This window comes from Oryctolagus cuniculus, chromosome 2, assembly GCF_964237555.1.
Source record: "Oryctolagus cuniculus chromosome 2, mOryCun1.1, whole genome shotgun sequence".
NCBI classification, from domain to species: Eukaryota; Metazoa; Chordata; class Mammalia; order Lagomorpha; family Leporidae; genus Oryctolagus; species Oryctolagus cuniculus.
Window position 1 is genome coordinate 147040357 of NC_091433.1, and position 144179 is coordinate 147184535.

Here is a 144179-nt window from a genome sequence, read left to right on the forward strand (position 1 = left end):
ACTATGCTAGGGTTACTTGTCATACAAAAGACTACACCAGTGGTATCATTTCCCTCAGCAGGCTCAGTCACTTGTCTTTGTTCCAATAATAGCTTTTCTGGAAAGATTGAGTAATGAATGTTTTTAACATCTCCCGTGTTCACTTTGCTTCAAATGTAAAATCCATCTTAAAACTGCCCAGGATAGTTGATTGCACTGCCTCATACCTAGTATACCCCCAGCTTTTTTTATTCTTTTAAGATTTTATTTGAAAGAGCAGCAGAGAGGGCCAGCGTGTGACTCACTTGGTTAATCCTCCGCCTGCGGCGCCAGCACTCCAAATGGGCGCTGGGTTCTAGTCCTGGTTGCTTCTCTTCCAGTCCAGCTCTCTGCTGTGGCCCGGGAGTGCAGTGGAGGATGGCCCAAGTGCTTGGGCCCCTGTACCCGCATGGGAGACCAGGAAGAAGCACCTGGCTCCTGGCTTCAGATCAGCACAGCACTGGCCGTAGCGGCTGTTTGGGGAATGAACCTGTCTGTATCTCTACCTGTCCAAAAAAAAAGCAACAGAGAGGGAAGAGACAGAGGTTCCATCTGTTGATTCACTCCCCAAATAGCCACAAAAGACAGCTGGGCCACGGTGCCAGCACAGCCCCTAACTATTTTAGTCCACCCATCCTAAAAATGAAAATTTAATAAAGTAATTTCCATGCTTTAAAACTTCAGTGGCTTCCCACTGCCCATTATTATTAAAGTTTAAATCCTCACATTTCCTACAAGGCCCTGTACTACCAGTACCCCACCTATCTCCAATTTCATATGCTAACCCCTGGACTCACTCGACACAGAATCCACTTACTCAGGATGTGCTTTGTTCTTGCTGCAGAGCCAGAATTAGTTATCTCCATGCAATCACCCTTCTAATCAGCTTAGACGCTTTCTCAAGGAGGCTCAGCCAGCCCTGCTCACAGCACTCTGTACTTCCTAACACTTTGCTCTTTGAGCTTTCTTCACCAGCCCTATGAAGGCAGAGACCTTGTCAATTTAATCAACTGCTATATTCTTACTGCATATATGTAGTATAGTGCCTAGCACAAATACTAAGTAGAATGAATAAACACACTACAAACTGGTTTCTATATCCTCTTCTCCAAGAGAAAACTGTATCCAGAAATTGAATTTAAACAGATCAGTGTAAGCTGTCTTCCCTACTGCCCTTTTGCCTCAAATATTTAATAATGAGCTTATATTAGCATTTACAAAAGCAAGGATTTTTTTATAATAGACTTGGTATAAGGATTAAATAATTTATTTTTAAGAAAATTTGAACTATTTTGCTATTTTTTTAATATTACTTATTAATAACTTCTTCTTTAAGTTTCTCTGCAAGCAATCGCCTCTTTAGTAATGTTTCCTTCTCTTCTGCTGTCATTTCTGGTTTCTCTGTCATTTCCTTAAAAAAAAAGAAAAAGAAAACAATTAACCAGTGGTATAACATGGACTCATTTTTCTAACACTCCCAACATACTGCCTCAAACAATTAAAGAAATATGCAGTCAGAGGGTCAGAGGTGTCTCTGTTAGACTGCAGATACTGTATTCATACATTAAATTATCCATGACACTGTATTTTGTGGCACTGAGTCCCACTGGTTATTTACAAACGATGTAAAGAGTCACATTAAAAAGAAAAAGACATATTCAGGAAAAAATTAAAATTCAGGGGCCAGCATGGTGGCACAGTGGGCAAAAGCCATGCCTGGAACACTGGCATCCCATATGAGCACCAGTTCGAGTCTGGCTGCTCTGCTTCAGTTCCAGATCCCTGCTGATGCAGCCCTAGCCATTCTGACCATTTGGGCAGTGAGCCAGCAGATGGAGCATTCTCGGATTCTCTCTCTCTCTCTCTCTCCCTCTCTCTCTCCCTCCCTCCCCCATAGATTAGGTTTCTGAAATATCTTCTTTGTAAAATTTCTTGCAGGAAGCTCTTGAAGATGGCTGGTATACTAATGCTGCTCTAAGGTAGGACAGTTGAGACATTTCAGAAGACTCAGGTGAAACAGATTGCTGACCCTTAATCACTCAGATCAGGGCAAGTGGAGAGCCAGAAAAAAAATGCATAATGAAGATGCTACTATTTGTCCCTCAGAAACTCTTCATCACAATTATCTCATTTCCTAGAAATGTTTCAAGCAGCTGTTGCACTAGCAGGATGATTAATATAAGTGGATCCACCAGCAAAATCCATTAGAGGCTTTCTTGCACATACTCTGAGTGTGTTAATTCCACTCCTACATTAGCAAATGTTGACATACTAAAGCTAGACATACCTCTACCTCCCCCACGGGTTTTCCTTTCTGCTCCGCATTTTCTATCTGCTTAGTCCTTATATCCTTCCTCATGGACATCAATTTATCTCTCTTCTGTTTCAGATAGTGTTCTCGTTGCCGGAGCTCTTCCATTCCAAGTGCTGACAAATTCTGGGTCAAATGAGAAAAGGAACTATCTAAATTCAAGTCCATATAATAAATGGCACAGATACCCACTGACTGATGCAATTAGATCTTTGATTTTAATGATAAAGAAAGCAAGTACACACTGTTCCCAGTACCTTATAATTTTGTTCATTGTTCTTAAAAAGTGATGTTTTTCTGTGTGGGTACAAACTGTTGAAATCTTAATATATACTAAATTGATCTTCTGTATATAAAGATAAATGAAAATGAATCTTGATGTGAATGGAATGGGAGAGGGAGTGGGAGATGGGAGGGTTGTGGTTGGGAGGGAAGTTATTGGGGGGGAAAATGCCACTGTAATCCAAAAGCTGTACTTTGGAAATTTATATTTATTAAATAAAAGTTAAAAAAAAGTGATGTTTTTCACTTACTGCTATTGGTCCTTCAATGCTTGCATGTTCTAAACCAGGATTCTTCAAGTCCTTCTGTGGAAGCGAGGGAGTTTCAGGCAACATATCCACCTTTCTTGCCAAGGGTTGTACTGACTGATTAGCAAAATGCATTTTTTCTGGCAGTAATTAGACAATGAGACCAATTAGACTACTTTAAGAAACATTAAGTATTGCAGTAAGTTCAGCTTACTGAGTTAATGATGGTAACACTTTTTTTTTCACATTCATTCAATCAACAAAAATTCAGTGCCCATAATGTGTCAGGCATTGGGTGAGAATAAACCCAGTTGCTATCCTTAAAGAACCTGAACTCTAACCCTATAATCGATGACATTTCAATAAACACCAGTTTCCCGTTATCTGTACAGTACTGTAGCTACAAAAAGATATAATCCCTGATTAAAGATTAGAACTCTAATATAATTACAGGGGTGGGGAAACTTTTCTGCCAAAGGCCATCTGGATATTAATAACATCATTCATGGGCCATAGAAAATTATCGACTTGAAAATTACCTTACTATATATATGTATTTAATTTGAGTCCCACGTGCAGTTGCCTAGGCAAGGCCAGACCAAATGATTTTGCAGGCCTTATATTGCCCATGGGCTGTATGGTCCCAACCCTGCACAGGTGCTCCATAAGCCAAGTAAGTAGTATACTTATCTCTCACTAATGTAATTGGTTTCTAAACTTTGCATGCAGATAAAAAAAACTCTAAGTGACTATACATTTTCAGAGCAATTAATATAAAACTACAACTTTGTTATGCAGAAGTGCCAGTAATATCTATAATTTTTGTTTTTAACTACATACTGAAGATAACTAAAGATTTCTAAAACAAGCAGAACTTGGAAGCACAAATAGCAGGATAACTCCATGAGCTATTCGATGGCTGTGGCAAGAACTAGGATTAACATGCTGATTGCTCCTAAAGGCATTTGATTATAAGATTGTGTTTTTTTAAAAGAATATATAAAAACATTTTTATATAAGTGCATGGACTATGAAAGAAAGCAGAATGATATCAGCAAAGATTTAATATAAAAATGATGCTGAGAACTAAAAGTGTGATGGGAGAACTTATATACATGTCTCTATTAAAAACGCTGGCTCCATACTAAAACCAGAAATAGAACTTGGCTGCACAAGAAACTTGACAAAGGACCACTGCTGCAGCACAGAGCAGCCTGACTGCTGTACTGGGGAGATTGGACAAGAAAAGCTCTACGGGCCTTGGACTGTCAGGGAAGTCTTCATGAAAGATGTGAACTGGAGCTAGCACTGCAAACCAACCCAGACCGGGAACTACAGAACTAACTTTGAAATAAAGATGAATTTAAAACAAGTTGGGCAAAAAGTACAGATAGAGTCTAAACATGGGCTCTCTTACTTCAGTAGAGGTCACTTTAGTAGAGGTAGACTTGTCTCCCACATATGGAACCACAGAACAGGAGAAGGAACTGCTCAAATGATTGCTGAGAAGGGGGGAACCTATACATACAGACATTTGTGTTCAACTCATGTACGTTTCTGGATACTTTTTGCCATGAGTCTATTATAAACACATTGTTTATTAGGGTACTTCAGAAAGTGTGGAAAAAGTAGAATTAAAAGTTAATTATGGAGGGACTGGTGTTGTGGCGTAGTAGGTTAAGCCTCTACCTGCAGTGCCAGCATCCCATATGGGTGCTGGTTCGTGTCCCGGCTGCTCCTCTTCCAATCCAGTTCTCTGCTATGGCCTGGGAAAGCAGTGGAAGATGGCCCAAGTCCTTGGGCGCCTGCACCCGCGGGGGAGACCCAGAAGCTACTGGCTCCAGGTTGGACCAGCTCTGGCTGTTGCAGCCATTTGGAGAGTGAACCACTGGATAGAAGACCTTTATCTCTGTTTCTCCCACTCTCTGTAACGCTACCTCTCAAAATAAATTTAAAAGATCTTAGAAAAAAACTTAATTTTGGTGCAAAATAATTTGAAATGCATGCATAATTTTTTCATAACATACATTCTCCAATGAATTTTTTAAAGATCTTGCATGAATTTCAAAATTTTCTGCACCAAAATTAAACTTACATCTTAATTCTACAGGTTCAAGGTTGTGGTACAGCAGGTTAAGCCTCTGCCTGCAATGCCAGCATCCCATATGGGTGCTGGTTTGAGTCCTGGCTGCTCCACTTCCAATCCAGCTCCTTACTAGTGCTCCTGGGAAAGCAGCAGAAGATGGTCCAAGTGCTTAGGCCCCTGCACCCATGTAGTAGACCCAGATGAAGTTCCTCAACCCCGGCTTCAGCCTGATGCAGCCCTGACCATTGCAGCCATTTGTAGAGTGAACCAGCAGATGGAAGACCTCTCTCTCTCCCCTCCCCCTTTCCCCCCACCCCCACCTCTCCTCTCTTTCAAATAAATACATCTTTTAAAAAATAAATAAAATAGGAATAGAAAGAAATTTCTTCTAAATTTTTCCCCCTAAGATCAGGAAGAAGATAAGAATATCCCCTTCTCAACATTCTAATTCAACACTGTACTGCAAATCCTCCATAATACAAAAAGATAACAAAAAGGAAATGAGGTACATTGATAAGGAAGAAAGATGTAAAACTATCTTTATTCACAGATAACATGCATTGACCAAAAAAAAAAAAAAAAAAAAAAAAAACCTGGAATAAGCAATTATAGCAAGAGTACAGGGTAATCAAAAATAACTTTCCTTTACACCAGTAGTAAGTAAATTAAATTTGAAATTAAAACACAATACCACGTATATTGGCACCCAAAAAGTGAAACACTTGAAGCATACAATCTAGTAAAATACACACAAGATTCACATAAAAAAAAATTTAAGATTCTGATTAAAGAACTCAAAGAACCACATAAATGGAGATATTCCATGTTCGTAAATGGGAAGACCCAACAGTGTGAATATGTAAGTATAGGTTCAATATAATGCCATGAAAATCTCAGCAAGTTATTTTGTGGATATTGAGAAACTTATCCTAAAAATGTATATGAGAAAGCAAAAGAACCAGAATAGCCCAATAAATACTGAAGAACAAAGTGGAGAATTGATACTACCTAATTTTATGATAATCAAGACAGTATGTTACTGGCAAAAGAATGGACAAACCAATCTGATAGGAGAGAAAAGAATCTGAAAATGGACACAAACTTAGTCAACTGATCTTTGACAAAGGAACAAAGGTAACTCAATGGAGAAAAGCTAGTCTTTTAAACAAACGGGGCGGGGCTGGCGCTGTGACGTAGTGGGTTAAAGCCCTGGCCTCAAGCATCTGCATCCCATATGGGCGCCGGTTCAAGTCCTGGCTGCTCCTCTTCCCAACCAGCTCTCTGCTATGGCCTGGGATAGCAGTGGAAGATGGCCCAAGTCCCTGGGCCCTGCGCCCACGTGGGAAACCAGGAGGAAGCGCCTGGCTCCTGGCTCCTGGCTTCAGATCGGCTCAGCTCCCACCGTTGCGGCCATCTGGAGAGTGAACCAGCAGTCGGAAGATCTCTCTCTCTGTCTCTGCCTCTCTCTATAACTCTTTCAAGTAAATAAAATAAATCTTTAAAAAAAATAAAATAAACAAATGAGGCTAGAACAACTGGACATACACATGATAAAAGAAAAAAAATCTAAACGCATATGTCACATCTTTCACAATAATTAATCCCAAATGGATTCTAGCACTAAATGTAAAGTGCAAAACTATAAAACTCCTAGAAAGAAACATAGAAATAACCCTAGAGGGCTGGCGCTGTGGCACAGCGGGTTAAAGCCCTGGCCTGAAGTGCCGGCATCCCATATGGGCGCTGGTTCTAATCCCAGCTGCTCCTCTTCCAATCCCACTCTCTGCTATGGCCTGGGAAAACAGCAGAAGATGGCCCAAGTGCTTGGGCCCCTGTACCCACGTGGGAGACCCAGAGGAAGCTGCTGGCTCCTGGCTTTGGATCAGCACAGCTCCGGCTATTGCAGCCATCTGGGGAGTGAACCAGTGGATAGAAGACCTCTCTCTCTGTCTCTACCTCTCTGTAACTCTATCTTTCAAATAAATAAAATAAATCTTAAAAAAAAAAAAAAAAAAGAAATGGGGCTGGCACTGTGGTACAGGGGGTTAAAGCCCTGGTCTGAAGCTCTGGCATCCCATATGGGTGCCCGTTCTAATCCCGGCTGCTCCTCTTCCAGTCCAGCTCTCTGCTGCGGCCAGGGAGTGCAGTGGAGGATGGCCCACGTACTTGGGCCCTGCACCCCATGGAAGACCAGGAGAAGCACCTGGCTCCTGCCTTTGGCCATTGGAGGGTGAACCAACGGCAAAAGAAGACCTTTCTCTCTGTCTCTCTCTCTCACTGTCCACTCTGTCAAAAAAAAAAAAAAAAGTTGGAATCTGCACTTTCTGCTCAGTTTTGCTGTGAACCTAAAACTGCCCTGAAACACTTAAATAAAGTTGCACTCCTACTTAAACTTACTCCAATTTCAAAGTTCTTCTCAAGTGCAGAAAATTTTAAGATTTAATCAAAAGACAAAGGTAAGTCACAGTTTCACCATTTAAAAGCTCAGTGATCTTGGACAAGGCACTCAAGTTCCCTGAATTTCTTATTTAAAAAAAGATAAAAGAAAAATAAGGATCCTAATATCTAACTCACACAGTTATGTCAGTTATGTTTTTTAAATTTAAAATTGAGAAAAGAACATGCATTTAAAACTATAGAAATCCATGATAAAAATGAACTGAATTTATGATCACAATCCAATTTCTGTTCCAGAATTACTTGTTTTCTCACACTACAGGAAAGCAGAGAATATTGCGAGCGGATTTGTAGCATATTCAACAAGTACATCACCAACATATCCTCTGAGGTGTGCCATAAATTTTGGATTCAAAGACACACTTTTGACTAAATATCTAGACAAACTGGGGCCGGCACTGCAGCTCACTAGGCTAATCCTCCACCTGTGGCACTGGCACACCGGGTTCTAGTCCCGGTCGGGGCGCCGGATTCTGTCCCGGTTGCCCCTCTTCCAGGCCAGTTCTCTGCTGTGGCCCGGGAGTGCAGTGGAGAATGGCCCAAGTGCTTGGGCCCTGTACCCCATGGGAGACCAGGAGAAGCACCTGGCTCCTGCCATCGGATCAGTGGCAGCCACTGGAGGGTGAACCAACGGTAAAGGAAAACCTTTCTCTCTGTCTCTCTCTCATTGTCCACTCTGTCAAAAAAAAAAAAAAAAAATAGACAAACTGGATACCTCTTATTTTCTAACTGTGCTTTAATTCATTAAAAAAGTAATTTAATATTGTCTTTACAAGTTCAGTCTTTGACAAACACCAAACAACCATAAGCAAGGAAGAGAATACCAGATTTTACATGAGCATATGTTGCAGGCTGCAGCGTGGCACAGGCCGGTGACTCCTCAAAGGCCTCTCACTGCTCTGGGTTCCAGGCTTCACTTGGAAATTTTGGGACAATACTCTTTTTCAGCTAAGTATTTCCTACTTGCAACCTCTTTAACTAAATTCACAAAGACCTTTTAAAATACCAATCCTCCATCCCAGAGTTAGAGAAAGTACAGTACCCCTCAACCTTACCTGAGGTTGAATGCCCAAAATGTTCACCACTTCCTTGGGAATGACTCATCTTCACAGCTTCACTAGTATGCTCTGGGGGCTCTTCTGTTTTATCCTCTGATAACTTCAGGAGTCCATAATACAATTTTTTAAAAAACACAATTTAGATTTATTTAGATAATTCACTACCTAAGGGATACAAAAATATTTCTTAAAAAAATTACTCTCTACTGACAAGTTAGTGAATAAGAGATCCTCTTTTCCCAAAGTTCTTAAAGATTCTGTTAGCACTGTATAGCTCCTACTTTATGAAGGAGGTAAACTTCCATTTCCAATCATGTGATAACTCATATGGTTAGGACTTCAGACAGTGAAAACTGGGTTCAAACCCAGGCTTCACCCTCAGTATTCACGTGACTCTGAGCAAGACCAAGAAATACTCTAACAGAAATAAAACCACTGAACTATGGTTTTCCATTTAAAATTATATATATATATGTATACTTACACACATATATATACTTATATGTATATATAAGCATACATACATATATATATATACTTATACATATATATAAATAAAACATACTTTAAATGCTTGAAGTAGGCACATATTTGTTTCCATTTCTACAATGGGATAGTATATATACGTCAAAGAAATCATTCAAATCTTGGAAAATAAGTTAGCTAACATTTCCTTAAAAATAAGGGACAATTGGGGGCCATGTTGCTGCATAGTGAGATAAGCCACTGCCTGCAGCACTGGCCACCGGTTCGAGTCTCAGCTGCTCTACTTGCAATTCAGCTCCCTGTGAGGGCACCTGGGAAAGAAGCAGTGGAGGATGGCCCAAGTGCTTGGCCCCTGCACCCATGTGGAAGGCCTGGAAGAAGCTCCTGGCTTCGGCCTGGCCTAGCATCAGCCATTGTGACCTTTGGGGAGTGAGCCAGCAGATGGAAGACCTCTCTCTGTTTCTCCCCCGCCCCCCACCTCTCTCTATGTAACTCTGCCCTTCAAGTAAATAAATAAAATCTTTTTAAAAAAAATTAAGGGAAAATGCAATCACATGTAGATGATTAGGCAATTCACAAACATCTAAATTTTAAGTCCCTATACGTTGGGTGATAGATACATGGGGACTCATTATCACCATGTTTCCATAATGAAAAAATCTCAAAAGAAAACCAAAAATATACCCCTAAAACATTAGTATTCAAGAAACCTAATATAGTTTGCATTTAAATCAGAGAGTCACTACTGTCATCTAATAATAGTTTAGATCTAGTTTCTGTTCTATATCCTTATATTTAAAAATCCTGGGGCCAGTGCTATGACACAGCAGGGTAAGCCACTGCCTGCAGTACCAGCATCCAAGATAGGCACTGGCTCAAATCCTAGCTGCTCCACTTCCAATCCAGCTCCCTGTTAATGGCCTGGAAAAGGCAGCAGAAGATGGTCTAAGTGCTTGGGCCCCTGCACCCATGTAGATGACCCAGATGAAGCTCTTGGTCATTGGCTTCAAAATGGCCCAGATCCAACTGTTGCCGCCATTTAGAGAGTGAACCAGAAGATGGAAGATCTGTCTTTCTCTCTCACTGCCTCTCCTTCTCTCTCTTTAACTCTGCCATTTAAATAAATCAATCTAAAAAAAAAAACTTTATTAATATCTAAGAACTGCATCTTCATTTACTAAAAAAAGATCTACTCAAAATTCATAAATCATCTCTTAATCCCAAAACATCTCTCTTCTGTTCTTCATTAAGTACCCTGGAGTAAAATAGGTTTTTCAAAGACAGTGAAATGATACAAGCACATATCATAGTGACTGAGAGGGAAAATTCTTTCAAATGATTGAGAGAGTTTATATTAGGTTTCCCCTTCCCTTCAGGGAGACTGAGAAAATGTGGAAAAGGAGGCAGCCAGAAAAGCGGAGAAGCTACATGTTTAATTTACATACAGGAAAGATTAGGCATTTTATGGAAACGATTCATAATGGAAAATCAGTATATATGGAATTGTGATAATGCATCATTCTGCTTCAAGCTGATAATATCATAAAGCCTGCAGGGAACTTCAATTGCTGTTTCAATACAGTAAAGGAATCATGAAAAGTAGAAAAGTAAAATCTTTTCCCTAATCTTCTTTTACTCATAATCTTCCTTTTATTAGGAACCCTCTAAAATAAATGGTTTTATAATTTTCAGAGTTAATAACCTCTTTATTTATTGAGGAATTTAAAAGGTAGCTGATTAATTATGAAGAGAGTAAACTTACAAAGAAAGTAATCCTTTATAAGTATATACTTTCTATATTAAAAAGTATAAAAATTTAAATAGGGTTCAAGTCCCAACTCCGCTTGCAATTTCAGCTTCCTGCTAATGCAGACCTTGGAAGGCAGTGGTAATGGCTCAGCTGGTTGGATACCTGCCACCCACATGGGAAACTTGGACTGAGTTCACAGTCTGGGGCTTCACCATGGCCAGGTACTGACTGGTACAGGCATTTGGGAAGTGAACCAGTGGATGGGAGCTCATTTTGTTTGTGTTTCTTTGTCTCTATGTCTCTCAAATGATAAAATAATAAATAAAAAGTTAAATATCAACCCTATGTTCAATACAATATGACTATTCTGAGAAACTGAGTAGTTCCACATAAGCTTAAACTTCAACAGCAAAACCCAGGTATAAACTAAATAAGAGAAAAGAGCAACAAACTATACTTCTGTTATATGTTCTACAGGCACCTGTTTTGTTCTCTTCCTTTCTTCCTCCCGGTCATATTCCTCTTTTGATTTTCTGAAATATTCAAAAATAAACAAAAAATAAGTTTTCTTTTTTGGTCAAAGAACAAATATTCAATCAACCAATATGCTAACCTAAGATTACAATACAAGCACAGCATTTTGGACACATGGATGGACAATAATCAGATTTTGCTCTAATGTGGCTTATGATCAACCGAGAAAGATGGATACAGGCATAGACATCATAACATAATTAGTAACATAAAATACAGGTTTACATTTTTATTCTAGAAATTTGACAACACTAGCTGAACAAAGACTAACAGAATTAAAATCTTAAACCCAAATGCGAATAGCAAATTCTACCAAAAGACTTTCATCTCCCTCTTGAGAAATCAACCACACCCCTCTTGATAAGAGCCACCCCCACCCCAATTCTAGCTTTTCCAACACCACTTGAACTATCGTAAAGTACTCCTCATGCCACTGTGCCAAAGCCTATTAACATTTATAAACTGCTTTAGGAAAAAAGGTCAAGGGCAACTGCTTTTTGCATATGTTCATAACTACTACTAACACAGTTACAGACCCCCCCTCAAAAGCTCTCAGAAAATAAAATCTAAAAATACAGTAGTGATCACTTTTCAGATCACTGGTCAACCAATAAGGCCAATCCAGTCAAAACTTCACCATCCTCTGACCCAAGTACCCTTACCTCTTGAACCTGTAAACTCAAAGCATTTTAGGTTATCCCAGGCTCTTATCTGTCCCTGCCATGGAAAGTAAGACCTGGCAGAAAAGGACTCAGTTTGTCTACATACCTGCCTCACTCCCTAAAACCACTCAAACTCCCTAAAGTTAAACACAAAGTCCCAGGCAGGGCTCCTGCCTTAGTCTCCCTCAAGGCCCATTCTCTTTTGTTTTGGGGCTGGAGATGAAGTGTGAAGGTGGGGCGACCACAGGATGCTTGAAGATGGTCATGTGTAGTGGGAGAGCTGGAGAAGCAGTACCCTCAACGGCCAGTGACTACAGGTATACTTTTGTCCTAAACCTGGCACAAAAATTAGGTGCTGCAATTGCCCCTCTCACCCAAAACTACAGCAGAGGTTAGGGGACAACCGGTCCTAAGAAAAAGAAAGGCCCACCAACCTTTCTTAGTTCTCAGTGGGCCCCTGTGGTGGGCTTCACACTTCTTGAAAGGTATCTGCCTCAGAATCATGTAATGGGAAGAGAAAGACCAACAAGACACACATCTGGGATAGATGCTTCCCAACATCCTCTCTCTCTTCCAGGTTATCCAATCTGTGGAATCTGGATGCCCAGCCTCCTACTGTGAGCTACCACTACAAACTGAGATCCAGAAACCATGGAGTATCCTGCTCAATTCAGGTTACTAACCCCTCTCCAGGGATCAGACTGGGTATACTGCAACTTCTTTTCATCATTGCCTAGTTTCCCATTCCCACGATGCAGGTAGGGAAAAAATCCTTTAATTTGGCTAATCTGGTATGAGTCATCTGAAAGTAATTTTTTCTGTCCACTAATAACAGTTATAAAATGATAAAAAGTTATAAAATGATAAGTCATTTTGATGGTCTTCACAGACAAATTTAGATATTTTGCTACTTCATAATATTTTCTGACTAAAAATATATACAAATAATATGCCATTACTAACGATTCATTCAAAAAATAAAGCAGAGTACCTAAGAACTTCCCTCAGGATTTTCATCTCTTGCTGTTCAAGGTCATTGGTCATATCAGAGCCATCTGTTAAGCAGTCAGGTAATACACCTGCTCAAAATCAAAGACCACACAGAAGAATATCAACTCAACTGAAAACATTTATTTCTCACTGTTCTAGTTTGTCAAGTACAAATCAGTTTAAGAAATGACATATAAAAAACATTCAAAGCTATTATCTTCTTAATTATTGCCTTTAAAACTTTTTCTCATTTTAGGGGCTTCCCCAGCACCACCAAGAAACCAACAATTTACCTGGAAATATATACTAGCAATTGTTTGTATTGGCTAGTAAAAATAACAAAGATGTATAACAATAAAATTAATGTTATACTGTCATCCATAATCATATAATATCTGAGCATATACTACTAGAATCATTGAACAAAGGTTAATAATGACACTATGCAATCAAAGGTGTCCCTTAAAAAGTAAAATACAATTTTGTTAACTGAAACAACATTTAATAGTCTATCCATACCACAACAGATGCTATTAAACAAAAGGGCCTTGCTTACTATGTGTAATGAAAGCATAGTGCTAAGCACTTGTGGGGATATAAAGAGAAATAAACAATCTGTACCCTCGCAGCTTCTGTTTGGATGTTGGTTTATTAACTATGAATCACAGCAGTACCAACGTTGGCCCAAAGCAAATAAACATTCATGGCAAATCATTTTAAACATTGGTTTAATTTACTTTATTGGTTATATCTTCCTGATAAGCAAGCAAATGCATTCAGCATTCCGTTCACATGTATAATTATATTCTACAATACGAGCAGAATCTCTCTTAATTTTTACCCTCTATCTCTTTATTCACACGTGACTGGGATTTGGGATGTGCTCTAAAGTAAAGTAGCTTTATCATTTTAATCCCCTTGATGTTTACAGGCATTTTTGAGGTAACTGCAGATTCACAAGCAGTTGTAAAGAAATAATACACAAAGATGCTAGTGCCCTTTACTCAGTTTCCCCCACATTAACATCTTGCAAAGCTACAGTACACTATCACAACCAGAAAACTCACATCTGTACAACTCATCAACCCTAAGTGCATTTGTGTTCAAAAGATATAGAAATTATTCTCCTAGTAACATCTCTAAGGAAAATTAAAAATATTAAGGGAAAGACAATGCAACAGTATAAAATATTCCAAAACCACCAAAAATAATGCTGATTTGCATTTCCCCCAAATTCTTTTATAAAATATAACCAAGAATCCAGAGAATCTTTGGCTTTTTCTCGTCACAATGACAATTTTCAAACAATTTGCAATTCTGAGTACAAACAACCTAGATCTAAGGTGCTGACACCCCTGGATCTAAGTTAAGCAACATTCTTAAATACAAGTATTAAAAATTCTGTAGCAGAAACTAAGTATCAGTTTAAGTGTAAGCAAACTGTCCCACACTGTGGACTGACAGTAGCCATTATTCCACATCACTCCCCTCCTTCCTTGCTAATATATCCCAGGTTTTGTGCAGTCATCATGTAGCCAGCTTCTTAGAGGCTGGGGCCTCTGCCTCCCCAGGAGAGTGACTCATGATTCAGCAATCATAATGATTGCATTCCCCACAGCTGATGGTTTTAAAAAGGCAAGTGACCCCAATCCCAATTTATAGGACCTAAGGGGAAAACTCGAGGGCTTCCATGAAAGTGCGTCTCACTAACAAAATGAGATGTACATGAGGACCTTCATGAGACGCTCTTGAGTCTGCATTTGAAACAGCCAGAGTACAATCATGAGGGAAGATCCTGAGAATGGCAGAGTTAGATACAAAGATAGAAAGTATCAGGGTCTTGATAAATAACATCATTAGTCACTAAATTTACTAACTCTGGATTTGTCTTCCTTTCCTCCATTCCTCTGAACTTGTTTTGTGAGATAACTTCTAATTGCATAGGCCATTTTCAGTGGGGTGTTCTGTAATGGGTGGCCTGAAGTGACTAGCTGATACAAGCTGAATATGTATTGGTTCCCTTTTGATTATAATCTAAATGAGTTTCCAGTTAAATTCTAAACTGAACACTACAGAGTCCAATGTCAAGTTCACTATTTGTTTTAGCAAATTCTACTAATATAAAATAATTATTAAAATTCTCTATTCCACAGGTCATAATAAAGCATAGTTTCAGGAAAATTCAGAGGAAAGTCTTTCATAAAATAAACCATGTTAGAAAGACAAAGAGAAGAGAGACTATTTTCCAAATTTATTTGCACCAAAATAACAGCACTGTGTCATGCATTCTTCCGGATTAGGGGAACATTATCTCCTACCCAGATTAACAGCTCTATTAACCTGCTGTGAAAAGCATGTTAGGATTTTAGGGGATGTTTATGTGTCAGACAGAAGAGAAGGAGAATCCCCAAAAAGGAATCAGCAACATCCTGTTTGCACTGCAATAATAAAAAAGCCCTTCTGATTTTCACACGTTCAAGGAACAAAGGAAAATTCTTGCTGCCAAACCATTAACGAGGTTATGAGCCATAAGCAAAGAATATCAGTGACAATATATCGAGTAAAGGCACACACAGGAATTAAGGTGAAATAACCAGAGCCAAATAATGAGAATCTGGGTTGAAAGTGAGATGGTATAATAACAAGAGGGATGGTTAGAAAGTCATCTGCTCTGAATGAGGAAGTCAAATGTAGTTCAGTTACACAAGAGGGACACACAAGCAAGCGGAGCTAAACAAGAAATCATAGTCAGGGAGGAAACACAGCCAGAGTACACCTGGGCTTTGATTATAAGGCTGGGGCAATCATATCTGCCCATTGCCCTTGGTTCTCAATGTGGTTCTCAATGTAGTCCTGTACCAGCAGCTTCAGCAACACCTGACAGCTTGTTGAAAATGCTAATTATCGGGCTCCCTTTCAGATCTACTGAACGAGAAACTGAGAGAAAGTCGTATGTGTTTCAACAAGTCTTGCAACTATTCTGCGTGCTCACAGAAACTTGACAACCACTGTCAGCTACAAAGGTCCTAACAACGATAAGACAGGAGTCACCTTCTCCCATCAGTAACCGTATTTCATAAACACAATGGCTGGGCACAAAATTGAGCTCTCTGAAATACAAAACATTATGAAATCAAATTCTGGTCTGCTTTCTTTGAGATGCAAAGAAAGTGATCAGGAAGTTTACACTCTCCAATCTCTAATGTCAGTCAAAGACTTTTAAAATTAAAATAAATGTATAAAAGGCAGCTATATTTATGACTCTATCAGAATAGCCCAAACTGCAACAACAAAAGGAGGCATGTTTCACTTAGATTCCTAACTTCAACAATTTACCATTTCTCTCTTGAATTATCCGAATAGCCTGCAGCTGCATTTCAATGTTCTTTTGGACCATCATTGCTTTAAAGATCGTAAAATCTTCTGCTGCCAACACGGGTTGCAAAATGGCCTGTGGAAAGAAATCTGGAAGTTAAGAGAAGATTTAAGTTTTTAAAGTATTTCCCACACATTCATTCAAATAATTTCTACCACAAAACTCTGCATTAACTCAAGAATGCTAAAAAAAAATTTAGATGACTCAAAAGGACAATTTTAAGACTTTATTTTGAAAGCTTTTGCAATAGGATTCTCATGAGGTTGACTCTCCAAATCCTCATGCCTCTTTCTGTAAGCTACAGTAGACAATGATAGATTTTCCAAATGAACCAGTGCTGAATGACTGAAAAATAACAGGAATCTCGCTTACTTTTTAGAAGTTACCACTTCAGTATCTGGATTTGTTTATCAGCCAAAATAATAATAACTATTTAGTTCATATTCTGTCACTTGATTTGTTTTATGAATGATGTTATTCAGTAACTACAAAATTATTTAATAAAAGTACCAAATTAAATTGGGGGGCACATTTGGTGCAGAGATTAAGACACAGTTTGAGATGCCCACATCCAATATTAAGTATCTAGACTGTGAGTAGCTGGGTGCATTTCTGATCCAGCTTCCTGTTAATGTGTGCCCTGGGAGGCAGCTGGTGATGGCTCAAGTACTTGGGTCTCTAACACCCACATATGAGACCTGGATTGAGTTCTGGACTCCTAGCTTCAGCCTGGGCCAATACCAGCTGTTGCAGGCATTTGAAGAGCAAACCAGTAGATGAAAGATCTCTGTCTGCCTTTCAAATTGAAAAAAAAAAATTAACAAACTACCAATATTACAAGAATGCAGTTCAGCTGTCTTCTATGAAGAACGTTTCATGAAAGAGGTGGAGTTAGAAAATACGATGTAAAAATTGTAACTGGGAAGTCTAATAAACAAAACAGACAAGGACTATCACTGAAGACTCAAATTAATACTTCCTAACTGCTGAGACTATTATTTGGTCTAGAGCAAACCAATTCCCACACTAATCAATGAGATTTGAAATACATGAAATCCCAAAACACTCAGAATTGATCCACCTTACAAAATCTTATTTCCAACTTCACACGATACTAATGAACAAGCTGGCCACACAAAATCATGTGGGCCGTTTACTAGGAGGCAGCAGTAATGACGTCACAGAAAACACCTCAATAAAAGCGACCTCAAAGAATTCTATCCCAAAGACAAAGGAGCTCTGCCCTCAACAAACAGCTCACGACCTAGACAACTGCATTCTAACACTGCAAAGGCAGTGCTCTGTGATACCTACAGAGTCAACTGTAGGGAAAAGATGGAAGTTTCTCTTAAATTCACAAATATGGTCATAAGGCCCAAGGGCAAGATAAGGCAAATAGGCTTCATCTGTGTTTGACTGAAAGTTGCAGTATTGGAAACAACTGTGGGTAGCATTTGCGAATTATTAGTGATGTCTTCCAGAGTCCTTACAGGGGGCTACCAGCACGTACTTCATCCCTATCACTAACAGTCACTGAAGGACATTGCTGCTGATGGCAACGTGTCAACCAGAGCTTCAGTCAGTAAGCCAGAGGCTGCACTGATATTTAAAGTTATACTGCAGTGCTTCTCAAAGCGTCACCCTTCACCCTTCTTAACAAATGCAGGAACGAGGGACTGTCAAAATGAATACGCCTGAGCCCTGCCTCAGACTAACGAATGTAGCTGTCTGGAAGATGTCTGTCAACTTATTTCCCCAGGCAATTAGTGTAACATTAAAGTTTGAGAACTTTAATGCTGAGAATTAGTATAGTGGGCAATAAAATCAGCCTTTGATAGCACAAGCTTTCTTCCAGCTTGACCACGCACCAGCTTTGGGACTCTGGACACATCATTTAGTCTTCAAAGTTTCAATTTCTTCATCTGGAAAACCAGTACAACAACAATAGTATTTATACTGTGTTTTACTGAATCCAAGACTGCATGTATTAGTAAAATAAACCGTTATTTTATGTGCCACTAAAGGGAAAAACCCTAGCAATTAAACTATAACACCAACAATTATAAAATGCATTCTTATTGCAGATATGAAATTTGCATCTTTGAATAAAAGAAACCCAGTAACAACTTCCTGACTTGGTATTGATATTAAATGAGAAAGCCCAGTTGCCATGAAGTTGTTAAGTTGTTGAATAGTATACCATTTTTTTTTTTAAAGATTTATTTACTGGGGCCAGCACTGTGGCACAGCAGGTTAATGCCCTAGCCTGAAGTGCTGCCATTCCACATGGGCACGGGTTCGAGACCCAGCTGCTCCACTTCCAATCCAGCTCTCTGCTGTGGCCTGGGAAAGCAGTGGAAGATGGCCCAAGTCCTTGGACCCCTGTACCCTGCATCTTAGAGTTATACAGAGAGAGGAGAGGCAGAGAAAGAGAGAAGTCTTCCATCTGATGGTTCACTCCCAAGATAGCTGCGACAGCTGGAGTAGCGCCAGTCTGAAGCCAGGAGCCAGGAGCTTCTTCCAGGTCTCCCACGTGGGTGCAGGGGTCCAAGGACTTGGATCATCCTCTACTGCTTTCCCAGGCCATAGCAGAGAGCTGGACAGGAAGTGGAGCAGCCGGGACTCAAACCAGCGCCCATATGGAATCCTGGCACTGCAGGCGGCTTTATCCGCTACACCACAGCACTGGCCCCTAGCATATTGTTTTGACATTTAATCAGCATTGAAAAGGCTAGAATAATTTCATAGGTACTTTTCAGTTTACAAAGTAAGTACTTTCTCCTAAAACCATCCAGTAAGGGCAGTTAAAGGATCTGAATACAAGAGTTAAACTAAATAATAATAATAATAATAATGTAGCAGTAAATTTCAAAAGCCAAAACAGTCTTTAAGTATCCTTTTAACTAACTGAAATGTCAAACTACAATGTAGGAAGATTATGAGGTAAAGCAAAGATGATATCTACCTTTGAGAAAAGCACATTAAGAAAAAATGTACATTCAGGCTTCGAGAATCTGACTTCGAGGTTAAAAAGATATTCAAACATGTTCGTTCACACTTAGCCTAAGGCTTCTCTGATAATATCACAGTTTTGAAAAGTATAAGTGGTTCCATGCATTTGTGATGCTCCATGGAGAAAGCATGCATAAATGGCTCGCTCTTTCTCTTTCTCTCCCTCTCTCTCTCTCTCTCTTTCTTTCTTTCTTTCTTTCTTTGGACAGGTAGTGTTAGAGAGAGAGACACACAGAGAAAGGTCTTCCTTCTGTTGGTTCACTCCCCAAGTGGCCGTAAAAGCCGGCGCTGCGCCAATCCGAAGCCAGAAGCCAGGTGCTTCTTCCTGGTCTCCCATGCGGGTGCAGGGACCCAAGCACTTGGGCCATCCCCCACTGCCCTCCCAGGCCACAGCAGAGAGCTGGACTGGAAGAAGAGCAACTGGGACAGAATCCGGCACCCATATGGGATGCCGGCACCACAGGCGGAGGATTAACCAAGTGAGCCACAGCACCAGCCCCATAATGGCTATTTCTAAGAATTCAGGTCTTGGCAAGTAAGTATATTTGCTAGACCACAGCCCTGAATGGTGCACTAAACTTAGTAAATATGCAACAAATATTTGTTGCTATTACAAAAAGACTCTATTTTGCTAGCCAGCTTTCTATTACTCTAGGCTAATCAATGTAATTCTTGAGCATCCTTTATGATCATATGTAACAGCAGATTAACAGCTGTCCATACTGCACAGTGACTCAATACTTAATCAAGCAGCACAGATGAGCCATCTAAATGGGAGCTGACTATCTTCATTGCCTTCCTAGAACGGCAATGATCAAAAATACTAAGAAAGATATATATACCTTGGATTGCATTAAAACTAAAAACTTTTGTGCATCGAGACATTATCAACATCATGGAAGAAAATATTTTAAATCATATATTGAACCTTGATTGATATCCAAAATATAAAGAACTCTCAAATCCAAATAAAAAAGTTAAAAAACTCAATTTAGAAGAGGGTAATGGGTTTGAACAGGCCTTTATCCAAAGAAAATATACAAATGGACAATTAGCACCTGAAAAGATGCTCTAATTATTTGGGAAATGAATATCAAAATGACACTATCATCTCATACTCACTAGGATGGCTAGTGCAAAAAACAAACAAAAAACTAAGGACAGAAAATAACAAGTGTTAATAAAGATGTAAAGAAAGTGGAACCCTTGATGGTGGGAATGTAAAGTTATGCCATTATAAGGGCCCGGCACTGTGGGAAAGCTGGGAAAGCCGCTGCCTGCAGGGCTGGCATCCTGGCTGCTCCACTTCCTTTCCACCCCCCTGCTATAGCCTGGGAAAGTCCTTGGGCCCCTGCATTGTGTAGGAGACTCCGAAGAAGCTCGTGGCTCCTGGCTTTGGATCGACCCAGCTCTAACAGTTGCGGCCACTTGGGGAGTGACCCAATGGATAGAAGACCTCTCTCTCTTTCTCTCTGCCTCTGCTCTCTGTAACTCTGCCTTTCAAAAAAAAAAAAATTTCTTAAAAAAAGTGATGCCATAATAGACAATAATATCATCATTAATCAAAAAGTTCAAAATAGAATTACCATATGATTCAGCAATTCTTCTTGGGTGTATATACCCAAAGAAATGAATAAAGGTATCAAAACTAATTTTTTAATTTATTTTATTTGAAAGGTAGAGTTATAGAGATATACATACACAGAGAGAGAGAGAGAGAAAGAGAGAGAGAGGGTGTATCTTCCATCCACTGGTTCACTCCCCAAATGGCCGCAACAGCCAGGGCTGTACCAGGCCAAAGCCACGAGACAGGAGCTTCATCTGAGTCTCCCACATGGGTGCAGAGGCCTCTGCTGCTTTCCCAAGTGCATTAGCAGGGAACTAAGTTGGAAATGGAACAGCAGGAACTCTGATTGGTGCCCATATGGGATGCTGGAATTGCAGGTGGTGGTTTAACCCATTGTGCCAAAACGCCGGCCCAAGAAGCGATTTTTTTAAAGTGATATTTTTAACATTCATGTTCATAGAAGCATTATTCACAATAAGCAGAAAGTGGAAGCAACCCAAGTGTCAGTTAATGGATGAATAAACAAAATGAAGTATACACATACAATGGAATACTATCTACAGTTAAAAAGGAAAAAAATTCTGACAAATACTACAACATTGATGGGCCTTGGAGACATTATGGTAAGTAAAAATTACCAGTCAGAATAAGACAAATATTGTATGATTCTACTTACAGTAGATACCTAGAATAGTCAAATTAATAGAGATAGCCAGGAACTGTGGGGGAAAGGAGAATGAGAAGTTGTATAATGGGTTTAGATAAGAAGTTTTGCAAGACAGTTCTCTGGGTGGTCTTGAACTAACCTGGTTGCCCCTTCTTTCTTGTAATTCCCAAGAATAACTGTACAATGTACTGGGAATGCAGCTTCTAACAAAAGGGGGGGAAATGGCTGGAACTGCTCAGCTTTGCTCTGGTCTCCTTGCTATCAGAACAGGACCCTTTAATGGCTTAGTACAGTGAGGACTGTGACCCCTGAGTCCCTCATTGGCAGTGCAAGTGGGGCACATACAGTTGAGACTCCTTACAGCCCACACAGATTCCTGAGCCTTGAAGAACTGATTTACAAAGAAGCATAGGCTTCCATAGTCTCTTGCTGCCTATGTGTAAATAGTTAACTGTTTCATGTAACTCGGTGCATAGGAATGTGTCCTGTCTCACCAGACTCAGATAAATTTTAAGGAGTGCAGAGTGAACTTGCCTCACAGGCCTGAAAAATGAAAAGAGCTCCAGAGATTAGTTGCATAGCAATGTAAATAACAATGTAAATATTAAAATTGTAAACTATATACTTGAACATGATTAAAATGGTAAACATTATATATGTTCTACCACAATTAAAAATGTTTAAAATATGAACTTTCTAGTATGAAAATTATCTCAATGAAGTTGCTTTAAAAAAAAAAATTAGGAGCTGGTGATGTGGCGCAGCGGGTTAATGCCCTGGCCTGAAGCACCAGCATCCCATATGGGCGATGGTTCTAGTCCCGGCTGTTCCACTTCTGATCCAGCTCTCTGCTATGGCCTGGGGTAGCAGTAGAGGATGGCCCAAGTCCTTGGGCCCCTGAACCCGCGTGGGAGACCCAGAAGAAGCTCCTGGCTTCTGGCTTCAGATCGGCACAGCTCTGGCCGTTGTGGCCAATTGGGGAGTGAACCAGCGGATGGAAGACCTCTCTCTCGCTCTCTCTCTCTCTCTCTCTGCCTCTCCTCTCTATGTGTAACTCTGACTCTCAAGTAAAAAATAAATAAATATGGGCCAGCACCGCGGCTCAACAGGCTAACCCTCTGCCTGCGGCGCTGGCACCCCAGGTTCTAGCCCCAGTTGGGGCGCCAGATTCTGTCCCGGTTGCTCTCTTCCAGTCCAGTTCTCTGCTGTGGCCAGGGAGGGCATTGGAGGATGGCCCAAGTGCTTGGGCCCTGCACCTGCATGGGAGGCCAGAAAGAAGCACCTGGCTCTTGGCTTTGGATTGGTGCAGCACGCCGGCCGCAGTACGCCAGCCGTAGTGGCCATTTGGGGAGTGAGCCAACGAGAGGAAGACCTTTCTCTGTGTGTGTGTGTCTCTCTCTCACTGTCTAACTCTGCCTGTCAAAAAAAATAATTAAAAAAATTTTAAAATAAATAAATAAATATTAAAAAAAGAAAGTTAGAGTAGCTACATTAATTTCAGACAAATCAGTCCCCAGAACAAGAAATCTGATCAGAGATAAAGGGTATAACATAATGATAAAAGAGTCAATTTATAAGACACCTAACAGAGCCTCAAAACGTGTGAGGCAAAAATAGAACTGCAAGAAGAAATACATGAGTCCATGTATTTCAATACCCTCTTATCAGCAGTGGACAGTTCCAATGGAAGAAAATCAGTAAGAAAACTGTGGAACCATAGTTAAGTAGCACTTTTAGTCAACTGAATCTGACATTCATGCATCTCTTCATTCAACAAGAGAAAAATACACACTCTTCTCACACTAATACAGAACATCCACCAGGACAGACAATAGTCTATGCCATGAAACATGACTTAACAAATATAAAGGACAGAAATCATACACTGTCTGATCTCAGGCTACAATGGAATTAAACCAGAACTAAGTAACAGAAAGACAACAGGAGAAAAACATAATAGCTGGAGATCAAACAACACATTCTTAAAAACACACTGGTTAAATTATAAGTATTAAAAGAAATTTCAGAAGTATTTCTAACTAAATAAAATTACAGCTTACCAAAATCTGCAGGATACAGCAAAAGCAGTGCTTAAAGGGAAATTTACATTAAAAAAGAATGATTCAAAATCAGTAATATAACTTCCACTTTAGGAAATGAGAAAAAGATGAGAAAATTAAACCCGTTAGGCAGAAGAAAAGAAATGTAAAAATCAGAGGAGAAATCAATGAAATTAAAAACAGAAAATTAAAAACAAAACAAAAGCTAGTTCATTAAAAAGAAAACAAATTGTTAAACTTCTAGCCAGGTTAACTAAGAAAATAAGAGGAAAGGTATGAATTACTATTATCAGAAATGAAAGAAAGACTACCACTACTGATCCTATGAACATTAAAAGGATAATAAATACTATGAACTAACTCTATGCCCACAAAATTTGATAAGCTAGATGAAACAGATTAATTTCTTTAAAAAAATGTATTATGTATTTGAAAGAGTTACAGAGAGACAGGGAGAGGCAGAGACAGAAATCTTCTGCCCGCTAATTTCACTTCCCAAAAGGCCACAATGGTCAGGGTAAGACCAGGTTGAAGCCAGGAGCTAGGAGCTTCTTCCAGGTCTCTCACTTGGGGCAGGGGCCCAAGCACTTGGGCCATCTTCTGCTGCTTTTCCCAGGACATTAGCAGGGAGCTGGATTAGAAATGGAGCAACCGGGACATGAACCAGCACCTATATGGGGTGCCAGCATTGCAGGTAGTGGCTTTACCGATACACAACGTTAGTCCCATGGGTCAATTTCCTAAAACACAGCCAGACTCACGTAAGGAGAAAAAATCTGAATAGGCTAATAGTTGTTAAATCAACTGAATCAACAATAACTTTCTGAAAGAGAAAACACCATGCCTATATCACAAATGAATTCAATGGTGAGCAAACATTTAAGGAAGAAACTATACCAATTCTTTAGGATCTCTTCCAGAAAATAGAAGAGCTGGCATCCCATATAGGTATGGGTTTGAGACCCAGCTGCTCCACTTCCGATCCAGCTCTCTGATATGGCCTGGGAAAGCAGTAGAAGATGGCCCAAGTCATCTTCTGGGCCCCTGCACCTGGGTGGGAGACCCAGAAGAAGCTCCTGGCTCCTGGCTTAAGATCAGCACAGCTCTGGCCATTGCGGCCAACTGGGGAGTGAACCAATGGATGGAAGACCTCTCTCTCTGCCTTTCCTCTCTCTCTGTGTAACTCTGACTTTCAAGTAAATAAATAAATCTTAAAAAAAAAAAAAAAAAAAAAAAGAAAGGAAGGAAGGAAGGAAGGAAGGAAGGAAGGAGACACTTTTCTCTGAAGGGAGGAGAGAATTTCCACTTTGCTTATGGCCCTGTCTAAATACTAACGAAGTTTGTGGATTCAAAAGGTTTCCATAGCCTAGACAGATCATGTCAAGATGACCACTGATGTCATACATAAGACGCTGTTAAATTAACAACAGGAGTCACTGTGCATTAACTTCTCATGCAGGACCTCTGTCCTCAAAGAGCTGTATTATGATTGCTACAAAGCAGTAAATAACACACTTTGTGCTGTTTTGCCAACAATGCTGACAGCTTTGTGCTATTCCATGTTGTATTATGCGAGTTAACAGTAAAACTTGTTCTCAAAGATTTATTTCATTTTAGTGTATTAAGTGGGGGATATTCTTATGTCACATAAGTTTTAGTTTATGCCTAAGTGTCCAACTCCATTGCTTGTTTTCTTAAGTGCTTCTTTAGTTAAAGAAAAAACTCATTCTCCAAGACTTACTCTTTCTTTTAATGTAGTAAGTGGGGAATATTCTTATGTCCCATAAGATATAGTGATGTCTGAGTGCTCCCAAAAGATGTATTGTTTTTGGGTGCTTCTTTAAAGTTAATTAAGTTTCTAAAAAAAAAAAGAAGTGATTAACTTCAAGATGCAACAACTTCGAACAGCCCTTGTGACTGCTGAGGAACAGTTTATTTTTTTATTTCATACAAATTGTTGAACTCTTAGCATAGAATTGGTCTTCTGTGTGTAATGCTAATTGAAAATGGATCTTCGTGGAGAATGGAACTGGGGAGAGGGAGGAGGGAAGAGGGCTAGGAGTGTGGGTGAGAAGGTGAGTATGGAGGGAAGAATCTCCATATTCCTAAAGTTGTACCTATGAAATGCATTAAGTTTGTATTCCTTAAATAAAAGGTTTCTTTGGGGAAAATTTTAAATTAAAAGTTAAAAAGAGCCTAGGCAAACTGAAGATATCACATCTATTAGAATGTCAAAAAAAAAAAAACACACAATAATATCAAGTATTGACAAAGATGTAGAGAAAAAGGAATTCCCAGTCATTGCTGGTAGGAATTCAAAATGGTACACTTTAGAAGACAGTGTGGCAGTTTCTTACAAAGCTAAATTTAGTCTTACTACATGATCCAAGATTTCACTCGTAGGTGTTTACCCAAATGAGCTGAAAACTATGTCCACACAAAAGCCTACACATGAATATTATAGAAGCATTATTCATAACTGCCACTAGAAACAATCAAAAGGTAAATAGATAAACAGTGGCACATCCACACAGCATTCAGCACATCCATAAAAAGAAAGGAGCTTTTAAGCCTTAACAAGCTATAGTGCAATCTTACATGCATATTGATTAGTGAAAAAAAAATCTGAAAAGGCCATATGCTATATGTTATATGATGTTCTGAATAAGGAAAAACTATTATTAATTGGGGCCGGCACTGTGGCGCAGCAGGCTAACATCCTGGCCTGAAGCACCAGCATCCCATATGGGTGCTGGTTCTAGTCCTGGCTGCTCCTCTTCTGATCCGGCTCTCTGCTATGGCCTAGGAAAGCAGTACAAGATGGCCCAAGTGCTTGGGCCCCTGCACCCACATGGGAGTCCCAGAGGAAGCTCCTGGCTCCTGGGTTCGGATCGGCGCAGTTCCAGCCATTGCAGCCAATTGGGGAGTGAACCATCAGATGGAAGACCTCTCACTCTCTGCTTCTCCTATCTCTGTGTAACTCTGGCTTTCAAATAAATAAATAAATCCTTTAAAAAAATATCATTCGTTGACAAGACTTTGGGTCAAGGCCCAGCAAGATGTATATGAGAAGCACAATGGATTTTTAGGACAATAAAATTGTTTTTTAATGATACTGTAATGGCAGATACATAACATTATGTAGTCAGCAAAATCCATAAAACAACATAAAGTGTTAACCCTAATGTAAACTATGAAATTTAGTTAAAAATAACATATCAATACTGGTTCATCAGTTGTAACAAATATACCACACTAATGCAAGGTTTTAATAATAAGTAAAATTATAATCTGCTCAATTCTCTATAAACCTAAAACTGCTCTAAAAATAAAATTTGTTAATTTTAAAACCTCACTAGTTGCACAAAATATTTATCTTATATATATTTTTTAGAAAATGAATGGTAACATCACATATGTAATCTCTTCAACAGTGCAAGTTACTGGAAAAAAGCACAATTTTCCCAAGTCACAATTATTTTAAAAAGTTTTTGAAAGCATTCATTTTCATCTTGTAAGAAGTAAAACCAAAAAATAACCTTTGTCTCTTGTCATAGAGAAGTATCTGGCTTTTAAATACCTACACTGAAACTAGTAATCAGCTCTATCCTCAGCAAAAAATCACAAGCAATAAAGGCAGTCACTTCTGTCTATTTCAACCTGAAAATACCACAAAAATTCAAAGTTCAACTGAAAGCAACTGATATAATAAACACTGAGATGATTACTATATCATCATATTTTCTATCATATTCTTCTGAACTGTTTAGAAAGATAGTCTGACTCATGGCTTTTGATTTATTTATTTGAAAGGCAGAAATACAGAGAGAGCAAGAGCAAGAGATCTTCCATCTACTGTTTCACTCCCCAAATGGTCACAATGGCCATGGCTAGGCCAGGCTGAAGCCAGGACCCAAGAGCTTCTTCCAGGTCTCCAACGGGGGTGCAGGGGCCCAAGCACCTGGGCCATCTTCCACTGCTTTCCCAGGTGCATTAGCAGGGACCTGGATCAGAAGTGGAACAGCCAGGTGAATAAGCACCCATATGGGATGCTGATACTATAGGCAAAGGCTTAACCTTCTAAGCCACAATGCCAGCCCCACCCCCCATCATTTTAGAAACTACATATATATAACAGAAAAAGTTGATTCCTTACTAGAACTCTTCATCTATATTGCTGACTGTAACACATAAAGAGTATGCCAGAGATCTATGTCTAATAATCACCTAATCAGGTAAAAAGAATTTTACAAGTCTGCTCTGGTAGTACAATTCAACGGAAGCTGGAAGCTGGTTTAGCAAACCAAAATCAAACGAAGCAAACCAAAACAAAACAAAACTTGCCTCCTAAATTATCCAAGGCAAGCAACTGGTTCTTGAGCTCATTCTTATGCATCCATATTGGCATGCTGAAATCAATATTCTTATATTTAGAGATGAAGATTAGATTGCTACAAAGCAGTAAACAACACGCTTTGTGCTGTTTTTCCAGCAATGCTGATAGTTTTGTGCTACTCCATGTTGTTATTTGGTATCTGGTGACTAAGAGTTGGCTCTAGTAAAGAATAAAGCTGGCCAGGGCCGCGCTAATCCTAGGCTAATCCTCCGCCTTGCGGCGCTGGCACACCGGGTTCTAGTCCCGGTCGGGGCGCCGGATTCTGTCCCGGTTGCCCCTCTTCCAGGCCAGCTCTCTGCTGTGGCCAGGGAGTGCAGTGGAGGATGGCCCAAGTGCTTGGGCCCTGCACCCCATGGGAGACCAGGAGAAGTACCTGGCTCCTGCCATCGGATCAGCACGGTGCGCCGGCCGCAGCAGCCATTGGAGGGTGAACCAACGGCAAAGGAAGACCTTTCTCTCTGTCTCTCTCTCACTGTCCACTCTGCCTGTCAAAAAAAAAAAAAAAAAGAAAGAAAGAAAGAAAGAAAAAAGAAAAGGAATAAAGCTAACTAGTCCCCATGGGAATTGAACCCATCTACCCTGATTAACACACAGTTAATCAACCACAAAAATAGCTACCATTAAGGAAGAGGCACTTCCATTTATTTACAGACTACCTGATGTATGCCAGGCATTGTGCTATGCACGCTTTAGGTAGATTACTTCTCAAACTTCACAATAGCCTTTCAAAGTAGATTCTCTCCCTATTTTACAAATGTGGAAACTAAGAACCAGAATGGTTAAAAAAATAAAACTGTAAGACAGCTTTTGTTCAAGGTCTTACAACTAGTAAGTGAAACATCTAGGACCTAAATGCTGCTCCTTCTGTGTCAAAAGGCTCCTACCTTGCATATAAAAATACTGAATTAACAATCAGCTCTAAACAAACCAAAAGGTAGCACGGCAGAAGGGAAAAATAAAGAGGTGATAATCTCAATTTGGAAACAATATTTGGAACATCTATATTCACAAATAATTTAAAGTTATCTGGGTAATACAAACAAAAGATGGTTGTGTCTACTATTACTGTGAATATCTTCACTCACAAAATAATTCAGACTTATTCACTATGGCTTAATTAAGAGGTGAAAAATTTTAACCAAAGCAGCAAAATATTCCTGAAAAAGAAGGAAAAGAAAAAAACAAGTATCAAGGGCCAGCACTGTGGCACAGCGGGTAAAGCTGCTGCCTGCGACACTAGCATCCCATACGGATGCCGTTTCAAGTTCCAATTACTCCACTTCTGATCCAGCTCCCTGCGAATGGCCTGGGAAAGCAGCAGAAGATGGTACAAGTATCTGGGCTACCGACACCCACACTGGAGACCTGAAAGAAGCTCCTGGCCTCAGCCTGGCCCAATGCTGGCTATATCTGGAAAGTGAACCAGCAAATGAAAGATCTCTCTCTCTCTCTCTCTCCATCCGTCTCTGCAACTCTGACTTCCAAAAATAAATAAATAAAACAATGTCTTAAAAGAAAATAAATTCTCATTGATAATTTTTAATCATGTTCTTCCTGTACAAAAAGGAAAAATAATACATAACTGTGGTACATACAGAATAAATATTGGTAAGCTGTAAAATAACTTTTGCTTTATAGAATTAGTAACTAATAAAATCAGGTATTAGTTGACATTAATGTGGCCACATGAACAGTATTGAAATATTATTTATTTTTTGTTTTAAAATATTTATTTATTTATTTGAAAGGCAGAGTTACAGAGAGACATAAGGAGAGACAGAGAGATCTTGCATCTGCTAGTTCACACCCCAAATGGCCACATCAGCCAGGGCTGAACCAGGCTGAAGCAAGGAGCCTCCTCCAGGTCTCCCACATGGGTATAGGGGCCCAAGGATGTCAGCCTTCCTCTGCTTCTTTCCCAGGCACATTAGCAAGGAGCTGGATCAGAAGTGAAGCAGCCAGGACTCAAACTGGTGCCCACAGGGAATGCCAGCACCACAGGCCATGGCTTTAACCTGCTGTGCCACAGTACTGGGCCCAAAATATTATTTTTTTATAGATTTACTTATTTATTGAGAGGCAGAGTTACAGAGAGGGAGAGGGAGAAAGAGGGGAAGAGAGAGAGACACACACACACACACACACACACACAGACCTTCCATCCACTGGTTCATTCCCCAGATGGCCACAACAGCAGGAGCTAGGTTGATTCAAAGCCAGGAGCCAGGGCCAGGATTCCAGAGCTTCTTCCGGGTGTCTCATGGGCTACAGGGCCCCAAGCACTTGGGATATCTTCCACTGCTTTCCCAGACCATTAGCAGGGAGCTGGATTGGAAATGGAGCAGCCAGGACTCAAACTGGTGCCATATCAGATGCTGGAGCCACAGGCGGAGGCTTAACCTACTGTGCCACAGCGCCGGCCCCAAAATATAATTTCTTTAAATGTCATGTTACATTAAATATTTTTTATCTCTAGAATTAGAATTGCTCATTGATGAGAAGTTATGCAACAAAGAACTGTACAAAGAAGTGCTGAATTAAACAGTAGTCAAAGCAACCTCATCTAGGCCACAATAACAAGATCATTTAAGCTAACATTTTTTTTTAACTTTTATTTAATGAATATAAATTTCCAAAGTATGATTTATGGATTACAATGGCTTCCCCCACATACCGTCCCTCCCACCCACTACCCTCCCCTTTCCCACTCCCTCTCCCCTTCCATTCACATCAAGATTCATTTTCGATTATCTTAATATACAGAAGATCAGCTTAGTATACATTAAGTAAGGATTTCAACAGTTTGCTCCCACACAGAAACATAAAGTGAAAAATAATAGATGATTTTTTTTAAATGATGATGAAATCAGATCAGACCTATTGTCATGTTTAAAACCAGTGAGAGTCAAGTTGGGAGTTGAGAATTTCTTTTCTTTTTTTTTTTTTTTTTTTTTACAGAGGATCAGTTTAGTATACCTTAAGTAAAGATTTCAACAGTTTGCACCCCCATAGAAACACAAAGTGAAATATATTGTTTGAGTACTCGTTATAGCATTAAATCTCAATACACAGCACATTAAGGACAGAGATCCTACATGAGGAGTAAGTGCACAGTGACTCCTGTTGTTGACTTTACCAATTGACACTCCTGTCTATGGCATCAGTAGTCTCCCTATGCTCCAGTCATGAGTTTCCAAGGCTATGGAAGCCCTCTGAGTTCTCCAATTCTTATCTTGTTTAGACAAGGTCATAGTCAAAGTGGAGGTTCTCTCCTCCCTTCAGAGAAAGGTACCTCCTTCTTTGAAGACCTGTTCTTTCCACTGGGATCTCACTCGCAGAGATCTTTTGCCAGAGTGTCTTGGCTTTCCATGCCTGAAATACTCTCATGGGCTTTTCAGCCAGATCCGAATGCCTTTAGGGCTGATTCTGAGGCCAGAGTGCTATTTAGGACATCTGCCATTCTATGAGTCTGCTGAGTATCTCACTTCCCATGTTGGATCACTCTCCCCTTTATTTATTCCATCGGTAAGCTAACATTTTTTGAGACCTACCTACCAGGCATGAAATTCTCATCTTTGTGCTACTTTCTGGAAATGCAAAGAAATCAAAACCATCTAAAAGGTGTTACAAACTAGCAGGACAAGCAGAATTGCAAAAAACTGAAGGCACAGCACCAAAAATATCAGTGTAAAAGTCTTTAGTGAGATTGAACGAGTTATGATCTGACTAGGGAAAGCAACAAGCTGTTAAGATCAGCATTTCAGCCAGGTCATGATGATAAGGATTCTTCTGGGTTAAAGAAGGGAAAATGAAATGAGTTGGGGAGGGGCCCATACATTCCAGGGATAGCCTAAGCAAAGCCAGCTCCTCACATGCTTTTAAAAGTAAGTGGCCTGGGGGCCAGCACCGTGGCTCACTTGGTTAATTCTCTGCCTGCAGCACCAGCATCCCATATGGGCGCTGGTTCTAGTCCCGGTTGCTCCTCTTCCAGTCCAGCTCTCTGCTATGGCCCGGGAAGGCAGTGGAGGATGGCACAAGTGCTTGGGCCCTGCACCTGCATGGGAGACCAGGAGAAGCACCTGGCTCCTGGCTTCAGATCGGCGCAGCACCAGCCACAGCGGCCATTTGAGGGGTGAACCAACAGAAGGAAGACCTTTCTCTCTCTCTCTCTCTGTCTATAACTCTACCGGTCAAATAAAAAATAAAAAAAAAAAAAGTAAATGGCCTGGAATAACAATACACAATGTGTTAGAGAATTACAGGAGATCAAGGTTGAAAATATAATTTGGGGTCACATTATAGATAGGCCTCACTATACCCTTTCTAAGAAATTACAGGTTATTTGGTAGAAGGTGGGAAGTCCTAATTTTTTGAGAAGAAGGATACTTGAGTTATAGCATTATATTCAGGAATCCATATTAGACAATTTGTTTCCAAAACAAGGAAACTTCAAGAACTACAGACAATGGATCTGCTAAGTTTATAAAATGTGAAACTTGTAGGAATTTGTTTAGCAGTTAAAAAAGTAGTGAGGATGCCTGCATCCCATTTCAGGGTGTGTGGGTTTGAGTCCCAGCTCCACTTGCAATTCTAGCTTCTTACTAATGTGCCCCATGAAAGAAATCAAGTGTTTGGGTCCCTGCCACCAACATGGGAGACATGGATTGAGTTCCCAGCTCTCAGCCTCGGTCTGGTCCAGCCTCAGCCACTGTGGGCATTTGGGGATGGAGCCAGTGAATGGCAGCTCTACCTGTCTATCCCTCTCTCTCTCATCTGTCTCTTGAAGAAAAAGGAAGAAGGAAAGTGTGGCCGGAGGGGGGGGGGGGTTATTTTAAAGAGCGGTAGCAACTACAGAATTATCAGAGATCTCCATAAATAAAACAGTAGTTTGGATAAACTCTATAACCTTATTATAGCTCTGAGTTCATAAAGTTGATTTTTAGCTGCATCAGTTCATTAATGCCTTAAGTTATCATTTCTCAAATTTGTTCTAAAGAAGAACCCACATTTTACCTTTCACAATGTCCAAAATATTAGACTTCATCAATCAAATATACCAAATTTAAGAGGAACCCTGGGGATTTGTGTTAAAACTACATGTTAGCAGAATTACAAAAAAGCAAAAACCTGTGATGTATGGGTCTTTGCAAGTGGAGAAGTGCATGCTTCTTGAAATTGATCTTCATTAATTCCGATGTCTTTAAGGTAACTTTCCAACAGTTTTTCAACCTAAAGAGAGAAAGATTAGCTTTTATAATTTACAAAGGAAAATTCTAAATGACAATTTTCATATTCAGTATTATCTTTATAAAAGTATAACCAATGCAAATATCAATCTCCATATTATATTATGTGGTAGTAACATTGTCTTTCACCAAAAAACAAACAACAAAAAGTTAACTTTGGGGGAAGAATCTCATGAAATTTAATTCCTTCTATGAGAAATAAATGAAGTCAGGATTATGAAGTTCCATGTGACACAACTCTCTTTCTACCTCCAGGTAGTTTAAAAAAATCACAAGACACCGGTTACTGAATAAATTACTAACACCTCCCTGGAGGCATCAAAAGAATAAGAATAAAATTTAAAAATCAGATTATTTGGAAAAACAGTCCTTAAGTTCCACAGTAGATGAGGCAAGAAATCATAAGGAGATGCTCAGAGAACGTCTGAGCCTGATAGAACTGGCAGTACTGTTACGGTAAACTGGATCTTTGTGAATAATGCTAATGAAAAAGAATCCATTTTCAAATTTAGGAAAGTATAAATATTATCCTCATTACCTTTAAAAATCAGTGAAAAAAATACTCACTAGTTCTTTGTATTCCTGATGAATCTCTGTATAGGTTAACTTGCTTTCTTCTTCATCATCAAAAACTAAATTTAAAAGGAAAAAATATTGCATACTGTAGAGAAACAATCATTTCATTAATACAGATATAAAAATCTACTTCTGGAGCAGGTGGTTAGCCAATTAAGATGCTCATATCTTATATTGGAATACAAGGGTTTGATGCCCAGCTACAGCTCCTGACTAACTTGCCTCAAGTGGTAGAGTTTCCGTAACACACATGGGAAATCTAAACTCTGAGTTTCTGGCTCTGAGCTTCACCTCAGCCCAGAGGATGGGAGCTCTCTGTATGTTTCTCTAAAAAAATTAAAAAAAAAAAAAACTTAACCTCCTTACAAATGGAACTGCAGTATTATTCTTATAGCCTAGCTTTTTAGCTTCAAATTCTTGGGTTTTTTTGTTTGTTTTGTTTGTTTGTTTTAAATATTTATTTGAAAGGCAGAGTTATAGAGAGGCAGAGGCAGAGAAAGAGAAAGAGAGAAATGTCTTCCATCCGCTGGCTCACTCCTCAAATGGCAGCATCCAGAGCTGAGCCGATCCAAAGCCAGGAGCCAGGAGCTTCTTCTGGGTCTCCCACGTGGGTGCAGGGGCCCAAGGACTTGGGCCATCCTCTATTGCCTTCCCAGGCCATAACAGAGAACTGGATTGGAAGTGGAGCAGCCAGGACTCAAACTGGCACCCATATGGGATGCCAGCACTGCAGGCGGCAGCTTTACCTGCTACGCCAGTGGGCCAGCCCGAAATTCTTGTTTGTTTATTTTTTTAAAAAAAGAAATATATGTAAATAATATAGTATTAATTTTAAACAAGTTGTTTTCTCCAACTTAGGAAAATATTTAAAAGAAACACTACCTCATATTTAAGAACACTAATTTGCAACTTTTTAATCAATAATGCAATGTTACTTCAAAGGTTCATCGAAAATGGAATTAAAAGATAAATTTAGGGGCTAACGCTGTGGTGTAGTGGGAAAAAGCTGCCGGCTGCAGTGCTGGCATCCCATATGGGTGCCAGTTCAAGTCGCAGCTGCTCCACTTCCAAACCAGCTCCCTGTTAATGCACCTGGGAAAGCAGCAGAATATGGCCCAAGTGCTTGGGCCCCTGCACCCATGTAAGAGACCTGGAAGAAGCTCCTGGCTCCTGGTTACAGATTAGCCCAGCTCCCACTGTTGTGGTCATTTGGGGAATGAACCAGTAGATGGAAGATCTCATTCTAACTCTCAGGAACTCTGCCTTTCAAATAAATCAATAAATCTTGAAAAAAAAGAAATAAATTTATTTAATAAAAAAAAATTGAAATTCATGCACACAAGGGTCTTCAGAAAGTTCACAGAAAACGATATTATTAAAAAAAAAAAAAAAAAAAAAAACTAGGGCCAGTGCTGTGGCGTAGCAGGTAAAGTTGCTGCCTGCAGTGCTGGCATCCCATATGAGTGCCAGCTCTAGTTCCAGCTGCTCCTCTTCAGATCCAGCTCTCTGCTATGGCCTGAGAAAGCAGTAGAAGATGGCCCAAATCCTTGGGCCCCTGCCCCTACATAGGAGACCCAGAGGAAGCTCCTGGCTCCGGGCTTCAGATCAGCGCAGCCCTAGCGATTGTGTCTACCTGGGGAGTAAACCAGCAGGTAGACGGCCTCTCTCTCTCTCTCTCTCTCTCTCTCTCTGCTTCTGCCTCTCTGTAACTCTGAGTTTCAAATAAGTGAATCTTGAAAAAAAACAAAAGCTATGTAAGAATTTCAATTTTAAGATTTATTTTTTATTTATTTGTAAGGCAGAGTTACAGAAAGAGAGAGAGAGACGGAGTGAAAGAGATTTTCCATTCTCTGTTTTACTCCCTAAATGGCTACAACAGCCAGAGTTGTGCCAGGCTGAAGCCAGGAGCCTGGAACTCCATCTGGATCTCCCATGTGGGTGCAGGGACACAAGCACTTAGGCCATCTTCTGCTACTTTCCCAGGTACGTTAGCAGGCAGCCAGATTCTACGGAGCATCTAGGACTGCAACTGACACCCATATGGAATGCTGGCATCAGAGGCAACATCTGACCCCACTATGCCACAATGCCGGCCCCAAGGATTTCAATTTTTTTGCACCAAAATAAACTTAAGTCTTTGATTTTCCATTAACTTTGTTTTAAAAGGTTAGTTATTTACTTGAAAGAGAGTTCACTTGGTTCACTCCCCATGTGGCCTTGATGGCCGTGACTGGGCCAGCTCAAAGCCATGAGCCTGGAACTCCATCAGGGTCTCCCACATGGGTGGCAGGGACAAGCACTTGGGCCATCTTCTGCTGCTTTCCCAGGCACATCAGCAGGGATGTGGATCAGAAGTGGAGCAGCCAAGGGGCTGGCACTGTGGCTTAGCGGGTTAATCCTCCACCTGCAGCACCAGCATCCCATGTGGGCGCGATTCTGGTCCCAGCTGCTCTTCTTCCGATCCAGCTCTCTGCTATGGCCTGGTAAAGCAGTGGAAGATGGCCCAAGCACTTGGGCTCCTGAACTCATGTGGGAGACCTGGAAAAAGCTTCTGGCTTCTGATCAGCCCAGCTTTGGACATTTGGAGAACAAACTAGCAGATGGGAGACCTTTCTCTCTGTCTCTCCCTCTCATTGTCTGTAACTCTATCCCTCAAATAAATAAATAATATCTTTAAAAAAAAAAAAAAGTGGAGCAGCCAGGATCTGAACAGGCATCCATGCAGAATACAAATATTGTAGGCAGTGGCTTAACTCACTTGCTGCGCTATAACCCTGGCCCCTCCATTAACTTTTAAGTGTGTTCAGATAAGGCAACAATATTTTTGTAAGCTTTTAATGAAATCTTATGTTTAAAACTTTTAAACGTTAATCCTTCTAAAACAGTCTCCAGCTTATTGTACTGGAATTTTTCTTATGAAAATTTTACTGAAAGTGATTAGCCCCTTTCTGTCACCATAGGTCGGTAATGATGTTAAACTTAAAAAACCAAAACGTGGGCGGGTCCCAGCAGCTCGGGCGGCGGGAGTGGCGGCAGCGAAGGCTCTCGGCGCGCCGCGGCCCGCAGGCACCCGGCACGCGCCCTCCGCGCCGCCAGGATGCCCAAGAGGAAGGTCAGCTCTGCCGAGGGGGCGGCCAAGGAGGAGCCCAAGAGGCGGTCGGCGCGCTTGTCGGCGAAGCCGGCCCCCGCCAAGGTGGAAGCGAAGCCCAAGAAGGCCGCCGGGAAGGATAAGTCATCAGACAAGAAAGTGCAAGCAAAGGGGAAGAGAGGAGCAAAGGGAAAACAGGCCGAGGTGGCTAACCAAGAAGCTAAAGAAGACCTGCCTGCAGAAAACGGAGAAACGAAAAACGAGGAGAGTCCAGCCTCTGATGAAGCAGAAGAGAAAGAAGCCAAGTCCGATTAATACCATACACCATGTGTTATCAGTGCTCCCTGTCTCCCTTCTTGTACAATCCAGAGGAATATTTTTATCAACTATTTTGTAAATGCAAGTTTTTTAGTAGCTCTAGAAACATTTTTAAGAAGGAGGGAAGCCCACCTCATCCCATTTTTTAAGTGTAAATGATTTTTTTTAAGAGGTGAAATCATTTGCTGGTTGTTTATTTTTTGGTACAACCAGAAAATAGTGGCATATTGAATTCTGGGAGGCTTTGACTGTCTTGGGTGTCAGCTTAACATTCCATAGGTGGGGGTGGTTTTTATATCCTACAGTATAGCGCATACTAAATGGCAATTTGGAGTCTCAATTGTGCATTTAATCTGTCTTGAATATTTTCAGTTACTTCTCCCGTGTTTTGTAGAATTGTTTTCTACAGAAAACCACTCCTTGTTCTGTCAGAACCATGTGCACTCTGTAACATCTTCGGCTGTGGTAGTCCAGTTTTCCTAATGATTTTGTTAATGTGCCGTGAAAGATTGAAAATTTGAGTGTCGTGTATATGCTATTATATTGTGAATGGGTGGGATTTATGTAACAGCATCTGAAGATACTTGTACTTGATAGCCTCTTAAGGAAGAGTTGCCTCCAAATTTGAAGCTGGAAAGTCACTGGAATAACTTTTAAAAAAAAGAATGACAATTCATGGCTTTTTAGATTTTTGGTACGTATGTTAAGAATTGTGTACAAATTAAAATGTGTGTGCTGATTCTCAACACCAATAAAATCTCAATTATGGACAAAAAAAAAAAAAAAAAAAAAAAAAAAAAACCAAAACGTGGAGCCAGTGGTGTGGCGTAGCAGGTTTGGGCCTCTGTATTCACATGGGAGACCTGATAATGCTCCTGGCTTTGGCCTGGCCAGCCCTGGCTTTGGGAACTTTTGGGGGGTGAACCAGCAGATGGAAGATCTCTCTCTCTAACACTGCCTTTCAAAGATATAAATAAATTTTTTAAAAAACATGTGATTATATGTGTGAAATAATGTAGATTTCAAATATACATATTCCCTCAGGAAGCTACAATCTAATTAAGAAAACAGGACAGGGGCCAGCGCTGTGGCTTAGTGGGTAAAGTCGCCACCTCCAGTGCTGGCATCTCATATGGGTGCCAGTTTGAGTCCCAGCTGCTCCACTTCCCATCCAGCTCTCTGCTAGGGCCTGGGAAATCAGTAGAAGATGGCCCAAGTCCTTGGGACCCTGCACCTGCGTGGGAGACCCAGTGCGGCTCCAGCTATTGTGGCCAATTGGGGAGTGAACCATCGGATGGAAGACCTCTCTCTCTGCCTCTCTTCTCTCTGTGTAACTCTGACTTTCAAATACATAAATAAAATCTAAAAAAAAAAAAAAAAATCCCAAGACAAACTCATGAATTGCAAACAATTTTTCATTCTCCCAGACTGATCTTTCTAACTTCTGCAATTTTCAGTTTAACTCTTCAACAACTGCTCATTACCAATAAGTGCAAAATCTTAAGCAGGTCTGAGAAGATTCCAGATCTCATTTCCTACTCCACAATCCAAGCCTCAGCCTCCTAACAATGCACAACTACTTGGAAGACCTCCAAGCATCATATATACCACTTCAAATCCCCATGACTTTGCATAAGTCCTGTCCTCTTTTTGCCTTTACTCCACCCTTTTTGCCCCCTTTCTCTCCCAACCACATTTCAAGATATTGCCAAGTAGCACCTTCTGCATGATCTGCTACCCACATCCAACTCCTAACCTGGTTAGATCCCTTCCTCTGATCTCTTACAATGTACACCACCATATGTCTTCCTTTATTATATCAACTGCTACACTGTATTTCATTCTGTTTACCAGCCTGTCTTCTCCACTAAAATTTTCAAGCACCGAATTTTGTTTTGTCTTTCTATCCCCAGCTTTTGGCCCAAGGATGACATTCAATAAATATTTGTTGAAATAAATGCTGGATTTATAAAGTTGTAGAAAACTGATATTGAAATTATCTGAGGTTGAGATTAGCACATAGGCAACGCCAAGTCAGTGAAATATAAACAGGTATTTGAAGTGTCCTTGGCATGTGATTTCTATTTACCCTGGCATCTGCTCTGTGTAGCACTGTACATATATTCAATACAACAACTACTTAGGCTGTTTTCAGTTCATTCTGAAACCAAATTACTACAGTACAAGTTTCTAAGGCTAAGATTTCTGCCTCTCAATAAAATTATACTATCCGGTATGTTATTACTGGGATACAGCCACTTTTGACACTTGTAGTTAAAAAGATAAACGATGCTTTAATTTTTTTTCCCTTTTTAGTATTTAGCCTCAGTGGGACAAACAGCAATAACAAGTGATATAATTTTTTTTTGTTATTTTAAAGGATACTGGAATTCTAGGTGCATTATCAGTGTCTATTTTTTAATTGTTTTTAAAGATTTATTTATTTATTTGAAAGAATTACACAGAGATAGGAGAGGCAGAGAGAGAGAGAGAGAGGTCTTCCATCTGCTGGTTCATTCCCCAGATGGCAGCAACAGCCAGAGCTGCGCCGATCCAAAGCCAGGAGCCAGGAACTTCTTCCAGGTCTCCCATGCGGGTACAGGGGCCCAAGGACTTGGGCCATCTTCTACTGCTTTCCCAGGCCATAGCAGAGAGCTGGATCACAAGTGGAGCAGCCAGGACTCGAACCGGCACCCATATGGGATGCCAGCACTGCAAGCAGCGGCTTTACCCACTAGGCCACAGCGCCGGCCCCTTTCAGTGTCTTATAATTTCAAATTTTTAAAAGGAGTACAAATAAAATTATTTTGTTTTCAAAACCTCTTAAAACTACCTGTGAAAATCAACAGTTAGGGAGCAGGTGATCAGCCTAGCAATTAAGATGCCTGCATCCCACCTCTAAGTGCCTGGATTCAATGCTCCACTGCAGCCTCCTGCTGATGTAGACCACGGGAAGCAGCAGTGATGACTCCAGTAAGTTGGGTTTCTACCACCCAGGTGGGAGACATGGGTTGAATCTCCAGTTCCTGGCTCAGGCCTGGTCCAATCCAGTACTGGTCATTGCAGGCCTTTAGGGAGCAGATAGGAGCAGGTTCTCATGTTCTCTCTCTCTCTCCTTCCCTCGTTCTCAAATAAATAAATTTTTTTTTTTTTTACAGGCAGAGTGGACAGTGAAAGAGAGAGACAGAGAGAAAGGTCTTCCTTTTCTGTTGGTTCACACCCCAATGGCCGCTCGGCCAGCGCACTGCACTGGATCCGAAGCCAGGAGCCAGGTGCTTCTCCTGGTCTCCCATGTGGGTGTGCAGGGCCCAAGGACTTGGGCCATCCTCCACTGCCGTCTGGGCCACAGCAGAGAGCTGGACTGGAAGAGGAGCAACCGGGACAGGATCCGGCACCATGACAGGGACTAGAATCTGGTGTGCCAGCGCCGCAGGCAGAGGATTAGCCTAGTGAGCCACTGCGCCGGTCCAAATAAATAAAAATTTAAAAACACAACACTTAAAAACTGCTATTTTTATTTTTATTATGGCAAATAAGAATGTGATTAAAAAATCAGTGGCCAAACAAAATTTCATCTTTACCAGATTCATAGAATCTTGGGTTTGAAAGAAATCTGAAAAGGACATCCAAGATAACTAATCATTTGATAGTTGCAACCCCTCTAACAACTTAAGTCAATGTCAGATCCATTCAAAACCTGCTGGTGCCCGAGAAACCCATTACCTTCTGAGTAAGAAGAATACATTCTGTTAGGAAGCAAACCTTCCTTCACAGAAATCGGTTCCCCTATGTCTTGTACTCGGCGACTCTAACTCTAGTCCACCGAACCTTACAAAACAAGTCTAATCTCTCTAACGTAATACAAATGTTCAAATGACTGACAGATATCACAGCTCTCAAAGTCTTGCGCAGCTGAACAACCACAATAATGGCTGTGTGTGTACTCACCCCTAAGACACGGTTTCTGGTTCCTTTTCTATGAATGGGCACCAACCAGTCTCCAAGAACTGATTATAGAACTCTAAGCATGAGCTGATTAGAAACTTAGCCCGCACACCACCGCGAATATTATGCCACGTCTGTAAGCCTCACTGGGCAGAAGCGCACCCCTCTCCATTTGGGAGACAACCGAGATTTGGAGAATTCAACAAGGGAAACAGACGTTTTGCTGAATGGTCACATGCTCTCCGTTGCTCATCGATCTCGGGTGAATCATTTCTCATCTCCTAGGCTGGCTGCACACGGACCAAATGCTAACTAGCAATATGAAGGAACCTAGAGGTAAAATGACGCGTCCCCTCCCGAGCCACCAGAACAGCTGTTGAAAAAGCCCACCCCAAAAGTACACGTGCCCGGGGCAGGGACGAGCAGGGTAGGGTGAAAGACAGAACACAGGATTAAAGTCTTAACGTTTTTCGGCGTGCGCCTGGGCTCAGGGAGAGGGGAATCTCAGACTGCATTTTCAGGTCTGCGAGGGAAAACACCGGCGGGGTGAAAGCAACTGCTCCCGCACAACCAGCGCTAAACACGGCCGACAGGAGTGGAGACCACCTCCCGGCCAAGGGCCGGTGTGAGGGAGGCGAGGAAGGACGTCGGCGCGAGCTCTGGTAATTACCTTCACATTTCTGCTCCACGAAGTCCAAGATGGGGATGGACCAGTCCGGGCCTCGGAGGAACCCCGCGATGCTCTCCACCACCCATTCCACCTCGTCGTCTTTTTCCGCAGACATACCGCCCTTCTGGGCGACGCGGATCCCTAGGCCAGGCCGCTGGAGCCTGCTGGGGCCTCCTGGCTACAGGGAGCAGCGAGGAGCGGAAGAGCTGGCCCCGCGGTCGCCCAGATACCTGGATCTAAGCTACAAACCAGTTAACGTAAAACGGTCGCTATGGCAACGTGCGTAGCCGCCCCAGGCTGCGGCCCGGAAGTGAAGCTGGCTTCCCTGGAGTCTGCGCTTCTCAAAGGAGGCGGGGGGGGGGGGGGAACGGGGGCGGGGAGAGCGTTAGAAGAACGTTTCCGATTGGTTGGAAAACAACAGCAGCGTATCAGAAGATACCTCTCCACCCATTGGTTCGGAGTTGCTAAGGCCGAGAGTAGAAGTATAGGCAGCTTTTGGCTGGAGACCCTGGTAGGAATCTGTGTGTTCCCTCCTGGGAAGTCCCTGGGAGCCAAGCCTTAGAAATGGCGGAGTGAGGGACCACAGAGTCGACAGAAGGCCTCAAAGACTTCATTTCGTCGTTGTATCCCAGCCCCTCAGTCCCAAACACTGAGAATCGCTGACCCAGAAGCCTTTGTAATTGAAGGGTTGTCTGAAAATACAAAGCTGACCAAAGCTCTGTAAGACTTGCTGTTAGGCTCTGCGGCCAATTTGCTTCCTGTAGCTCCAGACAGGTCTTTAAAAGTTCAAGCACAAATGGACATAACTACAATTAGCTTTTCAAGGGTAAAATCGAAGTTAATATTCATCTTACATCAAATAATTCCAACTCAGTTTCCAGGTTGTGATCTATTGTGGAATGAGTCTTCAAAGGTCATCATCAAGGTTCTCGGAGTCCTGGGATATCTTCATACAACATGGTTCCGTGAATGGAGTCCTTATAGGCTTATGTACAAGTATGAAACCTTTTTCACTTAGTATGTTTTCATCTTTTCAAATAAGAAAAAGTGCTTCCCTTATAGATGCGAAGTATTCTATAAACCACTCTTTAGTCTATTTTTATTTCAAAATGTTTGTATGCACATATATCTTACTTGGATGCATAAATATGATCATTAGTGTGCAATTTTTTTCTTGTTTTGCCTGTATGGTTTGGGAGTGCTATTAAGTATTCAACCATTGTTTGCTTCTGCAGACTGCTGAAATAAACATGCATGTGTTCTAGTCCCAGTCAGGGTGCCAGATCCTGTCCCGGTTGCTCCTCTTCCAGTCCAGCTCTCTGCTGGGCTTTTTAAAGTATTTTTTTTTTTTTTTTTTTTTGAAAGGCAGAGTTAGAGAGAGAGAGATCTTCCATCTACTGATTTAATCCCCAAATGGTTCCAATGGCTGGGGCTGAGCCAAGTTGAAGTCAGGAGCCTGAAATTCCATCTGGGTCTCCCATCTGAAGGCAGGGGCCCAAGTACTTGGACCGTCATCTGCTGCTTTCCCAGGCACATTAGCAGGGAGCTGGATTGGAAGTGGAGCAGCCAGGACTCCCCTAATCAGTGCTCATATGGGAAGAAGGCATTGCAAGAAATGTCTTAATCCACTGAGCCACATTGCCAGCCCCACGAACTGCTGGGTTTATTTGTTATTCCACCGGAAAGATTTTAATACAATTGCTAAATGAAAGAATGTATACCTTGATTTATTTGACCATCGTTAACTACTAGATTTGATTATTCCTACATAGCTTTCAAATGATTCTGTCAGCAAAATCCACTAGAAAAGAATTTAGGATAAAGAGACTTCAGAAAACAGTCTAGGGCTAGCACTGCCAAAGTCTTAAATGCCAGCATCCCATATAAGTGCCACTTGGAGTCCCAGCTGCTCCACTTCCAATGCAGCCCCCTGCTAATATATTTGGGAAAGCAGCAGAGGATGGCTAAAGTCCTTGGGCCCCTGCACCCATGTGGGAGACCTGGAAGAAGCTTCTGGCTCCTGGTTTCCATTCCCAGCCATTGTGGCCATTTGGGAAATGAAGCAGCAGATGGACTCTCTCTCTCTCTCTCCCTCCCTCCCTCCCTTTGTCTCTCTCTGTAATTCTGACTTACAAAAAAGTCTGCAACCAAGGGAAGAGAAGGAGCCTTTAGGCTCAGAATGATCAAAAGGTTATATATAAGGTTCCTGCTCAGGTTCCTATCCAGGCCTACTATACAGATGAGGGATGCTAGCTTCAGAGATAGCACTGTAACCTGATGGCTTCATACTCAAAAGTGACCTCAGTTCATGGTCAGGCCTGGATGGCAAAAATGGGACTTTTGGGGGCTGTCCATCTCAGCAGTTGAATCAGGAACGTGCCTAGGCACAGACCACAAACACAGAGCATAACAGAGTAAATGTGTAACGGCAAGCCAGCAAATAGCAGCTGAACTCTGTTTTGAGCTTTAGGCCCATTTCCCACTTAAGGTCCGTCTTGAAAGTTCAACTTTCCCTGTCTTCCAATTCCAAACAGTTTACTGCATGATATTTTTGTTTTGGAGTTTATGTCTTTTTTCTGATTTAACTTTTTAATTAAGAATGCACATCATCTCTGATCCCATACATGAGAACTTGGAGTGAATTCCTCCTGTACTCAGAAATGTTATAACTTTATTGGTAGCTGCCATGTGTGACTTGCCCTAACTCCTGGACTGCAAAATTGTCAGATAACTGGGTCCAGGTTCTGTCCAATGTAAGAATTTGAGGATAAGACATAGGTAAAGATCAAGAGAAACAAGATGATTTGCATGCAAAGCAAAGGTACACACTCAAGAGGGAGAGTGGGCACACTGGAATAAGCTGCACTCAGTGAGGTTTGGGTCCACCCCGGAAGTGATCTGGAGGCATAGAGGGTGGTGTCTGGGGCATGGTTAAATTGAATATTTAAAGGGGGCAGATTTGGGGGCAGACCTTGAGGTTTTACCCATTTACTTGCTCTTTTTGGAAAGCTCAGAAGTGTGATGATATCAGGTCCATAATAGGAGTAGAAGTGTCAGCCATGGTAATTTTATTATAAAGACATTACAAGCAGCTAAAGGTTGTTGCTGGAATGAAGTCTCCAGCTGCAACCATGTTGGTTATTTTGGGCCGCAGCTGGTTCAAACCAGCAGTTTCAAGGACCCCTCAATTTTCTGCTGCTTAGAAATGGGAAGTGGTTGGCTGGTGCCAGTGGGGCTACAGCACAAGCTGGACTGCAGCTAGGGGCTGGTGATGTCAGCTCTGCTTGCTAGCTGCCTCCTTGCCTTCATTAAAAATACATGTAAACTCGGGGCCAGTGCTGTGGCTCACTTGGTTAATCATCTGCCTGCGGTGCTGGCATCCCATATGGGCACCGGTTCTAGTCCCGGTTACTCGTCTTCCAGTCCAGCTCTCTGCTGTGGCCTGGGAGGGCAGTGGAGGATGGCCCAAGTGCTTGGGCCCCTGCACCCCCACAGAAGACCGGGAAGAAGCACCTGCAAACATATGCTATAACACCCTGCATTCTGTCAGCTCCTTTTCCACACACTAAGTACCCAGGCTGCAGAGAGGCCAGGCCTGGAAGCTTGCAAGCCTGGCATCTCCACACTGGTGCCGCTCATTAGCATGGAGGAAGTTCACCAACGCTCACTGGGTGTCTGCTGTGGATGTCAAGCCAGATTCTACCAAAAATCACTGATGCAAAGGTACAGCTGAAACTTTAATTAGACTATCTTCTACAGAGGCCTACTTCCACCCTAATTGAGCTAGTGGACTTTAATAATTTTGAACCTTGGTGCCAGCGCTGTGCCTCAGGTTAAGCCTCTGCCTGTGGTACTGGTGTCCCATGTGGATACCAGTTCAAGTCCTGGCTGTTCTACTTCTGATCCAACTCCCTGCTATTGCTTTTGGGAAGGCAGCAGAAGATGGCCCAAGTGCTTGGGCAGGTGCACCCACTTGGGAGACCCAGATGAATTTCCTGGCTCCTCACTTCAGCCTGGCCCAGCTCCTGCTGTTGTGGCCACTTGGGGAGTAAACCCAAGTTTGGAAGGTTTCTCTCTCTCTCTCTCTCTCTCTCTCTCTCTCTCTCCCCTCCAAATAAATAAGCACATCTTTAAAAAAATAATTTTGGAACTCACTCACTATGTGGTGAATATCCCTCATGTGTTGAGTGTGTTTTCTGTGAAATTTGTTCACATTACTTACCCCCTCTTTAAGTACTGTGAATCTAAGGGAAATTGTATGGCAATCATACTTTGATCATGTCCTTTTTTGCCAGACATAACGTTACTTCATTGTATTAAGCCCATAGACAACTATGTAATGAATGCACTTGTACATATGTTCCTGAAACACGTTCTCATTGTTTCCTCTGAATAAATTCTTCATGGGAAAATTACTGAACAGATTTTTAAAAATATCTTTGACAGGGGATGGCATTTGTGGTACAGTGAGTAAAGCCACTGCCTCCAGTGTTGGCTGACTGTTCTATTTCTGATCCAACTCCCTGCTAGTGACCTGGGGAAAGCAGCAGAAGATGGCCCAAGTGCTTGGGCCCCTGTTACCCATGTCAGAAACCCAGATGAAGCTCCTGGCTCCTGGCTTCAGCCTGGCCCAACCCTGGCCACTGTGGCCATTTAGGGAGTGAACCAGCGAATGGAAGAGCTGTGTGTGTGTGTGTGTGTGTGTGTCTGTGTCTCTGTGTAACTCTGACTTTCAAATACATCTTTAAAAAAAAGCAAAAGGAAGTATCTTGGACATCTGCTAAGTTAAAAATGATACATTATGGTAATGGCATTGTGATATAGTGGGTCAAACTGTTGCCTGCAATGCCAGCATCCCATATAAGCACTGGTTGGAGTCCTAGCTACTCCACTTCTGATCCAGCTCACTGCTAATGCACCTGGGAAAGCAGCAGGTGATATTTCAAGTATTTTAACCACTGACATCCAAGTGAGAGACCAGAAGGAGGAGGCTGTAAAAATACTATCTAACTGCATTCCACAGTACTGGGCACTAGAGTCTTTCCAGAGCTTTTCAATTTCCCTGGAGGCTTTCCCTTCTTTTGTTTTCTTTTAAAGTTCTTTTTAAAGGATTTATTTATTTATTTGAATGAGTTACAGAGACAGAGGGGAGACAGAAGGACAGAGAGAGAGAGAGAGAGAGAGGGATCTTTCATCCACTGGTTCATTCCCCAGATGGCCACAATGGCCAGACCTGGGCCAGGCAGAAGCCAGAAGCCAGGAGCTTCATCCGGGTCTCCCATGTGGGTACAGGGACCCAAGAACTTGAGCCATCCTCCGCTGCTTTCCCAGGCCATTAGCAGGGAGCTGGATCAGAAGTGAAGCAGCTGGAACATGAACTAGCACCTATATGGGATGCCGGCATCTAAGGCGGTGGCTTTACTGGCTCCATCCCACCTTTTTTTTTTTTTTTTTTTTTTTCAGGCAAAGTTAGAAAGAGAGAAAGGTCTTCCTTCTGTTGGTTCACCCCCGAAATGGCCACTACCAGGTGCTTCCTCCCGGTCTCCCATGCGGGTGCAGGGCCCAAGCACTTGGGCCATCCTCCACTGCACTCCCGGGTCACAGCAGAGAGCTGGACTGGAAGAGGAGCAGCTGGGTAGACTGGGTAGCTTTGAAAACACAAATTTATTTTCTTAAGGTTCTAGAGTCTGTTGGCTTAAAGTTATTAGCAATAGCCTTAAAAATACCAATATAAGAGAAGTGTCATTTTAAAATAGACTATACAGAAGATTACTAATGAGCCACCTAATTGCTACACTGCTTTCAATCCTGTAAATTTCCTTTATTCCTGCTAGAGAAAGACTTTTTGAAGTTCTAAATAATAGGTTATTTGAAAATATTCTCACTTGATTATTTGGCTTACATAACAGCAAAGAGCTGGGGTGGTTTCCGTGGGTTTGCAAATAATTACCTGCCATAGCTTCAGATTTTCCCAATGGATTCTCAGATTTTTTTTGCATTTGCAAATATAATAACAGAGTTACCAGTCCCTTTTCAATTTCTCTTTTTTGTACTTCTTGTAATCTATAAAATATTCAGGAGCTCAACTTAAAACAAAGGAAAAGAAATAACAAAAATACATTGACTTTTCAAATTGGGACTAATCCTTTTCATTTGATGTAAAATGCTGTTGTGCTAAAAAACCTTTCTTGACTCATCCAGTGCATATTATGAAATGACGACACTAACCTCTGAAAATGTATTCTAGTTTGCTTGTTTTCTGGAGATGAGGCAATTCATTTAATCTCTAAATGTTTGGGGTCTTTTGTGGATTTTTTTCTGTTATGCCTCCCTCTCTTTATTCATGAGGATTTTTTCATCATTTTATTGATTGATTTGTATGTGTGTAAATGATTTTCCTGTATTGCTTCTATTCCTTCCTACCTTTTGTACTGACTGAGTGGATTCTTCCATTTTTTTTCCATTGTGTTTCTGCATCCATTTTCCTGGCTTAACTACTGTATTAGTGATTTTGTGGGGCACAATTAATTTATATAACATATTTATATATATACTTCAAGACTGATTTTAGTTCTCCTTTTTTTTTTAAGAATTATTTATTTTATTTGAAGGTCAGAGTTACATAGAGGGGGGGGGGAGGCAGAAAGAAAGAGAGGTCTTCCATCCGCTGGTTCATTCCCCAGTTGGCTGCAACAGCTGGAGCTGCACCGATCTGAGGCCAGGAGCCAGGAGCCAGGAGCTTCTTCCGGGCCTCCCACATGGGTGCAGGGGCCCAAGGACTTGGGCCATCTTCTACTGTTTTCCCAAGACCACAGCAGAGAGCCGGATTGGAAGTGGAGCAGCTGGGACTCAAACCGGCACCCATATGGGATGCTGGCACTGCAGGCGGTGGCTTTATCTGCTATGCCACAGCGCTGGCCCCAAGATTGATTTTAGTTCTCTTTTGCACCCTGAGAGGCAGCAGATAATGATTCACCCATGTGAGAGATCTGGATTGACTTCCAGTCTCCTGGCTTCACCTTGGTCCAGCACAGCAACTGCTGTTACAGGAATTTGGGAGAGTGAACAATCAGATTAAAGATCTAAACCAAAAATATTGTTCTTTATAAAGGAAGCATGGTATTCCGGAATATGATGTGTGTCCATGTATTCAGTGACTAAGTTATTCACACTGACTTGCAGTGTTTTGCCCAATGCTACAATAAACATCCATGTACATGTCTTTTTGCATTATTGCCTGAGGGTTTCATAAGAATGAAGGGGAATTCCAGCTATGTGGTATTTTTCCATTGGCACTGCCAAATTGCCCTCTAGAAGATGGTACCAACTGGGAGTCTTACCAAAGATCGAGTGCTTATTTTCCCACACCGTGTTCATTATGAAAACTGTTAGTATTTTAACACTCTTTCTGGTCTGAGAGGTAAGAAATAGCTGTTTTAATTCTCTCTTGTTTAATTGTTAATGATATTGAGGATTCTTCCCACAAATTAATTGACCATTTATATTTGATAAATAATGTTTTTATTTTTGACTTTTTATTATGAAAATTTGCAAGTACATGTAAAAGAACTATGCTTCAGTAACTATCAATATTTCTGCCACGGGCCAGCGCTGTGGCCTAGCAGGTAAAGTGCCACTTGCAGCGCAAGCATCCCATATGGATGCCAGTTCAAGTCCTGGCTTCTCCACTTCCAATCTAGCTCTCTGCTATGGCCTGGGAAGGCAGTGGGAGATGGTCCTGGGCTGCTGCACCCTCATGGGAGACCTGAAAGAAGCTCCTGGCTCCTGGCTTCAGATTGGCCCAATTCCGGTCATTGTGGCTACTTGGGAAGTGAACCAGCAGATGGAAGACCTTTCTCTCGCTCTCCCTCTCTCTCTCCCTCTGCCTCTCTCAAACTCTGCCTTTCAAATAAATGATGCATCTTTTTTAAAAAAATATTTGTTTTAAAAAGAATGTTTTTGCCAAACCTAGACATCATGTTGTTATAAATAGGCAGTAAATCAGATTGGAAAATGTCATTTAATGACTTGGACCCAAGCACCCACTTGTAATTTAATTTTTTGCATATTGAGAAAGAGTTGGAAAACAATGGTAGTATACACGTCGTTGCTAATTCAGCCACTAGATGGCAGCCCCTAGAGGTGGAGAGTGAGGAGAAGAAGAGATCGGTATCTACCAAGATTCTGCTTCAGCATGGCCCAGAAGTCTTAGGGAACTTGCTTCCCCATCCATTGGAGGGGAGAGAGATTAGTCAGGGGCATTGTTTTAAACCTTAGCATTATAATTATCTGAGAGCAATGTATTTTATATTCAGATAAATGTCTTTTGTGGATTTTTACTTTTCTTCATTGTATCATTCTTAAGATCTCCAAAAACAAATTTTAATTAGAATTGAACCAAATCTATAAGATAATTTGATAAAATAAAGATCCCTATAATATTTATTTTTCTGATTGAGAAACAACATTGGCCATATTTAAGTCCTGGCCTCTCAGTATCAGAGTTTTCCTTTTAAGGCTGGTGCACATCACACATTAAGAATCTTCCTTGGGGGACTGGAAGCTGCCACCTGCAGTGCCGGCATCCCATATGGGCACTAGTTTGAGTCCCGGCTGCTCTACTTCCATCTCAGCCCTCTGCTAATGGCCTGGGAAAAGCAGCAGAAAATGGCCCAAGTACTTGGGCCCCTGCTACACACGTGGAAGATCCAAATGAAGCTCCCGGTTCCTAGCATTGGCTTGGCTCAACTCTGGCAGTTGCAGCCATTTGGGGAGTGAACCAGCAGATGGAAGACCTCTCTTGCTGTCTCTCCCTCTCTCTAACTCTGACTTTCAAATAAATAAGTAAGTCTTTTTAAAAAAATAAATCTTAGTTGGGAATGTTTTTATGTTACATGTAGTCTAATTGCATTTTGGTGATTTTATAGAAATATATTTTTTCAAAATTAAAATTTTATGAATTCTTTTATTAATCTAGTTGCTATGAATTTTTTTCATTTTCTTGCTATACAATCATAATCTAAAAATAGCATAAAATTTTTATTTTTACCTTTACATTGCTTATTTCTCTTCTGTTCATGTTTCATTACACTGGCTAAAAATGAGAAAGCAATACAAAATATTTAATATGAGATAAATAATAATCATAATTACTAAGTATTAATTATTTGACATAGTAGACTACATTAGCTGTCATATGTAATTGACTTTTTATTTGGAATCATTATTCATAATGTTTAATTTTATATAGTAATATACTTTTGATAAGAATATAAATGGATGTTGATTTTATCAGGTAGCATAGTAGCATTTACTTAAAGAATTTTTATTTTCTTAATTTTTTCAAATATTTATTTTTTTTATTTGAAAGGCAGAGTTTCAGACAGAGAGAAAGGTCTTCCATCTGTTGGGTCACTCCCCAAATGGCACCAACAGCCAGACCTGGACCAATCTGAAGCCAGGAGCCAGGAGCTACTCCCTGGTCTCCCACATGGATTCATGGTCCCAAGCACTTGGGCCATCTTTCACTACTTTCCCAGGCCATTAGCAGGGAGTTGGATCAGAAGTGGAGCATCTGGGACTTGAACAGGTACCCATATGGGATGCTGGCACTACAGGCAGTAGCTTTATCCACTACACCACAAAACCGGCCTCTTAGAGAACTTTTTAATTGTTCTTGTTTAATCAAATTGATGTGGTTGTTTCATTAATTTGTTCTTTTTATTGTCAGTTTTCCTTTATGAAATTAGTTTTCCTTGATTTTAATGAGTTAAGGTTTTAATGTGTTTTTCAACTGGGTTTGCTAGCATTTTGTTTTTTTCTAAAATTACAGTAAGTTTTGTCTTTTTAATTTTTGGGGGATATCACATTTTTTTTTTTACAAGCAGAGTTAGAGAGAGAGAGAGAGAGAGAAAGGTCTTCCTTTTCCGTTGGTTCACCCCCCAAATGGCGGCCCGCCACGGCCAGCGCACTGCATTGATCTGAAGCCAGGAGCCAGGTGCTTCTTCCTGGTCTCCCATGTGGTTGCAGGGCCCAAGCACTAGGGCCATCCTCCACTGCCTTCCCGGGCCACAGCAGAGAGCTGGACAGGAAGAGGAGCAACCAGGACTAGAACCCGGGGTGCTGGCACCGCAGGCAGAGGATTAGCCAAGTGAGCCAGGGCACCAGCGGAGTATCACATCTTTATTGGATTACATTATCAGAGCTATGTTTAGCTCATAAAAAAACTGGACAACATCCAGTAATTTTCTATATTTTACATTCCAGAATAAATACATAATAATTTTTACCTATTTCAATACTATCATTATTATATTCCTACAGCAGTTCCAATAACATTACTTTTTTAAAATTTAAGAGGGAAAATAAAATTTTAAGTGCTTATATTATAGTGGAGATATGTTATTATTCAAAACTTAAAGACCTATTAATAAAGGTGATTTTCTCCATTCCAATATGTATAAGAAATGCCTGCCAAACTCATTATAAAATATTTCTGTCTGGGTGTGTTGTGGGTTATATTGTTACATAAAGCAGACAAAATCCTTTCTATTTCTCAGCTGTTCTGCTCAATCATGAAAAGAATAAAATGATACTTAGTGATTTAGCATCTGGAATATTATACCAAGTCAAAAGTTGCTGCATATTTATTTTTCACAATAAGGTATAGGATTTCTTAGGTGCTAGTTGATAGTATACAAAATAAGCCATTACCTCTCTTATTAGCCAGTGAATAATAATATTTCAAGGAAATCTTTATTGGAAAAGAAAAATAAAAAAAGGGTAAGGAATTTGACCCCAATTTTTTTTCCAGTTGTACATCTTGCCTCTAGAACTAACTCATGACTTGGATAATAAAACAATTACTGGTATCAGAGTGCCTGGGTGCCTGGGTTCGTGATTCTGAGTCCTGGCTCTGCTTCTGATTTCAGTTTCCTGCTGATGCATATTCTTGGAGGCAGCAGGTAATGGCTCAAGTAGTTGGAATCCCCATCCCCATCCCCCACCCAGATGAGAGACTCAGATTGAGTTTCAAGCTCTGGCTTTGGCTTGGCACAGCCCAGGGTTGTTGTAGGTATTAAAGGAGTGAGTGAGCAGATGGAAGATCTCTCTGTGTCTCTCTCCACCATTCAAGTAAATCACTAATTTTGAAAATTTTTTGCAGTCTTGGGGAAGGGACAGGCATTTGATGGAGTGGTAAGATGCACCTTGTGACGCCTGTCTCTCACGTCAAGCTGTTTATGTTCCAGTCCCTGCCCTCCTCCCATCCTGTTAATGCACACCCTGGGAGGCAGCAAGTGATGGCTCAAGTAATTGAGTCCTTGTCACTCACGTAGGAGACCCAGATCGAATTCTGGGCCTCTGGATTCAAGTTGGCCTAACCCCAGCTGTTGAGGGCGTTTGGAGGGTGAACCAGCAGAAGGGAGATTTCTTCTGTCTGTCTGTCTCTCCCTTTCAAATAAACCAAATAAATAAAACCTTTTAAAAATAGTGTGGTAAACTTCAGATGAATAGTACCGGGGAAACTTAATTACAATCGCTCTACTCACAACTGGTCATTCACCAAGTGGTGGTGTTCAACAGAACTTCCTGCCATGGTGAAAGTGCTCCATCTCTGATGTCCACTGCGTCTCTCTGTCCACGGTGGCTCCAGGGGACTTGAAAAGTGACTGGTACAACTGAGGATCTGTATTTTACTTTAATTTTCACTATTTCAAATATAAATCTAAATTGCCACATGTGGTTAATAGTTGCTATGTTGGACAATTCAGTTTCAGAGTATGGAATGTAGTCCAAATGAGCACATTAAAAAATCAGAGTGGTTTACCACTGAATGTTTCTTCATTATGCATAAGTGAATTTTGCTTGATGGTGTTTTGACAACTGAAAATCAACCTCTTATCACTTATCCAAAATTATTTATAGTTGCATTTTGAAAACTTGGCTTAATACTTACCTCCTGTCTGAGTCACCTTCTTTTCACATTTCAAGAAATATCTGTTTTTCCTATCATTGACACACTGTTGCTGCTGTTCTTTATATGATTTTAGTCCTATCTTTGTAATTTTGCATCCAACCCTATTGAATTTTTGCAAGTTCATTTAAGAAAAGAAACATAGGTGATCTGGTTTACGTATTAGACACAAACATTTTTCCATGTCTAAATTGTAGATAATTATGTCAATAAAATGGTCATGGGTAAAAATGACTAAGAATAGTCTGGGAAAAGAATTTGATGATAATCATAAGAACAGAATTTGTACTTTATATCACTGAAAATGCTTCTGAAAGAGGAATCCATTATAATTACACTTGAAACTTACTAAAAATGTGCACTTCAACACACACCAGTTTTACATTTAGTCTCCATATTCAGCTTCATTATTATTAAAACTTTAAGAGTTGGTGTTTTTACTCTTGCAACAAACCCATGTATTTTGCTTCCTTTATTTCTGTAGGAATAGTTTGATATTTATTTTAAAAGCACTGTGGTTGGGGCTGGTGCTGTGGCACAGCGGGTTAAAGCCCTGACCTGAAGTGCAGTCATCCCATATGGGCGCCAGTTCCTGGGATAGCAGTAGAAGATGGCCCAAGTTCTTGGGCCCCTGCACCCATGTGGGAGACCCAGAAGAATCTCCCGGCTCCAGGATTTGGATCAACGCAGTTCCAGCCTTTGCAGCCATCTGGGGAGTGAACCAGCGGATGGAAGGCCTCTCTCTCTGTCTCTACCTCTCTCTGTAACTCTGTCTTTCAAATAAATAAAATAAATCTTAAAAAAAAAAAAAAGCACCATGGTTTCAAATGACCTAGTAAGATCAAGGAATTATTTCAATAGATCATTTTTTTGATGAACAGATCTCAAAGTCCCATTTTTAGAGAGACTGGAGTAACCATTTACTTGAATCTAAGCTTTCATCATTTATTAAGTTAATTTATCATTTAAATTGTAACATTCAGTGTTTCAGAATGGTGGTTGCCTAAATATAAAAAGACAAAAACTAATTTTAGATGAAATTGTCTGAGACTGGAAACCAGACATTGGAAACATTGAAATATTAGACAGGCTGACTACTCAGAAATTCAAACCCTGGGCTGGCGCCATGGCTTACTTGGCTAATCCTCCGCCTGTGGTGCCGGCATCCCATATGGGCACTGGGTTCTAGTCCCGGTTGCTCCTCTTCCAGTCCAGCTCTCTGCTGTGGCCCGGGAGTGCAGTGGAGGATGGCCCAAGTGCTTGGGCGCTTGCACCCGCATGGGAGACCAGGAAGAAGCACCTGGCTCCTGGCTTCAAATCGGCACAGCGCCAGCCATAGTGGCCATTTGGTGGCTGAACCAATGGAAGGAAGACCTTTCTGCCTCTCTCTCTCACTGTCTAACTCTATCTGTCAAATAAATAAATAAATAAAAATTAAAAAAAAAAGAAATTCAAACTCAAGTTGTGAATATCTATTTTTTTCTATCGTGGAAAAAAGTGTGTGTGAACACGCCGAGTCTGATGGTAGAGGCCATTCTAAGTGGCGTGAGAGGTGACTCATGAACTCTCCAGGAGGAGTAGATAAGAGTCGCTACCTCACTCAGATCAGTATCTGAGGTTAGTCTAGCATCTTGATAAAACATAATCTTACTAGCTTGATCTTTACCAATTTATGATATAAAATTTAAGTTGGTATTTTTCCTTAAGAAAATATTTTGCTAGCAAATGATAATGTAACACAGAAAATAGCATAAAATGTTTAATGGTACTCTATTTTTATATAATTATCTCATTTTACAGATTAATGTATTGTTAGCTCATTTTTTATGATGGCTAAGGATGTTAACTATTACCTTTTTATTCATTCCTATAAACTTCAGAAGTTTTTTTCAAGTTATCCTGATTATTTTTATTGAGATTTTATCCAATTGATTTAAGTATATTAATTAACTTAGTGGTAGAAAAATTACATTATTAAAATATTAGTCTTCCCAAAATATGCTATCACTTATCTTGTACTTAATATCTTTCAATGAAACCTCTAGTTTTATTCATGTTGGTGATATATGAGAGTACTTCTAAAAGTTTATGGAAAATGAAATTTAAAGAAAAGTCTATTTTATGGACTAAAATTTTGTTTGCATAGATTTTCATAATTCCCATTTTCCATGAACTTTTTGAAGATCCCTTATATTTTCCACTAAAGGTCCTTAGTCATGTCTGCTCCTGTTGTAAATTAGGATTCCTTTTAATTACATGTTATAAATTGAGTATTGTTGGGACCTATGTTATTTTATTTTACCTTATTTCAAAGCATTTTACTAAACTATTCTCTTTTAAAATGGAAGGTTATTTTGTTTTCTATTTTTCTTTTTCAAATTTTTAATAAGTATGTTTGAGAGACAGAGTTCTAGAGAGAGCTCCCATCCAATGATTCATTCCCCTAGATGACTGCAACAGCTAGGGCTGGGCAAGGCTGGGCTGAAATTAGGGGCTGGGAACTCAATCCAGATCTCTCACATAGATGGCAAGAACCCAGTCTTGCACATCACCACTGCTTCCCGGTATTTGCATTAACAGGAAGCAACCAGAGATAGGGATTGAACCCAGGCACTAAACCACTAGGCCAAATGCCTGCACCTCAATTTTCTTAATCAGAAGTAAAGTCTACTCATTTCATACATATTATGTTCATCAAGGTTTGAAACTCACTGAAATTGTGAGCACTGGCCTATTATATATATAGACAAAGGACTCTTGCCAACAGAGCTGGAAGAACATTAGCAAATCACACTCCAGAATATCTGCAGATTAATTTAGAAATAGAAACCACTGCTTAGATTCAAGGATGCAAGATTTTGTTACAGCAAAAGTCACTTGAGGAATGTTCAAAATGTGCTCCCATAAACTGCTGCAACTTTTTCAAATATTATTGTCACATTGATGCTTTGAAAATAAAATAGGCCTTTAATTATTCATTGTATGAATGAAGACTCACTAAATGAATATATAGAGCAGCGTGCTGTGTACTGAGGGTACAATGATGAGCTAAGACCTCAAGGGGGAGATAGACATTATGGAAAGATCCACCTACACAAATGCATCATCTGGTCCTGAGGTAGAGAATTTGAGAAGTCCAGAAGTCATGGCAGTCACAGGCACCCTCTCCAATGTGGGCTTAATCAGGAAATCTAACCCTCATTAACTCCATGTCCAGGGTTTCACATCCAAGTTCCCAGTCCATGAAACAAAAGCTGGAAATAGTCCTTGGGGCGCATTCCTCAAAACACTGAAGATCTAGGTAAGACAGTGGCTGAACCCTCATTCCAACTTCAGGTGGACACCTAAGACTTCTGCTGCCAGACTAACCGCCTTCCACACTTGCAAATTACTAAATAGTACTTCATCAGCAAGTGTTCAAGTAACTATGGTAACCCATAACTTCAGTTTATCCCCAAACAGCAGGTACATAGCTATTGTATTACCCAAAGGCCAAGGACTTTCACTATTGCCCATAGACACTCTCCAGTGTGCCCAAGCCACACAGTGCATATGTCATGTGTACCCCTGAAACAAAAGCCAAACTACATGACCCAATGCATTTGAGTAGCGTTTCACGTGTTTAGGACTAATAGGACTAAGAACTGCATAAAACTTGCCTGACAACAGTTTGGGAGAAGCAGTGGTTTCCGGAGAAGTGTTAACACTGTGTTCACACAAACATCTTGATTTCCCACATCTCTAGTAGTTTTGAAAATACTTTTGTCCATAATCAGTACAATCTATCGAGTCAAAACACCTGAAACCACTGTACACAGTTCAAACAGAAAGAGATTTAATTCTAGGAAATGGTTACTCTACTGCCCAGAGATGAGAAAGCTGCTACCCTTCTTAGGTGGCACCTTCTGACCTGCCTTGCTGCTGGAGGTTACTGTGTTGCCAGCACAGGTACCGCACTTGCACAGAATTACCGTGTGGCTTGTGCCGAATCTGCCATTAAAGACACCACTACCACCGTACCAGATCAGAACGCTTCTTCTCTCCTATAGGTAATTCTCATCGGCTGAATTTGACTGGAAGCCAGTTGGAAAAGGAATATGGGAAATGGAGTATACAGGCTTCCAGCCCTGCAGTTACAAAATCAAGGACAGAAGGAAGCAGGACACTAAGCCAGTAGAAAAGTGATTGGCACAATGATATTAACAGTCATGGATGTGGATGTTAAATAATTTTTTTTTGTCAATTACTATTGGTAGAATGGATTGAACACATATAGGGCACTAATCACTTTTTCCCAATCATTTTTTGGAAAATCTTACTGTAGTAGCACAGAATGAGGAAGACAGGGAGTCAAGGATGGCTGAGAAAGGGGAGAATGGGCAGTGCACAGGGAGTCCAGGGGCAGAAGCACAGATAATTAACTTGATGGAAGGCCAACATGATTTTGAAAATCACTCTGAATTTTCCAATTAGAAAACGTTTAGTCTTCATCATTGGAGCTGGGGTAGGGCTACAACAATAAAAATCTTTGCTTTTGTCTAAGTAGCAAAAGCCAATACAATTCATAAGGAAAAGAATCTCACTAATTATATGTAAAGTCTTTGTTATAAGAAAGAAGAACGAGTCACCAAATATGCAAAAGCTACTTAAATTAGCATCCTTCAAGGTCTTCAGACAACTGAGTGAAACGGCATAATAGGATTATGTTCCCAAATTAATATCCTTTCATTTATCACCCAGGCATATTCACCACAAGCATTTGTAAAAGTCTCATATTACCACCATTTGATACCTGATGTGGAATCTTTTAAACCTCCCTCTGTTTCCTCCACCCTCATCCTGATTCATAAAGTGCTTTGTTAGCATTCACAGGGGGGTTGTGGCTGGAATTCTATGACTCAAAGATGAGTTCATTCCTTTTGTGATGGTTGGCACGAAACACATTGAATGAGCAGTGCTGAACAGGAAGATTGCTCTAATGGTAAACACGTAGCTATCATTTCAAAGATTGTTCCAAAAATTCTGTCTAGTAAAGCTGATTTAATTTTAAAAATCTCACAAAACTAAAACATTTGTTGCTAAAAGAAACCCTGCCCCTTGCCAGGATGTATGCATACGTGTAGAGACACTGACTTTATGACCATGTTTGGTGGGCACCACTCTGAAATGCTATCCCAGAGACTTTTTTCCAGAATTATAGCAGTTTAGAAGATAAAGTTTGGGGTGACTTTCGGGGACTTCATTTTTTAAAAGCTGCCATTTGTTGTTATCTTAAAGTGCATATTACATAACCACTGAAAATGAACAATTATAAAGGCAGTAAAATAAGCTATAATATATGCATTAAAATGTTTGCTTTTGATAAAAGGAAGAGTATTTCTGTTGGATACTTTCTTTATGTTGGTGCAGAATTCTCTCCCAGTTCTCCTGGGTCTCCTGAAATGAGATAATCCACTTATTTCCTAAGAAAATACCAGATAGATGAAACAATGGATTGGGCTTTATTAGTTTGTTTATTAGCTTGCACTTTCCCTTCTCCTTTTTTTTTATTTATTTTTTAAAGATTGATTTATTCATTTGAAAGGCAGAGTTACAGAAAGAGGAGAGACAAAGAGAGAAGAGAGATCTTCTATCTGCTGGTTTGCTCCCCAAATGGCTAAACAGCCAGGGCTGGGCCAGGCTGAAGCCAGGAGCCTGGAGCTTCTTCTGGGTCTCTCACATGGGTGTAGGGGCCCAAGCATGTAAGCCATCTGCTGCTTTCCGAGGCCATTAGCAAGGAGCTGGATCAGAAGTGGAACAGCCAAGACAAGAACCTTAATAGTAGGATGACCTTTCCCAGCTGCAATCAGAGAGAACTGTGACTATGGAAAAAGGGCCAGAGGGAGGTGGAGTATTGCTTGCTTTGAAGATAAAGGGTCCCTTGTATTTGAGGACACAAGAGGTCTTTTTGCTTGGGGTGTCACCAAATAAACAGCCTTACATAGGAACTGCTCACAGAAAGGCCTCATTTACTTGTGGCAAGTAAAGAAGACAATGGAAAAGGTTCTCTACATAAGCTGCACCCCTGAGAAGCATTTGCAGCGTTTTTATAGCAAGGGTTAGGGGGTGTCCAGAGTGTAGCAAAAGAGAAGGAGGAAGGCCTCTCCTACTCATCTATGTAAGCTACATACATATTCATGCTTCTTCATTCTTGTATGTTCAGAAAATGATGACAAATCTCCTCCCCTAGGTGGAAAATACTTTTATCTGATCCTAGGACACATATAGATTACAGAATTAAAACTAATGTTTCAGGCCCGGCGCTGTGGTGTAGCAGGCAAAGCCGCCGCCTGCAGTGCCGGCATCCCATATGGCCACCAGTGTGGGGAGCAACTGGGACTAGACTGTTACTCGAATTAAGACTTATTCTATGCATCTGCTCTCCCACAATATGGCGCTGGGAGAGGAGTAAACAGCTTCTATACAGCTGCCTCCAGTTCAACCAATAAACAGCAGGACCTGCTCCTGATTGGAGGAGAGCAGCGTACTTGGCGTGTGGGTAGCAGAGTTGGGATTGGTGGAAGAGGACTATAAAGGAGGAGAGAGACAACATGCACCAGGAACATCTATCTGAAGGAACACCTGAGGAACATCTGAGCAGCCCCCGAGAGAGCCGGCCGGCGGTGTGCCACTCCCCCGCGGAAGTGGGGAAAGTGGCAGGGGGAACCGCCCTTCCACGGAGGTGGAAGGGACAGCAGCCAACCCGGGAAGAACCAGCAGCAAACCCGGGGAGGGCCGAGCAGACAAAAGAACAGCGCAGGGTCCTGTGTCGTTCCTCCACGAAGAGGGGAAGCGACACACCAGTTCAAGTCCTGGTTGCTCCACTTCTGATCCAGCTCTCTGCTATGGCCTGGGAAACCAGTAGAAGATGGCCCAAGTCCTTGGGCCCCTGCAACCACGTAGGAGACCCGGAGGAAGCTCTTGGTTTCTGGCTTCGGATCTGCTCAGTTCTGGCTGTTGCAGCCATTTTGGAAATGAACGAGAGGATGGAACACCGACCTCTCTCTCTGCATCTGCCTTTCAAATAAATATATAAATAAATCTTTAAAAAAACAAAACAAAACAAAAAAGCACTAACGTTTCATGAAATGGTACTTATCTGTACTATATTCATTGCACTTTGAAATTTTCAATCCTGTTCTTTTTAAATTTTAAATGTTAAGTATAACACTAAGCTGATTTTTTTTTTTTAATTAGAAACACATAGTACATAAGTTAGCCCTAGCTAAAGGTACTGAATAAGAAAATGAGGATAATTTAATTCCCAGGTAATTGTTGCGCGTTCTCTAGTCTCTGCTTCTGCTTCGCTGGTGTGGCACTTTGGAGCGCTTATCTCCCGAGAGCTCTGCGTGTGTTTTCGCCTCTGTGTTTGTGTGGCCGTGGCTTCTGCACCATTTCTTCTCTTCCGCTCTTCCCTGGACCTCACTGTGGCCGTTTTCCTGCCTCCTTCTGCTTGTAACCACCAGGACAGGGGCTTCAGCTTCTCCTCCTCTCGTCCCTGCGCTGGCCTCTGCCGCTCCCCTGTCTTTCAGAACTTCTCTCTTCTGGGCCATGGTTATGGCTTCTGGACTTTCTGTCATAATCGGAATGGCACCATTTGCTGTTCTCCCCAGAATGATCCTGTTTTAAACATCCAGACTTTGCCTTGGGTTTTTCCTAGCTGGGATTGCTAGAAAGTTCTTCACAAAGTCTCCTCTTCTTAGCCTTGTCCATCTCTTGGGAATCATTGTTAATCCCTGAACACTTGTTTTTCTTTCTTTTCTTCTATTCTCTTTTCTTCCCTTTGCTGTCACTCTCACCCTCACTACTGCTTTCCAAAGTCTCGGTAGAGGAAGAAGAAGAGGAGGAACAGGAGGAAGAAGAAGAGGAGGAGGGAAGGAGGATTTGTGTTTAATGTTTTTCTGTTTACTTCTGCTCTTCTGAAGCTTTTTCTTCTATTTTTTTATCTTTTTTTTTTCTTCTCAAGTCAATCCAATTTCTGGGGAAATTTCTGATTTTGTTTGGTTGGTAGGGACTTTAAAAATTCAGCTTCCAGGGGCTGGCTCTGTGGTGCAGTGGGTTAATCCTCTGCCTGCGTGCCGGCATCCCATATGGGTGCCGGTTTCCGACCCAATTCTCTGTTAATGTGTCTGGGAAAACAGCGGAAGATGGCCCAAGACCTTGCATCCCTGCACCCATGTGGGAAATCAGGAAGAAGCTCCTGGCTCCTGGCTGTGTCCTGGCCCAGCCCTGGCTGTTTCAACCATTTGGGGTGTGAGCCACAGGATAGAAGATCTCTCTGTACTCCGCCTTTCAAAGAAATAAAAAAAATCTTAAAAAAAAAAATTCAGCTTCTGGATCTTCTGCACCCTCACTTGCAACATACTCCTGTGATGGATCATTTGTGGTCAAGTTCCTCCCCAGCACATTTCACTTCAGTGCAAACCCACTGTTTCTCATTTCTGCTATTTGCTCTAAGGGGTGCATCGATGGCCCTGAGCTGTCAGTAGGAACTGAACTTGCATTGATTCCAGAAAGACCAAACAAAGGACATTCTCTGTGTTGATGTGACCCCACTTGTGATATTCACTGCACCTCACACTTCCAATCTGAATACCAAAGGGCTGAGCTCTGATGTTCATGTCATCTTTGGCATATTTTCTCAAGGGGCTCCTTTCTGCCATTCGAATTTATATTCAATCTCTCCTGTTTCTTCTTCCACTTTGTTTTCTTTTTTAGCTCCCATGGGGGCCTCATACATGAGATTAAGTGATTTCTTCACACATTCATCCCCGATAAGCAACCTATTATCATCATAAGATTCTTGTTCTTTAAGATAAGTATCAGTGGCATTGTGGCGTAGTGATTGAGCCACTGCCTGCGACGCCAACATGTTCCAGTCCCTGCTGCTCTGCTTCCTATCCAGCTCCCTGCTGATGTGCCTGGGAAAGCAGTGGAGGATGGCCCAGGTGCTTGGGCTCCTGCACCCATTGCAGGCATTTGGGGAGTGAACTCCAAACAAGTCCGTAAGTCTGACTTGCAAATAAGTAAGTAAATCTTTTTTAAAAAAGATAGTGTTGTGTCAATTCTTGTTTCTTCTTGTGATATTTTCTGCTCTGCATCCATACTTTTTCAATATTGGGTTTGGGAGCAGTTGAAAGTCCTTTTTGCACATGAAGTTGGTGAAGGGTTTCCCCATCTTGGAATCAGAGCAGAAGGCCTAAACTGACTTCTTAGTAGGTTGCAACCCTCAGCTAGAAAACTGACCAAGATCATGACAACTCTATGGTCAAGATGTAGAGTGCCTGATAGAGAACATTTTGTGTTTGTTTTTTAAAGGAGCATAAACATTTGTTCATAATTTAAATAATTTCTATATATAACCCGAATTCACTGTTATTAAATGCTAATTTACTAAGGTACCAAAAATGTATTCTTTATCCCAAAGTAAACATTAAACCAGTGAGCTTGTAAGCCCAATAGTAAGAGAGAGACCAAAGAGGTAAAAAGGTACACTCAAGAAACATTTTTAAACAAATAGATATCATTAAGTAAGTATGGTTCATGTTCTACTTTTCTGTTACTCAGTTTGATCATTTCTGCTTTTATTTTTAATATTTCCTTTTTCTCACTTGTCTTTAAGAAAATATCCATTTTCTTATATTTTGTAGGTTCATTTACAGAATTTCTCTTTTTTTCTTATTATTATTTATAGGTGGAGCATCATTTCAAGAACTTGCACTTGCAATATCCCCCTTGTTTTGAGGTCCTGGAGATTTTCTACTTTCTGAATTTATGCATTTATAAAGGAATGTCAAAATTTGTGAGGAAATGGATATGTTCACGCTGAATATTACTCAATGTACACCTGTATCAAAACAGTACATGGTTCCTTATAAATATGCACTAGATCAATTAAAAATAAATGTTGGGGGGCAGGCATTTGATTTTGCGGTTAAGACACTGCTTTGGATGCCCACATCTCGTATCAGAATGCCTGGTTTGACTCCCCATTTCACCACTTAGGATCTAGCTTCCTGCTAATGTACACCCTGGGAGGCGGCAATAAGAGCACAAGTATTTGGGTCCCTACCATGTGGGAGACCTGATTCAAGTTCCAGGCTCCTGACTTCAGCCAGTCCCATTTCTGGCTGTTGTGGGCATTTGGGGAGTGAAATAGGGGAAAAAAGATCTTACTCTGTCTCTCAAATGAAACTACATATATAAAATTAAAAAGATAAAAGCAAATTTTATATCCATTAATTCAAAATCTTAATTGAAAAGTAATTAATGAATTTAAAATTGTTATAATGTGATTGGCTTTCCTAGGTGTTGGTAGTAAAATAATTTTAAGATTAAATGCTAAGGGTCAGTGCTGTGATGTAGTGGGTAAAGCCGCCGCTTGCAGAGTTGGCATCCCATATAGGCGCTGGTTCAAGTCCCGGCTGCTTCACTTCCAATCCAGCTCTCTGCTATGGCCTGGGAAAGCAGTAGAAGATGGCCCAAGACCTTGGACCCCTGCACCCATGTGGGAAGACCTGGAAGAAGCTCCTGGCTCCTGGCTTTGGATAGGCATAGCTCTGGCCATTGTTGCCAATTGGGGAGTGAACCAGCGGATGGAAGACCTCTCTCTCTGACTTTCCTTCTCTCTCTGTGTAACTCTGACTTTCATGCCAAATTAAATAAATAAATCTTTTTTTTAAAAAAAAGATTAATGCCATACTTTGGGTAAGTTAGTTTTTACTAGCTTTTGTTGCAGAACAAAAACCTCCCACATCATAATGGCTTGACAACAACAATGGTGTTTTTATCCATTCACAGTATGAAAGTATTTAAAAAAGTTGATAGAAAGATGAAATTAAAATTATGAGTCAATTTTGATACAAAAATCATTTTTCCATATTTCCTACATGTTATGAAAAAATTTTTTTCTTGCACCAGGAATGTTTTTTGCAAGGCAAGCACTGTGGTACAGCAAGTTAAGCCAGGAGCCAGGACCTTCTTCCAGGTCTCCCACACAGGTGCAGGGGCCCAAGGACTTAGGCCATCTTCTACAGCTTTCCCAGACCATAACAGAGAGTTAGATTGCAAGTGGAGCAACTGGGGCTCGAACCAGTGTCCACGTTGGGTGCCGGCACTGCAGGTGGCAGCTTTACCCGCTGTGCCCCTTTTTCTTTAAAAAAAAAAAAGATTTACTTTATTTATTTGAGAGGCAGAATTACAGAGAGAGGAAGAGACAGAGATAAAGGTCTTCCATCCACTGGTTCACCCCCAAAATGGCCACAAAGGCCGGACCTGGGCCAATCTGAAGCCAGGAGCCAGGAACTTCTTCTGGATCTCTCACGCAGTTCATGGATTTTTTTATTTTTTTATTTTATTTTATTTTATTTTATTTTTGACAGGCAGAGTGGACAGTGTGAGAGAGAGAGAGAGACAGAGAGAAAGGTCTTCCTTCCGTTGATTCACTCCCCAAATGGCCGCCACGGCCAGAGCTGCGCTGATCTGAAGCCAGGAGCCAGGTGCTTCCTCCTGGTCTCCCATGGGGTGCAGGGCCCAAGCACTTGGGCCATCCTCCACTGCTTTCCCGGGCCACAGCAGAGAGCTGGACTGGAAGAGGAGCAACCAGGACAGAATCCGGTGCCCAGACCATGACTAGAACCCGGTGTGCCGGCGCCGCAAGGCAGAGGATTAGCCTAGTGAGCCGCGGCGCTGGCCTTCATGCATCTTCTACGACTTTCCCAAGCCATTAGCAGAGAGCTGGATCAGAAGAGGAGAAGCCAGGATACGAATTGGTGCCCAAATGGGACGCCAGCACCGCAGGCAGAGGCTTAGCCTACTATTCCACAGCACTGGCCCCAAAGCTTTTTTGCACCAAAATAAACTTCTTTTAATTCTATATCTGGGGCAGGTGTTGTGATCAGAGGGTAAAGCCATCTGCGACACCTCATCATAATGGATGCTGGTTGTAGTCCCAGCTGCTCTACTACAAATTCAGCTTCCTGCTAATGCGCCTGGGAATGGCCCAAGTGCTTGGAATCCGGCAGCCACATGGGAGACCTGAATAGATTTCCAGGCTCTTTGTTTCAATCTGCCCCAGTCCTGGCTGTTGTGGCCACAAGGGGAGTAAACCAGTGAATGGAAGATCTGTCTCTATCTCTATCTCTCTGTAACTCTGCCTTGCAAATAAATAAATCCTTTAAAAAATTTCATTTCCACAAACTTTTTGAAGTACCCTGGTATTAAATGAGATTAGTTTCCTGCTTCCCACCCTGCTCCTCCACTTCCTCCTGCCTCTGTGCCTAACCCTGTGCTTTCACATTACCACAGTTAGCATTTATATTCTCTCTAGTAACCACATTTAGGTTTTTCCTGTTTCGCTCATAGGCTGCTGCTAAAACTTGAAAACCACTGATGATTATGGATGTAATTATGTTGTTCAAAGAAAAATCAGGTACGAGGATTTCATTTTCCTCTTTATAAGGACTCTACAAACCCTGTGAAAGATTTCTCAAATGTAAGACTACAGAGCTTTATTTGTTTTATTCAATTTTATATTTCCATCTTTTTACTTGTGTTTAAAAATCTTGGTTCCAATGATATTAACATAATTATCAGTGTGCATAGGTCTTTGTTACCTTTTTCCTTCCTAAAGTTTTATTTTCAAAAATGTTAAATCTACAGAAGAAAATTTAAAGAGCAGTGAAACACGCACCTTTATATCTTTTATTTTAATTCACAAATGGTTAAAATTTCTCACCACATTTGCTTTATTTTTCTCTTTTGCTTTTGCTGATTCACTTGGAAACACATTGCAGACAGCACATGATTCACCACTTGCATGTTTCTTCTAGAACAAGGACATTTTCTTACAAAATTACAGGTCCCATTATCAGACACCCTAAAATCAATATTGGTTCTGTAATACTTGTTATATAGTACATATCCAGACTTCCCAAATTATCTCCCACAAATGACCTGCATAGTTTGCTTTTTTCTTTTTCTTTTTTTTTTTTTTTTAAGATTTATTTATGTAAAGGAAAATCAGAGTTACAGAGAGAGGGGGGCAGAGAGAGAAAAATATCTTCCATCTGCTGGTTTACTCCCCAGATGGCCACAATGGCCAGAGCTGGTTCAGGCCAAAGCCAGGAGCCAAAAGCTTTGTCAAGGTCTCCTTTGTTGGTAGCAGGGACCCAAAAACTTGGGCCATATTCTGCTGCTTTTCCCAGGCTATTTGCATGAAGCTGGATAGAAAGAGGAGCAGCCTAGCCAGCGCTCAATAGGCTAATCCTCAGCCTGCGGCGCTGGCACACCGGGTTCTAGTCCCGGTCCGGGCACTGGATTCTGTCCCAGTTGCCCCTCTTCCAGATGTTTCCTCCTGGTCTCCCATGCTGGTGCAGGGGCCCAAGCACCTGGGCCATCCTCCGCTGCCTTTCCAGGCCACATCAGAGAGCTGGACTGGAAGAGGGGCAACCAGGACCAGAGCCCAGTGCCCATATGGGATGTCGGCACCGCAGGTGGAGGGTTAACCTAGTGAGCCACGGCGCTGGCCTATACTGGAATTTTTAAAAGGTGATTTTTAGGGGTGGGTGTTGTGGCACAGCAGGTTAAGCCACCACCTGGGATGCCGGCATCCTATACCAGAATGACTGAGATCAAATCTCGACTCCACTTCCACTCCAGGTTCCTGCTAATGTGCACCCTGGGAGGCAACAGATGATGGCTCATGTACATGGGTTCCTGCCATCCATATGGGAGATGCAGATTGAGTTCCTGATTCCTGGCTTTGGCTAGGCACAGCCATAGACGTTGGAGCATTTGAAGATGTATTTGTTTTTATTTGAAAGTCAGAATTATAGAGTTACAGAGAGAGAGAGAGGGAGAGGGAGAAAGAGAGAGGGAGACAGACAGACAGACAGAAAGACAGAGAGACAGAGATCTTCCATCCACTGGTTCATTTTCCAAATGGCCACAATGGCCAGGGCTGGGCCAGGCCGAATCCAGGAGCTGGGAACTTCTTCCAGGTCTCCTACACGGGTTCAGAGGCCCAAGCACTTGGGCCATCTTCCACTGCTTTCCCAGTGCATCATTAGGGAGCTAGATCGGAAGTGGAACAGCCAGGAATCAAACCAGTGCCTATATGGAATGCTGGCATCATAGGCGGTGGCTTAACCCACTACACCACAATGCCGGCCCCTGTTGAAGGCATTTGGAGAGTGAACTGGTCAATGGAAGGTCTCTCTCTCTTACTATGCTGCTCTGCCTTTCAAATATATATATTTGATATACAAATATATACATATTTGATAATGACTGAGTAGTATATGTGTGTGGAGTTGTATTTCCTATTGATGGATATTTAAGTTGTTTCCAGTCTTTTGCTATTACAAAGAAGGCTAAAAGCACAACCTGGTATCTTTTATGTAAATATGCAACTGTAACTGTTACATGAATTACAAGAAAAAGAATTGCTAAGTCAAAGGTTAATATTTTGAGATGTTTCCATGTTATCCCATCCCCACCCACAAAGATATAATACCAACTTACATTCCCACTATTGGTGCCCAAGACTGTATGCTTTCCTATTCCTCAGTTTTTAGACTGTTTATTTTTGCTTTCAACTAACTTAATTTTTCCAGCTCATCTTGCTGCTCCTTGACCACCGTAATTCCTCCACTCCCTTTGATCCCCATGGGCCGCTGTCATCACTCCCATCTTTTCTCTCTTTTCTACGCTCCCATTTCTATTTCAAGGTCCATCATTACAATCACTCGTCTGCAAGCACTGTCAAATCCCTTATCTCTGTCTCCTTTATGTACTTTATGGCGGTGTTCCAGGCCCGGTTACATCCAGTTCTCTTCCTGTGTCACACCCAGCAGTTGTGTGTCTGGTGAAAAACAAGCAACCGCGCAGATCCTCACTGCAGGCTCCCGGCCTCAGCCTCAAGCGGGCCTTGTGCTGAGTCCCATTCTCTTACCTGCTCACTCTGACTCTCCTGAGGGCTGTTCCGTTCTTCTTCCTCTCTTCAGCTCTACAGCGTCTGCTGATGGCTCTGCTGATGAGTCTGCTGCTTACTTCAGCGAGGACTTCCACAGCCGCCACCGCATTTACTAGCCCACCAGGGCCGGTGCCCACATATTCTGCCTTCTCTCCTGTCCCTGTGGGTACACCGTCCAACCTCCCTTCTAAAGCCACCCCTTCCAGTTCCAGCCCCCTCACACATGTAAGGCTCTCTCCAGCAATTGTTCTTTCTCCCTCATCATCAGCGTTTTCTCCCTACTGAGCCATTCTCATTAGCATCAAACTTGCTGTCATATTTTTTTTATTTGGAAAAGAAATCATCCATCAACTCTGTGTCCCTTCCAGCTAATGTTCCACTTTGCTATACAGTAAAATTTCTCTACAAAGTTACACATATGTACTGTTTCCCTTCATCTCCGGTTCTCTCCTGAACCCATTCCATTCAGATATCTGCCTCTATCACTCTACAAACCAAGTTTAGTTGAGGCGCTCCCTATATGGCCATATCCAAAGGTCCTCAGTCCTCACGTGCATGTGACTCAGTGACAGCATTTGACATATGACATCGGTCATGGTTTCCTTGAAACACTTTATTCTAATCTCTGCTCAGATATCACTGTATCAGAAAGGACTCTCCTGGGGGACAGCATTGTGGCACAGAAGTTTAAGCCACTGCCTGTAACACTGGTCTCCCATATGGGCACCAGTTCAAGTCCTATCTACTCCACTTCCTATCCAGCTCCCTGTTAATGCACCTTGGAAGGCAGTGATGGATGGCCCAAGCTCTCCTTCGCCCACGTCAGAGACCCAGATGGAGTTCCAGGCTCCTGGCTTCAGCCTGGCCCAGCCCCAGCTGCTGTGGTCATTTGGGTGAGTGAAAGATCTCTCTCTCTCTTTCTCTCTGTAATTCAGCCTTTCAAATAAATAAATAAAAAGAAAGAAAAAAAAAAAAGAAAGAAAGGACTTTCATGAACATTCTCAGTTAAATACCTAGCCTATTAGTCCCTTCAACCTTGCTCACCCTGCCTCCTACTCTTCAATATTGATAACACTTGACATTCTGTATTTACAGTTTTTTTTAAAAAAAAGATTTATTTATGTATTTAAAAGGCAGAGTTACAGAGAGGCAGAGGCAGAAAGAGAGAGAAAGGTCTTGTATCCACTGGTTCACTCCCCAGATGGCTGAAATGGCCAGAGCTGGGCTGATCCGAAGCAAGGAGCCAGGAGCTTCTTCCAGGTCTCCCACGCAGGTACAAGGGCTCACAGACTTGGGCCATCTTCCACTGTTGTCCCAGGCCATAGCAGAGAGCTGGATCGGAATTGGAGCAGCCGGGACTTGAACCAGTGCCCGTATGGGATGCTGGCACTGCAGACCAGAGCTTTAACCTGCTGCACCACAGCACCGTCCCTTGTATTTATAGTTTTTAATTAGCTTTCTCTCATTCAATCTTAAGCAACACAACTGTAAAATGGAATCTTTGAGATAATTAGGGGTATTTGAATATAGATCAAGTATTGGATAATATAAAAATTGCATTAATTGTGTTGGGCATGACATTTATGTGGGAAAAATAAAAATCCTATCAATTAGAGACACAATGAAGTACCTGTGAGTGAATTGACATAAAGTCTGAAACTTTCTTTAAATTACTCAAGAATGACTCCAAGATGTTTGACTTGAGCCATTGAGTAGAGTAGGGCTGTTATTTGCAAAGATTTTTTTGAAGACTGCAGGAGGAGACAGTTTTGCAAAGGATGGAAGTGGAAGAAAATAATGGGTTTGCACATGTTAAGTTTTCGATGTGCATAGATACCCAAGTAGAGACGTTGAGTAAGCATTTGGCTATACCAGTCTGGAGTTCAGGGAAGAGATAAACATCTGTGAGTCATCAAGGTTCATGTGATATTTAAAGCCTTGAAACTGGATGAGAACATTTAGAAAATGAAAGTTGACTTACTTTTTAAAAGAACAGGAAGAGGTCTGAGGACCAAACCTATTAAAGCCCTCCAAAATTAAGAGGGCAGAGATAGGAAGAAGTCATCAGAAAAGACAATGAGGAAGGAGTGGCCAGTGTGGGGGAGAACAACTGTGGTGGCCTGAGAGCCAGGCAAAAAGTGCCCCAGGTTTTAAAAACAGCTATGCAATTAAATGGCTTAGCAAAGTGAAGACAACACAGTAATTCATCTCCCTACATCAAAATATGTGGCAACTGATGATAATTGATACAAAATGCCAGAATTTTTATGCTAATGATATTTTAGAATTCTTAGAATATCCATTAGTATGCAAATTACAGTTAGAATAATAGCCAAATATCAGTAGCAATCTCAGGATTTAATTCTTTTTTACATTATTGTAGTGGATAGTGTTGTTCATAGCTGCCTCCCTCTCTGGCATATCCTTTGGCTGCAAGGAGCTGCCTCTTCTAAAATTATATCCACAACCAGAAGTATACCAAGTCAAAAGACTTGCTAAGGGCAGGAAAATATAGCTTGGCCTGCTTGCCTCAGTTTGGGACATTCTAAAGGCCCATTCCTACCCCTTGAATTTTCCATAGGATGACAGAGACTGGGGTCAGCTTCTCCTGTGTCCCATTCCACCTGCTTCAAATTCTTGCCAGAAGTCTCTCTCCAATAAACTTCTGCATGCAACTCTCCCCTCAAAATTTGTACTGAGGGAATCCAGTCTAAAACAATGGTCTACCAGAGAGGACACTATTCTCCAGTGTAATTGTGCCATTTACAAAACAGTTCTAGAGATCATTTTTTTGTTGTTGTTGGGAAAGTCAGGTCACTTGTTCTGTACAAATTCTCATATCTTGGATTTGGCTGATTGCATTCCAATATGCATTTTTAAAATATTCATTTATTTGAAAAAATTATAGAGAGGTAGAGGCAGGGATGGAGGGGGGGAGAAACAGAGCAAGTGAGAGATCCCCAGATTGCTGGCAATGGCTAGAACTGCACCAATCCCAAGCAAGGAACCAGGAGCTTCTCCCAGGTCTCCCACGTGGGTGCAGGGGCCCAAGGACTTGGGCCATCTTCCACTGCTTTCCCGGGCCATAGCAGAGAGATTAATGGAAATTGGAGCAGCCAGGACTGAAACCAGCGCCCATATGGGATGCTGGTGCTGCAGAAGGCAGCTTTACCCGCTATACCACAGAGCCAGCTCCTCGAATATACATTCTTTATCTGATAGCTTCTGAAACTGTTGGTGAGTCTAGAGGCTTGAATAGATTCACTTTTTTTAAAAGATTTTATTTATTTATTTGAAAGTTAGAGTTACAGAAAAAGAGGGACAGGGAGAGAGATCTTCCATCAGCTTATTCACTCCCGATATGATGGTAACGGGCAGAGCTAGGCCAGGTTGAAGCCACGAGCTTCATCTGGGTCTCCCACATGGGTAGCAGGGGCCCAAACACTAGGGACATCTTCTGCTGCCTTTCCCAGGCCCCCAAAAGGAAGATGGATTGGAAGTGGAGCAGCCGGGACATGAACCAGTGCCCACAAGGGATGCCAGTGTCCCAGGTGGCAGCTTTCTCCACTATGCCACAGTGCTGGCCTCCAAAGTCACCATTTAAAGCACTGAAATCCTGTTTTACTTCTCATTTCCACCCTTGTAAGGTGTAAATATAATGCAATGTAAGGAGAGGAAAAGTCAAAGCTTCCCAGGATCGGAGATGACTTGTGAATGCAAGTGTCTCCCTGTGGACATCTCTAACCCACCCCACCACACACTGCTACACACATGGACTTGGTGTCTGCAGCCCCTTCTAGATATACATGCGGGACTGGAAACAATTAACTGGAGAGTTTGTTTACCTGCACATGCAGTCTTAAACACTAAACACCTTCTTTCTGAAGCACAGTGTGATTAGTCTCTTCTTATCTAGGAAGAGAGCTGAAGGCAGCGACACAAGCTCTAGATTATTTGCATGTAGAATTCCATGTTGTTACTAATTTTAAAAGCCATCCTAGCTTTCTTCTGCCAAATGGTTTGATTGTGGATCATATTCTTTCACCGGCAGCTGGTATATTCTAAATCAATTAATCAACATGCATTTATCAAGCACCTGCTGTGTGATCAACGTCATTCTTGGAGAATTCATGCTGATTAAATTCTCTGTAAAACAATTAGGAAGCTGTATCTTGTTTTTGCTCTGCCCCATTCCTACCCCCAAATTCATACAAATGCATTCCAAAATCAAATAAATGCTCTTTTTGTATCAATTTAGCATTTTGAATTATCTACATTATGCTCCGTTCTGTTGAGAGTTGATAACACCCTGGTCAATTACGATTTTTCTAAGCTAGTCAAAGCAGTTTGACATAAATGTATACATTTCTGAATGATTGTGTTCTTTTATATATCTCCTTTTAAGGAAATTTATTTGCTAAGGTTTTGTTCACTTGTTTATGCCGTTACAAGTAACAGAAACCAGCTTGTACTGGCAAAAAGAGAAAAAAGAAAAAAACTTATTGAAAATATATTAGGCTCTCTCATGGAATCCAAAGAATTGAACAATCAACCGTGAAAGGCAGAAGCCAAAGAAGCTCTGGGACCTGGGCAACAGCTGCTCACAAGCCTCCCCTTTGGAATTCTGCCACTAATGTGACTTAGTGCCAAACTCTGTGTAGCTCAGTTCAAAATTCAAAATGGGGGCTCAGGGTGGGGGGAGATGGAATCCGATTGGTTCAGCTGTGGTTAGAAGGCTGCTGCTCCAATCAAATGTGGCCTAGAGGCAGAGTCCCATGCTCGGTATCCCCCACCGCCCAGTCCTGAAGTCACCAGCCACACATGGATATGGCAGATTTCGAGTGTGGCTAGAATGACTGAGGAACCGAATTTTTAAATTTTAATTTTTATTAGTTTAAAAATTGAAGCAGCATAGCATATTTTTCCATTATACACAAATTCATTGTTTTTTTAGATCTGCATTTCACTTTGTTAAAATTTACCATCTGAATTGAGATAATGCTGCCAGGGTAAAACACCCATTGGATCATGAAGACAGCGTTTTTTAAAAGGTAAAATATCTCATTAATAATTAAATTTCTATTGATTAGAAATTATATTTTATACAGTAGTTAAATAAAATATTAAGATGCATTTACTTTTTACATTAAAAAATATCGCTACTGTTACTAAAGATATTACTTCTACTAGAACATTTTAAAGTACCTATATGGCATATATCATGACTCTTTTGGACAGTGATGATTTTGTAGCTAACAACATTTTGGGACCAGTGGCAGTTCCAGGAGACTGGATGAAAGTTTTGAGCAGGACAGACACTTGCAAGGGGCAAGGGGTCAACAGAAATTTCTGGGACAACATAACGTACTCAGTTTACTATGAAATACATCTTTTCAGCATTATTTGACCACAGTATTCACTGTATAATTAAGGACCAGTGAAAGCCTGTTAGCTCAGAATTTAACATCTGATGCTGCTAATACCCATCCAACCAACAGTTACTGACGAAGTCCCTCTCCTCGGCAGCTGAAAATCAAGTATTAACAGATGCTCTGAGAAAATGGTAGGTAAGAAGAGAGAGTGGCAGGGAGTGTGCTCTATCGGGATGATCAGGCAAGGGCTGATTGGGTGACGCCGCAGCAGAGACTGAAAGGAGGGGCGATGAGTCACGTGACTCAGAAACAGCAGTTCTCCTGACAGATGGAATTAGTTGAGTCTGTTTCAGGGTCCTCAAGGGGGCTTCTGTGAGAAAAACAGAGAAAGGAGGGAGGTGGAGAAGGAAGGCAGAGTGGGCACTCTGAAGCGGGATCGTTCACAGCCCTCAAAACAAAATAAATGGTGTGATCTCGTTTGCATTTTCTGTTAGCGTTCCTCAAATCATCCCGGTAAGACTTGACATTTTATGACTCAGTTTTTCCTGTGGAATTTTTTCCCTCGTCGTTATTTTTTAAATGATCAACTCCTATTTTTTTGCTCTGTGTTTATCTTATGGAGAAATGAAATGAATTAAGAAAAAATTATGGAAAACTTAATTGAAAAATTAAATCCAGAGTTATTTCCATTCTGAATTAATTTGAATCCTGGAAACTTTCTATGCCTTTTACCCAAATAAAACGTTCATACAATTTAACTATAGGATGGAATTATTTAACTCAGAAAAATCAATTTTTATCCAAGACAGAAGACTCTGTAATAGTTAAGAATTCTTTTAAAAGCCTTTGAATACAAAATTTTAAAAAAATTCACTAAATTGTCTAACACACAAATAACCAGACATGGATGCAGAGACACATAAATTTTTAAAGTTTGCTAAACATGTGTATAATTTGCATATAAGATATATAAGGAGTCTTCAAAAAGTTTGTGTAAATGCATACTATGAAAAAATAATACATGGCTTTCAACATTTTTTGCACCAGAATAAACTTATTTTTTTAGTTCCATTTCTATGAACTGTTAAAAGTCCCCTCGTATATTCATAATAACTGTGAATTACACACAGTAACTACCACTTTTTAAGTACTTACTCTATATCATTTACCCATGACTATAATGGTTTGTTAGTGCTGTCATAACAAAATAGCCAAACAGGGTGGCTTCAACAACTGAAACTTATTTTCTTACAGTTTTGGAAGTTAGAAGTCCAAGATCAAGATGTCAGCAGGTTTGGTTTCCTCTCAAGTCTGTCCTTGATTTGATCTCGCTGTCTCCTGTGTTTGCATGTGCATCCCTGGTGGCTCTCCAAGTGTCCAAATTTCTCTTCTTTAAAGGACACAGTCTGGAGCTGGTGCTGTGGTGTAGCAGGTTAAGCCTTCACCTGCAGTGCCAGCATCCCATATGGGCGCCAGTTTCAGTCCCGGCTGCTCCACTTCCAATCCAGCATCTCTGCTATGGCCTGGGAAAGCACTGGAGGATGGCCCAAGCCCTTGGGCCCCTGCACCCGCGTGGGAGACTAGGTAGAAGCTCCTGGCTTCTGGCTTCGGATCGGCACAGCTTTGGCCATTGCAGACAATTGGGGAGTGAACCAGCAGATGGAAGACACTTCTCTCTCTCTCTCTCTCTCTCTCTGCCTCTCCTCTCTCTGTGTAACTCTTTGAAATAAAGAAATATTTAAAAAAAAATAAAAAATAAAGGACACAGCCATGCCGGGCCGGGATCCTGCTAATGGCATCAGTTTTACTGAATCATGTTTTTCTTTTCTTTTCTCTTTTCTTTTCTTTTCTTTTCTTTTCTTTTCTTTTCTTTTCTTTTCTTTTCTTTTCTTTTCTTTTCTCTTCTCTTCTCTTCTCTTCTCTTCTCTTCTCTTCTCTTCTCTTCTTTTTTCTTCTCTTCTCTTCTTTTCTTTTTTCTTCTCTTCTCTTTTTTTTTAAGATTTGTTTATTTGAGAGGCAGAATTACAGAGAGAGGTACAGAGAGAGGGAGAAATAGAGAGAGATCTTCCATCATCTGGTTCACTCATCAAATGGCCGCAACAGCTTGAGCTGATCCAAAGCCAGGATCTAGAAGCTTCTTCCAGTTCTGCCAAGTGGGTGCAGGGGTCCAAGCAGTTGGGCCATCTTTCACTACTTTCCCAGGCCATAAGCAGGGAGCTGGATAGGAAGTAGAGCAGCCAGGATCGAACTGGTGCCTATGTGGGATGCTGGCGCTGAAGGTGAAGGCTTACCCTACTTCAACACAGCACCAGCTCCTGAATCTTGTTTTTCAAAGGCCTATCTCCAAATAAAGTAAACATTCTGGGTCTCTAGGGATTAGAGCTTCACCATATGAATTATAGGGAGAAGCAATTCAAATTCAGCCCATAGCACTATCACTGACTTCTTATGAAAGTTAAAAGTTGAATAAAATGATGTGATAAAGCATGTGATAAGTGCTATCATAGAAATATGTAGAATTAATTGGTTGGGTATATTGGGAGCAGAGACGAGAGAGTGCAGATTTTGCTTTAATGCAATACCTGGGATGAATCAGAAAGCTCCCCAGAAAGCCATTAGAAATGGCTTCAGAGGACAATTAGATGTTGTTTATTTTGCACCAGCGTTTACGGTAGCTGTGCCTCAGTCATAACGGAACCAGTTAAGTGTTCAAGATATCATACATGAACAAGTGATTAGGAAGCAATAAGGCACTAATAAATATTCCATTTTCTTCTTTTGTTAATTAGCTAAATTACCATATCCCTTATTCCTTCAGAAAACAAATTGCTAAATGAAAACCTAAATACATAATATCTCATTTGCCTTCTTTATGTTCTAATATTTGGCAAAATGTTTTGTTCCTCATTGTGTTCCTCCTCTGTCTTTCCTTTATTTGGGTTTTACAGAATAACCATTGAGTCTTGATTTTTTTTTTTCTGGAGTGGAGAGAGAGCATAAGAGCCTTCTATGAGAATTTTAGATATCTTCTTGTGATTGATAATGGCATCTGAAGAAAATTAATTGTCGCAGGAGCTAGACAGAATATAAACTTAAGTTTTGTGTTTCTCTTAGGTTGAGTAAGTCCTTGAATTGAATTTAAGTGGAATTCTTTATAACTTTTTTGTTTTCATGCTTAAACATTGATATAGTAAAATAAAAGACACATGTAAATTTATTTTACTTAATTTTAAAATCGCAATTAAAACCCAAATATAATTACATTAACACAGTATATTTATTTCTCACTCATAATAATCCATACATATAAACGTTTTAAAAATGTGTCTTGAATATAAGATAGCCTATGAAAATGTCTTTATTTATACTTGCAAAGTAACTTTTACTTTCTCCAAATTACTTGAAATGTTACTCCTGGAAAGAGCTTTTGAGTCTTGCTGGCAAGTGTCCTTCCCTCTAGAGAAATTAGTCGGACAAGAGTCTGTTTCTGTGGGTTTTTTTGTGGTTGCTGTGGCTGGGACTGTGGTGATTGGGTCATGCCGATAATAAGTTAATCAGTTATATTCACAGTACCCTATTGTGTGACGTGAGAATTAAGTCCTAACTCCACTAATTACATTGTGAAGAATAAGATTGTTTCCCACTAAATGTTAAAATGCTTTGAATTTTTTGCACTTTTCTCAACTTTTACTGCTGTGAAAACTTCATCCTGTATAAAATATACAAAACTATATATAGCTAAAATGTGCCAAATAACAGTGACTCCTGAGAAGCTCATAATCACAGGACAAGTGGCATTCTGACAACTTGTGTTGATTTTGCTAATGAATAGTTTATCTTAAATAAAATACCATGTTCTTCATAACTGTCATAGTTTAACTGGGGAAAAGAATTTGTTTTAAGATTTAGCAGACTAATTGCAATGCACTGTCTTGGATTGAATCCTGGAATAGAAAAAGAGCATTAGTGGGAAACGTGAAATCCATATAGTCTAGTGTGTACCAGCAATGCACCAGTATTGATTTCCTAGTATTAAGAGGAGTTAGCATTAGAGGGCACTGGAGGTAGGATATGCAGGGACTCTCTACTATCTGCAACTTTCTGTGAATTTCAAGTAAATTCTGAAATAAAAAAAGCTTGTTTTTAAAAAAACAAAAAAACTGGAGCCAATGCTGTGGCATAGCAGGTAAGTAAGTCACTGCCTGCAGCACCGGCATCCCATATGGGCACTGGTTCAAGTCCCAGCTGCTCCACTTCAATCCAGCTCTCTGCTATGGCCTGGGAAAGCAGTGGAAGATGGCCCAAGTCCTTAGGTCCCTGCTCTATTTCCATGAATATGTGGGCTAGACTCATTATTCCAGGGATGTGGATGGGACTCGGGTTATATGAAAACAAGAAAGAGAACCTAGATGCAAAATCAAAAAGGCTAGGAACCAAGAGTGCTTCCAGGTGAAGAAGTTCAAAGCAGGCAGAAAGTTCTTGACTGGGGGTGGGGGAGTCCTCTAGGGTGGGGATATAGGTATTCACTAAATGATAAACCTAAAAAATGAGGTTTTAAAAATGGTTAGGTTTCATTAGAGAAAATGTGTAAATGAAAATGATGAACGTAACACTGAATGAGGCAACTTTTAAAAGTACTTTTGAAATTGATCTGTACATGATAAACATTTGGAAGCTGCTGGCTGACCAAAACTAAGGAAGTGGCGGAAGACTCACAGGATTGGCTTTGTATTTCTGGTGGTTTGAAGACACAGTGACACCCTGTCCTGCTCTTTCTCTTGTTCTCTGGCTTTGGATTTCTATTTGAGATCATCCTGCAAAGTTTAGGATGTAAACCTAAGAATCCTTTCTACTCAAACACTTGTGGTTTTAGCTTTAAAGATTTTTTTATATGAAGTACTGAATTCTTTTAAAAATGAAGGTTAGACTGTGGCTTGTTGTCTATGTCAGCGTGTATTCCCACACCTCCTCCCCTTCTCCTGTGAATTGTGCTCTCTCTGAGATGGACACGTGACTCCCGTCCAAACACTGGGTCCCATATTTCTGAACGTACTGCTAAACCGGGTTGATGGGATGCTGAAAGGAAGTCCTGCCAGGCTAGAAGGAAGGGACATGTTCACGGTCTGAAGCACAAAAGCGATAGCACACTAGTAGGTCATTCTGCCTCCAGCCGGCCTTCCAAAACAACTGAAGGTCAAATAATAATTGTTTTCAACTTGAAAACTATGAACTTCGTGCTCTAACCTGAAATGAGTTCGGAGGAGGGAGGCAGAAAGCACACTGGGGACTTGCAAGAGCCTACAAATTAGGGAAGCCCCCTCTTTCAAACAACTCCTGTTTCCCACCAAATATACTTAAAATTTATGCATCTGGCAAAAACACTGCCCACTAGGACACAGTTTGGGAGCAAAACACTGCCCATTAGTATACAGTTGGGTGCAGAATACTACCCACAAAGATACAGTTGGGAGCAGGCTAACCACTATAGGAACTACAGGATGGGCAAAGCCAAGATCTATGAAGTTGAGATAAGCTCTCTGGTGCTGCTGTCTCGTCTGTGGAATCCCTAGGTATAAAACTAGCAAAAAGTCAGCTGAGATCTCAAGGGAGTTGTATTGCTAGAAGACTCAATTTGAAAATAAACCTATAATTGTTCAAAGCTTAAGGCAATAGGTTCCATAATCAAGCCAACAAGAAGTTGATGGCTGGGGCTGACGCTGTGGCATAGTGGATAAGCCACCACCTGCAATGATGGCATTCCATATGGACACCAGTTCAAGTTATGGCTGCTCCACTTCTGATCCAGCTCTCTGGTATGGCCTGGGAAAGCAGTGGAAGATGGCCCAAGTCCTTGGGCCCCTGTACCCGCGTGGGAGACTGGAGGAAGTTCCTGGCTCCTGGTTTCAGATCGGTACAGCTGTAGCGGTTACAGTGGATGGAAGACCTCTCTCTCTCTCTCTCTCTCTCTCTATCTCTCCTCTCTCTGTGAAACTCTGACTTTCAAATAAATAAATAAATATATTAAAAAATAAAAACAAAAAAAAAGTTGATGGCTACATACAGTGGCACCATCTGCAGATACATCAGGCGAGGAGGATTTGCTCCTCACATGTGCAGGCCTATGACGCAAAGACTACCAAAGCACTCATTTCATTTCTAGGGAAACAAATTTAGATGACATTTGTGGGGGCCATGAGGAGCCCCATCTCTGCCTGACCAAGAGGAAACTATTCAATCCCAAGTTCCTAGAGTTTAAGACAAAGTAGCCATGGGAAGCATCTTTACATTGTCACATTGACAGATGATCTACACAGGGAGAAGTTTTATTAGATTAGTAGGAAACATTTTTGCAGCTCCATGAGTGGGAAGATAAGTGTATAGATAATGACAGTGAAGTGTAGTGGCATTTTTTCCGTATCTTTCTTAATTTGGCTGGCTTAATGCTATTCCTCTCTTCCTGTACCATCCTCTCCTCAGGGACACCTATGTGCATATATCATAAACCCACTCAATCTTAATACTCCATTCCCTAGACTGAGATTAGGCTGGGAATGGGCTTGTGGCCCTAGCAGGGCCTAGATGAGCCCTTTTCTGGAATTAATATAGAGACATTGGGAAAGAGAGAAGTCTCTTTCTACTGGGATTCCTGAAGCAGATGATGTAAGCCTAGAGCTGTGAGCAACCTACTTCTGTAGCAGCCTGGAAGATGGAATAAAATGAGGTCACTACACAGAGGAGGCTGAGCTGAGAAATTGGAAGAGGGGGAAAGAGAGGCCTGATGATATAATTTCTAACTGGGCCTGAAGCCAAATCCCTTCAGAAACTAACTCTCTCCTTCCTCCCCTCAATTCATCAATTCATGGCTTAAATTAAAGTTGCTTTTCTGTCCATTTCAATTTTCACATGTTTTTATTTTTGTATATTTTATTTTTAGCTTTTCTAAAAATAAAAGTAACATATGATCACTATAGTACTATAAAAGATATTTGGAAAAATACACGTAAGTAGATAAGAGAAAAATCATCCATTCTTTCATGCTTCAAGTAGAACCAGGTGAGCATTTTTGAGATTTTTGCAGTATTTTAAATGCTTATTTTTCATAGTTATGATCATGATAAATTTATTTCCTATAGCTATGATCAAAATAAAACATATATACTGGATTTTCTATTTAACATGACAATATTTTCCCATGTTCTTAAATTATCTTATAAATATAATTTTGGATAATTTAAAAATATTAAAGCCATTTTGGATTATAGCCTTAGAATTTCTTTTCAGAAATAAATTTGTGTTTATAATTTCTACTAGAACATTTTAAAAGCTCCTGATTTGTTTTAGATCTGATCCTTTATTTAGATAACTACAAGTACAGGAGAAATTTGTCCTTCATGGCAGACAGGATTAATAAATCAAATATATTGGATTAACTAAGAGGAAAACAACACATCATCAGGCCTTCAGTGAATAGTTCTTTTCAGGGTCAAAGCCATCATGAATTAAATCACCTAAAAATTTAAGCTATTTACAATTACAGAAACTAGAATCAATGAAAACACAAGGGAACTTCAACAAGTTTGTAGAAAATGGAAATTAAAGGTGAGTTTATGTTGGTGCCAAAAATCTTTGAAATCTGTGCATATGGTAGGTGTTCAAAAATTCATGAAAACGTATATTGTGAAAAAAAACCTACACATGGATTTCAAAATGTTTTACACCAAAATAAACTTATCTTTTAATTTCATTTACCATGAACATTTTTGAAGTACCCTTGTATTCAACCATGGTTGAGTGTGCTCAGAGAACAAAAAGCTCCGTTATCTGTAGACTTACATGCATTTAATGGTATATATATTGTATTTCAATAAAATGTTTTTAAAAACCATGCTATTTGATATTCATCTCTCCCTACTGAACACAACCTTTTGCAAATGTCATTTTGAGTTTTTTAAACTGTGAAAGCAATGTGTAAAATAACATAAGACACTGTTTTCTAAAATGCTGGCTCCCAATGACATTGAATATACAAGTACAATGCAGGGAAGGGTGCAAATGAATATAACTCTGGGGACATCTTGGCAACTAATTTATTTTTTGTATGAATAGTCACTTAAATTTCCATTTTGTACTCTATCAAGTTATTGTGTTTATTAATACCTTATTTTTAGACATTTGGATTGCTCTCAAAGTTTTTATGTTTTTTTAAAGTTTTAATATTATAACACTAAAATATATATTCATTTATTTCTTTTAACATTATGGGCTATTTTCTTTGGATTGATTCCCAGAAATGACATTATTGAATCAAATTCATTGAATCACAATTACAAAATCAAACATTTTCTTTTTTTCTTGGATCTTGATGCAGATTTCTAAATTACTTTTTAAAGAATGTATCCTTGTATAACATCAACAGCATTAAATCCGAGTATGTGTTTTGACCCACCCTTTATAATCTATTAAATTAATTCACTGTTTGCTCATCTAAGAAGTAGAAACTGAAATCTTTTAATTTTATAATTTTGAATTGCTAACAGGGATAAATATTTCTGATTATTTGTGTGTAATTATATTAATTTTCATTAATATATTTTTTAAAAAAGATTTATTTATTTATTTGAAAGTCAGAGTTACACATCAGAGAGAGGAGAGGCAGAGAGAGAGATCTGCCATCCGATGGTTCACTCCCCAATTGGCCACAATGGCCGGAGCTGTGCCAATCTGAAGCCAGGATCCAGGAGCTTCCTTTGGGTCTCCCATGCAGGTGCAGGGGCCCAAGGACTTGGGCCATCGTCTACTGCTTTCCCAGGCCACAGCAGAGAGCTGGATCATAAGTGGAGCGGCCGGGACTCGAACCAGCGCCCATATGGGATGCCGGCGCCTCAGGCCAGGGTATTAACCCACTATGCCACAGCCTCGGCCCCACTAACATAATCTTTTAACCAATAATAAGACATCCTTTTTGTTTTGTTTTGTTTTCAAAGATAGGTTTCCATCATATAAGGAAGTAATATGCCAGGTTCTCTTTGTCTTGGCCTAAAGGTAGGGGAAAGAGGTCTGATTAATCAGTGTCTACAGACACTGTGGTCCCCAGTGCTAATCCAAAAATGGCCAGGAACACTATAAAAATGACAGCTGGGGAACCTATTAAAAACGCAGATTTCTAGATCCCACTCTCAGAGTATCTGATTCTGCAGACCAGCAGTTGATGTGTGAATCCATACTTTACTATATTTAAAAAAAAGATTTATTTTGTTTATCTGAAAGGCAGAATGACAGAGAGACAGTGAGAGACAGGGAAAGAGGGATCTTCCATTCACAAGTTCACTTCCCAAATGCCACAAGGTCCAGACCCGGAGCCTGGAACTATCCAGTTCTCCCACATGGGTGGCAGGAGCACATTTGCAGGAAGCTGGACTGGAAGTGGAGCAGTTGGGTCTTGAACCAGCACCTAATATGGGATGCCAGAGTCTCAGGCTGCTGCTTCACTCCCCAAATGCCTGCAATGGCCAAGGTAAGACCGGAACAAGGTGCCTTGAATGTAATCCACATGGGTGGCAGGAACCTAATTTTAGCCATTACTACTGCCTTCTAGAATCTGCGTTAGCAAAAAGCTGGATTAGGGGCCTGCACTGTGGCGTAGCAGGTTAAAGCCCTGGCTTGCAGCACTGGCATCCCTTATGGGTACCAGTTCAAGTCCGGGCTGCTCCGCTTCCGATTCAGCTCCCTGCTAATGCACCTGGGAAAGCAGTAGAAGATAGCCAAAGTCCTTGGGCCCCTGCACCCACATGGGAGACCCAGAAGAAGCTCCTGGCTCCTGGCTTCAGATCGGCTCAGCTCCAGCCATTGAGGCTACTTTGGGGGGTGAATCAGCGGAGGGAAGACCTCTCTCTCTCTCTCTCTCTCTCTCTCTACCTCTTTCTGTAACTCTGTCATTCAAATAAATAAAATACATCTTTAAAGAAAAAAAAAAAAAAGCTGGAGTAGACCCTGGAACCATGAATGAAATCCAAGTACTCTGCAGAAGTGGGATGAAAGCATCTTAGCTGCTAGGCTAAACACCTGCTCCTGGAATCTATAGTTCTTAACAGTTGTACAGGCAAAGCTGTAGTCAGGTTTGGATGCTAGTGCTCTAAAGCAAAGGTTCATAAAGTGTGGTCTCTGGACCAGCAGCACTGGACTCACCTGAGAACTTGCAAGAAGAACAAATTCTGGGGCCCTTTCCTAGACCTACTGAAACAGAAACTCTAAGGACAGGGTCCAGCTAAATGTGTTTTCATCAGTTCTCCTGTTGAGTGCTGTGTTATTCTGCAACGCAGAGTTGAGAGGCATCCAAGCACCTGCTTCTGCTGGGAAACACAAGGAAGATGACATTGGAGTGGAGTCCGAAGGATAAGCGGACACAGGGGACGAGCTGCAGAGGGACCTCTCAGGTACGTAGGACATATGGAAGGCACGGAGTCAGAAGAGAGAAGGGTCTATGAAAGCACGAGGTGGCTGGGCTGGGGACTGCAGGGTTCAACAGAGGTGACAGGAGGCGAAGAAGGAAAGTCAATAAACTGCCTCTTACGGCACGCAGAGGAGTGGGCATTTGTCATCATACAGCTGGCCAGGCTTCTTCCTTCTATTGCACCCCAATGTCTGTTGGGGGAATTACATCATCCTCAGCATGTCTCATTGACAGAATGATAAAGCCAAGTGCTTGGCTGGTACAGAAAAATCCAAGTCCCTGTGGGCTTTTTTTTCCCCACACTTTACACTCACTTCCCTCATATAGTCAAGGAGTGAGCGTGGAACTCAAACTGGACTAACCACGCTCTGTGTCCCAGACCTTTTTTTTTTAAGACTTTTTAGAAATCTTTTTACTGTGGAGAATCCAAATATGCACAATAGTTGGAAAGAATCAGATAACAATTATCCATGAGCCCAGCCTCATTTTCAACAATGATCAGTTCATGACCCATCTGCTTTACCCATACGCTGCTCTGCTTCCTCTAGTCCTCAGACTGTTTGGAAGCAAATCTAGCTTATGCTAGAAATAAGGATTTCTAAAAATCCTTTCAGTGCTTAGTTCATAAAAGGGACAAAGCCTGGAAAAAAGAGGCAGTCATTGAAGGCAGGAAGACTTCTCAGGGTCTGGTCATCCTGTCGCTGCCTGCCTCTCTCTCCGTGTGTTTCTTTCTTTGTTACTTCCAAAGTCAAACAAAACTGCGTCAATGCTATTTAACTTGATCACACTTACTTAAATTCATATATACCATGTGTGATCTAATCCCTAAACACATGAAAGGCTACATTTACATTTTATTGTTCTAAAATTGCCTTCCAGGATATTTTTAGTATTTGGCTGTATGATCATTGTTCATTTTTTTATTGTGGTAAAATATATATACAACATAAAATTTGCCATCTTAATAATTTTAAGTGCGCGATTGAATGGTACTGAGTATGCTCACAGTGTTGTTCAGCCAAACACTTGGTAATATGAGGAGAGAAGCAAAGGGTTCCCTCATTGCAGCATAAGTGTCCAAGCCATAAACCCAGGGATTCTCAGGAACTATCTCATTCCACACCCGGACCTTGAGCCGCCCCTTCAACTCTGTAAGCTCCTGAAATCCCCTGAAGATGATCAGAGGCAGTCGTTTCTCCACTCAGTGAATCCTAAGATACATAGAACTATGAAGGATTTTAAGCAAAGAAGTGACAGGATCAGCAGACCATAGAGATCATTGGACTAGACTGTGCACCCCCATTGTCTCCCCATTCATATGATGCCCTAACCTCACTGTGGCTGTATTTGCACATAAGGTCTTCAGGGAGGTAATTAAGGTTAAATGATGTCATAAGGCTGGGTCCTAATGCAAAAGGACTAGTGTCCTTAAAAGGAAGAGACACTAGATGTATCTCTCTCTCTCTCTCTCTCTCTCTTTCTTCTCCCGCCCTTCCCTTTTCCCCTTTGTGCTTAGAAACCAAGCCATGTGACAAACTCAGAGAGTAGCCATCTAGAAGCCAGGACTAGAAGTCTCACCAGAAGCCGCATCTCCCAACACCTTGATCTGACACTTCTAACCTGCAGAACTGTGAGAAAACGCGTGTCTGTTTAAGACATCCAGCTTGTGGTATTCTGTTACAACAGTACTAGTGTTAGTCTAATAACAGAAGTTATGACAAGCGTGTCAAACTAGAATGATATTTGCCTAAACTAAAACAATGACAGCGAAAGTAGAGAGAAGAGGATGAAATTGAGGCTAATTAAGAGTTAGAAAGGAGAGGATTTAGTGATAGATGTGGGAACTGGGCCTAGGTGACCCTCAAGTTTCTGATTTGAACTCCTAGAACACAGTTGCTGGGTCAGTATGAGGTCCCAAGTCCTTTCCTTCTTTGCTCTCTATGTAAATTCTACCTCTCTATACCTGAAATATTAAAGCAAGCATTTGTGCAGCTGATGCAAATCCAAATGTACCCCGTAATGATTGTGGGCAGATGAGAGGACCAACATGATATTCGTGCACCTGGGAGCCTATGAAGCATCATTGAAAAGACAATGTGGATGGTGGGTGCTGTGGCGCAGTGGGTTAACGCCCTGACCTGAAACACCGGCATCCCCAAGTGGGCGCCAGTTCGAGACCTAGCTGCTCCACTTTCCACGAAGCTCTCTGCTATGGCCTGGGAAAGCAGTGGAGGATGGCCCAAGTCCTTGGGACCCTGCACCCATGTGGGAGACCTGGAAGAAGCTCCTGGCTCCTGACTTTGGATCGGCACAGCTCTGGCTATTGCAGCTATCTGGGGAGTGAATAAGCAGGTGGAAGACCTCTCTCTCTCTCTCACTGCCTCTGTCTCTCTGTGGACTCTGTCTTTCAAATAAATAAATAAATCTTTACCAAAAAACAACAATGTGGAGGCTGACATCTGATAATCACTAGACACTAAACTTCATCCTTAAATTCTCCTCGAGGGAAGATAGCACTGTAATCTGGGCTTCTCAAATAGTGGCTGAAATCTACTATACACTCAATAAAATCAACTCTACCATTGATTCAGCCTGAAGTGGGAGACAGCACTAAATTATACTATCTTGCTTTGAGAACAAGGATTAAGAACAAGAAGAGAAGGCCAGCACCGCAGCTCACTTGGCTAATCCTCTGCCTGTGGCACCAGCACCCCGGGTTCTAGTCCCAGTCAGGGCACCGGATTCTGTCCTGGTTGCACCTCTTCCAGTCCAGCTCTCTGCTGTGGCCCAGGAAGGCAGTGGAGGATGGCCCAAGTGCTTGGGCCCTGCGCCCCCATGGGAGACCAGGAGGAAGCACCTGGCTCCAGGCTTGGGATCGCCGCAGCACACAGACCATGGCAACCATTTGGGGGAAGGAAGACCTTTCTCTCTGTCTCTCTGTCTCTCTGTCTCTCTCTCTCTCTCTCTCTCTCTCACTGTCTATCTGTCAAATAAGAAGGAAGGAAGGAAGGAAGGAAGGAAGGAAAGAAGGAAGGAAGGAAGGGGTCTTCTGTACTCTGGTTCATTCCCAATGGCCACAACTGCTGGAGCTGGGCTTACCCCAAGCCAGGAGCTTCTTCCAGGTCTCCCACATGGATGCAGGGACCCAAGCACTTGGGCCATCTTCTACTGCCTTCCCAGGCCATAGCAGAGAGCTGGATCAGAAGAGGAGCAGCCAGGACACAAACAGGCACTCGTATGGGATGCCAGTGCTACAGGCAGAGGCTAAGCCCATTGTGCCACAGCACCAGCCCCACATTTAACTTTTTGAGAAACTGTAAAACTGTCTTCTATAGTATTGTGTGATTACAAATATTTTCTCCCAGGCCAGGGCCGCGGCTCACTAGGCTAATCCTCCGCCTTGCGGCACGGGCACACCAGGTTCTAGTCCCGGTCAGGGCGCCGGATTCTGTCCCGGTTGCCCCTCTTCCAGGCCAGCTCTTTGCTGTGGCCAGGGAGTGCAGTGGAGGATGGCCCAAGTACTTGGGCCCTGCACCCATGGGAGACCAGGAGAAGCACCTGGCTCCTGCCATCGGATCAGCGCGGTGCGCCGGCCACAGCGCACCGGCCGCAGCGGCCATTGAAGGGTGAACCAACGGCAAAGGAAGACCTTTTTCTCTGTTTCTCTCTCTCTCACTATCCACTCTGCCTGTCAAAAAAAAAAAAAAAAAAAACCACGAATATTATTCTCTCCCAACTCTATGGGTTATTTCATGGTGTCCTTTGATACAAATAATTGATTTTAATGAAATCCAATCAGTCTGTTCTTGTGTTACTTGTTCTTTTAGTGTCATCTAAGAATCCATTGCCAAAGCAAGGGCCATGAAGCTTTCCTCCTGTGTTTTCTTCTGAGAGTTTTCTAGTTTACAATTTTGTAGTTTTACGTCCTTGCATTTAGCTATCTCACAGATTTTGAGATAATCTGCATATGATGGAAGGAGAGAATCTAATCTCATTCTTTTATATGTGGATATCCAGTTCTTCCAGTCCCAGTTGTCAAAGAGGCCGTTCATTCCTCCATTGAATTGTTTGGGCATTCTTGTCAAAAGTCAATTGGCCACAGATGTATGAATTTATTTGTATACTCTCAGTTCAATGCTTCGCCTTTGCCAATACCACCATGTTTTGATTGCTGTAGCTTTGTAGCAAACTTTGAGATTGAGACGCATGGATCCTCCAACTTTGTCTTTCTTTTTCAAGATTGTTTTGGCTGCTTAGGGTCCCTTGAGATCACATATGAATTTGAGAACTGGCTTTTTCCATTTGTGCAACATGGGCTTGGGATTTTGATAAGGATTGTTTTGAATATGTATATCACTTTGGGGAGTAATATCATCTTCACAAGAGCAAGTCTTCTAATTCATAAACATGGGATATCTTTCCATTTATTATGGTCTTTAATTTCTTTCAGTTTATAGTTTTCAACATGTTAGTTCTGATCTTCCTTGGTTAAAATTATTCCTAAATATTTTATTCTTTTAATGCTACTATAAATGAACTTGTTTTCTTGATTTCTTTTATATAATGTTCATCACAAGTATGCAAAACTGCAACTATATTGATCTTCAACCTTATTACTTTGCTGAATGTGTTTATTATCTCTCATATGTATATATGTATGTATATATATATATATATATGAGGATTCCTTAGGAGTTTGTATCTATATCAGGTTATCGACAAAAAGGGATAGTTTTATTGATTCCTTTCCTGTTTGGATGCCTTTCTTCCCCTTTTCCTTATATGATTTCTTGAGCTAGAACTTGAAGTACAATGTTGAATAGAAATGGCAAGGACAGGCATCTTTGTCTTGTTGCTAATATATGGAAGCATGCTTTCAGCCTTATACTATAGAGCATGATGTTAGCTGTGAGTTTTCATGTACATCCCTTAACATTTTTTAAAGATTTATTTATTTATTTGAAAGTCAGAGTTACACAGAGAGAGCAGAGAGAGAGAGAGAGAGAGAGAGAGTGGTCTTCCATCCAATGGTTTACTTCCCAATTGGCCGCAACAGCCAGAGCTGCACCTATCCAAAGCCAGGAGCTTCCTCCAGGTCTCCCACATGGGTGCAGGGGCCCAAGGACTTGGGCCACCTTCTACTGCTTTCCCAGGCCATAGCAGAGAGCTGGACTGTAAGAGGAGAAGCTGGGACTAGAACTGGCGCCCATATGGGATGCCAGCGCTTCAGGCCAGGGCGTTAACCCGCTGAGTGGCATTGGTTCCAGTATTTGTTGTATCTCAAATCAAGGATTTATAAGTTTTTTTTTTGTTGTTGTTGTTGTTGTTGTTTGTTTTTTTTTTTTTTTTTTTTTTTAGTGAAAGGCAGCAAGAGAGAGAGAGAAATTTTCCTTCTGCTGGTTCATTCCCCAGATGTCCACAACAGCCAAAACTAGGTCAGACAGAAGTCAGAAGCTGGGAACTCGATTTGGGTCTCCTACATGGGTGGCAGGGACCCAACTACTTGAGCTATCACCTGTTATCTCCCAGGATGCGCATTGACAGGAAGCTGAAATCAGAACCTAGTCATTCTGATACAGGATGCAGGTGTCTCAAGCAGCATCTTAACCACTGCGCCAAATACCTGCCCTGATCCTTTTGTTTTCTTGTGACATTCTTATCTGGCTTTGGTATCAAGGTAAAGCTGGCCTTATAGGTAGTTTTTCAATTTTTTGGAAGCGTTTGAGAAGAATTAGTGTTAATTACTATTTACATGTTTGGTAGGGGACCGGTGTAGTGGCATAGCAAGTAAGCTGGTAAAGCTATAACCCCCGACACTGGCATCCCGTATGGGCACCAGTTTGTGTTCCAGCTGCTCCACTTGCAATCAAACTCCCTGCTATGGCCCAGGAAAAGCACTGGAAAATGGTCCAAGTGCCTGGGCTCCTGCCACCCATGTGGGTGACTTGGATGAAGCTCGTGGCTCCTGGTCCAGCCCTAGCTGTTGCAGCCATATGGGGAATTAACCAACAGATGGAAGATTTCATTCTCATTCTGTCTCTCCTCTCTGTAACTATTTCAAATAAATAAATAAATCTTTTAAAAAATGTTTGGTAGGAATCACTTTAAAAAAAAAAAAACGTTTGGAGCAGCATCTGGCTCTGAGCTTTTCTTTGCTGGAAATGTTTTAATTACTCATTTAACTTCTTTCACTTATATTGAGTCTATTCAGATTTTCTATTCCTTTTTGACTCAGTTTAGGTAGCTTTTGTATTTCTAAGATTTTGTTCATTTCCCAAAGGTCATCCAATATACTGGCATGTAATTTTTCATTGTATCCTTTTATATTTCTTTTGATTTCTATAAGCTGTTAATCACTCCCCTTCTGAAAAGAATGTAATTGAAAATTTTCTACTATGGAAATTTTCAAATATACCCAAAAGTAAAATTAACAGTATAATGAACTGTCATGTACTCATCAAGATGAACAGTTATCAAGAGCCTCTTACACTTCTCTCTCTCTGTCTCTCTCTCAGGCAACTTAAGATGTATGAAAGGAGCCAGTGTCGTTCAAAGTTAGAAGTAGAAAATAATGTGGTTTTTCCTTTGTAAAGCAAAAGAAGTTACCAGAGGATTCTCTCTCATAGCAGTCCCTCTGCTGCTTGTTCCAGATTGAGTTTCCAATCAAGTTTCTCCCGCCAGAGTGTGAGTCGCAGCCAACTGGCATCACCTGGGAGCTTTAAAAATTATTATGTCTGAGTTCTACCCCAGAAGTTTTGACTTTATTGGTCTGGGATTTCGTTTGGGCATCAGGAGTTTTTAAATTATTCTGAAATATAGCCAAGATTGAGAACTTCTACTCTAAAATGAAAATGCTCTAATTCCTTCTCCTTGCTATTTATAATTCATCTGCGAGGGTTTCTTAGAAGATGCTTCAGACCACAAATGCTGTGGGCCCTGGCTGTTTACTTCCATAGGTATTCACAAATGTGTGGTCCATGTAGGCAAGGACTGAAGGAGGAAGTGTGGTCAAGGCCAGAAATGCATTAAGGAGTCAACTCCGAAATCTGTGCGGAGAGTTACTGATGATCTAACCTGGGGAGGGACAGCATCAAAAAGGGCGAGTTTGGGCTGGTGCAAGAAATGAAGACTGGGAATTCTATTGACTTTCCAGGGCTTTGAGGCAATGGTCTCAACATGGGCTGTACATTAGAAGCATGTGAAATGATACATTTACTTGGGTTTTACCTCAGAGATTCTGATTTAATTTTTCCAGGCAAAGCGCTTAGAAGTAGTCTACACCAAAATCCCCTGGAGGGCTTGTTAAACATGAACTGCTGAGCACCAACCTTAGAATTTCTGATTCAGGAGAACTGAGGTGGGGCACAATAAGTTGCATCTCTAGCAAGTTCCCAGGAATGCTGATGCTGCTGGTTTGGGGAGAACATTTGGTTTAGGGTAAGACCCAAGCATCAGACTATCGGAAAAAAAATTCTGCACACAATTTTAATATGTACTTGTGGTAGGAAAATCCCTCCCCTAGCATTGCTGATTCTCTAATTGTAGGGACAAAGAAAGCACAGAAAGCCTGTCCCTCATGAAACAGGATACTTCAGATGAATAAATGAACTTCAGATAGAGTCCCTGGGCAAAATAGATACCTGTGGTAGGTTTGAACTCCATGGAAGGAAAGCATAGTTGGACTCAATTCCTAAAATTTACTTCTGCTCGTTTATAAATTATTTCTGTTCAGCATTAGCTTCCACTTTTCTGTAAAGATTTGTTTTATTCATTTGAAAGGCAGAGTGACAGACAGAGATCTTCCATTTGCTGTTTACTCTCCAAATGACCACAACAGCTGGAGTTGGGCCAGGCCAAATTCAGGAACCAGGAACTCGATCCTGGTCTTCTGCATGGGTGACAGGATCCCAAGCACTTGGGCCATCTTCCACTTGCTTTCCTAAGTGCACTAGCAGAGAGCTGGTTCAGAAACAGAGCAGCCAGGTATCCAACCAGCATTTTAATATGGAATTCTGGCATTGAAAGAAGAGGCTTACCCTGACATGCCACAACACTAGCCCCACTTTGCTTTTTTTTTTTTTAACGTTTACTTATTATTATTATATTTTTTTTTTTTTTTGACAGGCAGAGTGGACAGTGAGAGAGAGAGAGAGAGAGAAAGGTCTTCCTTTGCCGTTGGTTCACCCTCCAATGGCCGCCGCGGCCGCTGCGCAGCGGCCAGCGCACTGCGCTGATCCGGGCAGGAGCCAGGAGCCAGGTGCTTTTCCTGGTCTCCCATGGGGTGCAGGGCCCAAGCACCTGGGCCATCCTCCACTGCACTCCCTGGCCACAGCAGAGAGCTGGCCTGGAAGAGGGGCAACCAGGACAGAATCCGGCGCCCCAACTGGGACTAGAACCCGGTGTGCCGGCGCCGCTAGGCGGAGGATTAGCCTAGTGAGCCGCGGCGCCGGCCACTTATTTATTTTTATCTATTTGAAAGGCACAGTGACGGAAGGGCGGGAGAGAAACAGAGATCTTCCATCTACTAGTTTGCTGCCCCAGTGCCCACAACAGTCAGGGCTGGACCAGGCCAAAGCCAGGAGCCAAGAACTCTATCTGGGCTTTCCATGTGGTAGCAGGGGCACAAACACTTGAACCATCATCCACTGTCTCCCAGGATGCAGAAGCAGAAAGCTGGATTAGAAACAGAATAGCCAGTTCTCAAATTGGTATTTCCATGTGGGATTTGGGTGTCCCAAGTGGCAGCTTACCCTGCTATACTGCAATATCTACTCTTAGCCTCAACTTTTCTATGATTATAGAGCTAGAAGAAAAACACTGCTTCCAGAAATACTATCTGGTATCTTCTGTATTAGAAGAGCAATCCAGAAACGATTGATTGGTTGTTAAGGGAGGGACTTGGGTAATCTTAGTTTGTATCCCCTATCTAATAATTATCCCTTGATATCCCGGTGGCCAGGAAGTCGGCACACTCTATGACTAGGTCACTTGCCTGGTGTTTTGTGGGTGCGGGGAATTGCTACCAGAAGAAGGGATGCAGCAGCAGGACCTCAGCTTCAGGAACACATGGAATGATGCAGAGAAGATTGGTGTGGCGCCTGCATGAGGATGACCGGCCAGTTCATAAAGACTTCCATATATTTTATCTGAGGTTTTTCACCACAAACACCAAAGGTAACTAAGTGAGGTGATGGACACGTTAATTAGCATGATTATGGTTTTTATTTCACAATGGACACATACTACACACTACCATGTTTACATCTAAAATATAGTATATTTAATTTTTATGTGTTAGTTGTACCTTAATTAAAGAAGGAGGAGGAGGGGGAGGGGTGGAAGACGGAAGAGGAACAGAAAGAAGGGAAGAGGGAGGGGGAGGAGGAAGAGGCAGAGGGGTGGGGGTGGAGCAGCGGGGTTGGGGGAGAAGACGAGGTGATACCAAACTGCCTAAAACTATAGTTTCCGTGACTTTCCCCTACTCCTCCTGTTCTGTCTTCCCAGTGTTTGTTTACTTGTGATCTTTGGCTTACATATGTCAAATCAGACACTATGAAAAACAAGAAACATTTATTTTAAAGTTTTACTTTTTTATTACTATTTATTTGAAAGGCAGGGTGACACACAGAGAGGCAGAGCTATCATCCACTTGTTCACTTCCCAAATGCTGGCAACAACCAGGGCTGGACAAGGCCGAAGCCAGGAACTAGGAACTCTATCTTGGTGTTCCTTGTAGGTGGCAGGGACCCAAGTATCTGAGCCATCACCTGGTGTCACCCAGTGTGCACATTAGCAGGCAGATGGATTGGAAGTGGAGGTGGACCACCTGGATGTCGGGTGTGGATGTCCCAAGTGTTGTCTTAATTCCTGTGCCACAATGCCGCTCCTGAAAATAAGAAATATTAAAGCTCACTGGGTCTTATGATTTTGTAGCACATAAGCTTTGGTCCACTTCATGTTTTTACAGTAGATGGACTCATGTCAAACAGCTGACTTAAGAACTTTCTGGTTCTGAAGATTTTTATAAACAGATATAAGCTAACATTGGTCTAAAAAAAAAAGGTGCTAATATGACATAGCAGTGAATATCACAACCAAAATAGATTTCTCTGATTAGTGAGAATTCCAAATTAATTGAATTTGGAGCTGGGAAAAACAGCTTGTTTACACATTTAGTCACCATCTACAGGTAAGAAGCTCAGAGATTTTCCAGGTGAATGATGCCCCTGATAAATATATCTCTGTCTGTGGACAATAAAACGATTCAACAAATGCCATATGTGGTATTTAGCTCTCAAGGAGACCTACAGCCTAGTTGGAACACGTCCTATTTGTTGTGCCTACTGGAGGGTAGAATGAACAGATTGCTGGTAATAGCTCACCCCACCTAGTGTCTGCCAGACATGAAGTGCCAGGTCAAGCACTGTCCACGTGCAATGTGCACACCAGTATTTTTCCACTTTTCTCACTTACTAAGAGGAACTCTCTCAGTTACTTCAAAGAGGAACAATGAGAACAAACTCCAAGAACACTATCAAATTGTGATATTACCTCTGACTATCATACTATAATGACTAGTTTATAGTGGTGTTCATTTAAAAATAGAAAATGGTATCAGTTACAGTGTTCAGTGTTCATAACAGAAATCTTTGATGTAGTTCTTAATAGCTTTCTAGCATGAAATTCTATTATTAAATATGTTCTGAGAAAGGTTAGTATTGAAGCAAAATAGTTACTTTCTTATACGAAAGTGGTAATACCAAAATAGAGGAGGAACAGTGGAAAATAAAGTCAAAATTCTACTACTGACCTCGTTGGTTGCTGAAAATTGCACTTAAAGTAACAAAAATGCATACTGTTGAGTATACATGAATGATACAGCACTTTGTTATTTAAAGAGTGCTATGTGGACTTATAGAATCAGCATCTCTGAGAGCATGTAAAAAAATCCAAATTCTTTGGCCTATCCTAGATCCACTGGAATCAAAAATGCTGGGAGCTAGGACAAAATCTCTGCCTTCTAAGTCTTCCAAGTACTAAACTTTAACAGATGCCATTCTAATTACTTAGGAGCCCTCTTTAGATTGCTTGTGGTACTGCCCAAGCAATAGGACTTGAGAAAATAGAACAGCACAGGGGATTCTTGCAGCAATAAATCAATTTAGTAGACCCGCACTGTTGCAAAGACTTTCTTCATCTGTGTGCCAAACTTACCTATTGCTTGGGTTGAAACAGTCTCCAAACATTAGATGACTTAAAAAAGTCTCATTTTCCTAATCAGTTTTTTAAGTAATTAACAGTATAACCTAGAATGTTACTTTCGTTTTTAGAGCTCTATTGTCTATTTAAGCAATGCCATATAATGTACACAATACTATACTAAGTCATTTTTGCTCTATAACAAACTCTTCTCTAAAAATACATTTTTCTTTATATTATTTTTACACAAAATTAGGAGGCTTTAATTTGTCACTTAGTAGTAAGGTAAGTCTTTTTTTTTAAAGATTTATTTTATTTTTATTTGAAAGACAAAGTTACAGAGAGAAGTAGAGACAGAGAGAGAGGTCTTCCATCCGATGGTTTACTCCCCAGATGGCCGCAATGGCTGGAGCTACGCTGATCCAGAACCAGGAGCTTCTTCTGGATCTCCCATGTGGGCGCAGGGGCCCAAGGGCTTGGGCCATCCTCCACTGCTTCCCAGGCCATAGCAGAGAGTCGGATTGGAAGAGGAGCAGCCGGGACTAGAATCGGCACCCATATGGGATGTCGGCACCTCAGATCAGGGCTTTAACCTGCTGGGCCACAGTGCCGGCCCGGTAAGGTAAGTTTCTTTAACCAGGTATGCTAGCCAAAGTTGCCCGATTCATTCTTTATAGTTCATATATTGATTCAGTGATCAATAAGCATCAACAATTTATTTATTAAGTGTATACTACAATCAATATGTCTATGTAAAGTAACCTAAAAGGTAATCTTCATTTAATATCTGGTTAAAGAGAAAATACAAACTTCCAAAAATGAATGGCAGTACCAGATAATAACACAAGAGATAGCCCTAAGGACTATATGTTTATAAGTAAGGGGAAGACTTCACTGAAAAGGAACAGATCATTGGAATGAATACATCTAGGAAGGCTTTTTTCTGTTCCTTCACTGAGATGTGTTTAAGAAGTATTTTCTCTTGGGGCTGGCGCTGTGGCCTAGTGGGTAAAGCCACCGCCTGCAGTGCCGGCATCCCATATGGGCACTGGGTCAAGTCCAGGCTGTTCCACTTTCAATCCAGCTCTCTGTTATGGCCTGGGAAAGCAGTAGCCATCTGGGGAGTGAACCAGCAGATGTAAAACTTTCTCTCTCTCTGCCTCTCTGTAACTCTGCCTTTCAAATAAATACATAATTAAAAAAGAGAAAGAGAGAGAAAAAAAAAAGAAGAATTCTCTCCAGGAGAGGTCCTGTGCTGGTGCTGAAGAGATGTGGAACTCAGCTTAGGCATCTGAGAAAGGCAATGCAAATGACAGGAAGAGAACAAACAAAAGCACAGCATGAGAAGTTTACATAGCAAATCTCAACAGCTTTACTTGTGTATCTCCAAGGCAACCTGGACTCATGACTGACCACTGACCAACCCCTGGGTATGTGACCCTAGGAAAGTTCCTTTACATTAATGTTGATGAGTTTGTTGTTTGCACCTAGAGCAATGGTCTACACCTTACCAGCTTGTCAGAATTGCTTCGTGTAGGGGCTGGCCATGTGGCGTCAGTAAGTTAAGCATCTGCCTGCAGCTCCAGCATCCTATATGGTTGCTGGTTCGAGTGCCAGCTGCTCCACTTCTGATCCAGCTCCCTACTAATGTGTCTGGGAAAGCAGCAGAAGATGATTCAAGCACTTGGGGCCCTGCCCCCACATGGAAGACCTGGGAAAAGCTCCTGGCTTCGGAGCAGCCTAGATCTGGCCATTGCAGTCATTTGGGAAGTGAAGCAGCGAATGGAAGATCTCTCCATCTCTCTCTCTCTTTGTCTTTCCCTCTCTTTCTATAATTCTGCCTTTCAAATAAATCTTATAAAAAATTGTTTTGTGTAAACAAATACCAAGATGATGATGTTAGGGTCTCAAGTTTCAGCTCCCATAGGTAGGAGAATGTGCCATGGTGACCAAACCTCCATAAAAGTCTTCTACCGTAAGACTTGAACTAGTTGAGACATACTGTGCATGTCCTATACCAGAGAGGAAGTATGCCTTGTGTGGCTCTGAGTAGGAAAGAACTTGAAAGCCTGTATCTGACCTCCCTGAATTCCACTTGAGACTCCTGTTGCTTTGGCTTTCTACCTTTTGTTGTAATAAACCTTAGCCGTGAGTGTACACTGATATTGAGTCTTATGAGTCCCTCAAGTCAATCCAAGGTGGTCGTGAGGCCCCTGAAACATATGGCGTGTGGCAAGATGAAATATGCCCATGAATTTTTTTTGACAGAACCAAATAAATATTTAAATTTGGCAGGAAAAGTTAACTCTTGATTGCTGAATCTAGGTACAAAGTATGTGCTGGTAATAATTGTATTATTCTTTAAAGTTTCCTGTAGGTTTGAAATTTTTCAAAGTACAAATTTATGGACAATTGAACTGTGCTGGGTAAATAGAACTCAAGAAATGTTAGCAACTAAAAAGCCAATTATCATATGTATGTATAGACATATATGTGTATGCAATCGTAGAATTTTATGTCATCTTAAAGAACAGTTTTACACTTCACTGTTTAATCAAATCTGTCCATCTTTTCTTGTTTTTTTTTTTTTTTTTTTTTTTTTGCATGTAGTTTTACCATTACTTTTTGATATTAAACTCCTCCGTAGGACAGATGGGGGCCCTGCCTCCCTAGGCTGGAACTGGGCATGAGATTGTGGTGAACAGAGCCAAGATAATAATTACCAGGTCAGTTTCCTATGGAGTTTCTGGGTCACTAGTGCCAAGACCAATAGGCTGGGGTCAAAATGCCAAATTCAGACAGGACAATGAGAAGAGGAAGCCCTAGTTCAAAGTTGATTGATCTAACAGAGAAGGCAATGCAAACAAAGTTCAAACGGAGGTGGGGTGGGGAGACAGACAAGCCAGGAGCATGATCCCTTAGAAAAAATTGGAGATAGAAGCACTTTTTTTAAAAAACTGTTTCCTGCCACAGCTGATGAAAGGAAGTTGGTCCTAAAGTAAATGATATAGTTGAGTAGTGAACACTTAGAAACTGACAGAGTTCTCCCCCAAATAAGACTGAATAAGTATTCACTTATATTTCTTCTTTTTTTTATTGTTGACAGTTGGCATTTCATTCTTGAATCTCTTTGATTAGAGAATCACAGGCTTTATATCGAAGATATTAGTTTATGTTGCACTAGCTTGTTCAAGTTTTATTAATAGGATATACACAGTGGTCAAGAACATCAATTCTGGAGTCAGTTTGAGTCCAAATCTTGGCTGCAGCACCTAAAAAATAATTAGACACATTACTTAACGTCTTGATATCTCACTTTCTTATTTTATGAAATACAGATGAAAATATTCCTTACCTTCAGCTACTGGACTGTCAGTAAGAATAAATATATCTGGTGTTCAGATCTTGCTTTATAAATGCAATTTTCCAAAAGAAAACAAGGAATCCTTGAAGAAATGGCTGGTCCCAGAGCTAGAAGGGGGAAAGAGCAGAATGAGCCCGGAACCTCTTGTAAGGCCAAAAATTTAGTGCTCAAAAAATGATAGGCACATGTTGGATGAACAAAGGAGCCAGTCTGGAAGTATCCCAAGCCAAATCTGTGACAATTCAAGCAACAAAATAAATATAATAGTAATAGGTTGTAATCCTCAAAATAAAACAACCACCCATAAATCGAGAAGTGATAAAAATTGAATAAATAACTATTAGAGTGGGGAAGATTTTTCCTCACAATAGAATTCCAAATCACAAATGTTGAAGAAGTGATAGAAATAGAAAATCACCATTTCCCAGACACCACAGTGAAAACTGCTTCAGCAAGAGAGAGGGCATTTAGCCCATTGGTTGAGATGCCCGTGTCCCATATTGGAGTACCTGTTTTGGTTCCTGGCTCCAGTTTCCAACCAATGTGGATCCTAGGAAAGAAGTCGTGATGGCTCATTGGGATACCCAGATGGATTCCTGATTCCTCGCTCTGGCCATTACAGTCATTTGGAGAGTGAACCGGTGAGTGGGGGTGCACACACTCTCGTTTTAAAAATTGTTTCAGAGGCTGGTGCTGTGGCCTAGTGGGTTAAAGCCACCACGTGCAGTGCCGGCATCTCACATGGGCAACGGTTCAAGTCCCGGCTGCTCCACTTTCGATCCAGCTCTCTCCTATGGCCTGGGAAAGCAGTAGAAAAGGGCCCAGGTCTTTGGGCCCCTGCACCCGTCCTGGAGACCTGGAAGAAGCTCCTGGCTCCTGGCTTCAGATAGGCGCAGCTCCAGCCATTGCGGTCAACTGGGCAGTGAATCAGCGGATGGAAGACCTCTCTCTCTCTTTGCCTCTCCTCTTTCTGTGTAACCCTGACTTTCAATTAAATAAATAAATCTTTTAAAATATTGTTTCAGGCAAACGTCATTAATGCTATTATCTCACTAAAAAAGCCTTCTAATCCTTTCTCCCTCTCCATGCCTTCAGGAACTCCTAGAACCCGAATGTTGGGTTTTTTAATAGTATCCTGTAGATTTCCCACAATATTTTTTAGATTTCTAATTTCCTCTTCTTTTCTTTGGTTTGACTGTATCCTTTCCTGTTCTCTGTCTTCTAAATCTGATATTCTCTCTTCTGCTTCACCCATTCTGTTTTTAAGGCTCTCTAATGTGTTTGTCATTTGATCTATTGAATTCTTCATTTCATTATGATTTCTCGTCACTATCACAGTTTCATGTTCTACTAGTTGTTTCTTTTCATTTTGATTCCTCCTTAATATTTCATTTTCGCGAGAAAGATTTTGTATCTTGTCCATTAAGGATTTCTGTAGTTCAAGAATTTGTTTTTGAGAACTTCTTAATGTTCTTATCAATTTTTTGAGATCCGCTTCTTGCATTTCTTCTATCTCATCATCTTCATAATCTTGAATTGGGGTGTCTTTTTCATTTGGGGGCATCATAGTGTCTTCCTTGTTCTTACTACCTTGGTTTTTGCATTTGTTGTTTGGCATATTGGAGATATTCTTTGGTTTCTTCACTGTGGTGTTTTTTCTTGTTATACTATGACTCTAGATTAAGTGGACTGTTTTTGATGGAGTCTTAGAGGCTTGAGATGGGTGTGGCCTGAGAGCTCTGTTTGGTTCCTCAGGGTTAAGGGTGTGCAAAAGGTGACACTCCCAGGTTAGGCGTGGTAAATCTCTCTTTCTTTCTTTCTTTCTTTATTTCTTTTTTTGATTCAAAAGGGAAGTAATTCCACACAGCTGAACAGAATTGGAGGTAGTTAGCAGGCAAATAATATACCCACAGGAGCCAGAGATTGGAAGCTCTTTCCCAAGGACCACACAGGGAATCTGTTCTGCCCTCAGTGTGGGCTCAAATTCTCCTGCAGTCTTCCACTGGGTTGCCTAGGTTACCGAATTGTAGTGTCTCTGGAGAGTACTCATGTGAATTCCGTGAGTTCTCTCCCCCACCGTCTCTTTTTTCACAGTCTCAGTTCAGTAGTACCACAGCTTCATCCTAATCTCCTGTTAATTCATCCCCCCACCCAGAGTTAGGTTTTTCTGCTAGGCTCAGGGCCAGTGCAGACCTGAGGTCGCCCTGCTTATGACATATGTCCAAGATGGCGCCTGCTCTTTGTCTTGCTTGCCTTTGAGAGGTGAGCAGAGAGAGAAAAACTTGTGTCTGTATCGGTCACTTTTTTTCCTCTCTCTCTCTTCTAGTTAGCCTGGTGAACTTTTCCCCATGGGGTTGTTCCTTCTAGTCTCCTCTTTCCGAAGCTTGCCTGCCAGTGTCTCAGGCTACTGAGGTTCGGCTCACCTCGCATTCCAGCGCTGGTGTGTTGAGTCTGCTGCTGGTGTCCCAAACTGTGGGCTCCCATGCTCTCCACGCAGGACCACTGTGAATCACTAGTTCCAGAAGAGTTTCCTCTGCTGTTTCTTCCCCTACTCTTCCTTGAACCTGCAGAGTATCTCCACTTTTATTAAACTGTCTCTCCCCGGACTATCAGTGTGCTCCCTTCCTATTCCGCCATCTTGCCGCTCCCCAAACGTCATTAATGAATGCTAAAATTAATGAGCTAATGTATAGAGAAATTGGGCTTTTACAAAGTGTTAAAGTACTAGTCCAGAAGATACTAGCTAATAGCAAAGAGAAAAATAATATTATATTAGAGATACCTGGCAGACACCATCTTAACCAAGAGATCAAGTTAATATTACCAGTCAGTAGGCAGATCAAGTGCCTTCTGGTGTATTACACTGACAATATCCATCAAAAAATGTAATTTGATTTTTTTTTTTTTTTGACAGGCAGAGTGGATAGTGAGAGAGAGAGACAGAGAGAAAGGTCTTCCTTTTGCCGTTGGTTCACCCTCCAATGGCCGCCATGGCTGGTGCACTGCAGCCAGCGCACCGCACTGATCAGAAGGCAGGAGCCAGGTGCTTCTCCTGGTCTCCCATGGGGTGCAGAGCCCAAGCACTTGGGCCATCCTCACTGCACTCCCGGGCCATAGCAGAGAGCTGGCCTGGAAGAGGGGCAACCAGGAAAGAATCCGGTGCCCCGACCGGGACTAGAACCCAGTGTGCCGGCGCCACTAGGTGGAGGATTAGCCTAGTGAGCCGCGGCGCCGGCCTGATTTTAATCAGGAAGAAACATCAGAAACCAAAAATGGAGGCCAGCTCTACAGTGTAATGGGTAAAGTCGCCTTCTGTGGTGCAGGCACTCCTTATGGACATTGGTTCGTGTCCCAGCTCTTCTATTTCCGATCCAGCTCCCAGCTAATGTGCCTGGGAGGGAAGTAGAGGATGGCCCAAGTTCTTGAGGGCTCCTGCACCCGTGTGGGAGACCTGGAGGAAGCTCTTGGCTCCTGGCTTCAGACAGGCCTAATTCCAGCTGTTGTGGCCACTTGGGAAGTGAAACAGCAGGTGGAAAATCTCTCTCTCTCTCTCTCTCTGTTTTTTCCCCCTTTCTCTGTAACTCTGCCTTTCAAATAAATACATGAATCTTAAAAAAAAAAAAAAGAGGGACATTCTACAAAATTATTGGCAAGCATTGTGCAGAGGTGTCAAAGTCATGAAAGACAAAGGAAGATTAAACCACTTTTGCAGATTACGTTTATGGAACTTGGGTGACAAGAATATAGGAATTCTTTACACTATTTTTACAACTCCTGTGTAAATCTGAAATTATTTCACAATGAATAGCTAAATACACACACAAATTGGTACTTCAAAAAATGTAATGGAGGGGCCGGCGCTGTGGCTCACTTGGTTAATCCTCCACCTGCGGCACCTGCATCCTATATGGACGCCGGTGCTAGTACTGGCTTCTCCTCTTCCAATCCAGCTCTCTGCTGTGACCTGGGAAAACAGTATAAGATGGCTGAGGCCCTTCAGCCCCTGTACCCATGTGGGAAACCTGGAAGAAGCTCCTGGCTCCTGGCTTCGGATTGGCACAGCTCTGACCATTGTGGCCATTGGGGAGTGAACCAACAGACAGAAGACCTTTCTCTCTGTTTCCCCCTCTCACTGTCTGTAACTCTACCTCTCAAATAAATAAAATATTTTTTTTAAAATTTAATGGAAAATAGAATTAAAATTTATTTTGGGGAGAGCGGTGCTGTGGCGAACTAGGTAAAGCCGCCGCTTGCAGTGCTGGCATCCCATATGGGTGCCTGTTCAAGTCCCGGCTGTTCCACTTCTGATCCAACTTTCTGTTACGGCTTGGGAAAACAGTAGAAGATGGCCGAGGTCCTTCAGCCCCTGCACCCATGTGGGAGACCTGGAAGAAGCTCCTGGCTCCTGGCTTCAGATCGGCACAGTTCCAGCCATTGTACTCAACTGGGGAGTGAACCAACGGATGGAAGACCTTTCTCTCTCTCCCTCTCTGCCTCTTTGTAACTCTGTTTTTCAAATAAATAGATAAATATTTTAAAAAATTATTTTGGTACAAAAAGATTTTGAAATCCATACATAATTTTTTCGTGATATGCCTCTTATCTTTTCCATGAATCTTTAAAAAGTATCCATCTCGGGGCCAGCGCTGTGGCGCAGCAGGTAAAGCCGCCACCTGCAATGCTGGCATCCCATATGGATGCCTGCTTGAGTCCTGGCTGCTCCTCTTCTGATCCAGCTCTCTGCTATGGTCTGGGAAAACAGTAGAAGGTGGCCCAAGTCCTTGGGCCCCTGCATCCACGTGGGAGGCCTGGAAATGAAGAAACTCCTGGTTCCTGGCTTCAGATCAGCCCAGTTCTGGCTGTTGTGTCCATCTGAGGAGTGAACCAGTAGATAGAAGACCTCTCTTTCTGCCTCTGCCTCTCTGTAACTCTGCCTTTCAAATAAATAAATAAATCTTTTTTTAAAAAAAAGCATCCTTGTATACAGACACACTTCTAGTATATGCATATTTTCCTGTTCATAAAAATATTTCCAGGCTTTCCTGGATATGTTTTAGCAATAGACAGAGAAATTTGGTTTGTTTTATTTTACAGATATGGGATTGCATTACACACAGCTCTTTTTCATTTGCACTCAACTTACTGTATAGATTCTTTTTGCATGTTGGCTTAGTTCACAATGGTCCGACTTGCTTCCTCCTTCTTACAGATGCACCCCAGACAACCATATCTCTGTTAGATGACTTTGTGGCTTGGTCACAGGTAGTCAGATCACTTGTGGACAGATGACCCAGCCAGGTCCATAAGAGTCTTTCTATGAGGAATTTGAAATTGAAGCCATAATATTCTGATTCAGTCTGAGCTATCTCCTGAGTGAAGGAAATTTTAAAACTTCAAAGCTGGGGTACAACTGTAACCTGATGTGTGAACTGAATATCAGAGGTGGTTGCTAGGCAGAAAGATGAGAATTAAACAGAGAAGCGGGGACAAGATATGAGAAGGCATTTCCTGTGTTTTTTTGGTAGCTAATCATTTTCTTCTCCTATGCCCTTTCTGAGGTAATTCCGCCTTGGGATTCCACAAGACACATTTGAATTGTGATAAATTCTCCTTCAAGACTCAAACTAGCTTTCAAGAATCAGAACCTGCTAACTAAATACTGACGAATTGAAAAGTCAAATGGACACTATGAGAAACAGTGACTTGATCAGCTCTTGTCCTGACTATTGATGTACAAGGATGCTTTATCCACTTTAGTATTTTTTTTTGTTCTAGTACTATTGGTTGAACTCTGTAATTAACACACAATTATTCTTAGGTGTTTAAATTTTAACTGAAAAGTGATCCCTGTTAGGAATCTGGAAAACATTATGCTGAGTGAAATAAGCCAGTCCTCAAGGGACAAATATCATATGTTCTCCCTGATCGGTGACAACTAACTGAGCACCAAAAAGGAAACCTGTTAAAGTGAAATGAACACTAAGAAATGGTGACTTGATCAGCCCGTGCCCTGACTGTTGATGAACAACTTAATACGTTATCCCTCTTAGTAATTTTTTTGTTTGTTCTACTTAATACTTTTGGTTGAATTCTGTAATCAATACACAGTTATTCTTAAGTGTTGAAATTTAACTGAAAAATGATCGCTGTTAAATATAAGAGTGGGAATAAGAGAGGGAAGAGATGTACAATTTGGGACATGCTCAAGCTGACTTGCCCCAAACGGTAGAGTTAGAAACATACCAGGGGATTCCAATTCAATCCCATCAAGGTGGCAAGTACCAATGCCATCTCACTAGTCCAAGTGATCAATTTCTGTTCACAATTGATCATAATGATAGGACTAAGAGCCAAAGGGATCACATAAACAAGACTAGTGTCTGCAAATACTAACTGATAGGATAAAAAAGGGAGAAAACGATCCAACATGGGAAGCGAGATACACAGCAGACTCATAGAATGGCAGATGTCCTAAACAGCACTCTGGCCTCAGAATCAGCCCTTAAGGCATGCGGATCCAGCTGAAAAGCCCATGAGAGTATTTCAGGCATGGAAAGCCAAGACAATCTGGGGGAAAAAAAAGAAAAAACTAAATGAAAGATCTCTGTGAGTGAGATCCCAGTGGAAAGAATAGGTCATCAAAGAAGGAGGTACCTTTCTCTGAAGGGAGGAGAGAACTTCCACTTTGACTACGACCTTGTCTGAATATGATCAGAGTGAACTCACAAGGCTTCCATAGCCTTGGCAACTCATGACAAGAGCCTAGGGTGATTACTGATGCCATAAACAAGAGTGTCAATTTGTTAAGTCAACAACAGGAGTCACTGTGCACTTACTCCTCATGTAGGATCTCTGTCCTTAATGTGCTGTACATTGTGATTTAATGCTATAACTAGGACTCAAACAGTATTTTTCACTCTGTGTTTCTATGTGGGTGCAAACTGTTGAAACCTTTACTTAATATATGCTAAACTGATCTTCTGTATATAAAGAGAATTGAAAATCTCGATGTGAATGGAAGGGGAGAGGGAGCGGGAAAGGGGAGGGTTGCGGGTGGGAGGGAAGTTGGGGGGGGGGAAGTCATTGTAATCCATAAGCTGTACTTTGGAAATTTATATTCATTAAATGAAAGTTAAAAGAAGAAAACATTAATGCGGCCCAGAGGTAGCAACTGCAGGAAGCAGAGATCTCTCTTACCTTTAGGATGAAACAAAGGAATGCGGTTGACAGTTTTAAAATCGAATACTTGGGGGCTCGTGTTGTGGCATAGTGGGTAAGGCTGCTGTCAGCGCCCATATGGACATCGGTTTTTGTCCTGGCTGCTGCACCTTTGATCCAGCTCCCAGCTAATGGCCTGGGAAAGTAGGGGAAGATGGCCCAAGTGCTTGGGCTCCTGCCACTCATGTGGGAGACTTGGAGTTTCAGGCTCCTGCCCTGCCCTGGCCATTAGGGCCATTTGGGGAGTGAACCAGTGAATGGAAGACCTCTCTCTCTCTCTCTTTCTCTCTCTCTGTCTCTGTAACTCTGCCTTTCAAATAAATAAATAAATCTTGGGGGAAAAAACTTGAAAACTTGGAAGAGAACCTAAGAAGAAATACTTAGAGTACTACAGCCCCAGCATCACAAAAGCAGACTATGAAAATGTGAAAAGCTTGGTTTGAAGCAGAGAGAAAAACAACCTAACTATTAAGCTATCTCTGTTACTTACAAACAAAGAGTTGTGATTCAAAAAATAACACTATACGAAAATTTTGCATGACAGCATATCAGTTCTCCAAGACAAGATTGGGAAGGTGAACAGGCCTGTTAACGCCCATGAAATCACTTGGTCTGGCCCTGCCAAAGCATCCACAGGTGGGACTTGAAATCCAATACATCTGTAGCAGGCTAATTTTTAAGCTGATACTTTTGTATGGACCATGAATGATGTTATAAATAAATATCCAAATGGCCCTTGGCAGAAAACGGTTCCATAACCCTCCTCCAGGATGATTTAAAATGCATTTTATGCATGTGCTGCAATGATTCACAGCACTCTGCTTTAAAGTCTTTCAACTGCTTTTAGTTCTTTACCATTATGTGCAACACTGAAAGGAACAGCCTTCCATGTCGTTCATTGGACATATGTACATCTTCATGCACATCTTTTCTTCTCTGAGTAAATTCTTAGACCTTCAGAATAAAAACTATGCACATTAAAAAAAAAAAAAAAAACTTTGACCTTTAAGAATTTTCAAATCTGGAGCTGGTCATGTGGCTCAGCACATTAAGCCACCACTTGTGGCGCTGGCATTCCATATCATCAGTGCCCATTCAAGTCGCAGCTGCTCTACTTCCTCTGAACCAGCTCCCTGCTAATGAGTCTGGAAAGGCAACAAAAGATGGCCCAAGTGACCCTGCCACCCATGTGGGAGACCCAGGTGGAGTTTCATGTTCTTGGCTTTAGCATGCCCCAGGTCTGGGCACTTGGGGAGTAAACCAGAGGATGAAAGACCTCTTCCTCTCCCTGCCCCCGTCTCGCTCCCTCTATCTGTCAGTCTTTCAAATAAATAAATCTTTAAAAAATTTTTGAGGCCGGCGCCGCGGCTCACTAGGCTAATCCTCTGCCTAGCGGCGCCGGCACACCGGGTTCTAGTCCTGGTCGGGGCGCCGGATTCTGTCCCGGTTGCCCCTCTTCCAGGCCAGCCCTCTGCTGTGGCCAGGGAGTGCAGTGGAGGATGGCCCAGGTGCTTGGGCCCTGCACCCCATGGGAGACCAGGAGAAGCACCTGGCTCCTGGCTCCTGCCATTGGATTAGCGCGGTGCGCCGGCCGCAGCGCGCTGGCCACGGCGGCCATTGGAGGGTGAACCAACGGCAAAGGAAGACCTTTCTCTCTGTCTCTCTCTCTCACTGTCCACTCTGCCTGTCAAAAAAAAAAAATTTTTTTTGAATCTGTAGAAAAATTGCATGAACAGTAAAATAGAACTCTAGTATGCCTTTCAGCTTGATTTACCAGTTGACTTTCTCATATTTGCTTCCACTCTCTCTCCAAATCATTTGAGACTAATTGGCAGACCACAAAAGGACGTACATTTTAAAAGCTTTTGACTCACGTTGCCAGAATGCAGTCCAGAAAAATTTTGCCAGTGTATATCTTAGCAGTGAGCAAAGTTGTGTTCCCCCAGTTGCCTGCTCGTCCATTCCTGGGCAAATACACGGTATTAATTACTGTAGCTTTAAAACATAATATGTTTTTATCATCTGGAGGGTCAGTCTTAATTTCTTCTTTTCAAAAATTGTATTGACTTTACTTAGTATAGAGTTGATCTTCTGTACATAAAAGTAATTAAAAATGAATCTTAATGAAGAATGGGATGGGAGAGAGTGTAGGAGGTAGGAAGGGAGTGGAGATGGGAGGGTGGGTATATTCCAAAAGCTATACCTATGAAATTTATATCTGTTAAATAAAAGCTTTTTAAAAAATTGCATTGACTAATCACTAAGGTACATTTAAACATCGCTTTTGAAGATTTGAGACGTTTCTATGAAAAAAGTCCTTATAAGTTGTGTACACATATTGGAAACATTTATGGGTAAAGTAACATATCTGAGATGTGCCTCAAATATACCAGGCAAAAACAGACAAAATGCAAGGGAGGGAACTAAAAATAGACAAAACTGTTAAAGCGAAACAGTGATAATTATTGAAGCTAAGTCATGTGTTCAGTGCATTATTTTCAGTATTTTTATGTATGCTTAAAATTTCCATACTAAAAGGTAAGAGAAAAAGAGGTTCCCTCAAATATTTCATTGAAATGATAGATTAAATTAGAATTCCTTGACATTAATTTTACATAAAATCTGGTTTTGAGTACTCAAAATATATTTACTTATTTGCTTAATCCCAGAATACATATAAAGTAATTTTGGAATTGCTAACACATTCAGTTGTGAAAAACAAATTTCTTAACTACATATATTTGTGCACAATTATTTTTCTCTTTCACCTTTAGAACAGAGGTTTGCAAGCGTTTTCAATAAAGAGCCAAGTAGCAAATATTTGCAGCTTTGTGTATTTATGACCTCTGTTGCAGCTATTAACTCTGCCATGAAATGCAAAAACAGACTTAGACAATAACAGAAATGAATGAACATGGCTGTATCTAATAAAACTTACAAAAATAAATGGTGAGCTGGATTTGGACCAAAGAACATAATTTGTCAATTGATGCCTTAGAATGTATAGTGAAATTCTGCTATCCAAAATTACTTGACATATCTTTTGTCTTTCCTAATTCCTTCAGTGTGGTTCTATTATCTGTTTGTAGCACAGTTGGGTTCATCTATTATTGTTTGCATTCCATTTTGGGGTGCCTCTCACACTCTGGTTAATATTTTTGAGTATTGGGGCCAGTACTGTGGCGTAGCAGGTAAAGCAGCCGCTTGCAGTGCCGACACCTGATGGGGGCACTGGTTGGAGTTCTAGCTGCTCCACTTCCAATCCAGCTCTCTGCTATGGTCTGGGAAAGCAGTAGAAGATGGCAAAAATCCTTGGAGCCTTGCAAGGCTGTGGGAGATCCAGAAGAAGCTCCTGGCTCCTGGCTTCAGATTAGCCCAGCTCCTGCCATTGCAGCCATTGGGGAAGACCTCTCTCAATCTCTCTCTCTCTCCCTTTCTCTCTCTCTCTCTCTCTGCCTCTCCTTCTCTCGGTGTGTAACTCTGCCTTTCAAATAAATAAATAAATCTTTATTAAAAATGTGGGGTATATAAAAACATTAATGTAGTTCTGAAAGTCAAAACTATACAAATAGTTCCCTCACAAAATGCCAATTCCCTTTTACTCCTCTACCCTGTTCCCACTCCTTCCTTCTTCTCTTGCCCCCACCTTGCAGGTAAATTGTGGACTGAATGTTTGTGCCCTCCCAAAATCCATTTCTTGAAACTCTCCTCTCCACAGTTGTGGTTTTAGGAGACAAAGACATACGAGATAGTTAGGATGAAATGAGGTCATGATGGTGGAGCCCTTGGAGTGGGATCAATGCCCTTTAAGAATTTCAAGAGAGCATCCTTCCTTCTGCTTTCTGTCCTGTGCTGATACAAGGAGAATTTGGCAGTCTGCAACCCAGAATCCCTCACCAGAATCTGATCATGCTGCCGTCCTGACCACAGTCTGCCGACTTCCAGATCTGTGACAGACAAATTTCTATCGTCATAAGCCTCCTGCATGCGATCCTTCCTGTATGAATAAAGGGAAAACAACAAGATATTTGTGTGTCTATGGCTTAAACCAATCTCATTAGCTTCTGGCTTATTCCTGCCTTTCCTTCCCTTTCCTTTCTGCTCCTCCCCTTCCCTTCTCCTTTTTCCACAAGCAAACACACAAATATCTTATTGTTTTCCTTTTATTCATACAGGAAGGATAGTATTGTATAAATGCTTTTTAAAAAAAGATTTATTTAATTTATTTAGAAGACAGAGTTAAAGAGAGAAGTAAAGACAGAGAGAGAGGTCTTCCATCTGCTGGTTCACTACCCAGTTGGCCCCAACGGCTGGAGCTGCGCCGATCCGAAACCAGGAGCCAGGAGCTTCTTCCAGGTCTCCCACGTGGGTGCAGGGGCCCAAGGACTTGGGCTGTCTTCTACTGCTGTCCCAGGCCATAGCAGAGAGCTGGATGGGAAGGCAGCAGCTGGGACTAGAACTTGCGCCTATATGGGATGCCAGCACTTCAGGCCAGGGCTTTAACCTGCTGCGCCACAGCACTGGCCCCTGTATAGATGCTTTTTTACAGTTTGCTTTTTTCAGGTAACCATAGACCCTGGAAATCCATGCATGTTGATTTATGGAGTTCTTACTTACTCTCCTTTATAGCTGTTCCGCAAGTTCATCTGTGGCGCAGCAGGTTAAAGTGCTGGCCTGAAGTGCTGGCATTCCATTTGGGTGCCAGTTCTCATCCCGGCTTCTCCTCTTCCAATCCAGCTCTCTGCTGTGGTCCTGGAAGGCAGCGGAGGATGGCCTGGGTCCTTGGGCCCTGCACCCATGTGGGAGACCTGGAAGAAGCTCCTGGCTCCTGGCTTCAGATTGGCGCAGCTCCAGCTGTATCAGCCATCTTGCGAGTGAGCCAGCAGATGGAAGACCTCTCTGTCTCTACCTCTCTCTGTGGCTCTGTGTTTCAAATAAATAAAATAAATCTTAAATATATACATACACACACACATATACACACACACACGGGATCTGTCAAATAAAAAAATATATATATATATTTACAGCTCAATGAACTCTTATAAAACTGAATACACAACTGTAACCACACCCAAGTCCAGAAACAGAGTATTACCAGCATGCCCAAAGTTCCTCTGTGCTCTTGTCCCACCTCCCTCTCCCAACTAACCGCTATCCTACTTCTTCTTTTTTAAAGAAAGCTTTTATTTAATGAATACAAATTTCATAGGTACAGCTTTAGGAATATAGCAATTCTTCCCCCCATATCTTCCCTCCCACCCCCACTCCCATTCCGCTTCCTACTCCCTCTCCCATCCCATTCTTCATTAAGATTCATTTTTAATTATCTTTATGTACAGAAGATCAACTCTATACTAAGCAAAGATTTCAACAGTTTGTACCCCCCCACACACACAAAGTATAAAGTACAAATTTTACCGTTAATTCTCATAGTACAACTCATTAGGGACAGAGGTTCAACATGGGAAGTGCACAGTGACTCCTGTTGTTGATTTAACAACTGACACTCTTATTTATGACATCAGTGATCACCCATATCCTACTTCTAAGAGTAAAGATTAGTTTTAGCTATTTTTGTTTTTAATATCAGTGGGATTATACAATACATACTCACTTGTGTTTTCTTTCCTTCAACATTATATTGTGAGAATCATCTATGTTGTTCTCTGTAGATCATTCATTCTTACTGTTTTATTATATTCTATTTTGCATGTTTTTGTGGACAGCATTTAAGTAGTTCTCGCTTTGAGGCTGTTACAAATAGTGCTGTCATGACCATCTTCACATATGTCTTGAATATACACAAGTATATATTTCCACTGGATATTTACTTAAGAAGAGAATTACTGTGGCATGAGATATGCACATGTTTGGTTTTAGTATATGCTGCTGAACAGTATCAATTTACACTCCCACCAGAAATAGGAGAGCTGTTTTCTCCACAGCCTCGTCAACATTTGGTGTTTTCATTATAGCCTTCAGGTGGGTGTGTAGTGGCATGCCACTGGGATTCCAATTTGCAGTTCCCTGATGACTAGTGAGGTTAAATACCTTTTCATATGTTTATCATTCATTTGCATAACCTCTTTTAAGAAGTGTCTGTTGCAGTTTTTTGCCTCTTTTTCTATTAAGTAATCTGTGTGTATGTGGCTTTTTTAGGACTCTTAATATATATTCTGGATTTGCATTGTTTCTTGATGTCTTAGATTGGGTTGTCCAGAAGAAGACCCTGAGATGAAAATCTAGTGCCAAGATTTATTACAAAAGTGCTCCCTGGACAAAATAATATGGGAGCATAAGAAGCAGGGTAAGGAAGGAGAAAAAGCCTTGCAAATGTGCAATTGCAAGCAAGATCCCGCTTAGAGTAGCATCAGCCTGATCCCATCGTGGAACTCTGGAATGTTACTTATGCCTCAGAGTTAGCTCCAGAATGAGACAAGGGAGCTGGGCTTTCAGATAGGGATAATTCAGACTCCTAATTCTGCTACATGCCTATGAAGGGGATGATCTTCAAAGATATGATGCTAACTGAAATAAACCAGACACAAAAGGACAAATGTATGATTCTGTTTATGTGAGGTATCCAGAGCAGTAAATTCATAGGAACAGAAAGTAGAATAGAGATTACTAGGGGCCAGGGGGAGGAAGGAATGGTTTGTTTGTTATTTTTTTTTAAAGATTTATTTATTGGGGCTGGCGCTGTGGCATAGTGGGTAAAGCCACCGCCTGCAGTGCCAGCATCCCATATGAGTGCTGATTTGAGTCCCAGCTGCTCCACTTCTGATCCAGCTCTGCTATGGCCTGGGAAAGCAGTAGAAGATGGTCCAAGTCCTTGGGCCCCTGCATCCACGTGGGAGACACGGAAGAAGCTCCTGGCTCCTGGCTTTGGATCAGCGCAGCTCCGGACATTGAGGCCAACTGGGGAGTGAACCAGTGGATGAAAGACCTCTCTTTTTCTCTTTCTCTCTGCATCTCCTTCTCCCTCTGTGTAACTCTGACTTGAAAATAAATAAATAAATCTTTAAATGTATATATATACATACATACATATATATATATATATATATATCAAACATGTTTTACCCATTAGTGAGTAATGCCAGGCTCTGAACTAAAATCCATTTACTCCTCTTCTGATGATAGGAGTATAGCTGGTGGCATGGGAGGACTAAAAATAAATGATATCTGAATGAGTTGTCTCTTACATGATTTGAATAGAAGTTATATGTGCCATCACTTTACCCTGGCTGCAGAGGATGAAGCCCAAGAATGTAGACTCTGCAAAAGGAGGGAGTCCAGAGCTCTGAATTGCTATTTGGAAGAGAGATGCCCCCATAACCTGAACATCATTAGCCTTGGACTCTTCAATGAACTAGAAATAAATTTATGTTGTACTAAGCCATTGAGGTTTGACAGGTTTTTTACACCATGCTGTAACCAAATTTATACACTTGTGAAAAACAAAACCATGAAATTTTAAGACTGTGCATGATATTTGCCTTGGTAAATACACTTCTGAGAATTTGTTGTATAGAAGTAAGAAATGATGAAAGTATTGAGCTACAAAAAATTTTTAGAGACTTTGTTTATTTGAGAGGTAGAGTTATACACAGAGAGAGGGAGAGAAAGAGAAAGAGGTCTTCCATCCACTGGTTCACTTTCCAAATGGCCACATCAGCTGCGCTGATCCAAAGCCAGGAGCCAGAAGCTTCTTCCATCTCTCTCAAGTGTGTGCAGGGGCCCAAGCACCTGGGCCATCTTTCACTGCTACCCCATGCCAACAGCAAGAGCTGGATTTGAAAATGGTGCAGCCAGCACACCAGCTGGTGCCCATATGGGTTGCCGGCACTGCAGGCAGAAGCTGGATCTACTACACCACAGCACCGGCCCGAGCTACAAAGATGTTTATGAGTATTATAGTACTGTTTATGATAGAACAAATATAGGAAGCAAGCTGTTTGGCCAATAATTTGGGGTTTTAAATATTTTTTAAATTCTTTTTCCATCTAATTCAAAATTACATTCTAAAAGTTTAGTTACTGACATGTATATATGGTTCTGGTATTCAGTGTAAAAAAATAATATAAATTGTGAAATGATCACATGTGTGTGTGGCAGTTTGAAAAAAGAGTAGGTAGGTAGAATTAAAAATTGTTTTTCTTTTATTTCTCCCTTCTCTCTTCTATCTTTATTGTATTTGTCAATAGTATCTGATTTTCCTGTAGTAACACAAGTTTTTACAAGTCACTTATATAAGCATCATAGTTACATTAATATTAGTTGTATCAAAGGTATTAAAATGTATAATAAGAATTGAAGACACATATGTGAATTATTGTATATAACACAAAGTATTTTGTATAATACATGTTAAGTTTATGCATTATGATCACATTATCACATTAGTGGTATTTGATATGTTTTTATCCTTATACTATGTACTACTTGAGATTATGCTTTTATCCTCTACTCTTAGCACATGGCTACAATAGAATTTATGAATGAGTTGAATTTGAAGGGAGGATAAAACTTTGTATGTAGTAGTCCTTTATAATATGGAAAATATCTGGATGGTGTGCATGTTTGATTATAACATAAGACTGGTGGTTTTTTCCTTTCTTTTTTTAAAGATTTATTTATTTATTTGAAAGTCAGAGTTACACAGAGAGAGAAGGAGAGGCAGAGAAAGAGAGAGAAAGACAGTCAGACAGTGAGAGGTCTTCCATCTGCTGGTTCACTCCCCAATTGGCCGCAATGACTGGAGCTGTGCCGATCCAAAGCCAGGAGTCAGGAGCTTCTTCCGGGTCTCCCACATGAGTGCAGAGGCCCAAGGACTTGGGCCATCTTCTGCTGCTTTCCCAGGCCTTGGCAGAGAGCTGGATCGGAAGTGGGGCAGCCAGGACTTGAGCAGGCACCCATATGGGATGCCAGCACTGCAGGTGGCAGCTTTACCTGCTAGGCCATAGCGCTGGCCCCAGTGTATTTTCTTTAGGATTTATTTATTTATTTATTTGAAAGGTAGAGCGACAGAGAAAGAGGGAGAAGATTTTCATCTGCTGTTCCACTCCCCAGCAGGCTGAGCCGGTTCAGGCTGAAACCAGGAGTCAAGAACTCCATCCTGGTCTCCCAGATGGGTCACAGGAACTCAAGTACTTGAACTATTCCATGTCTCCCAGAAGTATTAACAGGGAGCTGGATTGGAAGTGGAGTAGCATTGCAATGTGGAACGCTGGTGTCCCAAACAGCCGCTTAATTCCCTGGACCACAATGCCCACCCTCTGGCATGTATTTTTATATTACCAAACTTAACAAACATTTCAGAGAATGTTAAATATTTTCAACACATTAAATACTTTCAGCAATTAAAATAAAATACATTTTCAGGAAATAAAATGTAATTTCATTCCTTTTCCACCATAGAGTTGAACAAGTTGCTGGATTGATGGTAATGTTTACAAACTCCTGTTACAACTAAGTTCATGCAGTCGGTATTGGAGTAGGCGGTTAGCCTAGCAGGAGGCCAGCCTTCCACATTGGAGTGCCTAGGCTTGACGCCAGTCCCAGCTCCTGACTATCTCCTGCTAATACAGACCATGGGCAGCAGTGGTGATGGCTCAAGTAATTGGGTTCCTGCCATGCTCATGGGAGACCTGGATAAGGTTCCTGGCTCCTCCAAAGTCCAGCCACACCCATGTGGAGTTCTTGGGAGTGAAGCATTGCATGGAAGCACACACACTCTCTCTCTGCACACGTGCGTCTTTGCCTCTCAATTAAACAGAAAATAATAAACAAAAATCTTGTAAAATGTCAGTATTAAACTTGTGACCAAACAACCAGCACAAGTTGAAATGTTAAAACTGTAGCAGGAAGAACTTCTGTTTGGTTTCTCTACTTGCAGTCTCACTTCTTTCTAATCACCCATTATAGTGCTGCTAGAACTTTGTCTTTTTAAAGAGAAATGTGATCTCACTCTCTTGATTTAAAAAAAAAAATACTTCAAGTTGTTCCCTATTGCTGGTGCTGTGGGATAAAGGTCAAGTTCTTCAGCGCTTGAGTTTCTTCTTATGTGACTTCAGCTTTCACTTCTTGCCATTGTCTACCTTTGGAAATAACATTCTTTGGCCACATAAAACTGTGCTTGGCTCCCCAAATACACTATTCTCTTCTCTACCTTGGTGCTTTGCTTCTTTTGTTCTTCCCCCAGAAATTCTTTGTATTTCCCTTTGAAGGCCTGGTTCAGAAGTCACTTTTCTGTGAGGGCTTTCTTTACTTACCATTAACAGTGAACATTATTTCCCCTTCAAGTAGTACACACTAGGCACATTGCACCATTTGCAAAACTTAATTTGTTTTCCCTAGCACACTATAAAGTCCCTAAAGGTTCATGTGTCAAAAAGAAACATCTTGGGGCCAGTGTTGTGGTATAGTGGGTAAGGCCACTGCCTGTGACACCAGCATCCAATATAGGCACCGGTTCGAGTCCTGGTTGCTCTACTTCTGTTCCATCTCCCTGCTAACGTGCTGAGGAAAGCAGTGGAGGGTAGCCCAAGCGCTTGGGCCACCCACATGGGAGACCTGGAAGAAGCTCCTGGTTCCTGACTTTGGTCTGCTCCAGCCCCAGCCATTGCAGCCATTTGGGGAGTGAATCAGCAGATGAAAGTCCTCTCTCTTTTTATCTCTCTCTTTCTAACTCTCTCTCTGAAACTCTGCCTTTCAAATATTATTATAAATTTACCAAAAAAAAAAAAAAAAGAGGGGCCAAATTATGGTGTAACAGGCAAAGCCACTGCCTGCAATGCTGGCATCCTATATGGGCTCATATTCATGTCCCGGTTACTCCAATTCCAATCTAGCTTCCTGCTAATGGCTTGGGAAAGGCAGTGGAGGATGGCTCAGGTGCTTGGACACCTGCTTCCCGCATAGGATACCTGGAAGAAGCTCCTGGTTCTTGGCTGCAGCCTGGCCCAGCCCTGGCCATGTGGCCATCTGGGGAGTGAACCACCTAGAGGAAGATCTCTCTTTCTCTCCCTCTCTCTCTGACTCTCCCTATCTCTAACTCTGGTTTTCAAATAAATAAATAAATGTTAAAAAAAGAAACATCTTATTCATTTTAATATCCCCAGGGCTTGGCATGTAATAAATACTCAAAATGTGTGTGCTGACTAAATGAACAAAGAAAATGCCCTAAGGAAGTTTGCCTACTGGACAAAATGCCTTTGATAAAACTGTAGACTAACACTGCATCTAAGACGTGTGGATGGTGCCTCTCACAAGCCCAGGAAGCATCAGATGTCATGAAAAGATTATTTTTGAAATATGTGGAAATTTTTTGGTGCATATTAATTTCTTAACACTTGTTGGTGTTTTTTATAGTATTAGTTAAGATGGAAGTTTTTAGTGAAAAAGTATGGACATATTATGTTATTTACAGTTCATTATTAGGTGTTATTTACAGAAATCCTGGTAACACCAGATCACTTACTAAGACAAATAGAATTCTACTTTCTCCCTTCTCTGTAGCCAAAGATGCTCTACAATCTAGTTGTACTCAGTATCTGACTCCAGTCTTATTTATGCCTTTATGTTGTGTTTAGCATTCAAGAGTACAATGAAGAGAGAGTGAGGCATTCTTTTCATGATTCTGCCTCAGATTGGGGCCCATGTTTAAAAACACATGATATATATGCCAGTAAGTAGACACAGATGATGTTTTGTAGAGGTGATCATCACTATACCATCTGCCAGGTTTTGCAGTTGGTTAGAAAAAGAAAGAAATTAGTTTGGCAGGACTTGCTCTGTACAAAATCATGTTGATTTTTGCCAATTCTGTGTAATTTGATATGCTTTTGTAAATTGAGTAAGAGAAAACTGCTTTCACATTGTATGGCAGGAAAAATATGGTCATTGTCCTTATGACCTTTGTTAAAAAAACATATATTCAAGTATAAGTCAGTTAGGGCTGTAGTTTATATAGGAGACATTGAAGGCAAACCAGACAGCTGGTTAACCAATTCAGAACTGCCAAACTCAGAAGTGTTTGTGGCTACCACAATATAATTGATATACTACTGCCATGTCTTAAAATAAAAAGGTGGTGTTGAGATCTGTAGCTAAGAGTAGACTGCATTCTGGGATCAAAACAGTGCCAATCTAGAGTGGCATTTGGCCTGGCTGTTAAGAAACCCACATTCCATAAAAAAGTGTCTGGGTTTGAGTTTCCAAATTATCTCCCAATCCCAGCTACCTGGTAATAAGCACCCTGGGAGGCAGGAGGTGATGGCTCAAGTGGTTGGGTTCCTACCACCCATATGGGACACTTAAATTGAGTTCTCACCTCTTGACTTCTACCTTACCCAGTTTTGATCAGTTTACATTGTATTCATGTGTTGAATATTGCACTGTAGCCTCAAAAATGTTCATATGGATGTTATCTGTTAATCACCAAAAGTATTCATGGAAAATAAAAAAGAGACTCAAGTAATTTGTTCACCACAATCAGCTTAACTTTATTTTGTTTTCTTTTAAAGATTTGTTTATTTATTTGGCAGGCAGAATGAACAGGGTAGGGGAGAGGGAGAGTTAGAGAGAGACAGAGAGAGATATCTTTCACTGTTTTTTTTTTTTTAAATCTATTTATTTGACAGGTAGAGTTACAGACAATGAGAAAGAGAGAGAGAGAGAAAGGTCTTCCTTCCATTGGTTCACTCCCCAAATGGCCACTATGGTCGGAGCTATGCTGATCCAAAGCCAGGAACCAGGTGCTTCCTCCGGGCCTCCCATGTGGGTGCAGGGCCCAAGCACTTGGGCCATCCTCCACTGCCCTCCCGGGCCACAGCAGAGAGCTGGACTGGAAGAGGAGCAACTGGAACTAGAACCTCATGCCCATATGGGATGCCGGTGCCGCAGGCAGAGGATTAATCAAGTGAGCCTTGGCGCTGGCCCCTCTTGCACTGTTTCACTCCCAAAATGGCTGCAAAAGCCAGGGCTGATCCAGGCGAAAACCAGGAACCCAGATCTCTCACTTGGGTGGCAGGGGCCCATGTACTTGGGCCATTCTCGGCTGCATTCCCAGGTATGTTAGTGGGATCTGGATGGGAAGTGCAGCAGCCAGGATGCAAACCAGCACTCTGAGGAGGGATGCCAGCATCACAAGTGGCAGTTTAACACATTGCACTATAATGGCGTCCCCTGTTGTTTTCTCTTGAAATAATTTCTTTAGTAGATTACATTTCCTGCTGCTTAAAAATCAGATTCATTAAATGAAAGCTATGAAAAATAATTATTTTAACAAATTTTTCATTCAACAAATATAGAGCACTTATTGTAATCAGGACACTGCAGAGCATTGATACCATGTAAAAAAATACCAGTTAAAAAAATCAATTAATGCCTTGAATTGACAGATTGTAGACAGCAAACTATATGCCGTGAATTTTATGGAGGATTTTTAATAGACTTATCTGTTCTCCCTGTTTCTTCATGACATTGTACCAAAAGTTTAAACTTCCACTCACTTGAAAAGAATTGCCATCTTGTGTGGCTATCAGGAAATCTATAGAAATGGTTCTAGGTGTTAACCTTTTCAGTTTTCTCTTGGGGTCTCTACTCCATTATCACTCTGTACTTCTCTTTGTCACAGAGGTTGACCAGTCTATTTATTTATTTATTTTAAGATTTATTTATTTGACAGGCAGAGTCAGAGAGAGAAAGAGAGAGAGAGAGAAAGAACGAGCTTCATCCGCTATTTCACTCCCCAAATAGCAATGGCCAGAGCTGGAACCATCCGAAGCCAGGATCCAGGAGCCCCCTCCAGGTCTCCCATATCAGTGCAGAGCCCCAAACACTGGGTCCATTTTCCACTGCTCTCCCAGGCACACCAGCAGAGAGCTAGATCAGAAGTGGAGCAGCCAGAACTTGAACCAGTGCCCAAATGGGATGCTGCCACTGTAGGCGGAGGCTTAACCCACTCTGCCATGGCACTGGTTCCTATTTATTTATTTTTGAAAGGGTCCTTAGTGGGGGCCGGCACTGTGGCGTAGCAGGTAAAGCTGCCGCCGGCAGTGATGGCATCCCATATGGGTGCCAGTTTGAGTTCCAGCTGCTCCACTTCCGATCTGAATCTCTGTTATGGCCTGGGAAAGCAGTGAAAGATGGCCCAAGTCCTTGGGGCCCTGCACCCGTGTGGGAGACCTGGAAGAAGCTCCTGGCTCCTGGCTTCAGATTGGTGCAGCTTGGGCTGTTGCGGCCACTTGGGGAGTGAAACAACAGATAGAAGACCTCTCTTTCTCCTCTCTGCCTCTCCCTCTCACTGTAACTCTGCATTTCAAATAAAAAAAAAATAGATCTTTAAAAAAATAAAAGGGTCCTTAGCTTTTATTTGATTTTTTAAAAAGATTTATTTGTTTATTTGAAAGGTGGAGTTACAGAGAGGGAGAGACAAAAGCAGAGAGAAGGTTTCCATCTGCTGGTTCACTCTCCAAATGGCTGCAGTGGCCAGGGCTGGGCCAGACTGAAGCCAAGACCCAGGAGCTTCATCTGGGTCTTCCACTTGAATTCAGGGTCCCAAGCACCTGGGCCATCTTCCACTGCTCTCCCAGGTGCACTAGCAGGGAGATGGATTTAAAGCGGAGCAGCCAGGACTCGAACCAGCACCCATATTGGATGCCGGCACTGCAGATGGTGGCTTAACCTGTTATGCCACAGCGCTGGCCCCAGTTTACCAGTTTAGATTGCATTGTCTGTGGTTTCTTGTTCTCTGCTTCCCGTGGGTTCAGCCAGGAGAGAGGCACTGACCAAAAATATGAGTGAAGATAGATATTTATTTGCCTTTCTTCTGCATTGTGATTACAGCAGTAACTCCATGCTCTAGGAACACAGTCGTGCCAGAAGCTCTTCTAAAAGTCCAGGTCTTCTAGAGTCTGGCGGTAGTTTCCTTCTCTGGCTCCTTCAGGCCTGGTGTTGAACTCTATTCTTATCTCTGATGCTTCATCACCCCCTCTTAGTTCACTTAACTCCCCACACCCTTCTAAGTCATCTGTTCATTACACTCTCTTCAGTTAAACACTTAAAGTGTGTTCCCTGTTTCCTAGAAGAATTCAAGAAAATTTCCAAAAATAGTCTTCTTCCCAGGGAGAAGAATTCAGTAGCAAATGATGAGAGAGTAAAAACGATTTGAACTACATCAATATACTAAGATCATGGAATTCAGCTTCTAACCAATTTGTATACCCCTTCTTTAATTCCAGAAGATAATAACAGAATATAGTTTGAATGGTTAGTTTATTTATAAAGTTAATTCATTGGGGGAAAAACATCAATCTGTTTTCTTTTTTTCCCCCATTTATAACAAGTATATTCAATTAGTTTATAGGTTGACAAACTATGGCCTTGGGGCCAAACTTGGTCCACCATCTCTTTTTGAAAATACAGTTTTGTTACAACACAACCATACCTATTTCTTTACATTTGCCGTAGTCTATGGTTAGAGTTGAGTAGTTGCAACAGAGAATTTACTGCCCACAGAGACTAAAATATTTATGATGTGGACTTTTACAGAAAAAAATTTGCCAACCTCTCTGAACTAATTGATTGAATGATATATTTGACATTTTATTTTTTGACCTCATTTAGCTATAATTTTGTGTCTTGTATGCTCAATATGGCTATCTTGCACATAGCTCAATAAATGTTGATTAAGGAAGAAAGTGGGAACACACTGACAAATATAGAACTGTGAAACTTGTCAGAACCAAAGCAGAGTCACTTTTGTCAAACCCTAACCAAAATAAGTAAACAAATAAACCTTGAGGTTATGAAGGTGCTAACAAGAACAGTCTCAAAATATTGCCACAACCTTGCCCGAAGGCCACTGCTACTTTACACAAAAAATACTTCGGTGAGGGCATATTGCCAACAACTATATTTTTTCTTTTTTTTTTTTTAAGAGGATTTATTATATTTATTTGAAAGACAGAGTTGCAGACAGAGAGAGGTAGAGACAGACAGAGATCTTCCATCTGCTGGTTCCTTCGCAAATGGCTGCAAAGGATGAGGCTGGACCAAGACAAAGCCAGGAGCCAGGAGCCAGGAGCTTCATCTGAGTCTCCCACGTGGACATGGCTGCAGGGGCCCAACTTAGGCCATCCTCCGCTGCTTTCCCAGGTGCATTAGCAGGGAGCAGGATCAGAATTGGAGCAGCCTGTATTCAAACCGGCTCCCGTATGGGATGCTACTATTAGCAGGCAGCAGCATAACCCATTACGTCACAACACCAGCTCCAGCAGCTATCTTTTCAACCTAAGACTGACACCAGATTTGTTTTTGATCCTATTGCCAAGGATTATTGTTTCTAAAGAATTTATGTAATCTTCCTCATTTTGCCTTTAAACATTTCCCTTCACTCAGTACCTTCAAATATACTTACTATTTTTAAGACATCCACATTCTGCATTGCAATGTGCCCTAATTATTTCCAAAAAAATACAATTATGCTTTAGAGACTTTCTCTCTTTGTTGACAGAAATCACAACATCAACTATACTACAAACCCAGAGTTTTATATATGATCATGGGGATTTGGTGTATGATGTTTTAAAAATTGTCAACCTTGCAGTTTTATGTGCACAATATATTATATGTTTTAATCATATTTATTGACTAATTCAAGTTGAGAGTCATGTTCAAACTTTAATTGTTGCTGTGTTTTCTAATGGCTTAGAGTGGCATAGTTCTTTAAAATATTATGAAAACATTACAGCAATTTATCAATCTGAGTGATAGAATCACACAGTATTTTTTTAGTTTCTTCTTTAGATTTTGCCATATTTTCTAAATTATACCACAAAACATATTACTTTTATAATGAGAAACTAATTTTACTAGTATGAAACATGGTTAGCTCAATGTAACCAAATGTTTAATATTGTCATCTTAGTTGCAGAAACCAAAATTCATGGAATAGAACTGAGCATAAGAATTCTTCTCAAGCAATATTTTAAGAAAATAATCAATTAGCATACAATGATTGAAAAATGGGAAATAAAATCATCTAAATTGTAAACTTCTAAAAAAGCTTTGTATGATTTTGGATTTTCAACAACAGAATATCAAACCCATGGACACTTATCAGAATGTACACCTTTATATATCTCCTTACTTATTGTCTGTCAACAAAAGGAAGAAAAATGTCTGGCTATCCCCACTTGTACTATTTATTATTTGTAATTTGTAACATGATAGTAGATCTGTTTTTTCTAAAATTTTATATATTTTATATTTATATCACTGATTTATCTTAAATAGAATGCTGTATGACAATTTCATGTCATAACCTAAACATGGTATTATTATAACCAATAACACCCAGTCTGTATTTCTTTCATTAGGTGGTCTTAAGGTTTGTGCCACGCTTTATCATAACTCTGTGGCCTGTTACAGTTCTGTGGTCTTTGCCATGAGACTAGTGGCCACTACATAGAGTGTTTATCTATTTTATTAATGATCCATCATCTGTTTTGACATGGACTAGGTTATGTTTCTATTAGGTATCCCTGATGTGTGTCTCTAGGGTAGATGGAGGTGGATAAACAGTAGAGATGGGGAATAGGCTTACAATCAAACCTTTCTAAGGCTTATTTTTTCACCTCCTACAAGTCTGTTTTACAACATTTGTCCTTTTCTGTACACTTTTATTTTTCCCTTTATCTATAAAGTTTCCATTTGCTTAGTATTTTGTCTTCCATCCGCAGCATCATAAATAGGAATGAGTTACTACCTATTGCATAGATTTGGAGAATTAAAGCAGAAAAATGCAAAGACAAGGACTGATTACATGAGTCACACCCTGAAGGTGTCTTTCATTGACCAATAGTTTTCAAGATTATTTCATTATATACCATAGCAACCTAGTTAAAGAATTACAGTAATGGAGCTGTTGCTGAGGCATAGAGGGGTAAGCCTCCACCTGCGGCCACGGCTTCCCATATGGGAATCAGTTTGTGTCCAACTTGGTCCTCTACCAATCCAGCTCTCTGCTTATGGCCTGAGAAGATGGCCCAAGTGCTTGGACCCCTGCACCTGGGTGGGAAACCGGAAAGAAGCTCCTGGCTCCTGGTTTCAGATTGACCCAGTTCTGGCTGTTGCAGCCAATTGAAGAGTAAACCAGCGAATGGAAGACCTTTCTGTCTCTTCCTCTGTATGTGACTCAAATCAATGAACAACAACAACAAAATCTTTAAAAAAAAATTACAGTAGCATTGCACTTAATCTAAATAAAGACCAGGAACTTGAAACTAAGCAAAAACATTACACCAAGAGACATTTATGCCTAACAGGTAGCCATTAACTTTACAACTGGGAAAGCCCAGCAAAGCCTTCATTCTGAGATTAATTCTGGGGAGGGAGGGGATTTGGCCTGGTGGTTAAGACACCAGTTAAAATGCCTGTGCCCCACTCTTGAATGCCTGAGTTTGATCCCCAGCTCCAGCTCCTGACTCCAGTTTCTGGTCAGTGCATGATCCTGGAGGATAATGATGTTAGTTCAAGCAATGTTGTCCTTGCCATCCATGTTTACATTCTCAGCTCCCAGCTTCAGTCATCTGGGGAGTGCACCATTGGATGAAATCTTTCTCTTTCTCTTTCCTTATCTTCCTCCCAAATATGTGAATTTAAAAATTATTTTAAATATTAATTATTTCAAGTGGTTTTAACAATCTATGTATCCTAAGCACACAGAAAATTAGAAGTAGCAAATCGAAATGGAGACTATAGGATATTGTCAGATGTAAGAGAAGATAGGAAAACTATTTGAAGTAAAGAAAACTTAAAAAGTTGGCTATTTGAGCTTGTGAGTGCATTCTTGAACTTCTTAGGAGCTTCTGAATATACCACTATATTAAAAGCATGATACAATCATTTTGGTAATTGTGATGCTGTAATTTCTTTTAAGAAAAAGGCAATTTATGGTCAGAATATGCTGCTCAATAAACCAGAGACAATTATGACACATTTTTAGATTTCCATCAAAATGATACAAGATGAAGAACTGTTTAGATGTTAGGAGGATAAATATTATTATATACTAACTGAGAAATAAAATATTTCATAATATGATCTAAGCTTTCCTCTAAAATAAATTTTTATGGATTTGGGCAAAAGCTTTCCTGAACACTATTTTATGACCTCAATGTCCTGGGGGAAAATACTCTACCTCTTTTAATTCGATGGCATGTGGTAATCTCTGACTAAAGTCATTAGTTAATTGGAATAGTTTTCAGAAGTTACTCTGCTGTGAGTGCTTGTCAATTGTTGGAAATTTGTTCACCACAGTTGAAGGAAGACTCTTTGATCTATTGATGGAGAGTGCCCACCATTGCAAGGCACTGCCCTCAACTTGAACAAAGATGAAAACAACAACATCACTCCAGAGAAGAGCATGTAGGCGAATGCATGTCATTCAGAGAAAGCTGGAGGCAAGAAGTGGAGACTAGATACAATGGAAGCATAAAAGAGGGAGTGGTGAACTCACCCAAGGGTAGAGGAATACTTCACAGAGAGGTGGCACCTGACTCCTGCCAGATGAGTGAGAGTTAGCCTGGCTAGAAAACAGGGAAGAGTATTCTAGATAGGGGTGGTTAATAATGTGTAGAATCACAGACAGATGGAATTACAGTGAATCTGATGTGATTCTCTTTACTCAGAACACAGAATTTGGGCATTTGAGAAGAGCAATTGATTCTGACCTAAAAGGAGGACTCCCTTCCCAATCCCTGCCATCTCTTTCCAACTTTGTTTTACTCCATGCAGTCGAGATATAGGACAGAGCTACGAGTCAACTGGTCTAAGAAGATACCCGGAATGAAACCATTGTCCCAATTTGACAGCAGAGGTAACTGGCGCTCAAAGAAGTTAAGCAGCCTGCCTAATTTCTCTATTTCTGTATTATACTTCTTTTAAAACTATGTTGGGTGATTAAAACACATGACTTCCATATTCTTGGGTGAATTTTAAAGTACTGTTTGTTAGATTAAGAGGGCTCTTTTGAAAAGTCTGAGATTGGATTTCTTGATGACATTTGTAAGGAATCTTGATGAGGCCATGGTGGTATTCTTTTTTCTTTTTTAAAGCAAGATATAATTTACATTCCATGCTATTTAGCCATTTAAGGAATGCAACTCAATGGTTTTTAGTATATTCACAGAGTTGTGTATCTGTCACCACAATAGATTTTAGCATATTTTCATTTTCTCAAAAGAAACCCTTTAACCCTAAAGCCATCACCCTCCCTTTCCTCCTCAGTCTCTCCAGCTTCAGGCGATTACCAATGTATTTTCTGTAGATCTGTCTCTTTTTTTTTAAATTTCTTAAAATAAATTCTTTAAAGATTTATTTATTTATTTGAGAGGCAGAGTTACAGACAGAGAGAGAGGGAAAACAGAGAGAGGTCTTCCATTGGCTGGTTCACTCCCCCAAATGGCTGCAACAGCCAGAACTGAGCCCATCCAAAGCCAGGAGTCAGGAGCTTCTTCCAGGTCTCCCACATGGGTTTCAGGGGCCCAAGGACTGGGGCCATCTTCTACTGCTTTCCCATGCCACAGCAGAGAGTTGGATCAGAAGAGGAGCAGTCAAAACATGAACTGCTGCCCCATATGAGATGCCGGCACCGCAGGCAGAGGCTTAATCTACTATGCCACAGCACCAGCCCCTATCTATCTCTTTTGGAAATTTCAAATACAAGAAGTCATATAACACAGTATCCTTTGTGACTGACTTTCACTTGGCATGATGCTTTCATGGTTCATCCACGTTGTTTCATGTCTCAGAAGTTCATTCTTTCTGTCAAATAGTATTCCATTGTATAGATATGCTACATTTTATTTATTAATTCCCCAGTAGATGGCCATTTGGATTATTTCTACCTTTTGGATATTATAAACATGATGCCATTCTGCTATATTTTATTGTAGTAGGTTATAAACGTGATTAGTTTTGCAATCTAATCTAACTTAGAAATATTTGTTACAAAATTCGACAATGGAGTCTACCTTCTAGTGAGTCTGCCACTTTTTATATTATAAATCAAGAAAGATGTGGGTAAAGGAAGATATTTCTGCTTTTGGTAAGTGGGCAGTGTTATATATGTGGATAATCTCCAGGGATGAGCTTTCATTATAACACACAAGGGAGATTCTTTCTCTAGTGAGTTCTAAATGGGATCATGATCCATTCCAACCATTTAGTGTCAAATTATAAGAGAGATGAGCAAATAACCTAGACCCTAACCAGATGGGTACGGTTTTTCTGAAGGCCTTTCCTTCTGGCTTTGACGTGCTAAGAAAGGATGACTTCAGGAAAAAAAACGTCTACAAATTACAAAGCAAATATCCTTTGAAACGATCTTGAGAAATATCTTCCTAAGTGAAATGAGGATAGGAAACTTTTGAATTTCATCTTATAGCACGTTGCAATTCAAACGCCATTCAATTGTGTATAATGTACAGTCTCTCTTTTGCCAGACAGAGAGGTTTCCTGATTGTACTCTTGAGATATTATAAAGCATTTCCAAGACTGCTGTTAAACTAGAGAATTGTGAATTGGTAGGTTTTCAAGTAAGTTTCTCCAGACCTCAGTCTGGTCTAAAGTTTCCTGTTTTTACAATTAACTCCTCATGTTTCTTTGTTGAGTGTGTGTGTGTGTGAGTGAGTGTGTAAAACCTAAAGATAGACCAGGAAGCATCTGGGCCATCTGGCTGTAGAGGGGAATCCAGATTTCTATGGCTGGGTACTAAATGTATATTGGATAAACAATGCTGTCTTAATATCCAACTCCTGTGCTAACCCTTCAGTCACCATCACCATCTGCACTTTCTGTTAGTACTTTCTGGGTTTTCATCTGTGAATGAGGTAGGTGGCTCTGTCTTGGGAAAAACTCCTGCATAGGCATGGAAACTTCCATGTCGTTTTGTCAAGCTTCTGGAGGATTACAAAGAAAAGTGGACATGTCAGACACTGGGTACTAAAAGCAATGCTTCCTTCTTGTTGCATTCCACTCACCATAGAAAGAACTGTGATTAAGAGAGAGTCATCAAGAACAAAAGGAAAACATTGTGAGCCACCAGGATGACACCAGCCTTGTGTATTGGCCAGGGCCGTGCGAAGTTCTACTCTGTTACCACCTAAAAAAAGTCACATGAAAACATCCTAATTGTAATTAAGATCATTTGATAAGGACATGTGTTTCTGTTTCCCAAAAGCAAGATCCTTTCTCATGTAACTGAAGTAGGAGAGCTTTCATTTGAAGTTTCCTCCCAAAGATTCTTAATTTTAGGGGGAATAATGATGAAGACAACATCAACAACACTTATAAAATATTTCTATAAGCTGCCATTTCATTGAACTGCTTTACATATAAAGAAAGTGAAGCACAGAGCAGCTTAGTAACTTGCCTAGTCTCACAGAGCTAGTGAGCATTGGAACCATGCAGGAGAACTCCAAGCCCAGGCTCTCAACTACCTAATTAACAAACTGTGCTGTTTCTTAATTCAGTGCTATGACAAAAACATTCTCACTGCTAATTTAAAATAGTATGCAAGTATTCAAAGTAGATGTTTATGTAAGTGCAAACATAGCATACATTGTCAAACTATAACGCTATGCTTTCTCAAAAAATGTGTTTTACATGCCCATTTTAATCTCAAGAAAAAGATCTTCATTTCTCTTTGAAATGAGGAGTAACATTTGATTTTGCTAGGGAACTGTTAAAATTATTTTGATGGTTCCAGCCGTGCATAGCATAGAGATTTATAGTAAATATGTAATCTGTTTATTTGTCGCCCAAGTTGGATGACTTCCAAATGTTTCCTCTTTATAGCTCTTGATTTGTTTGGATTTTTTTCAATGGCCAAATCGTCACACACACACACACACACAAAAATGTCTAAATCACGTTTGCTCTTGTCAGGGAATAGCAACATGCTGAAAGATAGATTTGGTTGTTTAAAAATCCTACCACATTTCACTTGCATTCCATGCTTTAGAGGGCTGGATGTTAAAAAAAAAAAAAAAAAAGGAAAAGGAGAAGAAAAAAAGAACTAACTTGTGGCTCGCGTCCCTTTGCCCTTCGCTGAAGTCAGTTTTCCCATTCCATTCTGTTGGGGAGCAAGCATGCTGAAGAGATCAAACCAAACTGTCCGAAAAAGGCTGTCTGCATCCCTCATGTTTAAAAGAGAAGAATTTCGTTCCCCTTCCTTCACACATCAAAGAAGGCACTCGGGGAGGAAATAAACCATAATTAGGCACGAGTGAGCGAGCAGACAGACCCTTTCCTTTGCCTTCGCCATCCCCGCCCCCCGCCCCTGGCAACCATCCTGGGCGCTAGCAAGGCGCCGGCCACCGCAGCAGCTGCAGCGAGCGCGGCCCCGCGCCCGCGCCCGTCTCAGAATCTGGGCGGCGGCGGGGCCAACCCGGGAACGCGCTCGCCCGGGAGCGCGCTCATGCAGCGGTTTTCTTCTCCCACAATCCAGAGGCAGCGGCGCGGGAGGGGCGGGGAGTCGGCGGAAGGATATCGGCGCGGAGGGAGCGGCGCGTCCCCTTGACGGCGGCCTCGCTGCGCTGGTTGGGCAGCGAGTAGTGGGGTGTGACGCGGCACTGCGGTTCTGAGGCCGTTACTCCGGCTCCTCCAGAGAGGGCGGAGGAGGAGGTTGGAGCTCGGCGGTGATTTTGTGCCAGGGCTTCCCAGAGGCGCTCCGAAGAGGCTGGCGGGGCTCAGGCAGCCGGAGGTTTAGAGACGCACATTCAAGCCCCCATCCCCCGGGAGGGGAAGGGGGCTGGAGGCGAGGCGTGAGGGCGGCGGAGGAATGGTGTCTGCTCGGGGGGAAGGGGCGAGCCCTGCCTGTCGGTGGTGAGGGGCTGCAGACCGGGGAGGCTTCGCGGGTCGAAGCGGCTCCATGCCCACCGGTGGGTGGAACGTGTAGAGGGGAAACGCGGAGGTCGAGCCTGGCGGCCCCTTGGATCCCCTAAGGTGGTGTCTAACGTGGTGTTTGATAAAGCCCACGTTGGGATTAATTCATTGGGGGCAGTTCCGCTCGCTTGGCTGCTCTAGGAGCCGGGCAACCTTGACGGGCTTTTTGTCTTGCTGCTGCAGCCCTCTTTCCCCTTCCTCCTCCTCCAGATGCCTTTTCTCTGCCCCTCCTTGCCCGGTACCGACATTTCCAGCGCAGGCTGCTGCTCGTGGGGGCTGTCGAAGCCGCTTCTCGGGATTTCGGCTCGTTTCCCTCTGGGGTGTCTTTGGAGGAGGGAGCGTTTCCCCCCCTCCTCGATGGGGTTTTCCTCGCTTGCCAAAATGGACTTTCATTGATTTCTACTTCAACGTTTCGTGACCAATTCCCTAGGCGTATTTTTGTGGTAGTTCCTTTTTTTTTTTTTTTTTTTTTTTTTTTTTTTTTTTTTTTTTTTTTAAGTAGAGGATCTGTAAAATGGAGAACGAAATTTTTACTCCCCTTTTGGAGCAGTTCATGACCAGCCCCTTGGTCACTTGGGTAAGTGGAGTGCCCTTTATTGTAGATTTTGCTGGGTTATTTGTGGCTGCAGAGATGGAGGTGGGCGTTCATGCCCTGACGATCCTTCTGTTCTAGGTTAAAACGTTCGGACCTCTGGCTGCGGGCAGTGGGACCAACCTGGATGAATATGTGGCTTTGGTGGATGGGGTATTCCTGAACCAGGTCATGCTCCAAATGTAAGTCTTTTCTGGGTAACTTGTTTTCTTTGAGAAATAACGTACTGTGAACTTGAGACTTGATGTTTTCGCCCCTAATGTGGTTCTTGGGTTAGAAAAATGCAGGTGGTTCAAAAAATTGGATGTTGAAAGGAGTGAAAATCTTCCGTGCCCAACCCATTTATCGCAAGCCAGCAATTATGCCTGTTAAAATTGTGAAACTTTGCATTTTTCGTTTTGCCAACCTTGTGTTGTCACTTATTGTCTTCAGTGCTGAAAACCAAACCACACGGTGTCCTCTTTGATAATCTGGTAAGAAGAGAGAGAGGGCAAGAATGCAAATCTAGTGTCCTAATAGGGGGGAAAGGACTTTAATGTGAAGCTATGTGCATTTGATGCATATCTAAAAATAGTTATTTTTATACTCAGTTTTTGAAGCTAGTGAAGTAATAACATCTTAGAATTTCATACACAGTTCTGAGTGGTGAAGAGGACTGCTGCTGCAGCATGTAACTTAAATGTCTATAATAATTCAGGTCTGATTAGATGATTTATTGTGTGGACTTTGTGTCATATTTGAAAGATCATTTTAAGGTGTTCTTAGTTTTGAAATGTACATCATTGAAGGCTTGATGAGGACTAGACAACCAGTGATTTAGTAGTCACTTCTTTGTCTTTTATATTTATAATATTAGATCTATATTAAATGTTTTTGTTTGTTTCTGCAATGGAAATTGGATATTGAAAGTATATTGGTAGCTGGATTAGGGCAGTAAAAACAGCTGCATTTTTATTATTAGAGGTACTATAGCATACATGCATTCTAGGTCCTTCAGTGTAGGTTATCACACTGTGAATATCATTACAGTTGTGCTGTAAGTAATTAGCCTTATTCTTGAATAGAATCTGATTATAGGAGTAGTTTGGAACCTGTGATTGAAAGATGTTCTCATCTTTTATATATGTGGGAAATTAGTGCCTTATAAATCCATAGTTGCTAACAAGTAGAGAACAAGTCTATTCTGCTTTGAGAACTTTACATATAAATTAGCTATTCTGTATTTTACTGGAAGTTATTTTTCAAGTTAGTTTTCTGTTTAAAAGAGGTTAGATGTTAATTTCACAAATAATTGTTCCAGTTAGAGTTTGTATGCTCAGAGATTTATATGTTGATCCCACAGGGAGACATACTACTACCATACACTTTCCAAAAATGTTATATTTGTTTAGGTGCCTGAAGAAATGTATATGTTATCAAAATTTGTATTTTTTTCCTTAAGAAAGGAAGAGTGTAGACATTAATTATTTATAGGGTTAATAAATGTATTTTTGGCAGCTATCCCATGAAATTATTTTTTATTTTTGAAATATCCCACTATTTCCTAAGCGAAATGGTAGAAAAATTAAACTAACTTCTATTTTAGGAAACACACATGACAGGAAGAGTAGCCATTATGGTAGAGAGTCACCTTTTCCCCTATGTCTGTCTGTTTCAGAAAATTTTGAATTTGTGTGCATAACCCCTCCCCTTAAAAAGTATCTTTACAAAAATAGTAAAATTAGTTTTCTACTTTAGTGGATTTTTAAAATAATACTTTTTCCAAAAAAAGAGAAAGATTTGGGGCTTTTTAAGTCTTAAGTAGCTAGCCAAGGTGCTAAAAACAAACATGTTGGCTTATTTCCATTGTGTATAGGTATGTTTTGAAAATGATGGTGTTCCAAAATAGTGGTTGCCAGGGAGTTGTTTTTTTGGGAGGACTAGCTCCTTTCCAAACCTCAAATCTGCCACTGTGTTTTCAGTTCCACCTCTCAGTTTCTTTAAAAGTGTTTTCAGCGTCCTAATTCTGTTTGAATGACCCGTATAAATTAAAGAAAAAGAAAATTAAGAAAAAGAGAAGTATGCTTTTGCTTTTTTTCAAGAAAAATCTGCTAAAATAACATCGCAAATTTATCTTAATGAATTATTTAACTTTCAGGACAACAAAATATACATTGTTTTAAAAGTTATATTTTGCTAATTTTGAAATTATTAGGTTTTTTAAAAGATTTTATTTGAAAGGCAGAGTTAGAGAGAGAGAGAGGTCTTCCATCCACTGGTTCACTCCCCAATTGGCTGCAACGGTCGGAGCTGGGCCGAACTGAAGCTGGAAGCCAGGAGCTTCTTCCCAATCTCACACGTAGGTGCAGGGACCCAAGTACTTGTGCCGTCTTTTGCTGCATTTCCCAGGTGCATCAGCAGAGGGGAGATGGATCGGAAGTGGAGCAGCTGGGACTGGAACCGGTGCCCATATGAGATGCTGATGTTGCAGGCAACAGCTTTATGCCACAGTGCTGGTCCTTGATTTTTTTTGAAGATGTATTTATTTATTTATTTGAAAGGCAAAGTTACAGAGAGAGAGGGAGAGACAGAAAGACAGATCTTTGATCTACTATTCCCCAAATAGCCATGGTGGCTGGTGCTGGGCCAGGCCAAATCCAGGAGCCTGGAACTCTGTCCAGATCTTCCATGTGGATGGCAGGAGCTCAAGTACTTGGGCCCTCAGCTACTGCTTTCCTAGACATATTAGCAGGGAGCTGCATCTGAAGTGGAGCAGCCAAGACTTAAACTTGTACTACAATATGGAATGTCGTTATACTAAGCAGTGACTTACCCTATTGCCGTACAGCAAAACTTTGTCAAATCACATTACTTAAATGTTCAGATTTCTTTTTACATTTTTATTTCTTTTATTTATTTGGAAGACAGAGACAGCAGAGGTCTCCTGTTGTTGGTTTACTACCCAGATACCCACAGTAGCCAGTGCTGGGTCAAGCAGAAGCCAGGGGCCCAGAACTCAATTTGGGTCTTCAGTGTGGGTAACTGGGACCTGAGTACATGAGTTATGACCCACTCCCTTCAAGGGTATATAGAGGAAGCCGGAAGTGGGACCAGAGCTGGAACTCAAACCCAGGCATTCTGATGTGGATGCATGTATCTCAAGCATTGTTTTAAATGGGCCAAGTACTCTTCCTCAATGTGGCTGCTGCCATCTTCTCCAGTTTGTTACTCCTCAGTACGTGGCCCAAGATTGAGCAAATGTGCATTTCTCAAAGACAAGCTGTGTTTGCATATGTGTGTCTGCGAGAGGCAGGGAGAGTTCTTCCATCCACTAGTTCACTCCCTAAATGGCTGCAACAGCTGGAGCTAGGCCAATCAGAAGCCAGGAGCCAGGAGCTTCCTCCAGGTCTCCCATGCACATCTAGGGGCCCCGGGATTTGGGCCATCTTCTCTGCTTTCCCAGGCCATAGTAGCCGGGTCTTGAACTGGTGCCCATATGAGATGCCAGCACTTTAGGCAGTGGCTTCACCCCCTACTCCACAGCACCTGCCCCCCCTTTTTAAAAAATATTTATGTATTTTTTTTTTTTTTTTGACAGGCAGAGTGGACAGTGAGAGAGAGAGACAGAGAGAAAGGTCTTCCTTTGCCGTTGGTTCACCCTCCAATGGCCGCCGCGGCCAGTGCACCGCGCTGATTCGATGGCAGGAGCCAGGTGCTTTTCCTGGTCTCCCATGCGGGTGCAGGGCCCAAGCACCTGGGCCATCCTCCACTGCACTCCCTGGCCACAGCAGAGAGCTGGCCTGGAAGAGGGGCAACCGGGACAGAATCCGGCGCCCCGACTGGGACTAGAACCTGGTGTGCCGGCGCCACAAGGCGGAGGATTAGCCTAGTGAGCTGCGGCGCCGGCCAAAATATTTATGTATTTATTTGAAAGTCAGAGTTACATAGAGTAGTAGAGGCAGAGAAAGAGTGAGAGTGGTCTTCCATCTGTTGGTTCACTCCCCAGTTGGCCGCAACAGCCAGAGCTGTGCATATCTGAAGCCAGGAGCCAGGAGCTTCTTCCAGGTCTCCCTCGTGGGTGCAGGAGCCCAAGGACTTGCACCATCTTCTGCTGCTTTCCTCGGCCATAGCAGAGAGATGGATCGGAAGTGGAACAGCTGGGTCTTGAACCGGCACCCAGATAGGATGGCTGCACTGCAGGCGGCAGCTTTACCCGCTATGCCACAGCGCCGGCCTCTGCCTGCCCCCTTATAATCCTTTTCTACCTCCTCACTTTTGTTTTCTTTAACTGATTGCTATTTACTTTTATTGCTACTCCTCTGCCATTTCTCAGATTATCCTAGGCTACGTACTCCTCCTTGTGTCTCTATTAGGACCCTGTATGTACTTTAGTGATAGTATCTTACTATTGCAATTTTTGGTTTGCTTGGCTGTATTGACTAGTTATAAGTTTCTTGAAGCTAGGAACTATTTATTTTCTTCTCTGAATTCCTAACAGAGTACTTGGGAAACAGTAGGTTCTTAACATACTTCTGTTGAATTAATGACTAATGGAGAGGTCTGTGGTAAAATGGAATGCATTAGGACCTACAGTCAAACTTGAATCCAGTTCTGGCTGTGCTACTTACTCATATGTGGACTTAAACACTGTACTTAACATCTCCAAATCTCCATTCCCACATTTTTAACTATAACATTGAAATGAACATGTTTCCAAGGTGGGGAGGACTAGACTTAATCTCTACTAAGATAGGTAAAGTGTCTATATTCAGTTTTGTTGAGGACTGTATCCTCAGTGCTGATGCTTTTTTATTATTATCCTGTGCTATACCATATACCCCTATTTATATTTCTTCAAATTAGTCACGATGATTTTCTCTTATACTGCCTTGCCCTCTTAAATATTTGATGAGCAGATTTCTACTCATCCTTTGCAGTTGTTTTCTCTCTGCTGATCTCATAGTACCTTTTGCAAAGTAGCAGCTGCTCTAAATTTAGTTAACTCTAAAGGCTAGAGTTTGTCTTCATATTACCAAAACCTTGCATAGCACCTGGCATGAATCACTATCATTTAGCATAGGACTTGGCATGTTGTACATTTTTAATAAACATTGAAGGAATTAATGATGACATTTTATAATTTTAATTAATTTTCAAAGTTTTGGGAACTCCCTATAGTTTTAGTATTGTAAAACTGAAGTTTGTTTTACTTTTTAGTGTATCTCCTACTTATTTTGTTTTCTCTTTGTCCTCTTATTTATTTTAATTTAAACTTTATTGGATATTTTTCCACCAGTGTTATGTTCCCCCTAAGGCAGGAGTGGGGAACCTTTTTTCTGCCCAGGGCCATTTGGATTTTTATAACATTATTAATGGGCCATACAAAATTATCAACTTAAAAATGAGCCTGCTATACATTTATTAAATTTCAAATGCCACCTTTGGTTGCCTTGGCAGGGCCAAATCAGTCGATTTCATGGGCCTTATATGGTGTGCAGGCCAAATGTTCCCCACCCTTGTAAGGGAAGGTAGTAGGAGTTACATGTCATGTTCCATAGTTTTGTATGATATTAGATACACAAGGCTTTCATTTGATTTCCAGTAACTTTCCTGATAACGTCCAACATGTTGAGATTGTTTTGCGATAGCCTCACTGATGTCTTCTATAGCAATCCATAGTGATTCTCAGTGTGACTCATGTTTAGTTAAATTATAGAAATTGTAAGAACCTGAGAAGAACTAGCTTCTATATCTGAGTTTGTTTAAATTTTTTAACTGAAAACTTTCTCTGTAGTATGTGTTAAGTAGTTATCACCAGATAGCTGGAAAACAGACCAGTTCTTCACTATATTCTTTTTAAATTTTTTATATATTTATTTAAATTTTACTGGAAAGATAAAGATCCTCTATCCCCTGGTTCACTCTCAAATGCCCAAAAAATAGAGAAGTCTAGGTCAGGCTGAAGCCAGGAGCCCAGAACTCAATCCAGGTCTCCTTAGCTGGTAGGGACCTAAGTACTTGAGTTATTGTCTACTGCCTCTCAGGGTATGCTGGATTGAAGCAGAGGAGCTAGTACTCAAACCGGACACTATGGTATGGGATGTGGCATCACAAGTAGCTGCTAACTGTTATGCCAAATGTCTGCCCCATCTGTACTCTTTCAGAAAGACACCAGTTGACTTTGTTTTAGGACCTGTGAAGCAGTTTAATACCTTCTAGATATAAAGTCTCAATATTTAGAAATAATATTTGAGATTTTACTTGCTATTTAAGCATCTGTAGTGCCCAATTTAGTCATTAATAAACTAGCTGTTTTTAGAGAGTCAGTGTGGTAAAGAGGCAAAAATCACGGACCTGAGAATTGTACGTTTAAACCCTGGATTAGTTATTTAATGTTAAAATTGGAAAATAACCTTAAATATTCTCTTAATTCTTTGGTTTGTTTTTTAACTTTTTTTTTTTTTTAAGATCTATTTATTTATTTGAAAAGCAGAGTTACAGAGAGGGAGATGCAGAGGCAGAGATCTTGTTCACTCTCCAAATGGCTGCAATGGCCAGGGCTAGACAGTCAAAGCCAGGAGCTTTATCTGGGTCTCCCATGTGGGTGCAGGGGCTAAGAACTTGGGCCATTTTCTGCTGCTTTCCCAGGCACATTAGCAGGAAGCTGGATCAGAAGTGGAGCAGCCAGGATTCGAACCAGTGCCCATATGGGATGCTGGCACTGCAGGCGGTAGCTTAACCTGCTGTCCCCTATTCCTGATTTTGTCCCTGTGTTCTCTTAGCCTTATTTTGCTGATTCAATAATTAATAAACTAGGTTGAGAGAAATCATCAACCTTTACCCTGAGTGGGATCAACTCTGCCCCTGTATCTTTGGGACCTAGATCAAGCATTCATTTACCACAGGAGGTTTAAATACCTAAAAGTTATAAATCATGCTAACAAATTAATGTGTCCAAGTCTTTTGATAAATACTTATATACCTTTATAGTGACTTAGAAAAATAGCATAAAACTTAGAATTTGCAGAATTTAGAATTCATACACTCACATTTTCACAGTGAAATGTGATAGAGCTCATCTTCTTCCCTGCATTCTTGTCTCTGGCACCACAAAGAGGTATCTTGTATATCTTGCATATGTTTGGCAGTATTCTACATGCATTGCCAAGTCCAGGCTCTTAGTCTCCCTTCTCAAACAGCTGCCTCCTGGCCCAAGCATGTATACATCTGAAGTGTAGTCCATCCTCAAGGAAGATAAGGGGAGACAGCCTGTGCAGACCCTGAAATTAGGTTAGAGGTATTTGGGCAAGGAATTTCAGAGTTTCAGGTACTGGGAGTGTCATGGGGGGTGGGGTGTTTGATGGTGTATAGGCACATCACCTTTTTCACATGGACACCTTGCCCATTGGAAGTATATGATCCAAGGAGGGCCAGAGCAGGAGTCAGGGCAGGGGTATTTGCTGCTGGGATTGAAATACCATACTCACTGAGAGGGATGAAGGGATGGTTCGTCCAAAGATCAATTAATCTGTTAAATATTTATTTTTTTGAAATATTTATTATTTATTTGAAAGGTAGAGTTACAGAGAGAGAGAGATCTTCCATCTGCTAGTTCATTCCCCTGAATGACTGCCAGGAGCCTGGAACTCTATCTGGATCTCCCTCATGGGCTGCAGAGGCCCAAGCACTTGGGCGATCTTCTGCTTTCCCAGGCGCATTAGCAGGGAGCTGGACTGGAAGTGGAGCAGCAAGTACTCATGGGATGCTACGGGTGGCTGCTTAACCTACAGTGCCACAATGCTGTCTGCTCAGTTCTGGGATATGGTGCTTTGTCCACTATAATGGTGATGTGCATGTGCATATATTGCTGTGTAGTACCTGTGCTAAGTACTTGAATTAAGTTCTCAATATTGTATTGGCACAAAGAGAGGAGTGATGATTAACATGAAGAAAAGACTTTTATTTTTGTAAGTTCAGCTCTTTGTTGTTGTTGTTTTAGAGATGTTTATTTATTTGCAAGGCAGAGTTTCAGAGAGGCAGAGGCAGAGAGAGAGAGAGATAGGTCTTCCATCTGCTGGGCTGATCCAAAGCCAAGAGCCTGGAGCTTCTTCTGGATCTCCCACACTGGATTGGAAGTGGAGCAGTCACATGGGATGCTGGCACTGCAGGCGGCGGCTCTACCTGCTACACCACAGTGCCGGCCTGAGAAGAGGCATCTTGGAAGAGGTAACATTTGAAATGGACATGAAAGGTGGTTAGGAGTAATTAGATGAACCAAAGTCATAAATGGTTGAGAAATGGAAGGAAAGACACTGTAAGCAAAGTGACATGAAAAGAAGACTGAAAATGTTAATAAAAGCATGGGGAATCAGGAGGTTTCTGGAAAGTGGAGAAATTTCACAAAGTTGAGGAAATCACAAAGGGAGTCAAGTTAGTTAAAGACGAATACAAGTATTGTCATGTAGGGTTGATGGCTTATTTCAGGTTTAGAAACCATGTATATTTAGTGGAGTCAGTCAGCATGGTTGGATAACCAGTAATGCTTAGCTGCTCAGGAACTGACAGATCTGTAGAATTTATTCAGAACTGGAAATTGATAAATAGGTGTGGAATGGGAGAACATAAATACTAGAGGGCCGGCGCTGTGGCTCACTTGGTTAATCCTCCACCTGCGGCGCCGGCATCCCATATGGGCGCCGGGTTCTAGTCCTGGTTACTCCTCTTCCAGTCCAGCTCTCTGCTATGCCCCAGGAGGGCAGTGGAGGATGGCCCAAGTGCTTGGGCCCCTGTACCCGCATGGGAGACCAGGAGGAAGCACCTGGCTCCTGGCTTCAGATTGGCGCAGCGCCGGCCGTAGTGGCCATTTGGGGAGTGAACCAACGGAATGAAGACCTTTCTCTCTCTCTCTCTCTCTCTCTTTCTCTCTTTCTCACTGTCTATAACTCTATCTGTCAAATAAAAAAAAAAACATACTAGAGAGTCTTATGTGAGTAGTTAAAATGAGTAGCATGATCCTTGATGCTAGTAGGAAAGCATATGTTACCTCTCAGGAGGAGGCTGATAGACTAAGGTTGAAATAAGGGAGGATTGTGAATAGTTTGGAAAGAATGAAAGAGAGAGGGTAGAAAGAATAGGAGGTTAAGATCAGAGGGGACTTGTAGAGTTTGAGGTTTCTGGATATTGCAATTCTGAACCTTGTTTAAGGCCAAGATTAGATCATTTCTGAAGGATAGATAAAATGGAATAGATGAAGATAGAAAGGGAACTTCCATCCTTACTCATTATGAAGCTGTGATCTTTTGATTATTCTAAAAGTGAAAATGAGACTTTTGAATCCAAATATAAAAGTGATCTTTATTTATTATTGTTAGTATTTGAGAGGCAGAGACATAAAAAACCAGAGTGCCTGTGTGCTTGTTTTCTTATCATACACCTACAATGGCTGGAACTGGGCCAGGCTGAAGCTGGGAGCCAGGAATTCAATCCAGGTCTCTTACGTAGAAGGCAGGAACCCAACTACTTGAACCATTACCTGCTGCCTCCCAGGGTGTGAATTAGCAGGAAGCTAGAATTGAGAGTGGGACCTGAGAACCCAGGCCTCTGATAGGGGATATGGGCATCTCAAGCATCATCTTAACCACTAGCCCAGACATCCACCTCCAGTAACTAATTTTAACAGTGCTATAATTAAAAAATAATTTAATAATTGGAAAAAAGCTGATAATTTTTAATTTTTATATAAAAACATAATCCTTACATTAAAAACAAATTTTATAAAATATTTCAATAATTCTTCAGGAAAAATTTTTATGCAGTATGTATGTGTTTTTTAAAGATTATTTGAAAGGCAGAGTTACAGAGAGGCAAAGGCAGCAAAGGAGAGAAAGAGAGAGAGGTCTTCATCCACTGGTTCACTCCCCAGACGGCCGCAATGGCCGGAGTTGGGCTGATCCAAAGCCAGGAGCATGGAACTTCTTCTGGGTCTCCTACATGGGTGCAGTGGCCCAAGGACTTGGTCATCTTCCACTGCTTTCCCAGGCCATAGCAGAGAGCTGGATCGAAAGTTGAGCAGCTGGGACTCAAACTGGAGCCCATATGGGATGCCAGCACTGCAGGCTGTGGCTTTACCCGCTATGCCACAGCGCTGGCCCCATGTGCAGTATATATATTTTTAAAGATTTATTTATTTATTTGAAAGTCAGCATTACACAGAGAGAGGAGAGGCAGAGAGAACTAGAGAGGTCTTCCATCTGATGGTTCACTCCCCAATTGGCTGCAATGGCCGGAGCTGTGCTGATCTGAGGCCAGGAGCCAGGAGCTTCTTCCAGGTCTCCCACGCAGGTGTCAGGGACTAAGGACTTGGGCCATCTTCTACTGCTTTTCCAGGCCATGGCAGAGAGCTTGATTGGAAGTGGAGCAACTGGGCGTTAACCCGCTGCGTCACAGCACCGGCCCCCCAAGCAGTATATTCTTGATGTGACTTAGTTTCCCAGTGAAGACTAGAAAAAAAAATTGAGCTTTTGGGTCTTAATTTCTGATTAAGACCTGTGTTGTTACAAAGTAGTGGAGGACAGGACATACTGGTGAAAGACCATTGGAGGCAATATCCTTTACCAAGATTGCTTTAGAAAAGTGACCTGCAGGGGCCAGCATTGTGACATAGTGGGTGAAGCAGGTGGCATCCTGTTTGGGTGCCAGTTTGTGTCCTGGCTCCTCCACTTCTGATCCAGTTCCCTGCTAATGGCTTGAGAAAAGTGGAGGATGGCCTGATTGGGGCCCTGCACCCATGTGGGAGATCCAGAAGAAGCTCCTGGCTCCTGCCTTCTGGCTAGCCCAGGTCGGACTGTTGTGGCCATTTGGGGAGTGAACCTGCAGATGGAAGATCTCTCTCTTTCTCTGACTCTCCCTCTTTGTTACTGTGCCATTCAAATAAATAAATCTTTAAAAAAAAAAAAGTAAACTGCAATGAAGTCCCAATTAACTTGAATGTTGAGGAAAAATGGGGTGTTGAACATTGCTTTGCTAATTAATTAGCTAATATTTTTATCTTTGTGCATAATATATATATAATGATTCAAAATCAAGTATAGACTAAGATAAATCAGTATTGAATGGTGAATTATTTCAAGCATGTATTAAAAAAAAAACAAATTTCTAGTTATTAGCTTGTTTTGTTTTCTAGTTATTAGCTTGTTTTGTTTCCCCTTTTCTTTTGAGTGTATATGTGTGTGTGTGTATGTATTAGTGGGAATAGATTAGGAACCCTGTTGTTTATGAGTTAGAGTTGGCCTCTTGAGGTGTGAGTAGTTAAGGAAACCTGTATATCGAAGAAGCTATATTTGAGTGAAACCTTGCAGTGATTGGATTAGGGTATCTATAGGTGAGGAAAGGAGGGTTTCAAGGCTAGAGAAGCAGCCTGAGGAAAAAGTTTGATGTACGTATCATTGGGTAGGTGATGATGGGACTAGCTGTAGATTATGGGAGATTTGAAAATTAATATGATTTAGATTGCGTATGACAGAAACTGGAGAGCCACTTATAATTCCTCATTAGGAGATTAGAGTATTATCTTAGGAAAATCTCTTCTGTGCCATTTTACATAATAGATTGGAATTCATTTGTTCATTCAATACTTAATGTACATTATATACACTGGAGTAAATATTGCGAATACATCAGTGAACCAATGCAATTTAAATTGTAATAGTGCTTAGAGCAAGGGTGGGGAACATATATATATATTATTCTCTATTAATAATTCCTTTCTGTGTGTGTGCCTTTCCTCTTAGTTCTCGGTTTATCACATAATTTTTAATATTATACTTGTTTATACTCCTGTGGCTATTTCTTCTGTTTCACCTTGAATTATATTTCCTCTGATTTTCGCCTTTTTGACAGTGCTTTTGTAATGCAAATCTGTTGTCTTCAATTGGCGGACTTGTAATGGAGTTAGCACTGATCTTTTTGGAGTACTTTTCTGGTACACTGAAAAGGACATACCAGTAATTAAACCAATCTTACTTTACTCTTAATAGGAATTCCTATTCTTAATAGAAATCAATGTATTTTTTTAAAAAAAATATTTGAGAGGCAGAGACACACACAGAGAGATGGCTCTATACCACTGGTTCACTTTTCAAATATTGTAATAGCCTGAGCTGGGCCAGGCAGAAGCTGTGAGCCAGGAATTCAATCCAGGTCTCCATGTGGGTGATAGTGACCCAGCTATATAAACCCATCACTTCTTGCTGTATTCCAGGATGTTCTTTAGCAGGAAGCTGAAATCAAGAGGCAACCAGGACTCAAATCCATGTACTCTGAAATGGAATGTGGCTGTCCCAACAGTTGTCTTAACCACTAATCCAAATGCCTGCTCCTGGAATTCATATTCTTATAGGATCCTGTGTAGGAATATTTTTTTTAAAATATTAGAGAAATCGATGAAATTCTTACCACTTTTTTTTTTTTAACATTTATTTATCTATTTGAAAGGCAGAGTTACAGAGAGGCAGAGGCAGAGAGAGTGGTCTTCCATCTGCTGGTTTATTTCCCAAATGGTAGTAATGGCTGGAGCTGCGCTGATCTGAAGCCAGGAGCTTCCTCTGGATCTCCCACATGAATGCAGAGGCCCAAGCACTTGAGTCATCTTCTGCTTCTTTCCCAGACCATAGCAGAGAGCTGGAAGTGGAGCAGCTGGGTCTCAAATTGGCACCCATATGGGATGCTGGCACTGCAGGCAGCAGCTTTACCTGCCACGCTACAGTGCCAGCCCCACCAAGTTTTTAAACTTCTTACTTGGGGCAGGGGTTGTGGCTTAGTGGGTTAAGCAGCCGCCTGCAGTGTGTGCATTCCGTATGGTCATTGGTTCCAGTCCTGGCTGCTCAACTTCTGATCCAGCTCCCTGCTGATGCACCTGGGAAAGTAGTGGAAGGTGACCCAAGTCTTTGGGCCCCTGCACCCATGTGGGAGACCCAGAAGAAGCTCCTGGCTCTTGCCTTCTGGCTGGCCCAGGTCCTGCCTTTGCAGCCATTTGGGGAGTGAACCCGCAGATGAAAGATCTGTGTCTCTCCCTCTCTGTCATTCTGTCTTTCAAATAAATACATCTTCAGAAACAAAAACAAAACAAAGCAAAAATCCCCAAACACTTCTTACTTGAGGTAAGTTTCTGTGATTGTATTTAAATTCACTAATTAGATGAGATTGTATTTTTTAAAGTTTTTCTCCATTTTGGAGGCCTTTATATTGATTCCCAAAAAT

At 41.3% G+C, this 144179-nt stretch overlaps 3 protein-coding genes, 1 long non-coding RNA gene and 3 pseudogenes across 10 annotated transcripts in view; 3 read left to right on the plus strand and 4 right to left on the minus strand.

The window, feature by feature from the left end:
- Nucleotides 1–1269: 1269 nt before the first annotated feature.
- CFAP36 (cilia and flagella associated protein 36) lies at nucleotides 1270–42160 on the minus strand. 2 transcript variants are annotated; one of them, XM_002709861.4, is made up of 10 exons: nucleotides 41804–42160; nucleotides 33774–33838; nucleotides 33088–33189; nucleotides 16219–16333; nucleotides 12884–12971; nucleotides 11178–11229; nucleotides 8458–8560; nucleotides 2863–2999; nucleotides 2306–2455; nucleotides 1270–1429 (listed from the first exon to the last, which is right to left on the minus strand). In XM_002709861.4, exons 1-10 carry the CDS (start codon nucleotides 41916–41918, stop codon nucleotides 1328–1330), a joined length of 1029 nt encoding a protein of 342 aa, XP_002709907.1. In that variant the 5' UTR covers nucleotides 41919–42160; the 3' UTR covers nucleotides 1270–1327. The 2 variants fall into 2 exon arrangements, with proteins under 2 accessions (XP_002709907.1, XP_051698844.1); XM_051842884.2 differs by lacking the exons at nucleotides 1270–1429; nucleotides 2306–2455; nucleotides 2863–2999 and adding an exon at nucleotides 5460–6441 and having other exon boundaries at nucleotides 41804–42155.
- Nucleotides 36818–37951, plus strand: LOC100353836 (non-histone chromosomal protein HMG-14). Its single transcript, XM_017340668.3, has one exon. The coding sequence runs from the start codon at nucleotides 36880–36882 to the stop codon at nucleotides 37183–37185; it is 306 nt and encodes a 101-aa protein (XP_017196157.1). The 5' UTR covers nucleotides 36818–36879; the 3' UTR covers nucleotides 37186–37951.
- A 19132-nt stretch (nucleotides 42161–61292) lies between the features above and the next one.
- Nucleotides 61293–61863, minus strand: LOC100358330 (corepressor interacting with RBPJ 1 pseudogene; annotated as a pseudogene).
- Nucleotides 61864–62108: 245 nt separating this feature from the next.
- LOC138848683 (corepressor interacting with RBPJ 1 pseudogene) lies at nucleotides 62109–62688 on the minus strand (annotated as a pseudogene).
- Nucleotides 62689–93654: 30966 nt separating this feature from the next.
- LOC127490431 (U6 spliceosomal RNA) lies at nucleotides 93655–93755 on the plus strand (annotated as a pseudogene).
- A 5131-nt stretch (nucleotides 93756–98886) lies between these two features.
- On the minus strand, nucleotides 98887–129723 carry LOC138848617 (uncharacterized). The gene is made up of 3 exons (XR_011386636.1): nucleotides 129488–129723; nucleotides 99167–99282; nucleotides 98887–99083 (listed from the first exon to the last, which is right to left on the minus strand). It is a non-coding gene; the product is annotated as an uncharacterized lncRNA (long non-coding RNA).
- A 267-nt stretch (nucleotides 129724–129990) lies between these two features.
- The window catches only part of CCDC88A (coiled-coil domain containing 88A), a 139939-nt gene continuing 125750 nt past the window's right edge, over nucleotides 129991–144179 (plus strand). For all 6 annotated transcript variants that reach the window (XM_008254392.4, XM_051842868.2, XM_008254395.4 and 3 more), the window contains exons 1-2: nucleotides 129991–130928; nucleotides 131025–131125. In XM_008254392.4, coding sequence (XP_008252614.2) covers nucleotides 130866–130928; nucleotides 131025–131125 — 164 coding nt within the window. In that variant the 5' untranslated portion in view covers nucleotides 129991–130865. The remainder of the gene's footprint in view (nucleotides 130929–131024; nucleotides 131126–144179) is intronic.

Bases quoted from the DNA above. Each gene is read 5' to 3' on its own strand.
- LOC100353836 (XM_017340668.3), top strand. From the start codon at position 36,880: ATGCCCAAGAGGAAGGTCAGCTCTGCCGAGGGGGCGGCCAAGGAGGAG.
- CFAP36 (XM_002709861.4), bottom strand. From the start codon at position 41,918: ATGTCTGCGGAAAAAGACGACGAGGTGGAATGGGTGGTGGAGAGCATC. The intron at 8,561-11,177 runs GTGCCTGTAGAA...GGACTCCTGAAG, and splicing joins AAAGGAAGAGAACAAAACAG to TTATCAGAGGATAAAACAGA. The intron at 2,456-2,862 runs GTAAGTGAAAAA...CATTTGACCCAG, and splicing joins GCATTGAAGGACCAATAGCA to AATTTGTCAGCACTTGGAAT.